Consider the following 144179-nt stretch of genomic DNA (forward strand, 5'->3'; position numbering starts at 1 on the left):
ATTGTTAGGTGGCAAGTACATTACATTTACACAGTGTTTGTCACGTTCTTTTCGAGCAGCTGGGCCACATGAGGGATAACAGCCTACTACTGGTTTCAGCTAATGGAGTTAGTTCTTTAACCAGGGCTTTGGAGCAGAGCTTGGAGCTGGAGCGCGGAGCAGCTCCATAACAGTGGAGCTGCAGGTTTTTGCCTGGAGCTGGAGCGGAGCCGGAGCACAGCTCCAAAGCCCTGTCTTTAACTCCAGTGGGAGACGTCTGTGCTCGGTTGCTAGGCCATGGATTCAGACCCTGCTGACAATCCACATTGTGGGGCTTCACACAAGCAGATAGCCCAGCTGCCTCAGTGGAAATTTGGAAGCATAATGCTAAATCTAGACTACTTTTATGCCAACACAAGAGGGTTTTCTCCAGTGCCCCAGCCTACTTTTAAACATTAGAGATCTCAAGGCAATTGAACAATTAAGGCCAACTCAAAAGCAACCAAAGGCATTCAACCACCTGACGCAAACAAAACCCACCCCAAGATATGCCCTAGCTCAGAGTAACATGCAACTAACTGCCTGCCATCTTGCTCTGCCCCACTGAGGTTTCTTACCACACTTAGTATTCCCTTCTCCTGCCCGTAACTCAAACAGCTGTCAGGCCCCATTAGGCATAACAGGATGCAGACAGATTCAAGATTAAGCAACTTTTTAAAAATCCAATTGAGACTTTCTTACCTTGAGGGTGCAGCAGATATTACATTAGCCAGATTGCCCACACTTTCCACCTAAGAGCAATCACATATATTGAAAATAAGTGGGGGCTTCCTGGATTCTTCCCCCCCCCCCCAATCTCATAAGAACCAAAATCAATCCCCCTCCTCCCTTCCAATTCCCCTTTGTGGGGAAAAAAGGTGTTCCCATCTGCTCCGAGCAAGATTTTATCTTGTTTGTCCGGAAGGGACCAGCCAGAGGGACAGTAATTCAATCACGTGGAGAGAGGGGGTTAAAAAGCTCCTTGGTGGATCGCCCGCAGCTTCTGCTCCAGGAGGCATTTCCAGTCCCAAAGGAAAGGAGGACTAGTGTGGTAGACCCCAGAGAGAGTGATCCCTCCTTCATTACTACCCCTACCCCCCCGGCTGCCAGGACATGGGACAGAGCCCTTTTCAGGGCCATCTGGTGAGTTTGCCCGCATATTTGCTTCAGGGCGCTGCAAGGTAGGGTTGGGAGTGCAGTTTTTTTATGGCTAGATTAGAAACAGGGTTTGTTTTTAATCCTGAGGTGCAGATGCTCCTAATTGAGGGGGGGAAAGGGTTGTGCACATGCTCTGAGTGTTTTTGGAGAATGTGTGTTTAGAGGAGGCGATTGTTTCTACGGCAGCATGTGTGGATAGGTTTTGGGGGGGGGGGAGCAGAGTGGTGGTTCCCAGGAATGTGTGTGTGGTATGTGCACCCGGGATGGAGCATTCACAGGGTGCAGGCTATGGAGAGGTGTGTGGGGCTAGGCTGTACTGGCACGGAGTGAGTGTGCCCCGTCTCTATAGCTAGTGTGTGTGCGTAGAGGGCAGTGTGAGCGTATGTAGGCTCTATAAGGCTAGTTGTGTAGTGTGTGTGTGCAGATGATGGAGTCTTTCCAGAGGGCGCCTGTGCAGTAAGGTACTGCATGGGGCAGTGTGTATATCGGAAGCATGAGCAATATGTCTTGGGGGTTGTGCCAGGAGGGAGGAAGGAGTTGTGTGTGTGATTTATTCAGCCAGGCTGAAGGCAGGAAATACGAATATCTGGGTGCCATGTGTCCTCAGTGTGCTCTGACTCTGGAGAGTTTCGGCAAGTGTTGAGATGCTATGCCTAGATCGGGGGTAGGAGCCAAGGCACAGCTGAGGATCACGAAGGCTGCCAGTTGCATGGTCTGGGATGAGGGATTTCTATTCCCAAACATTACCCCTCTCCTAACTGGGCTCCTTTCTCACCCTCTCAACTCAAGGAGGCACCTGAAACTCCTCGTCAGGTCACGCTGGCATTGCCACAGTGCGGATGGCACTGGTGTATTATAAATCAGTTCTCAATGCAGGAGGAGGCCCCCCCTCACCAAGGCTAGAATGGTACTGGGGGAGGCATGTATGAGGCCTGTGACCTGACCTGAAGTTAGGCAGGGGCAGGGGCTGCTTAGTGGGATCACTGGGGAAAAGGCAAAAAAATTGGACCCTACCAGTGTTTGGCCGCTACTTCCAAATTCCACTGCCTAAAGAGAGAACAAGTCTAGTCGCTGCTATGGGGGTGGGGAAGGGATCATACACACCCCCAGATCCTGATGCAACAGATCAGCTCTGGAGAACCCGGTATCCCCCTGGATTCAGACAATTTTGGGCCCCAGTCCCCCTAATTCTGTCCCCTAATTCTACCGGTCTTATAGGGCTTACTGTTGCAGCAGGGCTGCAAATGCCCTGATCCAGGGGCGCTGGGACACTTTGGTTCAATGGCTTTCAGCCCTCCCTCTAGACAAACTGACCCGTGTGTCATGGAAACCACTTCAAGCCCGGGGGTGCTGTAGCACCCCTAGCTCCAGCACCTGTGCCCCGATCTGGCACCTGGATAACCCCACCAGATCCAGACAGTCCCTGGGCCCGCACATTCTGCTGGCGAGACAGGGAACAAGTCAAACTACCCCTGCTTCGGGGAGTGGGGGTCCAGCTGCCAATGCACCGCGGTGCCACAGCGCTACCACCCTCCAGCTCTGCCCCCGCATTGCCCTGCTCAACTACTCAGCGCTGCCAGACCAGGGGAAACTGCCTCGGTGGCGAGCTCCGGCAGCCGAAAGTTGGCCGGGTAGCGGCCCCAGCTGGGCGCGCTGGCAGCGGGCGAGGCGTGGGGGCGGCCGGGGCTGTGCCGGCCGGCGGGGAGGAGACGCAGCGCTGCCTGCCCCTGTGCGGGGCCAGGCTCTGCCCCGGCGGTAGGACCAGGCGCCGGGGAGCCGGGAGCAGGGGGGGGGGGGGTTGTGGCGCGGGCGTACGGAGGTTTGACATTTTCAGGTGCAAGGGGAGTGGCTGGGGCTGTTCCCTATTTAGCCAGCGGGACGTGGGGAGCGGGGCAGGGAGCCGGCAGCGGCCAGCGGTTCCCCAGCCCCTGTAGCGCCCCTGCCAGGGACCCCCGGGCACTGGGCACTTGTCCCGCGCCTCACCTAGGCAGGGGGCGCGGCCGCAGCGGGGCTCGGGCAGCCGGTGCTCCTGGGGCGGGGGGAAGCCGGCTCGGAGTTTGTGACTCCGTCCCGTGCACCCCTGGCGCGGGCAGCCTTATTACGGCTTCTCCAGCCCCGCCGGGCCGGTGCGCACAGAGTCGCCTCCAGTAGGAAGTGCACTTCCGTTATCTCCTTCTCCCCCACCCCCTCCGCCGCTCCCCCTCCTGAGCTCTCTTTCTGGGTGTTCAAGGCGAGGATGAACAAACAGATCCAGCCCGAGCGCAGAGTGTCGGCGGTGGCTCCCGTGCAGGACTGCTCCGGCCAGCAGCCGCCGAAGAAGGATGTGGAGCTGCTTCTGGTGAAGGAGCAGAATGGGGTCCAATACACCAGCAGCAGCCTCCTGCCGGCCGCCTCCAGCCTCCACTACACCGCCGAGGGGCAGCCGGAGAGGGAGACCTGGGGCAAGAAGATCGATTTCCTTCTCTCGGTCATTGGATTCGCTGTGGACCTGGCCAATGTCTGGAGATTTCCCTACCTCTGCTACAAAAATGGAGGGGGTAAGAGCACAATTTTACTGGGTCTTTCCCATCCCCAGGGCTAGAGCTTTTGCAGACCGTAGTGCTGTATTCACTTCCCAGAGTTTCCAGCTTTTTTTTTTTTTATTGCAGACTGGCTGAAATCATAGCTGCGCGGGGTCTCTCTAGCCTCTCCGTAATGATCTGTAGTCAGTGTCACTGGTTAATAGCTATAGGGCACTAGGGCAGGGAGCACTCCCTGATCCACCCTAGAAACTCTCTTCCCTTCCTAGTAATCTGCAGAACACGGTTCAGAGCTCCCTTGCAGTTTATTCCACTTAAATCGATCCGATAAGAATTACACACACACACACACCTCTGAGTAAAAGTTTTGAACTGATGCTACTACTTTTGGCAGCCACTTTAGTCTTTTAGAGTTGGTTTTATGTCAGACTGCTTGTTTTGCAAAAGATCTGAGTGGAGTGTATGGGGAAAATACCTTTGAACAGTAAAAGAGCATCTGGGAAAGTTGTAGCTTGGCCAGTGAAAAGTTTCTGAGGGAGACACAGCTTTTGTTTTGGATGTGATTTCCACTATCTAGTATGCAGTTTGGGGGGGGGGGGGAGGTTGGTTTTGTTTTGTCTTCAACGGGCAGAAGACTTGTCAAAAAATGAAACCCCTTCTGCACATCAAAAACAAGCCAAAAAACCCCACCTTAATTATAGTCAGTTCAAATAATCTAGCACATCTATAGCAAGACCTTAAACACAATGAGGCCTCTTTCATCCCTGTGAAATTTACGGTGCTGCTGGTGGTGATGGCCCCCCCCCCACCACACACACACACACACACACACACACACACACTGTGCAATGGAGTAACACCATCTGTGGGTGCCTACAAATCACACATAGAACAGACCCCATCTACCAGATGGAAGACTGTTTGCCTGAACGTTCAATGCTCTGGGTAGAAGGCTGGCTGGATAGAAAGCATGTACTGTGAGACACAGCTATTTATGTCTCGGTGATGTGGTTGCTTGGTGATAAAGACTAACGGTTTCGCATTCGTAGCATAAAGTCTTTCTTTCCTATGAGAAAATACATGGTGCGGGAAAATCCCACTCAATGTAGATAGCTGAAACTGAGTTGTACGGTAGGTCATTGCACCTTCACTGTCTCTTCCTTAAAACTTAAACTGATAGAAGTAAGGGCTGGTACTTAAAAATGTAGCCTGCTTTAATACCACCAAATATTTGGAGGAGTGGGGAGATCAGGTAAACCATACTCCTGCTACCCATACAGATGTGTGCCAGTTGTTCAGCAACTGGAAAAAAAATAACCCCCAAATATACTTTGATTCAATCCAAGATAGCTCAGACACTCCAAGATACTCCAAGTGGTGCCATGCACTGCCCCTTTGTAAGGGTCAGGTAGGTGACCCTTGAGATCTATTGCAGGTGTATCAACATCACTATCCATGCCATTCTACCTGTATGCACCATTTGGAGAGCTTCTGTTTACTTGACATTCAGTGAACAGATTGTATTTTATTTTCAGGGAGAGAGAGGCATAGTCCCCCTATTTCACTGTAGAGTAACAGAAAGAGGTAAAGTCTACAATGGTCAAACTCATTGCATTTCCCCCATGATTCTGAGTCCCTTCCAGTCAGATTCTTCCCCTTTTCCTTAGTAGTCTGCTACTAATTCAGGCACGGGAGACAGGATTCTGCATCTTCCTGTGTGTTCTGTGAGCTCTCTGTTAGCTGTTTGTTGTAACTTCAGCCAGGGCAATGTAGACACAGCTAGCATGATTTTCTGGAAAAAAGTGGGAGATGGCAGCTGGTATTTGCCTGGCTTTTTAGAGGATTCTTTCTACTGGACCGAAAACTCCCACATGACCCTCTGATTTAGCTTTTGGGTTATATAATTTTAAGAAGTCAACCTTGCTGTTGAACTCTCTGGAAATATACACGGATGACAGACAGAGCTAGTGTACTCTCCCATAGAGCACCCTGCGAGCTGCCACTCGGAAGCTTTCGCTCTTCCCACCAGCAGGAAAGTGAAATCAGGGTTATTGCTGAGAGGCCCCTGAATGTTAGGGGCACCCCCAGTGCAAATAGATTCTTCAGAAACTCAGAACGGCTCTGCTCATTGGTTTGGAGACTGTAAACGCTATTTTGTTGCCTCTGCTCCTCCACCTTCCTCCCCCACAGTCAGCCTTCCCTTTTCCCTTAACACATTCTTAGCAGGACAGCTCCTTCATGGCACCGTTTCCTAGTACAGATCAGGCCTGAGGAGTGGGAAACAGAACCACAGAATGGGCTTGGTAACTACCTTCTATCTAGTCGCACATGACTAAAATTATCTCTCTGGTATCTGAATGCTTTTCCATCATCCACCACCATGTTTGATATAGGCATTGGGCTTGCTTGGTGAGGAAGTAGAAGTCTCTGTCTCGGCGAGTTGGGCAGAGGAGACTAAGGGTGAGTGAACCTGCTTTAGGTAGTTTCAAGCCAGCTCAATAGTTTGGCTGCACATTTGGACATAGGAGGGTTCTGGTTCGACAGGTGTTTTTCCTGCAGCAGCAGAGGTGCTGAGGAGTGCAACTCAATGCAGAGAAGAGGAATGCCTTCTGGGTTTCACTCCCTTCTCTCCATCCCTGAGAACCACAGGTGTTCTCAAAGGCTTGATTTGCAAATACAGCAGCGCCTATGAAAGTTGCTATTGTAGGCGCAAAACAATGGCTACACTGCTTTTCTCTCACTGCTGCAGAAGAGAACCCCACGAGCATTCAAGTGAGTTTTGCTGACTCAAAGTTAGTCAAGAGTTTGATCAGGGAGTATATAACTGCTGGCTTACACATCCATTCAGGAGATGTCACAGGCAGACAGACACACACAAAATGTGATTCGAAAAGCAACAAAAAAATAAGTGATACAGTTATCAAAGTAGCTTTTGGTTTGGCTGCTCAGTTAGCCAGAGGTGCAGTATCCGCTTGGATTCCTGGTGTTGGCAACGGCACCAATTGAATAAAATGTTCAGAGACTTTTTTAAAATAAATTAAAAAGAAAAAATCATTCAGGGTTTCTGTTCTCCTTTTTGATGTTTGTAAGGGTCTTCTTAAAGGACCTGACTGTACAGGGGAAAGAGTGAAACTTTCTATACATAAAGTGTGTTGAGATCTACAAAGTAAACAAACAAAGAGCTAGGGCCGGTTATAGCACTTGTAGACAAATGTGATTAAGGCTGATGTTCCTATAGTCGAGGGAGTGGCCTGCAACAAGTTCTCTCAAATGCCAAGACAGAACTAACCACTCTGTTTTTCTTCTTATGGCTACATGTGATTTTTAGATTCAGAGTACTGTGATATATTGGTGAACAGAATTATATTCCCATTCCAAAATCTATAATCAATAAGGCAATATTAGGGGCTCACTGCACACAGGAACATCCAAGCACACGAAAGATCCTTCCTGAAAGTGTTATGTGAAAGAAAATCCCCCTATTACAATAGGAAGGGGGGATGCTGTATGAGTGCTGTCTGGGTTCCTGTGTTACTCTGAATAGGTTAGACATTGTCAATGAAAACACTGCACACTAGAGCCTTTCCAGGCTTGTAAAGATTAAGTTGTTCATGATGTCAAAGTGAGAGCACTTGTAGGAAGCAACATGCTTTTTACAGGAGGGAAGTCTGAATACTCACCAGACTCACCTCATTCAAAGCTGAATGTTACAAGGATGTGTATGTATATACATACCCATCTCTTATAAGCCAAATCCTTGAGTTCCTTTGTTAGGCAAATGCCAGGGGCTTTCCTGTGTAAGAATTGGAGATATGGCTCTTTGGGGCTAGAATCTAAAGTTTCAGACAAAGACAATTTCCATTAGCTTGAATGGGAACAGTGCACATGCAAGGAGTGCGGGGTCATACCATTGGTTGCTAGTTTGTCACAATGTGCAAGTTCATAAACTGCATCACTGGTGTTAGAAACTGATTTTTTATTTTTATTTATTTTTACCAGCTCCCAATAAAATAACAACAAAGAGTAAGAAGGACCCAGCTATTCATTTAAGATTCTAATATTCATTTAGAATCTTAAATGAATAGCTAGAAACATCTGTGTTTTTGGCCTATCTTGCTGAGTTACTCCAATGGGATTTCTGCACATAGAGATAGAATGTAACCCTGCCTGAGCAACTGTCGCTCTCAAAAATATCCTTCAACAATTCATTAAAAAGCAAAGCAAAATGAAAAAAAAAAAAAAAAAAAAACCTTTGAGATTTAAAAAGTTTGAGTGTTCATTTTTATTTTGCTTACCTGCGGTCACGGATTTTGCTTATCTTGCAGGAGAAGACAGCATTCAATGTCTGCCATAGTGACAGTTTGAAACAGGTCAAAGATTCATTTAAGAGGAAACTTTCAGTTCAAATATACTGGTCCTGATCCAGTGCTCATTGATTTCATTGAGTGCATGAGTAAGGCCACTGTATATTATTCTAAGCTAATTTATTCTGTGACAGCGAAAATTACATACAGATACTGCAGCTTCTGGGAGACAGACAAAATTATACTCTAGAGCCGGGAGGTCCTTCAATGTTTCCAAACTGGTTTGGACTATCAGCAGTTATTGTGAATTATTTGTACTAGACTAGCCTTCACAACACAAAAGAAAACTACAGCTTTCAGTAGGTAAAGTGTGAAATGCCTTGCTATCAAGTATGCCAGTTTTCACTGATTTCCCTATGCTCATAAATTCTTGAGCCTTATTAGAATCAATTTCTCTTATAAACCTCTGGCAAGAAGTTTTTTTTAACGCAGTTCCTGGCTTTACTTCTGTATCTAGGGTCTGATCACTCTTCCTTAATCAGGCAATATCACTGTGCTTAAGTCAAGTCTGATGCCTGACCTCTTATACATTTCTCATGAGCCTGCATTCAGGGGGATGTTTTCCGAGTGAGGCTTGCCAGATAGAGCCCCAAAGAGTTTTCCAGCACATCTAGTAGCTTTAGAATTAGATTCTCAAACTTGGAATAGGATTTATATTGGTAGTTTAGAATGTATCTAATATCCCAAACTGATGCCAAATGAAGTTGAGCAACTACATGCTGAGTAATGCCTGGTATGATTAATTGGTGTACTCCTTGTGGGTGTGTGTAAGGCAATACTTTGCATTAATTAACAGAGCAATTACAACATTCTTTTAATATTCATTTTTAAACGTTTTCCTGTAGTTTGTAAACAAAATGAAATGTGACCTACCATCTAGAATATTTTGAATTCAGTTTCTAAAAGAAAAGACTTGTTACACTATCATGCACTTTCTTTGTGATCCAAACTATTTGGTGAGATTGATCATGTTCAAACTTTTCATTAGGAAGCATGAAATTGTCAGATTAGTCACCAGATCCTTATTATACCATAAGACTCAAATTAAGCTTTTCATACATTCACAAAAAAGTCACAGATACCCAAGGAACTGTTAAAATATGTATCATAATAGATATATTTTAATCTCCTCAGAGACACTTTTCCTCCTCAGTGTTTTAGACAGATTGATTTCCAGGACTGTACCTAGTTATATTTGGTTCAAAACACAATTCACCAACAATCAATACATTTTAGCAGAGAAATGCAGCACACCATTAAAAACCTGATTATCCTACTTTTTGTGTCACATGACAGTAACCTATGGAGTATTGTCTTCTGTATTATATAATCAACATCTGAAGTAATTTCAGTCAAATTTCACTGAAAGCTCTACCCTGGAGTGGGCCTCATTGAGCAATAAAAAGTTTGGATTCAAATGTAGTGGTTAAGTTTGGTTTCCTAATACAGAGTATCCAAGTTTTATTAGCAAAGCTGTGTCAAGCCAGTGAACTCCCATAGATCCTTTAAAATGTTATGCCAGGCCCTCTCAGCTGCTATGCTTATGAACACATTGCAAACAGAATACTGGTCATATGCGAGGATACTCACAATCTCCCTGCTGCTTCTCCTCCACTTGACCATCAGTCTTGCTACCTGACCAGAATGGTGCCCCAGAATTACAGTGGCCTAGGCCCAGGCCTCGTGGGGTTATAGGTGAATGTAGCCCTGCTTACTTGGCTTACATCAGATACTTAATAGATGTTGCCGGTATCTGAGAAGGAATAACTAATTCTTACAGTCTCAAGAGATCAAATCCCTACCTATTCTAAATTGAGTTTCTGACTTTTGAGTTCAGGGCACTATGAAATCTCACATAAATGACAAGATGCTAATACAGTATTACTGACCCCAAATGTTCAAAAATCATGAGATTATGTAAAAGTAATAGATTTGGTGTTCTTTTTATTTGCCTTCTGCTTTTTGAGTCTTTAGGGTGCACGGGGGTCACATTTTGAAGCTTTCTCCAGTCATGAGGACTAGAAGTTTACTTTTCCCTTTAAGAATGAAAGCTGAAATCATCACGCATCCACTTGACTCCTGAAGCTGGAGCTTTAAGGAAAACAATAATTATCATGAGACTCGTGACAAATTCATGAGAGTTGGCAACACTAGTAATACAAACGTCCAGCTAAATCGTCTCTGAATTGAAAACTTGCATCTCCCTGAACAGCTTCCAACGGGCTGTAGTTTGATGTCCAACAGCAGGTTAATGGTAGTGAAAGATTTTAGGACTGTATCCTATTCAGAATTATCCTGTGAGAGTGAGTAAGCCAAACCAGATTTGCCACTAATTAATCCTTTTTGTGATCTGTTCGGAGAGATGCCCCAATCCACACTCCCACAGAAAGAAAATAGTGGTTTTCTAGGAACTACAGTAGGTGCTTAACACCTTTCCTTAATGCAGTGCTTGCCACATAATAAATAAGGTTAGTGTTACTGTTGGCAGATTAATCAGTTGTGTTGACAGAATGCAGATGTCCCTTTCTAACAGTGCTGAAGGGGACTGAAGGAACAGATCATGCACAATTAAGGATTAGAAATCTATTGATACAATTTCCGTAGCATCTACCGCAAAGATGGGCAAAACAGCACCACATCACAATTAAAGGTGGGTGTCGTTTGAAAGATTTGGTTCATGTTTTCATTTTCATCCCCTTGTGCTTCTGCTGGTTTGGTGTGGAAACGGAAGTGCTGAAGTATCACCAGAAAGCCTGTTCTCATCATATTTCTAACTTATCTGAAGAGGGAAGTTCTAAAAGTCACATTAGAAAGCGTTCTCTTGTAAATATAGCAGTCTAGTGAAGCAGACCCAGGAGTTCAGTGTAGTTTGGTTAAGAATCCTAATTTTTGGATACTTATCCAAGCTGAAATGCCAGACCCATTCTCTCACCGATCTCTGTTTAAACTCTTATTGAATTCAGTGGGAACTATAGAGGCAATGGAAAGCAGAAAAGACCCTTAATGAGAATAACCAACAGCCCCTTTTCACTGCACCTTCTGAAACATTTGTAAGAGACAGCTGAGGGAGAGAATTCATGCTGCTCTGCCCATAGTACTAGCCTGGTCTACACATAGTTTTTGACTAGTTTAATTATTTCAGTAAAAAATAATTAAAAACACCCCTAAGAGAAATAGTTATATCAATACAATGTGTAGTGTGGATGAAGCTATATTAGTATAAAGATGGTTATAGCATTATAGAATATTCTGCTTTCCATACAGTATATCTATCTTGATATAAAGCACCTTTGTACTGATATAATTGTTGGAACTCCACACAGATGCAAAATTTGTGTCCGCATCCGATCTGCAAAAATGATCCGCAGATTTGCAGGGTTTTAGGTATAAAATTTGGATGTGCATCCATCTGCGATCTGTAGAAATGGTCCACGGATGTGGATAGCTGCGGATATAAAGTGGATATCTGGATCTGCGGGGCTCTAATAAATTGTGTACACACAAAAGGGAGGGGGAGGTGAGGCTTGAGAGGGCTGTACTATTTTAACTTGTGTTTAAATAAGCCCCGATAGAAACTATGATTAAAATCAGTCTGTCGTATACTGGTCCACTTGCTGCAAATTTTAATGCAGGCAAAAGTTTCAGAGCATTGCAAGTAGCTTTAAGAAGCGTCACCTTTAAATGAACAGATTTAAAATAGAACATATCTTCATCCACTGCTTGGTTGAGAGTGCATTAATGGCTTTCACTACTAGTGCCTTTGCCCCAATTCACTCTCTGATTAAAATGAGTGAAGAACCTTTAGGAACCTAGGGCAAAAGTATGGAATTCCTTTATTGGTTTCTCTCATAAACACCATAGCATTAATATAGATATGGTGATTATGGACCTATTTTCTTTCAAAAGCGTGGGGGGAAATGGTTTGTAACATTCACATTTATGCATGTTCCTATATTTTGAGAGGCATCAGAGTCATTGTAAAATATTGCACTGCAGGAGACAGGGTCTGACAAAAGACATTTTTTTAATAACCGTTTTGCACGAGTACCTTCTTGGACATAGCACAAGTCCAGATCTGTTGACTAGTTCATCCTCATTCCTAGTATTTCCCATCTCCTACACAGCATTCGTATCATTCACACGGCATATACAAAAACATGACATGAGATTTTCCAGGGAATCTTGCATTGAAAACAAAAAGTCAAACCTTGTTTCTGTTACTTTGCAACTAATACCAACCCTGTCACTGGAGCACTGAGTGACAGTGAGCAATGTTAGTAGAAAGTTACCCAGGAGAAGATGGGGCAGATCTTGATCACCCTAGATGCCCTACTCAAAATCAATGAAGCTGCTTGGGTGAGCAGGAACAGCAGAATTTGTCCCGATTTAAAGAATCAGTCCGTCCTTATTCTGGCAAAAGTCTCTATTTATTCACATGGAAGAGCTGCAAATACAGTGATTTTTAATCCAAGATTTTATGATTTTCTAAAAGAAAGAGCCTAATCCAGTTAAAAAGCTGAGACTCTTCCCTTCCCAGTGCTACAAGTCTCAAATTTCTAGCCAAGGTAGGTCACTGGAGCTTTAATCCATCATGAGTCTCGTATTTAATCTTGCTGGTCCTGCATCTCAGAACTACATTTCTTTTGGGGTAGGTTTTGAGTGGGGACTTCCACATCTGGAAATGAAAGGGGAAACTTTTCTCTGACAGGGTATTTAGTCCCTGGTCAGGGGAGAAATAATCTGACTGAAATGCCTTTGACCTGAGCACTGATTGAGGAAAGACTCCAGCAGTGGACCCTAAGGGTTGTAGTGGTGACTGCATCCTCCAGCTTCCCTTCCACATGGGGTCTGTGGTCAAAGGATCCACACAGGCCACATATCTGTTATCTGTGCCCCCACATCTTGCCTACCCACACCACCACCTTCACCCAACCCCCGTGATGTGCAAGAAGCTCTCAAGTCCTCCCTTTTCTCTCTCTCCTCCCTGCATCAGAAATGTGGTGGTTCCACTGAATCTTGGGTCTTCCATGACAGCTCAGGAAGGATTTCATCCCCAATGCCTAGTGCTTCTGCATTGTTCCCTAAGTTAGAATAGATGTTCCACATTAAAGGCATCATGCCAACATTTTCCAAGCTTGACTGCTTAAAAATAATAATAATAATAATTAATAATCAGGCACCTGAATCCTTAGTTTAGGGACAAAATCTTATTTCTAGAGGTGCTGAACATTCACAGCTCCCACTGAAATCATTGGATAGATGATTGAGCTGCAATTGCTCAGCACCTTAAGGCCGCTTATGTGCCTGGATATAGGATTTGTCTGTCTAGCTTTAGCCTTTTGAAAGCAATGACCTTATTCCTTAAGCAGTAGCACCAGAACCACAAGAGAGAGCATTGCCTGCATTTTGGTATGTTATTCTTTTGTTATTTATTTATAGCTTCTGTTGGGAAGGTCATAGATGAGAACTTATCAACTAATGTACCTTATCAGCACTATTCACTATTTTCTTTTCTTTTGTCCTTATCTTTCCCCGCCTATTTTGTAATTAAATATGCCTTGAAGTGTCTCTACTGAAGTATGACAGAGGTGACAGCACAATACTCTGAGATTTAGGGACTACAGTTCTGAAGCTGAACCTGTCTGCCAGAGGACTGTCTGTCTTACTCATTTTCATCCAAAAAGATATTTCAAAGTTTCCAGTGGATGAAATTCCATGAAACAAAGTGACATAAAATTCAGAAGTCAGGTAGAAATGGACAGTTAATTATCTTTAGCCACCCCTTAAGCAGTTCTTTAGGATCAGAGCTCTCTGATTGTTGGGGAAGCGGTGAAGAACGCTGCCTTCATTGTTGACTTGCCTTTCACTAGAAGATGCTAATTTCCAGTGCTCCCAATCTTTGTCTAAATAGTCATGAACACAATCATTTGCTTGCAAAAATATAGACAATTGCTGATGCTGTTCTCTTGACGTGTATTAACTGGTTTGCTATTGTTTAGTTATCACTATTGTTCGAGTTCATACTCTACCTTTCAAGCATGTGTAAAATAGGAATCCATCACTATCAGACTATTATTAGACATATATATGCGCCTCACAGCTGCTCTGTTATAAACTCCTTCCTTAGAACATGCTTGTCACATCAGCATAACAAAGAAACCTTGGAGCACAAGAGCCGCCTATTGGTTTGATTCTGCCCCACTTAAGTCAATGGGAGTTTAGATTTCAGTGCTAGAAGGATCAAAGTCTCACTCCCTTATACATTTTTTAATCAGTGCTTTGGGGGGGTAGGGGTGGGGAAGCAGGTGGCAAGAATAGCCCTTGATTTCCAAACATTGAAATTAGGAGCAGGGTGATTAAAGAACCACATCTTACTACAGCAGCATCCTTAGGTTGAGTAACAGTTTTGTGTGTCATTGATGTGCTGGGAGTAGAGGAGGTAGAAAACTACATAGGATTCATCTTCATGTGAGCCTGCAGAATTGTTTGAGCCCAACAGCGGGTCTTCTGGCCCATCATTGGCATGGAAAAATGTACTCTAAGTTATCAATGAGCCAATGAAATAAGCTTTTATCCTGAGCTGATCAAACCTAAAGAAAAAAATGATCAAAGATTTGCTTAGGACATTTTTAGAATGGGTCCAATGTGGTACCACTGAAGGGGAAAATGTCATTTTAAATGCAGGGGAAAAGGAAGGACTGGCATTTTTCTCTGATAGTCACACTGCTCTATAGAATATGAAACAGACCAAAACTTTTTTCAGACCACAAGGTGGAGCAATACAACCTTATAAACGGATAATTAATGTAAAGTCAATGTACTGTATTTAAATGGCCAGATCATTAGGAGCTCGTCAGACAACTGTAGAATAATGAAAATGGTCTTTCACAACTGGCTCTTTTTCTTGGATCTTCTGATGCACTTCATATATTAGGACATTCTAGGACTGGCACCTTTCAATGAAGCCTAATTGCACCAATGAGTTGGCTTTTGCAGTAATGGTGATGAGAACACTGTGCAAAAATGAACAGCATGTTGCTCAAATTAACCTGCCATTGGTCCATTTGAAACAAGGCTAACATAAAAGTGGAGGCATATCCCTTTATTGGAAGGAAGGAAAAGGGCAGAGATTATTTCTCAGAAGGGTTTAAATCTTAGAGGGCTACCTGTGCAACCTTACAGAACTGTTTTAAAAATGGACTGTGAACAATCCACATTTCCATATTACATTCACTACTGCAATCCTAGAACACAGAACCATATCCTGTATTTTTTACAATATTAAAACTTGCATCCCCCTCTCACCAGGTCTCAAAGTCTGATCCTACTTGTGCATGACAATCTTTCAAACAGCTGGGGATACAAGTGAAATGTTTGCTTTGATGAGAGATAACAGTTAAATAAGTTGGAGTAATTACAATTAGAAATGTTCACACAAGTCTTCTAGAAACGCAAGGATCATAAGTCACTAGCTGACTCAGAACTACATTTGTTACATGACTTTTCATCAGGACACGGGACTGCAACTATCCATGGATGTTCAAAGAGATTGATCCTTAGGAGGCTGAAAAGCTTTTATGCCCCACTGTTAAGAGATTAGTAATGAAATTACTTCAAATGCACATTTTAAGATTAATGACAAAATCAAGGAATTTCATGTGCTAAGGGATGCATTTGTGTCTCATCTAAAGAGAAAGATGTAAAAGGTACCAGTACATGAAATCACTAGGGAGGTTGTTGAGGAGAACGGGGCCTTCACCCAATACTATGCCCTGTAAATAATGAACAGAGTGTTAGATTTGTATAAATTGTGGTTCTCATTAAAGGCTCTATTTTTAAATCGACTCCATAAAGGTCATATTATGGCCTATGCACTCCTTTCCTGCACTGCACAGGGCTTTCTTATTACAGATCACAGCACCCCGGGAGAGCAGCCTCCATGGGGTTACTATTCACCTACATAGGCAGATGGGTGGGGAGTACAGGGCCGGCGCTTCCACTAGGCGACCCTCGGCAGGATTTGGGGGGCAGCATTTTGCCATCCTCGGCCTATTCTCATCATATTTCTAGCTTATCTGAAGAGGGAAGTTCTAAAAGTCACATTAGAAAGCGTTCTCTTGTAAATATAGCAGCCTAGTGAAGCAGACCCAGGAGTTCAGTGTAGTTTGGTTAAGAATCCTAATTTCTGGATACTTATCCAAGCTGAAATGCCAGACCCATTCTCTCACTGATCTCTGTTTAAACTCTTATTGAATTCAGGGGGAACTATAGAGGCAATGGAAAGCAGAAAAGACCCTTGGTATCGTATAGTGGTCTGAGCTGATAGTGCCTGAAATCTTTTAAAATAAATGGGAGAACATTTGTCTTCTCCAAGGCAGTTTGGGCAACAGCAGCTGTTACTGTAATGGTAAATTTGGTGCCAGCATAATCCCTTATTTAAGTCATTGCAGCCAGAGAGAGTTTACAAACAAATTAATTAAAAAATTGTACAAAGTCCTAGTTAGTCTCACTTTAGTAAGGTATTGATTATAATTAGCTAGGATACTTTTCTTTATTTAAATCCAATTGTACTAGGTATGGAACCTTACCTTTTATGGGTTCTTAGCTCTATAACACAAAAAATAATTAAACTGCAGATGTTTTTCAATATTGTTGGCAAAAAAAATATGCACAATATTTGGTCTAGAGTGTGTTTTGTCAGTTGCCCATACTGGTATCAGCAAAAACACTGGTCCTGATGACTCTACTTATAATAACAGAGCAAAACATCACCTTGATTTACTGGGATTCTTTCAGGTAGGAAATTATAACTATCATTCTCTACCGAGACAGAATATATTCCTTGGCTGATAGCAGAAATTTGCAGGATTCTGCTGTGCCAAGAGTGCAAGATAATATTTGCTGTACTAAGATATTACAAATAGACCTCTAGTAAAACCTGGAAGCACAGGGGGTGTTTTGGTTTGGTCATTCAGTCCAAAAATTGGACTTAAGATAGGATTAATCACTGAACAGTAGGACAAGTTTTAAGTGTACCTCATGATGTTTATACTTGCTCTAAAACTCTGCTAGAGAAGAATCATTTACCTCCCATTGGTTTGTACATTAATCCTCTTGAAAGCTGCCTGGCACTTGTCTAGAGCTGATTTAAGATGTCTTGAGCACTTTGCTTCACTTTGGTACAGTTATGAATCACATGCTGCCTAAAAATGGGTACTGCATGCTCCCCAGAGGATGTTTGCATTTGGGGTAGTTTTTTGGTTTTGTCAAATAACTAAAGACAACCTGGGGGAAAAAAAACAGTCTTTAAATGTGGCTGCCTCCATGCGTAGGTGCTCTGGGAAAAAGAAACTACATCACTCCTTTAAGCTTGCAGAATGGTACAGTATTAAAAATACAGTCTCTCAGCTGCATAGCTTTGCAGTGTATGCTAATGATTATGAATCCGCTGGAGCAGATGCCCTACGACAGAATCTGAGTGCCCTGCACAGGAGCATCAAGCTCACGTGCAAACAGGGCCCAACATTTTTATCAATCATGTAGAAGTACATCAAAACTTACTGCTGATATATTTTTGTGGCTGACACACAGATTGGCAGAGTAGTAAATAATGATTCAGAGAGAGCAGGAGTACAGAGCAACCTGGATCACTTGGGAAGCCAGGCCCATTCCAACAAAATGCCTTTTAAAATCCAAAGTTTCACACCTAGGAACAAGGAGCGCAGACCATTTGGAACACAGGGACTCTGAAAACGATTTAGGGATTGTAGTGGACAAGCAACAACATGAGCTCCTGGTGCAATGCTGTGGGGAAAAGGGCTAATGTCCTTTGTTGTCTAAACAGAGGAGTTGTGAATAGGAGCAGGGAGGTGATTTTACCTCTGCATATAGTTTTGTGTTCAGTTCTTATCACATTTTTGAAAGGATGTTGAAAAATTTAAGCGTGTGCAGGAAAATAACCACAAAAATGATTTTTTTAAAAAAGGCCTTATAGTGACAGACTTAAATAGCTCAATTTGTTTAGCTTAGCAAAAGGAGGCAGAGGTGACTTGATTACAGTGTATCATGGGGAGAAAATACCAGGTACTGAAGGGCTCTTGATCTAGCAGAGAAAGGCATAAGAACCAATGGCTAGAAGCTGAAGCCAGACAAATTCAAATAAGATACATTTTTAACAGTAAGGGTGGTTACCTATGGAATAAACTATCAAGGGAAGAGGCAGATTCTCCATCTCTTGATGTCTTCAAATCAAGACTGGACGCCTTACTGAACGAGAAGCTTTAGCCGAACACAAGTTAAGGGGGCTCAATACGGGGGTAACTAAAATGTAATGGTCTGTGATACATAGGCTGTCACATGCTCCATCCTAGTGCCCTCCTGGATGCTAACTGTGTTCTGAAGGGCTGAGAAGGGGTGGAAACCCCCTAAAGCAGCTCCCAGAACTGGCTGGATGCAAGCTGAACTACACAGGAGCCCCCTCAGGACCAGCTCTTGCTAACTCGGGCAGACTACATGATCTAATGGTCCCTTCAAGCCTATGAATCTATGAATGGTGAAAACATTCAGTCTCAATTACTCTGGATTGAGACAAACAAATAGAAATGAACAAATGCAGCCCGCCCCCCGAGAGCAAATGAGAGAACTGTGACTAATATTCTGCACCTGAATGGAAACAAAATGGCAGCAATCAGGGAACCCTCTGCATCTTGTGTTATGTACATAGCTTCCTATGGAACACCACAGAAAACAACTGCTCAGGCCATCATCTTTCCAGGGAAGCCTAGTATAGTAGGGTCTGGTAACAGGCTTTTTAAAAACATATTTTGACTTCTAATGTTTGCCCCTGGTTACATGGATCCATGGACTGGAAAACCAGCTCTTTTCTGTTCTAATCACCCACAAATGTTTCTTATTCACATGGAAAAAAAAAAGGCTTGAATTTGTTGTCCTTGACGCAGATTTGCTAATGTACAGGTTGACAAGTTGTTTGCCTGCTGACTTTCCAAGATGATCCTGCAGCTTGTGTTTGGATCCTCATTGACTTCATTCATGTACAGATGAACTTCTCTCTTAGAAATTTTGCTGTACCACGGGTGATTGCAAGTATATACGTCATGTTTGCAGTATTGGGGCACCTATGCTAATGCAGTAAGATGATAGAATGGGGAAAACTGTGCTAATAACTCTCTTAAGCCTCTAAGCATGTCCACTGTGAACTAGATGTTTTCAGAAGCCTAGCAGTCTCACTCTGAGCTGAGTTTTTAGTGCTGTGAACGTCCGTCAGCCTCCCTATCTCGAGTGCTAATTGAACATGAGTGATGGAAGAGAGATTTCCCTCAGGGATAGAGCTAGATGTTCTGCAGGCAGCCTTTGCTACACTTGACCTTTTGGATATTTGTGACCTGGCTAAACTGGCCAAAGTCACTTGCAAAGAGTCACAGTCCCAATGGAAAAATGTGGGCACCAATGGTGGCAGCTAGACTTTTAAGTCATTAAAGACTATAGGCTAATTTCATTCTTGAATGTAATTGTTAGAATTGTGTGGTGACGACGCAGGAAAGGAAACAGAACGCCAGGTCTGTGGTAGCTAGAGAGCTTTACAAGCCTCTTGCAAAAAGCCTCCCAGGAAAACTTTTCCTGGGGTTTTTATTTCTCTCCTTACTTTGTTTACAACTCTTCTTAGTGGTTACATTCTTGCGCATAGAAGAGCCAGGCAGTATACATGCACATAAGATAACGAACCCATCTCTTGAGCGCGTGAACACCAGCTGCGAGGGTACAATCAAATCAGCCAAATAAGTTTCCCAAACACAAACGCTGGATTGAAGGTCACTCCTGCCTCGTAGCCATGGGAGCAGTTTGCCGCGCCTGTGGACTGGCGATTCGGGAGCTATGCATCTCTACATCTCCCCCTGTTTTATTTTATAAATGCGGTGTTTAAACAAAACACTCTCGCAGGGTAGCATACACAATGCCACTAGATTGGGTATACATTAAACAAAGCAGCAAAGTAAAACGTCAAACATCAAAACTAGGACCCCATACTATAAAAGGGTCTTCATCCACTCTAAGGGTGGCTATAACTAAATATAATCCTACCAAGGAAGAAAAACGTCTTGGCGGATGACTTAAGCATAGCATTTCAGCATATCAATTTGCTATTGCATACAAAACTATTATCAGCAAGCTTAAAACAGCACATTTCTTTCACTGTCTCACACCCCAGATGTTGCTGGGTGGTTTACAGACAGGAACAAGGCAGGTACTTAACAGACCTTGCATTTCCGGGGCAACGGCCAGGCAGAAATCAGATTGATTTAATACTTCTGCCAGGTGGACCCAGGTGTTAAACTGCAGCCGCTGCTCCATCTGGGGTTCGCCTTGGCAGCTAGGGGCCAACAGGAAACTCCCCAATACACACAAAATAAGGAGTGAATTAGCATTAAGGCAAGCTAACAATGTCACAAGGTAATTTTCTGCGGTAGGTTCTAGCTGCTGCTGCACTCGCAGCTGCTCGGCCTGCAATGAAAGGGCTTTAACCTGTCCCCAGGTTATGCGCTGCGGGGGCCCCCGCGGGGGGCGCTGGCGAGGACGCTCGGGATCCTGCAGATGTAGGTTGAACTGTGGAATGGGGTTCGATAGTCCCTGGTGCCAGGCCATCGCCGTGCCACGGGCGGACGTTACGCGCCGGGACCCACAACGGACCTGTAGGAAGAGAAACGGCAGCATGCCCTCGTCCCCACGTTATAAGGGGCACTGGGCCATGCCACTGAGGGTCTGGGGCCTTGCGATATTTAACAAAGGGGCGGGGCAAGGCCTGGTAGCTGCGAAAATGACATTCTGCTGCAGAGTAGTTGTCAGTCAAATTCAAATGATTCAGGGTAAAAAGCACTGCAGCCAGCCATTCCTGGCGGGGAGGAAGGCCTACGGGAATCCCCCCTTTCTGTTTTTGGCGGACCAGGGCTTGTTTGAGCGCACGATTGGCTCGTTCCACAATGGCCTGGCCTGTGGGGTTATACGGGATACCAAACGTGTGGACAATGTCCCACGTGGTACAGAAGGAGGCAAAGGCCGAGCTACAGTAGGCGGGGCCGTTGTCGGTCTTAAGATGGGATGGGTGACCCATGATTGCCATAGCGCGAATCATGTGATTAATAACATGACGAGAGGCCTCACCCTTCTGGGGGGTGACCCACACATAATGGGAAAAGGTATCTACACACACGTGAAGATACTGCCAGGGGGCAAAGGGAGGGAAATGTGTAACATCCATTTGCCAGAGCTGGTTGGCCGAGGTTCCACGAGGGTTAACCCCTACCTCCGGGCTATTGGAGAGAGAAGCGCAAAGGTCACACTGGCGAACAATGGCCTGCGCCTGATACAATGGGAGAGTGAACTGCTTGGCAAGGGCCTTGGCGGATTGATGAAAAAAGGCGTGGCTTTCGATTGGGGAGGAAAAAATTGAGGCCACCGATTTGACCGCCTGGTCGGCCACCGTGTTGCCTTCTGTTAATAGGCCCGGTAGTGTGGTGTGACTGCGAATGTGTGCCACAAACAGTGGGCTAGAGCGGGAGGAAAGGAGCTGTTGCAGGGTAAAAAAAAGGGCCAACAAATTGTCATCACAGGAGGGCGACACATAGGAACCTGGAAGAGACTTAAGAACATTAGTAACATAAAGACTGTCAGTAATCAAATTAAAAGGGTCATCCTGGAAGCATCGGCAGGCCAGGATGACAGCAGCCAACTCTGCGCGCTGTGGGGAGCGCTGAGGCAGGGTAAAGCGGACTTGCCAAGTGCCTTGCACCTGCCAGCTGACCGCACCTCGTGTTGGGCCGCCGTCCGTAAAAAGGGTAAGTGCATCCTTAATGGGGACGGTTGACAAGGACGGCCGGAGGTGAAGGCAACGTTGTTGTAGGAATGAAAGACGGGGGTCAGGGGGAATGTGATATTTAACTTCCCCAACATAGTCAGCAAGAGACAATTGGAGGGTGGCACTGCAAGAGACAGTGCGTTCCCAGTCTTTAGCCGGGATGGGGACAATAATGGCAACGGGGTCCCAACCCAAGAGGGTACGGGACCGTTCTCGCACTTTAAAAATCAGCTCTGCGGCCTGTTGAGGGAGTGTCTGAATAGTATGCGGAGGGGAGTGGGTCAAATAAATCCATTCAATTAAACGAAGACGCGCTGCCGCCCCCTCCTGGGCGAGGACAGCTGTCGGTTGTGAGAGTGTGGGAAGCAAAATGGCAAAAAGGGGCTGTTCCCTTTCTCGGCGGTCGACCCACACCTGGGCCAGGGTCTGGTTAATGAGGGTGACCGCTTGGCGCTGTTCCTGGGAAACGGGAATGATATCTCCGGGGAGACGGCCCTGCCGAAGGCCAGAAAAAAGAGGGGACAGCATGGAGGTAGTCAGAGGGCAAAAAGGACGAATCCAATTAAGGGACCCCAATAACTGTTGAAGCTGTACAAACGTAAGAGGGTTGGGCAATACCAACTCGGGACAAACTGGACGGGCATATGACTGGAGCATGCGGTGACCAAGATACAAAAAGGGTGGCTGACGCTGGATCTTGTCCGGTGCCACAACCAGGCCACACGCCGCAAGCTGGTGGCGCAGTTCGTCCAGCCAGTCATCAGGGAGGACGGGGTGAGCCACCAGGATGTCATCCATGTAGTGGTAAATTAAGGCATCTGGGTGTGCTGCGCGGAAGGGCCGTAGGGCCTGCGCAACAAAATGCTGACACAAGGTGGGGCTATTCAACATGCCTTGAGGGAGCACATTCCACTGATAGCGTGGAGTGGGCTGGGAGTGATTCAAAACCGGAACAGTGAAGGCAAAGTGCACCCGGTCCTCAGGGTGCAAGGGGATGGTAAAAAAACAATCCTTTAAATCTATTACAAATAACCGGTAATCACAGGGAATAAGGTTGGGATTAGGGGTACCACACTGCAGGGGACCCATAGGCTGTATAATTTTGTTAATGGCGCGAAGGTCCTGCAGGAGGCGCCACTTGCCAGATTTCTTTTTAATCACAAACACGGGGGTATTAAAGGGGCTAGTGGACTCCTCCAAACGTCCTGCCTTCAGCTGGTCATTAACCAAGTGCTGGAGGGCCTCCAGCTTTTCTAAAGGAAGCGGCCACTGCGCAACCCATACGGGTTCGTCAGTGAGCCAACGGAGGGGGAGGGCCGTATGCCTAATCATTGATATGGATGGTGGCAGTGAACTGTGTCAATAAATCACGGCCCCACAGGTTGAGGTGGACGGGGAGAATGATAGGCCGGATACGGGCGCGGCGGATGCCTTGGGGCGCCCTAACCTCCAACCATCGGGCACTTCGTTGTGAGTCCTGTGCCCCGCCCACACCCCAAACTGCCGGAGCCTGCTCTGTGGGCCAATGGGCGGGCCACTGCGCAGCGGCAATGACGGTAATGTCTGCCCCAGAGTCGATAACACCCTCGAACGGCTGATCGTTGAGGCAGTAAATGCGTTTGGGTTGGGGTGCTCCAATGTCTTTAACAACTGCTGCCACTTGTGGGTGAATAGTACGCTGGTCGGTGGACCCGAAGCCTCCGGTTCGGGGAACGTTTCTTCCCCCTGCCGGAAGGGAGTAGGGCACAAGTATGAGTTGCGCCCAGGCATCTCCCTGAAACAGCCGTTTCGGGAGATGACTCCACAGTTGAACATGGATAATTCCACCATAGTCCGAATCCACCACCCCAGGCACCACAAACAGGCCCTGCTTGCTGGCGGACGAGCGGGGTAGGACAAGGCCCACCATGCCCTCCGGCAGCGGGCCCTGAATCTGGGACGGCATGAGGAGGACCTCCCCGGGGAGAGTGATATCCATATTTTCCTGATTAACAAGGTCAATCCCCGCACTGCCCCTTGTGGCGGCGGGGGCGTCGTGCACGGAGAGGGGCGCGGCCTTGGGTCTCGGGCTGGTCGCAGGCCCGCCTACTAGTTTCCCGGGGGGTTGTCTCGGTTAGCAGCCAAGACCCGGCTGTCACCCCCGGCCAAGCGACACTGCGCAGCCCAATGGTAGCCCTTTTTGCATTTCGGACACAGCGTGCGGGGCCTCTGGTCTGTCCGGGGCTTGGGTTTGTTTTTACACATGCCCCCCGCAGGGGCCCGACACTCCCGCCAAAAATGTCCGGGCTTCTGGCAGTTAAAGCAGTTCCCCTGAGGCTTCTGCCCCTTGTGCAGGGCAGCTGCCAGCAGGGCCATCTGATGGGTCTGAGTGCCTACGTCAGCACACGCCTGCAGCAATTCTGCCAGGGTATACCCGGGGCGCCCGACCACTGCCTGCATGGCACGGCGGCAGTCTGCATTGGCATTTTCGTAAGCCAATTTTATCATTAGTTCAGTCTGGGCTTGCGGGTTATCAATCTGCCTCTGGACTGCCTCTTGGAGGCGGTCAATAAACTGGTGGAATGGTTCGGTGGCACCCTGCCGAGTAACCGCAAAGGACTTAGAGGACTCGCCTGCAGCGGGGACCCTGCGGAACGCGCGACGGACACACTGGCCAATGATGGGAAAAGCTACCCGGGGCGTGCCCGCCGCCTGCTCGGGGATGCTCGAAAACTGCCCTGTGCCATATAACTGCTCAGCAAGATAAGCCCCCCCACCTTGCGCTGCTGCTGCAAGCGCCTCTCGCTGGTACTCGCTATCCCACACAACGTATTGCGCGGGAGACAGCACCATGCGACACATGTCTTTCCAATCTTGGGGGAGCAAGAAGTAACCGTTTGACACACCTTCCAAGATCCCCAGGGTGAAAGTGGACCGCACCCCGGTCTCACGAACTGCCTTGCGGAGCTCGCGCAGAACTGAGTAGGGGAGAGCCTCCCAGTCCACTATCTGCCCCCCATTTCCATTATCCCGCCAAGAGACGGGAAACGCCTCGAACCCACACTTGGATTCCTCATCGGTCAAGAGACCGGCCTCACGCGCTTGCCGCACCGCCGCGGCGACAGCGCCCCCCTGCCCGACCGGTAGGCAGGGGGGCGCCGCCACGGGCGGCGGCGCAGGGAGGGTCAGCTGTGGGCAGGAGGGGGGTGGCCCATCACCTGGGGGCAAAAGGGGGACCGGCTTGGGGCTGTTGGGGCCGATCCCCTCCAGTGCCTCCTTACAACGCTGCCAGAGCAGCAGGCACTGAACTGGGGCACGGGGTTTACTATACAAGGTGATCCCAATCTGTATCCAATCAAAAAGCTGCAATGACCCGCAGTCTGGATACCAGGGGCACTGGCGATCTATTTCCCTTAGGAGGTCCTCAATATGAGCGACCGGGACAGCGACACATGATCGCTGTCGTATAATCTCTTGTAACTCTCTTGCGTGCTCCTTCTGGGCACTGGAAAGTTTCCCCCCCATACTCACGAATAAGGGGCGGCAAACAGCCGCGGGCGCGCTCGGCGTATCCAGCCGGTGAGTAGAGGGGTATCACGTCGGGGTCACCAGCTGTGGTGACGACGCAGGAAAGGAAACAGAACGCCAGGTCTGTGGTAGCTAGAGAGCTTTACAAGCCTCTTGCAAAAAGCCTCTCAGGAAAACTTTTCCTGGGGTTTTTATTTCTCTCCTTACTTTGTTTACAACTCTTCTTAGTGGTTACATTCTTGCGCATAGAAGAGCCAGGCAGTATACATGCACATAAGATAACGAACCCATCTCTTGAGCGCGTGAACACCAGCTGCGAGGGTACAATCAAATCAGCCAAATAAGTTTCCCAAACACAAACGCTGGATTGAAGGTCACTCCTGCCTCGTAGCCATGGGAGCAGTTTGCCGCGCCTGTGGACTGGCGATTCGGGAGCTATGCATCTCTACAGAATTGACATCAACCCACAATCTATGTGCCTATAATTAAGGGGGTTATATTATTGTGATAGTAATGCAGCTAGAAGATGGTATAATGTAGAAGATAACATGATCTCTGCAGCCCTGACAAACAATATTTTGGCCTTTAACAATCAAGTATAGAACAGAGGGTGGGAAAGGCTTTAATTAAACACCTGGCCAGGCCCCGAAACAAGCGGCAGGGGCAGACTGTAGAAAAGGAATCCGTCTATACAGAAGTGCTGCAACTCAGGTTTTATTCTAGTATGTTTCATACTGGAACAGAGCAATGCTCCGTTTAGGCAAGTGCCATGGAGCTGGCAGTGGCCTACATCTGATGTTTCAGAGGAAGGTGGGTAGGGCACTAGCAGGATGTGACAGAAGTATAATCGTATGACAAAATGCACTGCTGGAAGGCACTAATATACTATGTGGTGATAAGTACAGTGTAAGAATCTACACAGACTAGAATAGCAGACAAGCCATTGGTCTGTTCAAGTATGGGAATTGCTGTACTTTGTGAGGAAGGAGGCTATACCAGGCACTATTTTTCATGTTGGCACTAGGGTGACCAGATGTCCTGATTTTATAGGGACAGTCCTGACTTTTGGGTCTTTTTCTTATATAGGCGCCTATTACCTCCCCATCCCCGTCCCGATTTTTCACATTTGCTGTCTGGTCACCCTAGTTGGCATGCTATGGAAACCAGAATTTGTACAAAGCTATTAGTCAGTCAACAGCTATGCTCAGTCATTTAAAGAGAGAATTGTTTTCGGAGTTACTTTCACTTTTTAACATTATGAAGTCTAAGCTGTCCTCCAAGATCTTCCCTAAATATAAGTTAGATACCAGTAAAGCTGCTCCTCTTTTTCCCTCCTAGACTCATCTATACATGTTATCTGGAGCTAGTTCCTCATTTTAAGCCTCTTCCATCTTTCCACAAACCATCTCTGTGGTGATCTAATTACTACATTGAGCCCTCCTCTACCTGAGAGAATGTCCCATTTCTGGACAGCTCTTCATTTTCCTCCAGAGGAGGTAACTGGATTGGACCAAGATGTTGCGGCCTTTCTTCTGACACTGATGTTATCTGTGCTTTTATGACGCCCCTCCTTCCCCAACTGAGATCACTGGAGTGCAACATACATGCAGTTATGCTTGACGATCCCTCCGAAGCTTCAGCTACCAGCACTCCTACCATTACCACACTGTCATCTCCACTGGCTCTTGACCCTCTTCCTGGATTGCCTATGTTTTCTCAAACTCATGCTTTCTGCTTTGATTACTCTAAAATGCTTGCTGAACCAGATGGGCCTTTGCTGCCCTTTTGGCTGTTCCTGTGATTATCTCTAAATTACACACCACTGTAAAAGGTGATCTTTTCATTAATTTATGTAAATAAGACCTTACTCAATGACTTAGCTATTACTTATGAATGAATCATGCTGCTCTGAGTGGTTGGATATATTTAACTCTCTTTAATATGTTCAAAATAGCTTCTAATGGGTCTCTTTAGCTCATTACTCTTGCCACAGAAAGCAGAGGAGATAACTGAGTTTGTCTGGCGGAGGTGTGGTAACCCTTTCTGTTACTACCCAGTGATCAGAGTTTAAAAATACACAGCCATAAGTAACATGGTAGTGGAAGATTAGCAACAGTGTATTTAGACTTTGAAGGAGGTCAGCCAGTGAATTGCACTAAAACACTTATGGAGACTTCAGCCTGTTTATTCCCCCCCCCCTTTCATTTGGGTGAAAGGAGCCCAACCATATCAGAAGTGTTGACCTAAAACTGAAAATGAGGGCATAAATTGACTCACATCTAAAAACAAGCTCCATTAGAGTGCATCATAGTAAGAGTGCGTCATAAGAGATGTTATACATTTCTCATTACCATATAATTCCATTCTTCATAGAGTGAAAGAATAAGCTTTTGAGAAAAACCCATTCGCATTCTTGGAAGATGTTGTGGTATGAAATATTACAAAGGAGTTGCTGACATTTGCAAGGTATAACACTGTGATCCGTTTTTGTTGTAGACAAACTTTTTACAATACAGTATTAGTCTTGACTACTGTAACCTACATCTACCTGTGCTTGACATCACCATTCAAAAAGCTGTTGTTAAGTCATCTTCTTGGCTTGTCACTTAGATTAAGTCTCCTCCTCTTTATATTTCTATCCCTGTAATAGGGTCACTACCCCCAAACATCCCTTCAGGGCATGGGGTGTCCTTGCAACATCCCTGCCTCAGTCTCCCTCTCTACTGGGCCCCTCATTGACTTCACAAAGGCTTTCTCATAGCCCAGAATGCCCTTACTTCCTCTGGCTTATTATCAGACAGTTCCAAAATCAGGTCCTGAGAGTACAAATCAGAAGTTCATATTCTTTAAGGTTTACATATCATCCCTCCCCACTCTTCCTAAAGGCACTCCTGGGCCTTCCTGCCTGGGCCTTCCTTGGCTTAGCAGGTCACTCCCAGGCCTATTTAGCTACAGTCTTTTCTCCCCCTGGTGCCTCAGGATCTCCCCCCAGGGCCTACTAACTTCCTACAGCTCTCTCTCCCCTAGTATCTCACAGGCTCCTGCAAAGGCCAATAAATCCTTGTACCTCTTTCTTCCCTAGTATCTCATAAGCTCCTGTAGGCCCCTTTCTAAGTCTTTACAGAAAATTTTCCCTACTGGCTTTCCAGGCCTCTCCCTTATCTATTCCAGACTCCTGCCTGGGTCACATGACTTTCCACATGACCCTCTTCATTTTCTGCACCTGGAGAGGAGAGTTGGCTGTTACAGGTGGGGCTGAGACCCACCTCCCTTTCAAGGACTATCCAGATTGGACCACTCCCCTTCCCCTGTATCAGGCACAAGCACCTTCACAATTTAGCTCCACACATCAAATGCTGCCTTTGCTCTATCAATTTTCTCAATCTTCCCCACCCACTAGTCAGCTGCTCCCTCCAACACCTTTGTGCTTTCTCCCATGTTGCCCTGTGTTCAGGAAAACTCTGACAAAATCCAGCTAGGCACAAGTTTATCCACCTTCAGATTCTTCCTCTATGGCTATGCATGCCAGCTGATAGTGAGCCAGAACTAATGTTTGCTGTGCTAGGACATTCTTATATTACTGTTACCCTGTTTTCTCTGTCTATGGTTGTCTTTTCTAACCTAGATATGAAGATCATTAGGATTGCCTTTGAAAAATGTGTTTGTACAGTGCCTGGCACAATAGGGCCCCAGGAGCTAAGTCAGGATCTTGGACAACAGCTTAAGAAAGATAACACAAGAAAAAGCAATTTGCTAATTGCATCTGACCCTCTTCAATTCACAACTGTTTGAACAGATTACACTTCCACACATTTTCTAAATTGTCCAAGCAAATATATTTCATTCTCTTATTGCTTATGAACTGTTGATACTACTTTCAGTATTCTTTAACAGTTTGAAAAAAGTCAAGCAATTTTGACTGGGCACAGAGATTAGTTTGTTTTTCAGTTTTCTGCCTGAAACACTGTCATTTTTAGAATCAAGTTTCTAGCATGAATACTTGAAACACTCTTTGCTGCAAATGCCCTACAATGTTTGTTTAAAATTTGCTGCCAGTAATCTTGTTCACTAGAATATTCATGGAAACCAAATTCAAAAGAGTCATGAATGCACCAATACAAATTGTTTTTAGATAAGTTTGCCCAGCCTGTCTGTTATATCTGTATTAATAAATTCATTCAAAATAGGTGGCAGCTGTTTTAATCACCTTGTTTTGATCCTCATCAACTTAGAATTTTCCTTCTCTGATCTCTAAAATGGAGATAAATCTTTCTTTTAGGACTGATTGTTGAAAGACATTTGTTGCAATTTTCTTCTCTACCCTCCAAAAGAGGCCATTTCAAAAATATTTTGAATATTGAAGCAGAATGGAAACTGTTAAACTCTTTTAGTAGATTTCACTACTATAAATGTTATTGTAATAAGATGTTTGTTTTTGTCACTGGGCTCAAGGATGCTAACTGTGATTGTAAACTCTGGGCCATATTTTGGCCAGCCTACAGGAAACCATATATGTGAGCAGTCTTGCATCTGAAGAAGTGAGGTTCTTACCCACGAAAGCTTATGCTCCCAATACTTCTGTTAGTCTTAAAGGTGCCACAGGACCCTCTGTTGTTTTTTACAGATTCAGACTAACACAGCTACCCCTCTGATACTTTACATATATGTGAGGTTTCAGCCTGTAGTTTCCTACAGCTGGTTCTGGTGGGGGTGGAAAGAGGTGCAAGGTTTGATCTCATGTAGAGTGAGCAGTGGAGGCATGGTTTTCTTTCATCCACAGATATTCTGAGATCTAAAAGGAAATGTCATATGGAGATCATGGCATCAGTTGTATTGAGAGATGAGGCATTTATGCAGTGGTCCGGGTCTTCTGCACCAGTCTGTGTCCCCATAAACCATGCACTTACAGGGTTTCTGCTGTTAGCCATTCAACTCCCTTCCAATATGGTGATAAAATCTGAAGAAGGGGAATCTTAGCTCTCCTCTCCCTTCCCAGCCACAGCTCCTACCCATGTAACACTGCCCTGGGGTGGAGCTTCTCCTGGGCTGTGTCATGGAGCCACAACATTCATACATACACACCTTCTCCCATCAGTACTTCATAGTCAAGAGGGTAGAGGGCAAAGGCAATGCAGTTGAGATTGGCTTTTAGCTTAGCTGATGCAACATGGATACAATCATATTCTCCTTCGAAGAGTCCATCAGACGAATATAGGGTCCAATTTAAAACTAGGCAGCAGTCCTGTTGAACATATTAGGGATGACATACTAAACCTTCTCCATAAACTCAAACTGTGCCTGAAGCAAGCTTTTTGGAGATCAAACAGAGCTTGGTTAATTTCTTTTCCCCTGTTATTTTTCATTATTTGCACACCCGTGTGCTTCTGGGCTTTGGCTGGGAGTGGAAGAGGAAATGTCAGAACAGTGCCAGAAAGGCCAAACTTTTGCTGTTTTCTGAAGCTGGCTGCACCAGAAGTCTCGTGAGATTTCCAGATCATTTTTGGAAACAGATATCTTTCAAATAAGGATCAGCATTTGGTTGTTGATCCAGACTTTGAAAATTTCACCCATCACCATTTATAAATATATTTACATGAAAGGGAACTCTCTGGTGTGAGATAATGCTATATCACGTAACAGCCTTTTGTTGAAAATGACACCTAAAAAATAGTGAACCTCTCCAGAAGAACCTCATTAAACCTGGGTTCACTTGCAGCCTAATGGACTTGTTTGTTTAAGTATCATTTAAGTACAAAACACTTCAGAGTTCAATCAACATATTAGTCACACTTGGAAAACACACATTTTAAACTATGATTTAATATTTATGTGCATTACACAGCCTTTTTATTAATTGCTTCGAACAAAAACATCCCTGCTCAATATGTAGTGTTCTGTTTTCTACTGTCTCTTGACATTAAAGTTAATCAAATAGCTCTTTGTGAAAACTCCTACAAGAAGTGCCTCTCCACAACATGCTAGGTTTGTGAGTCAGTTTTACTCATTGTGTTTTTGAGATCACTCACAAGATCTCTGAAAGTATAACACCTAATGTAATTAGTTAGATATTGGCCATTATGAGAACAATATATCCTATACTAGACTGTGTTTCAACACTTATTGCAATTCAAAGTTATTAGAGATCAGTGGGAGTTGGGCACCTAAATATCTTTGAAAATGGCTCCCCAAATTCTTATTAAAATGTAACCGCTCACAATAGCATTACTACTAGAAAAGTACATATGATCGTCTCTGAATTATTATATTTTTATTACGGTAACATGTAGGACCCCGTCATTGAACAGGACCCCTTTGTGCTAGGCACTGAACAAACACAGAGCAAAAACATGAAAGATATAATGTATTTCTGCTCTTATCTATTCATGATTTGTCTGCAAGCTATGTTTAAATTTATTTATTCTCTGAATATTTCTTGGTCTCTAATTGTTTCAATTTTCAAACACTGTACTCTTGATTGCATAGCAGATTTCCTTTCCTTGATTGGATGAGCTGCATAATCCTTTGAATTCAATTTCTGCTGTGACTAAAAAACGTCTTTGCTTTTCCATTCATGTTCTTCAATATTCACTTGAAATTCATTCTCTGAACACTCCTGCTAGTTATTTTATTAGTATATTTGTGGAAAACAAACACCAAAAGTAGGGTTAAAACACAGCCATGCAAGTTTTTTAACTATGATGGAGTATTTGCAGAAGTATGGTGTTTTTGTTGTTGCTGTTGTTTTTTAAGTATTCAATCAGCTCTACTTATTTTCATGTTTCAGACAGTTGCTCCAACACTTTAAGCTACATTATAGGGATAGATTAAACACACTTTATTCTAGGTTTTTATTTTTAGAAACTTAACATTTTGCCTTGCAAGGGTAAAGAGTTTTCAAATGAACAAACCAGTACAGCAGAGCATGATGCACAGAACCAGTTTTACACCTTCCTTTTATTCCCAACTTCTTGTTGTTGTAGTGGATAAAACCGCCACAAATGTAATTTAGACAGTTTCTTTACTCTTTGATTAGATGGGTCATTTAAACAGGTGGGATAGCTCAGTGGTTTGAGCATTGGCCTGCTAAACCCAGGGTTGTGAGTTCAATCCTTGAGGGGGCCACTTAGGGATCTGGGGCAAAATCAGTACTTGGTCCTGCTAGTGAAGGCAGGGGGCTGGACTCAATGACCTTTCAGGGTCCCTTCCAGCTCTAGGAGATTGGAAATTAATGGAGATATCCTATTTCCAAAAGGTATCTCCTAATTACACTTAGGTGTATAAATTAGCCACATACTGATTGGAGAATATATTTGTTTTCCTAGGGAGAGAAGTCATTCTGGATATGTATTTACTCTGTCTGCAACCTAGTTAATACAACAATCCAGCTGTATTTTATTTTCACAAATTATAAACAAATTAAAGTTTTCTGGACCTAGTTATGCAATAAAAATGAGAACCACATTTTGATAACCTCACAAGTCCATGGTCTGTGGAACACCATGACAGAACGTATTATTAAACATGACATATGCTATAATTGCTTTATGGCTTCACATGAGGATATCCATTCCTCTGGGAGGCTTTAGTTTCTGTGGTTTAGATATCATGGTGTGATATAGCTAAGAAATGTTCAGATCAATTCTACATTAAATTATTTTTTTTTCTTGGCAAAAAACATCTTTTAACATACAAATGGCTTAAGACCATTTTTATGAGAGAAGCACTGACACAGCAGGATTTGCCATTTGTTAAGGATCTGTGTGTGCTGAGAAGTTGTGGACCAATGTCCAAAATCAAGTCAGGTTGGGCACCCCATGAAGATGCACCATGGGGCATGCCCTATGGGTTGTCATGTTGTGATGTAATGGAGTGATAGTCTGCTTACAAATTAAAGCAAGACAGTTGTGACCTACAGACATTCTGCATAGTGTCAAAGCATCAACAAGCAGTGAGGAGACCCTGCCTGCCACAGTAGAGGAGCCAGTTCTTAAAGGAGGATGTACGTTATGCCAATGGCCACAATAACTCACACACTCCTTATACTGTTACTTTTATCAAGCAAGACAGCTTCTATAGTCCCCTACCTGTATGATCGCCCAAGGCCATTCTTATAGGATCCTTTATCCAGTACCTAGTACCCTACTGCTGACCTATAACACATTTACTAAGAGGTGCAAAACCCTACATTATAAAGGGAACCAAACTCTACCCTTTGCCAACATGTTCAGGTAAAGAGAGCCTTCCCTTCTCTTTTAGTGGTGAAAGTTGGCTTTGCACTATGCCTGAGTTTGTTGTCCCATTAAGGATAAATTTTGCAGGACCTGCTCTCTGGCTTTTTAACCTCTGAAATCAGACTACTGGCGTTTTGTAATACTAGCAGAAAATATGTTCCATGCTAAATGTTTTTCTCAGGGGTCCGTCTTTGGGCCCCAAACAAACAAATGAAGTGAGCACGCCAACTTGTTAGAAAGCATGATCTCATCCTTCCTGATTCCCAGAGACAGTTTGCTCTGTCACTACAAAGGTAAAAGAACTAGAAACAAAAATGCAAAGAAAGCAAAATGCAAGGACCACTGGACAGTCAATCGAAACTGTCGAATGATCTCTGCCTCTCTCCGCCCTGTGCTGATGGGCTGTTTATGCCAACCCCCTTCCCTCCCTCCTCATAATAAATCACCTCACTTCAACTTTACTCCTCACCTGATTATCTTCTCTTCACCTCCCATTCCCTTCTCTTCCCTTTTCGTTCCATTTAGCGGATCCCCTCCTAACTAAACCCACCCCCAAAGACAGACAAACAAATAAATTGTGGAACTAAGGGTATATCTACTCAGCAAAAAACCCCACAGCAGTGAGTCTCAGAGAGTCAGCTGACTCGGGCACATGATACAGAGCAGCGTAGACCTTCCCACTTAGGCTGGAGCCCAGGTTCTTGGCTCTCCCTCTTGCCAAGTCTCAGAGTCTGAGCTTCAGTCTGAGCCTGAATGGCTACATTGCTATTTTCAGCTCTGTAGTGTGAGCCTCACAAGCCCAAGTCAGTTGACCTGGGCTCTGAGAGACGCTGGTGGGTTGTGGGGTGGTTGTGTGTGTGTGGGGGGGGGTTGTGCTGTATAGACATTCTGGAACATGACATTTGCTGCCATCACATTTTTCACTCTGACTGTGTGGCCTACCCCTTCTCCCACCCTGTGTTTGTCTTGCCTATATAGACTCTTTTATATGTAGATTATAAGCTCTTTGGGGCAGAGACAGTTTTTCTGTTCTGTTTGTACAGCCCCTAGCACAAGGGGTCCTGGTCGATGACAAGGGCTCCTAGGCTCTATGGAAATACCCATAATAAAAGTAATAAACAAACCATAACAAAAGCCTAGATTTCAGTGGCTGCTTGTAATTCTGTTTTTCCAGGTGCCTTTCTTATCCCCTACATCCTCTTCCTAATCATTGCTGGAATGCCCTTGTTCTACATGGAGTTAGCACTGGGACAGTACAACCGGGAAGGGGCTGCTACGGTGTGGAAAATCTGTCCAGTTTTCAAAGGTAAGTGCCAGTTCTCCACTTGATTTGAGGAGAATGTGAGAGTTTTAAACAAGTCGGATAACAGAAATAGAAAGGGTCTATTTTCTTCTTTCTTAGATAGCATGAAAGTTGATGGCCTATTTGATAAGCCCGCAATCTAAGGTCCTCTTGTGATCACAGAACAAGCACAACATGGGAAGAAGCAGGGAGATTTTCAAGGGGGAGGAGAGTCTAGTTCAGACTCCTCGTTCATTTCAGTTTTTGCTCTCTTTGTCGAAACTCCATCCACGGTGCCAATTAAAGTCACTTGTTGCGGCTATTGTTTCTTGTGATGTTAAACTCTTTAGAATCACAGGTTCAAATCCCAGCAAGGTCTAGTGAGCCCATTACATTTCTAACATAGATAGATTAGGTTTATCATTCAGTTTATTCTCTAGGGTTTTCTTTTTGAGGCCTTGAAAGCCAAAATGTTACTGGTTTTGCTGGGGGATTAAAACTCCAAGGGCACTGACTACTGACTATGGCCCAGATCCTCAAAGGTATCTAGGTCCCTAACTCTCATTGGAGTTAGGTGCCTAAATAGCTTTGAGGGTCTGGGCCTAATGGTCTTTTCTGCCCCTACTGTTACATTGCACACTGCGTACTAGGTGCTTACATTTTCTCCATCAAACAGGTGGCTGCATTCCAGTGGCATCTTGTGTGGGCGTGTAGATATTTGTGTGGGTGTAGAGATATATAGTTCCATGCTTGTGGCATCCTTCAGAATGTAAGATGTGATATGCTTTCAGTGTAAAATATTAATACTTTATAAGGACCCATCAAAAAAGTGCCAACTGGCAATGATTTTGGATTGCTACCATCCTGTACCTGATTGGATCCATCTAGCCTCGTAGGTGAAAGATTCTGCAATTCAGAGTTGTGTGAAATGACTGAAAACGAACCCAAACCCACAACATATGTGCTCACCAGGCTTCTTGGTTTTCTTAGAAGCATAAAGTCCAGACAAAGTTTGTAAAACGATTGGTGAAGGATAATGAGCTTCACAGTGGCCATCTCCTCTTGCCTGAACTGAGGCTTGACTATGGGTTATCTTGAGCTAATTTTAGGCTTTTCTTGTTGTGTTGAACTCTTGTAGAGTTTTCCTTTTTGTGGGGGTTGGGATTCAAAACCCGGAGAAAAGTGCAGTTTTACTGCATTCTGCTTTGAGATCATGCTTTCAATCGCAGCAAAACTCATAGTGAAGTTCGAGATGAACAGACAAGCATAGACAGACACCTAATTAAAAGTATGCATGAAATCTTTCAAAATATAACTGCTTAGTGTTTCCCATTTCTGTTGTTATCCTGTTACTAAACCCATGAGTGACACTCCTCCCACCCCCAGCATCATGACATCCTTAGTCAAAAAAATTCTCACTGATGTTAACTAAATTTTTCTTTTAATGGCAATGGGAATTTTACTTGTCAGGAGTGTAAAATCTGGCTTGGAGGATCTCACAAAGTCTGATCCAAAAACCGTTCAAGTCAATGAGAGTCTTTTCACTGACTTCAGGCATGACAAGAAGATGAGAAAGGAAACTCAATGTTTATTTCATGTTTAGGATTTCATGTAGAGGCTTGTTAACAATCCAGCTGTTTTTTAAGCTGAGATTTTCAAGTCTGCCTAAGTGTGTATTAGAATCCATTGCTAAATGTTTGTATTACTGAGTAGTACAATACAAGGGACATCAAATATTGGATTCTAAAATAATAAGAAATGTTATATTTTAAATCCCAGCAATGGGATACTGTTAGTAAAGTTTCAATCACAGCTTCTGATAAGATGCATAAATATATTTCAGTACTTTGTTAAATACACCAGAGTTCTTTCGATATATCTCTGGGTTAGCTCAAAGCCGTCACTGACATGAAATGTGCATGATCTACGCTCAAATTTATAATAGTTTCTCCAAATGAAAAAGTACTATAGTGCTAATTTTAGCTCTGAATAATATTGCTATGAAACCTAAGACTCTAACCTTAATGAAGCACTCCCATAAGGCAAGGGATCAAAAATGTAACTTGTAACCTTTCCAGCACAGCCCATTTGCATCACAAGACTTTACAGGGTTTATATTAGCAGCCTGAGTGAGACAAAGTTAAAATAAATAAAAGGATGGATCCAGAAACAATGGAGCAAATTCATGCCTGGATTTATCCTATTGTTGTCAGTGGAGTGACCCCGGGGATAGGTTTGATCTAGTTCCTTTGAATTTTCACATTAAATTGCAACCATCTTCTCTCCAGAATTGTGGAAACAGCATGTGTGTCTGGGGTGGTTTAAAAAAAAAAAAATCCCCCATTTCAGTGCAGTATACAGTCTCTGTGGTGGGTATGTACATTCTAACATACATCATCTAGGGAGGTTTCCACTGCTTCCTTTACTATCATTTAGCAATATAGTTTCACTGCCAACATGCAGAAGCCATCCAAGCCCCATGATTTTTAAGACCGTTTCAAGTTTGTTTTCACCACTTTTTGCTAGAAGTCAGAGATAGACATACTGATCCCTATGTAAAACATTAGTTAAATTTTGCCTGACAAACACAAAGCATGCTTGACACAATTTACTCTTAAGAGTGTTGCCTCCTAAGGAGTTGGCAGCTACTCCTTACATGAATTTAATACCTCTTTCTATTACATAATGGAACAATATTCTTGTAGCAGTTTCACAGACCAACTCCCCAAGTCCCTGGTACTCGATTTACAGCAAGCTGTGTCTTTCTTGGTTTGTCAAGATGCATAAAAACCTGGTGGCATGTGATTATTAGTGAGAATCTCATGCCATTATTAGCATCACCTTTCTGCACTGACTAAAAGTAGAAATGAAGGCTTACACTTAGGTATTGAGATACCACAGTAATGCTGCCTGTATAAGACTGGATAGTCTTCACCTATTAGAGATAATCCAAATGGCTTAAATGTAGAATTCGTTAAACACTGCTGCCCATAGAAGAAAGAAACTGATGGCATTGGCTGAAGCAGAGCAAGCTTCTTTGCCCAGTTCTGAGAATGAACCTCCATTCTGACCTGCTGTTAGTACCAGAGTTCCCGCTTAGAATATGTGACAGTGATGAATTGCTTACAAGGGTCTGTTTTCATGGTGAGAACAAATGCTCACTGAAGAAAGTCTGCACCGAAACTCCAAACACACCTCACGACATTCCAAAGAAACCCAGATCTACATGGGCCAATAGGGAATGTGCAGGGTGGAGTTCACCCCAGGCTGGAGGGCCCATACAAGGCCCTGCATACTATTTAAGAATTTAGGGTTAAGTTCTGCCCTTAGTTACACTCTGCCAACCCATTGAGGCGATACAGTAGCATGGGGTGAAAGTCAGGGTAAAATTTAGCCCTACGGTTGAAATTCACCATGGTTTGAAGGGTCAGCCGAATGTCTGCGACCCACTTAAATACCTCACTGGGGGTTCCACAGTCTCCACACACCTTGCATAATCTGTAATGAGTTTTCATGTTAGATTCATGTAAACCAGTGCAGAGAATGGCAATGGGGATACGCCAGGAGAGGAAATCAGTGTGTAGTCACAATACTGGTTGCAGGCTGGGATGGGCAGCACCCACTGTTGAAGCCCACAGATGGCTACAGCAGCTGTAGGGCTACGTCACTGCAGCCCCACGCTCTGGCCTTAACTTTATAGGGAGGGAGGTGGATTACACTGAACCTGAACTTTACTCAGGTGAAATGAATGGCCCTATTAACATAGGGCTTACAGCCCTCTGCACTGGGTGAGTTTTCCCCTATGAATATAGAGCTGGATCAGAGCAGAGCTTTGTACTTTAATAGCAACATTTCTAGTTTCCAGCAAACGCAACAAGCTTTATTAAACACCAGTCAGTTTCATGGAATGATTATTTTTAACGGTCAGTTTTTGTGTCCAGCCACTATGTTTATAACCCTTTGCTAAGTCCTTACAAAATACTAGGCAAAAACAAGTGTGTGTTTAGGAACTGCCCTTATCTTTAAAAAAAAAAAAAAAGGCATGGTTTAGCTTTCAGACAATACGGTTGGAGTATATTGTTGTATGTGAAATGCAATGTATAATCTAGTTTTCCTTTGTCTTTAGGTGTAGGCTATGCTGTGATACTCATAGCTCTTTACGTGGGTTTCTACTACAACGTTATCATAGCTTGGTCTCTGTATTATCTGTTTTCATCATTCACATTTGAGCTTCCCTGGACAAACTGCGGCAACAGCTGGAACAGCCTAAACTGTACAGATCCCAAACTCTTCAACGCCTCGGTGCTTGGCAATGGCACCAAGTACTCCAAGTACAAACTCACTCCTGCTGCTGAATTTTATGAGTAAGTGTTGAGTCGCCTTTGCTGTTGCTTCAAATTTCCAGTTTAGTTGAGGTGTTTGTTCATATGTCTCTAAAAGTCTCTCTCTGATGAGCGAGCATGGCCTAGGGGACAGAACCCTAGACTACGAGTCAGGAGACCTGAGTTATACACCTGGCTGTACCGCTGACCTGCTGTGTGACTTTAGGCAAGTCACACTTTCCTTCTGTGCCTCAGTTTCCCCAGTTCAACTAAGTGATGCCACTAAGTGATGTGGAGTCAGAGACAAAGCACAAAATCTCTGCCCTACCCCCCACCCATGTGCAGCTTTTTTTTATTCTACACCAACGTGACACTTGTGTTAGGCAAAGGATTAATACATGCAGAATAAAGCTGTCTGAATAGTTTGAAACTAATCATTTACCCAACAAATTTTGCTTCTCTGCTTACCAAATATCTCTGAGCAGATCTCTTTTTCCTTTGCTGCTTCAGCAACTCGGTGAAATGGGATGAAGCACAGTGCAGGGAGGAGATGGTAGCAGTTGCAAAACACAAGGGTTGATCCTGTTCCCATTTAAGCAAAACGGAGTTCTGCTGTTGATGGTAACAGGAACAGACTCAATCACAGAGGCAATCGTTAGGCTTTGAGACACTTCAAACTAAAAGTCCTCTTCGGGTGTGTAGTGGTAACAGGACCCATTGCAAACGGGAATACGAATGAATGATGAAAATACAAAACAAGAATGTCTGACATAGTAGAGCATAAGTCTCACTATGAATGATTGGGTTCTGGACCCCTCTCCTCTTCCAGGGAAAGATGTGATGGGATTAGTGAAAGGGAAGCACTGGCTGGACACCAGACTAATCTCATCAACTGCTAAATTGGTTCAGATTATTAATTAGTATTTGTGTTTTGTAATTGTAACCATGGCAATGTATATTTATCTAGTGAGCACTGACCATGTTCTCAACATTGAGAACAGTCGTCATTCCTCCCACCAGCAGTCTAACCTGTTCAGTGTGGCATACCTGGCTGGGCTACAGTTGGGATCTTGTGGGTCCATGGTTACTGCACTGACACATTAATGACTCGTTTTTCCTCTTTAATGTTAGCAAATTTGAAAAGTTGGGAGTGACATACAGTACAACCAATGGGAGAAGATACAGATTTGCTAAATTCTATGCTTTCAAGAGTCTAAGTAATTGTGATGGTATAGGAACTTGATACAATGCTGAGTAATGTCAGCCAGGAAATTGGCCTCTTCCCTACAGAAAAAACACACTTCTCTTAGTATTGTGGTTAATTACAGCAAAAAGATGCAGTAAATATTATACACTGTAGAATATGCTATTGGGGTGAAAGAAGAAGAGATCTGAACAATCTGGGAACACTTCCAAGTGGTAATTACACAACTTCTAATGTTAATGTCATTTAAGAAAAGTTTCCTTTTAAAACTTGTGTATATTCTTGGAGTCTGATTTTTAAAGGTATTTAGGTGCCTGATTTCCGTGGGAGCTAGGCATCTAATTTGGTTTAAAAATCTGGCTCTCAGATTTGTTACAACAATCATCATAGTCATCTTACTTGCTCTGTCTACTTCTATATTGCTCACTAATTGACTAGTAACCTTTGAGTTCTATCCATTTTGCCATCACATCTTATTTAGAGTTAGGAATTGTTGTGGTTCTCTCTGAATAAAACACTCACCATTCTTCTAGGTGGTGTGATATCTGACACCTTTCAGCCTGAGTGAACTTTTACTGCTCTATGAAACACAACTCAACTTGTGACTCTGTGAAAACACAAGACTAAAAGTCAAGAGATGTGTTCTCAGCTCTGCCAAGTAATATACACCTCTGGTGGGATTTTAAAAAATGCCTAAGTGAATTAGGAACATACATTGCATTTGCCTTTCCCTGGGATTCATAGTCCTAAAACTTGGGCGTTTTTGAAATCCCACTGCCTGTATTTACTAAGAAGTAGAATATAAAGCGGTGAGGGGTTGCAAGTGATTTTAGTGTTTTAAGGTTTGTTGTGTTAGCCACTGTGTGATCTGGATAATGGTAAGAGCAGTTATTTAGGGCAATAGTTTTGCTGTGGGAGGTTTCAATCTCTCTTTTGTGTTTGTCATATGAAGAAATATTGAGCTCTCACTGGGGAAAATAGAAAAGAAGCAAAGATCCATTCTGTGATCAGAGCATCAGCGAACAAAGCTATAACTCCTATCCAGCCTCCATATTTTTAAAGCAGGCTCTGACAAGGCTGCTGTGGTGGCACATAAAGGGGACAAACCTGGGTGTAAGCTCTACACTCTTTTGTGCCACTGCTGCTTAGAATCATAAAAGCATAGGACTGGAAGGGACTATGGTAGGTCATCCAGCCCGGTCCCCTACACTCATGCTAGAACTAAGTAGTAACTAAACCATGCCTGACAGGTGTTTGTCTAACTTGTTCTTAAAACCTCCAGATGGAGATTCCACAAACTCCCTAAGCAATTTATTCCAGTGCATATCTATTCTGACAGTTAGGAATTTTTTCCTAATGTCCAACCTAAACCTCCCTTGCTGCAATTTAAGCCTATTGCTTCTTGTCCTATCCTCAGAAGTTAAGAAGAACAATTTTTCTCCCTCCTCCTTGTAACAACCTTTTATGTACTTGAAAACTCTTATCATGTCCCCTGTCTTCTCTTCTCCAGATTAAACAAACCCAATTCTTTCAATCTTTCCTCATAGGTCCTATTTTACAGATGTTTAATAATGTTTGTTGTTATTCTCCTCTGGACTTTCTCCAATTTGTCCACATCCTTCCTGAAATGTGGCACCCAGAACTGGACACAATATTCCAGTTGCAGCCTTATCAGCGCAGAGTAGAGTGGAAGAATTACTTCTTATGTCTTGCTTACAACACTCCTGCTAATACATCCCAGAATGATGTTTGCTTTTTTTTTTGCAACAGTGTTAGACTGTTGACTCATATTTAGCATGTGATCCACTATGACCCCAGATCCCTTTCTGCAGTACTCCTTCCTAGGCTGTCATTTCCCATTTTGTATGCGTGCAGTAGATTGTTCCTTCCTAACTAAAATACTTTGTATTTGTCCTTATTGAATTTAATTCTATTTACTTCAGTCCAGATCATTTTGAATTTTAATCCTACCCTCCAAAGCACTTGCAACCCCTCTCAGCTTTATAAGTGTATTCTCTCTATGCCATTATCTAAATCTGCAGCTCTCAAACTTTTTTACTGGTGACCCCTTTCACACAGCAAGTCTCTGAGTGCGACCCCCGCCCCTTATACATTAAAAACGCTTTTTAAAATATTTAACACCATTATAAATGCTAGAGGCAAAGCGGGGTTTGGGGTGGAGGTTGACCACTTACCACCCCCCATGTAATAACTTCGCGACCCCCAGTTGAGAACCCCTGATCTAAATCATTGATGAAGATATTGAACAGAACTGGACCCAGAACTGATCCCTTCAGGACCCCACTCAATATACCCTTCCAGCTTGACTGTGAACCACTGATAACTACTCTCTGGGAACAGTTTTCCAAGCAGTTATGCACCCATTTTATGATACCTCCATCTAGATTATATTTCCCTAGTTTGTTGATGAGGAGGCCATGCAAGATGGTATCAAAAGCCTTACTAAAGTCAAGATATACCACATCTATCATTTCCCCCCATCCACAAGGTTTGTTACCTTGACAAAGAAAGCTATTAGGTTGGTTTGACATGATTTGTTCTTGACAAATCCATGTTGACTGCTACTTATCTTATTATTTTCTAGGTGTTTGCAAATTGATTGCTTGATTATTAGCTCCATTATCTTTCTGGGTACTGAAGTTAAGCTAACTGGTGTGTAATTCCCTGGGTTGTCCTTATCTCCCTTTTATAGATTGGCACTATATTTGCTAGGGTGACCACACAGCAAATATGAAAAATTGAGATGGGGGTAGGGGGTAATAGATGCCTGTATAAGAAAAAGACCCAAAAATTGGGACCATCCCTATAAAAATCGGGACATCTGGTCACCCTAATATTTGTCCTCTTCCTGTCTTCCAGGAGTGTTGGAAGATAATTGCTAATGGCTCAAATATCTCCCCAGTCAGCTTGTTGAGTATTCTAGGATGCATTTTATCAGGCCCTGGTGACTTGAAGACATCTAACTTGTCTAAGTAATTTTTAATTTGTTCTTTCCCTATTTTAGCCTCAGAGCCTACCTCCTTTTCACTGGCATTCACTGTGTCAGACACCGATTGCTACTAAATTTTTTGGTGTAAACAAACAAAAAAAGGGCAATTAGCATTTCCACTATTTCAACATTTTCTGTTATTGTCTTTCCCCCCTCGTTGAGTAATGGGCCAACCCTGGCCTTGGTCTTCCTCTTGCTTCTAATGTATTTTTAGAATGTTTTCTTGTTTCTTTGTCTCTAATTAGTTTAATCTTTCCTTGGCCTTTCTAATTTTGCCCCTACATGCTTGCGTTGCATGTATGTTTAGCAACAAAGCTGGCGATCTGGAGTAGGGGAACCCCTGCAGTCATACGACTGGCAGAGCTATCTGGATACCTTCTGCTCCTGACTCCTCCCAGCATAGGGGCATTCCAAGGGCTGAGATCAGAGAGCTGTACTCCAACACTCCCGAGATGGTAGAATGTCTCTGGGGGAAGAAGGGAGGTCCTATTTTAACTGGGGCAAGTTCCAGAGCTGTGAGGCACCACTGACTTAACTGGAGCTGATACGCATCTCCTGAGAATCTAGTTTAGTGGGGGGAAGCTCACACAGTTAATTGGTTTGCACAGAAACACAAGCTGTCATTTCCCAGCAATACAAGTTAGTAGATAATTTTGGTTGAACTCTCCATTTATGTCTGCTTAATACCATGTTTCATTAGACAAATTCTGGTTCCAATCCTCCAGTCTCCAAACGGGCAAAATTCCCATTGACGTCAATGGGAACTTTGCCTGAACATGGACTTTGGGAATGGGCCTTCTGTAGTACCTCATTAGAGATGGTCAAAATAAATCATAAACGTATTTGTACATTTAAAATCAGGCAAGATAAGTGTTATGTAATCTGCTTCTTTTATTCTTCCTATGACATGCCAATAGTGGTACGGCTCACAGCTTATGCTCTGCTGCTGGGAATAATAAGTCATAAGAGAAATCCAGCTAGGAATAAAACGTCAGCCCCACATTACTTTGGAGACATGTATCACTTTAATTATTTCCTTATCCTGTGGTTTGGAATTCACCCTGGAGAACGCAAACTGCCTTTCATCCGCTTTAACTTTGTTAAAATAAGTCATTAAAAAGTTACCACTTAAGAAAGTGCCTCAGTGGAAAAAAAAATATTCCTAAACCTATCTTACTTATTCAAACATTTTATCTGAATATAGACATACTGTATCTTTGTTCTCTCCCTTCTTGCTCCTTGGAAGGTTTTGTTACCAAACTGTCAGCAATGCATTGAGCTACAGCTATTTTCTCAGGCCTTTAATCCTTTTCTCCTGTGTAATAAAAAAAAAAACATGTTATACGAGCAAATTTTCATGCCCCATTCAGTGGAGCAAATTCAGTGAATTTGTGCAACTAAATGGATGCAAGGCTGCCCAGATACGAATAATGAATTGTAAAATGGCTATGTAAGCAACCACATGGAAGTTCAAACAAGCTTGAATCAACACAGTCCACATCTATTATACTTATGACCGTAAATTTATGATGCATGAAGTAACAGTTTTCTGCAGCACATTAACTCCACATCTGAGAATGTAATCACAAAAATCAAAATTGAAGTGACTTAACTTTAGTTGGCCAACTGCATGGTTAGTGGGTTGGACTGTAACTCCTAATAGGAAATGCCATAACAAATCAGACTAGTGGGCCACATAGTCCAGTATCCTGCCTCTCACCAGAGACCAGTACTAGATGCTTTGGAGGAAGGTGCAGCAAACCCCAGTATGGATAGTTATGGAATAAACTCTATAGGAGAGAATTTTTTCCTAATCACCATAAATCAGTAATTTATGTAATCCCCTTAAGTATGAGGGTTTATCCCTTAAATTTTTGTATCCTCTTAAGTAACTGCAGATGTATGTGTGTGATATATATATATCACACACATACATCTGCAGTTACTTTATATATATATAAAAAAAAAATCACACACACACACTTATAATGTCTAACCCTTTTTTTAATCCTGCTGAATTCTTGCCCTCAATTTCTTGCCAGTGAGTTCCACTTCTTGAGCATACATTGTTTAAAATTGTGTTGCCTTGCTTTGTTGCATGTTGACTAACACAATCCTGTTAGCCTTCCATTCAGTAGAACAGAATTCAGTATCTCACTTAAAATTGCTTCAAGACCAAGTGTCAGCAATTCTGGTCATAAATAAAATGACATCAGAGGCCAAAATCCAGTGCTTAATTTGTGCCATGGCTGATTCCCAGCACCTCTAGGCTTGGCTGTTCATCGCCCCGGCGCCTCTAGGCTTGGCGGTTCATAGCCCCGGCGCCTCTAGGCTTGGCGCATCAGTTATGAAATAAAAAAATTGCTTGAGTCCAGACACCTCTTTAAGCAGTGCCGCAATGAATGAAAAGGGACAGTCTGATATTCTGTTGATTATTCCATAAGAAGAAAAATCCTAGCTCATGCTAGGCTGAAAAGGGTCAGGAGTTGTCAGCAACTTTCAGTTATATTCCAGTTTAGCAGGTAACAAGATCTAATTCATAAGTGTGTACAGCATTGCTCATGTTTGAGCCTCTCAAGAGTTTTTCCCTGAGCTCCTGCTGCAGCCAGATCCAAAATACAAATCTGAGGGTTTGGTTAGGAAATAAAGAAGTCCATAATAAGTTTTCTGGATCCCTAACTTAATCACCTCTTTGGAACGGTCATTGAAAAGGAGGGATTTCCAGATGTTTCTGGGAAAGGTTAGGGATGGGTAACACTGGGGAGTTTCTCTTCAGAGGGACTCGTGCAAACACTGAGTTTGGTTCTAGCTTTGTGTGCCTGTCCAATGGACCTGTTCCAAATCCACTGAAGGCAATGAAAAGACTCCAATTGACTTCAGTGGGTTTTGGATCAGGCCCCATATTGAATAATGTATCCAGTGAATCTTGCTGTCTTTTGCCGTCGGAAGAGCCTTAAGCAAGTTACCTCCGGTTTATTAGCTATTCAGAAGCATTCAAGAAATATTTTAGCAAATTGTTTATAAGCCCATGAACTGACAGTGAACAGTTCTCTGTGAGTATTGTATATTTGCTATTTTAACGTTAGACATTTTAAGACAATCAAAGTCACATGCTGTTGATTCTTTTCTCTGATTGGATGAGTGTGCAAGCCTTTCTGGTACAAATATTTGCGTGCAAATTTAAAATCGCTTTCCCACAAATACTTTCATGCACAGCCGGGATATTTGTTTTCCACAAGAATTCATATCAGTAAAATTTGTTTGATGCCTACTCATAGAAAGGGGAACACAGTTCTGTGTGCCACATTTCAGGAAAGCTGTGGACAAATTGGAGAAAGTCCAGAGTAGAGCAACAAAAATGATTAAAGGCCTAGAAAATATGACCTATGAGGGAAGATTGAAAAACGGAGTTTATTTAGTCTGGAAAAGAGAAGACTGAGAGGGGACATGATAACAGTTTGCAAGTACATAAAAGATTGTTACAAGGAGGAGGGAGGTAAATTGTTCTTCTTAACTTCTGAGGATAGCACAAGAAGCAATGGGCTTAAATTGCAGCAAGGGAGATCTAAGTTGGACATTAGGAAAAACTTCCTAACTGTCAGGGTGGTTAAGCGCTGGAATAAATTGCTTAGGGAGGTTGTGGAATCTCTATCATTGGAGCTTTTTTAAGAGCAGGCTAGACAAACACCGGTCAGGGGTGGTCTGGATAATACTTAGTCCTGCCATGAGTGCAGGGGACTGGACTAGATGACCTCTCGAGGTCCCTTCCAGTCCTACGATTCTATGGTTCTATTCTAAATGAAATGTGAGTACAAAGCAAATGAAGTCATTTACATGTGCTTGCATATTCATAGGAAACTGTCATACTTGGCTAGCTCTATTTGAAGGGTTCATAAACCTTAGCAAACCTGATCTGAATTTAGATTTTATAGCAAAACCTGGAACTAGGGGACTTAGTAACATCTATGCCAGTTTAAGTTTCTAGAGGGGCTCCAAGCAATGGTATATTGCAAAGAGTCAATATCAACAGATTACACCTGTCCTGCATGCAATACACTCATTTTCCATTAACTTCTGGGAGCAATTCAAAGTGTTACTTCTCATGAATAAAGCCCTGTGTGGTTTGGTGAGAGTATCTGGCTCTCTGAGTGACTGCCCTATAGAGGATCACAACAACTGAAGTCAGCTCTAGATCTCCTGTTGAGTTGCCCTAGATTTGAAATCTTGACAACCTGAGCCAGAGCCTCTATATGTGGACTTTCCCCCGCTTAGTATTATAGCAAACGTCAGCCATAAAATGAGAACGTGTGTGTTCGTGTCCTTCTCATGCAGCAGTCAAGGGCACTGGGCCCTGCTCCTGCAAGGAGCTCCATACTGGCAAACCCTTGTACTTGCGTGCAGCCTCGTTGAAATCAGAGTGTCTCCATGCAAGCGTCGGTTTACCTGTAGTGAGCTCATTGTAGAATTGGGACTTTGGTTAACTGACCTGTCTGGTCAAAGTTTACAAGACTCTTATTCAAGGAATACTCCATTAGCAACCACAAACTATACGTACTTGGGAGCAGGGAATTTTCCTGACGTGCCCTTGCTGCTTTGCTTCTTACTTCTAAAGAACTTGGACCTAGGCTAACTTGCCTCACTTTGTGTGCCTGCTATTCATCAGAGCAGCCAAGGGGTTAAACCAAAGGGTTCTATTTTTATTTGCAAACCACAAGAGAGTTGGTGCAAAAATCAGATTTAACAAGCAGCTGCTTCAAAGTGCAGTGTAAACTTTAATGTGCCTAAGCATTGTACACATAACAAGGGAGGCCAGTATTAATAATTAAATGGCAACATTAAGTAGAGCAAAGACTTCAGTGGTTTGGGATTAATATTCTCTCTCTGTGAAAAGTTAAATCCCAAAGCAGCCATTTATCAGCTCAGGATTAACATTCATGAAAATTTAATATCATTTCATTTAGATCAACCAGCAGTTCATAATATACCAGCCCGGGCCATTGATCAAAGTACCTACACAGAGACAGGTAATTTTAGTAGACATTGTACATTACACATTTAAGGAAACCAGCACCAATAATTATTTAAAATTATGACCACAGCCTGAGGGACACACCTAGATGATTCTTCCAATTGCAGGAATGAGCACAATGAACACATTTCAAATTGCATTATAAATGTAATTAGCAGGGAGCAGTAATTTTAGGGTTTGTAGTTTACATATGGCAGTCGTTCTCAACCTGCAGCCATGGGCTGCTTGTGGCCCAATCAGCACACATGTGCAGCCCATGAGACATCCTGAGGGCCATACAAGTAGTGTGTGTATATATATATATATATGTGTGGATGCAGCCCACATAACATACAGAGAGCTGCATATGCGGCCCACAATGGTAAATAGGTTGATGACCACTGACATACACTATATACCGTAAGTCCCTGTAGCATCTTCTAACCAGGATGGTTGTCTAAACTTAAAAATTAAAGTGATAAAGAAATTAATCTAGATCAGAGTAGGGGCTAGGACTCAGAACTCTTGGTTTATTCTCATCTCTGTCTCTCTATTAGGTGTTTCTATTGGCCTTATTGCTCTGTGACCCTGGGAAAGTAAATTAAACCCAAATTTTCAAAAGCAACCTCTAATTTTAAGTGCCACAAATTTTGAGAGGCTAACTTGATAAATCTTTAATGTCTGAATTTTGGAGGAACTGGGCACTTGCAACTCCAAGAGACATATCTATAGGTGCCTATACCATAACCCACATGCCCTAAAACTACTTGTCCTCATCAGATTTAGATGTCAAAAGTTTTCAAAACAACCACCTGGCATTGAGGCTATTGACAACAAATGCATTTGTCAAAAACATCACTACATCAGTTAATATCCAGAAGTTTATATTTTCTAACATAAGGGCTAGAAACATACTTCTGTTTTTAATACAAGCTTGTCAAAATGAATGACTTTGTGAGATTGTATGATGTATTTGCCAAAATATCAATTCCTCAACAAATCGCTCTGAGGACAGATATACTTTGCTATTGAAACCTGCCTTTCTGTATATTGTGCACATGCATGTGTGTGTAAAATTCCTTCCACTGGTCTAACACAAATGCAAACCAATACCTCTTTCAACTAAAAAAAATGAGGATGGCTGTAGCTGGTTTCACTCAGAGACTGGCAGGCCATGGCTTGACAGTCCTTCCACCCCTGAAGTCCAGAGATGAATTTGCCTGGTGGTCAGCCAGTCTAGCAGTCGAGCTGTAGTGTGTCATTCCCCAGTGCTCCAGGGTTCTCCCAGTTGGATGGAAGAGAGGGGTGCGAAGTTAGGGAGACCTGGGCCTGCCTCTCCATCCCACTACAGACCAGGGCCCAAAGGGGAAAGATGTGGAATGTCTCAGTCACCTCTTCCTGGTGCACCTTACTTAGGGTGACCAGATGTCCCGATTTTATAGGGACAGTCCCAATTTTTGGGTCTTTTTCTTATAGAGGCTCCTATTACCCCCCATCCCCTGTCCCGATTTTTCACATTTGCTGACTGGTCACCCTAACCTTACTGACATCCCCTGGGCTGTTTCCTACTTCCCCCATGCTCTCTGCAGTTTGGTGTGTGGCTGCTGCCCCCTCCCCCTCCAGCAGGGAGCTCCCAATCAGTGTCCCCAACTCTCTTCTCCATGTTCATTTATTCTCTCTTAGCAGGCATCGGGGGAGGGAAAAGGTTCAGACCTTTACCATCCCAATTGGGGTCTTACCCACAGTCCAGACCCTTCTCCTGTGGATTGTTCTGTCCCCAGGGCTGCAAACTGGCTTCCTCCCTTCAGCCATCCTCTCCTCCACTCTCTCCCCCTGCTTGACTATTAGAGCCCCCCTCTGAGTAGCTCATCCATTTGGAATATATTCCACAGCTGCTGAAGGGCGGGGCCCTTTTGACCCAGTACTGCTCCTTCACTCCCTTAGTCTCTGTGTGGTCTATAAACTGCATCACAATGGCAAAACAAGCCTTTTAATTAAACTTGGAATTATCATTGGACATGGATTGGAAGCATAGCCTCCATTTAAAGTCAATCTGCTTGCACACTAATCTCTGATACTTGCAAAGTACAGCACTGTGACTCTCTCAGTAAGAGTTAGTCACACAAATAAGCTACTGAGGAATCTCTCCATAGGCTTTGGTTATACAAAGGGCAATATCACGCTATCGTTTTTGTTTTTTTCTCAGGCTATGGCTTAAAAATATTTGAATGGATAATCTAGTCATTTTCACATATGGATATGAAGTGTTCTTTCTATTGAGTTTAGTTTCCTTGTTATGCTTTAATCCTTCCACGGTTCCATAAAGGACAAGGTCTCAAAATAGCTCACAAAGGAGCTCTGATGGACCCAGGTCAGAGGTGACCTAATAAAAATACCTAACTATTATATTGCACTTTTCATCCATAGATCGCAAACCACTTCACAAAGGGGCTAATATCACCATCCTTTTACAGATGGGGAAAGTGACACGTAGGGAGCAGTGACTTGCTCAGGGTGACCCCGTAGCACAGTTAGGAATGGAACACACATCTCTTGAGTCCCAGTCCAGTGTTCTATCGCTAAGGCTACCCTGCCTCTTCAGTTTAACAAAAGCTGTGAGTGTAAATGCAGGACCTTGTCTTGGCAACTTGGGATCCAGGATCTGCGATCAGAGAGGACCTAGCTATATTATGGAGGCAGAACAGAAGGCAAGGGTGTAATAAATAGCGCACTGCTGCTGGCCAGTTGTCTTCTGGTTTCAGTTGAGATGAGTGGCCTCACTTGGGTGGAAATTCAAGAATTCAGGTGAGGGAGGGGAAACAATAGTCCATCCAGGAGGAAGTAGGGGAGTGAAATCTGCCCAGGAAGAGCGAGCGGAAGGGAGCAGGGCAGGTAGGAGGAGTCTGTCCGTGGGGAGAACTGCTTTCCAGACACAAAGAGCCGAACACGCTGCTTCCAAAATAACAATAGAAGGGCAAACATAAAATCTCCCTGAGAGAGACAGTGAAGTCCCTGACAGTAATATCCTCCAGCCTGAAATCCCACAGAGCCCTGCCCCTCCCACCTCAGCAGATAGGCAGGAAGACTCTTCGGGCCTGATTATATAGTAGTTTATAACCCTGACAGTGCAAAGGGTCTCAAAGGTGGTGCAGATGTAATTTATAGCCACTTTAAGTCCCTTTTACATTGTAAGAGCGATGTAAAGTAGCCTTGGTGTAAATTACAAGAATTAGGCCCTTTGCATTTACACCCACCCTTGACAAGAAACTGGACTATGGCAATTCTTGTTTTCCTGTCTGCAGGTTCCTCAGTAGGGTTTTCATGCTGTTCCAGCTGAATACCACTGGCCCTGTGTTCTGGGGTCAGGCTGCAATATTACAAAGCCTAAAAGTCATCCTGATTTATCAACTCTTCTTGTGTCTTGCTCAGCCTAATGTAATGAGTCCCTTATCTACTCTCTAACTGCTTTTCTCTTCCTCCCCCCCCCCATCTCCCAGTAATGATCTGGTAATGTTTTTCCTCACTTTCATTTTTATCTTCCATCACTTTTTCTTAATATTTTGTCTACCAATTTTCATTACTATCACTGGTTATTTTACTACATCTTCTGACTTTTGCCTTCCTTTGTTGTCTTTCTCTTTGGCTGTCACTAATCTGACAAAAACAACAAGGAGTCCGGTGGCACCTTAAAGACAGATTTATTTGGGCATAAGCTTTCATGGGTAAAAAACCCACTTCTTCAGATGCATGGAGTGAAAGTTACAGATGCAGGCATTATATAATGACACACGAAGAGAAGAGAATACCTCACAAGTGGAGAACCAGTGTTGACAGGACCAATTCAATCAGGGTGGATATAGTCCACTCCCAATAATAGATGAGGAGGTGTTAATTCCAGGAGAGGCAAAGCTGCTTCTGTAATGAGCCAGCCACTCCCAGTCCCTATTCAAGCCCAAATTAATGGTGTTAAATTTGGGCTTGAATAGGGACTGGGAATAGGCATCTTTGCCTCTCCTGGAATTGACACCTTCTCATCTATTATTGGGAGTGGACTACATCCAGCCTGATTGAATTGGCCCTGTCAACACTGGTTCTCCACTTGTGAGGTAACTCCCTTCTCTTCATGTGTCATTATATAATGCCTGCATCTGTAACTTTCACTCCATGCATCTGAAGAAGTGAGGTTTTATAGCCACAAAAGCTTATGCCCAAATAAATCTGTTAGTCTTAAGGTGCAACTGGACTTCTTGTTGTTTTTGTGGATACAGACAAACACGGCTACCCCCTGATACTAATCTGACAATTTCCTTGTTTTGCTAATGGAGTTAGAGAAATATATTATAAAACAGGAGTAGTACCGCTCTCAGCACGTTTCACACTCCATCCTCCATTGGGTAGTTTTAGATGTAGACCTGCTTACAGAGATTGGTGGCAAAAAAACCCAAATAAATAGGTTGATTCCATTAATATTGTGTTTTGGCAGGTTTCTGGATTAGTTGTGAATCAACTAAGGATTTGAGAAGAGAGACAGGTGACGACAGGTCTGACTTGAAAATAAATATTCCAGTTTATGTCCACTGAAGCTGATGATATTTTAAATAGGTCTGTAGGGCTTATGTTACCCCAGAACACATCAAATGACAGGCTCAAAAGCACATCTGCACAATGTTGGAGGAGATATGGGATTGTTCTTCAGTTGGTGGAGAAAGTGGCCCCTGTCCAGGAATGGACTCTGGTCATTTTGCATTACTCTCCCAATGCCAAGTGGCCCTCCACCCAGCTGCTTCAACCCTGGAGAATCTCATGTGTCAGGGAATCCTCACATGGCCTACAGCTGTTGTGAAGTCACCTTCCTCATTGCTACAGGGAGAATGGTTAGGAGGACCCCCTTAGTCCAGCTGGTCCCCAGCTGCCTTAACATTAAATTGCTGAGGCTTAAGAAACAAACAAACAAAAACTTCCCCCATGTTATGATTCTTTTTCCTGATGAAAGGAACAGACCTCTTGGAATCAAGCTTCCAATGCAACTACTCATAAACCCAAATTTGAAATTGCTCTTTTGGCAAATGTTCCTAACAGTAAGATCATTTGTGAGATTTTTCATGGAAAACAATCACCACTGAAGCATAGTCGTTTAAAAATTCAAAAGAATATTTTGGGGGAAATGAATGTTCAATGAGAACAAGGCATGCAGGATCAGGTTTAACTTTTCCGAATATCAAAGACTTGAGGTGGGTTCCATTCATGTAAACCTTTGCTCAAAATGTGAGACTTTGTAGGTTTATTCTAAAGAAGCCCAGCCTATTTATGTCCCTAAATTTGGTTGAAGAATTTTTTTTTTGTTAAGCATCATAAGGAATCTATCTGTATATTTTGTTAATGTTTCTGCAGGTCTTAGCACTCATTTTTCTTAAAATATAAACTAACGCTCACCTTTTAATTTCTAAAAAAGAGAAGATTCTTGAATGGGCATCACATACATACTGATCCATGTGCTTCCATTCCTTATTTGTTATTGGCCCTACAATGAAATAAAAACAGAGCAGCTACCTACTGTGGCATGATACTTTTAAAAGCATTTTTCATCCAATTAAGACTGAAATTGAAGAACCAGCCAAAAGATTATGGCAAATCTTCTTTATTGGATATGATGAGCTAGCAAAGCAAAACAGTTATATTATTTAACTTCCCATTTCCTCATGCTGTGGTGACCCAGATTTCTAGTTGACATTGGCCTAAGTGAAATCTAGAACTGGTCAAAAATGAGGGGAGAATATTGGTGAATATACTGTATACACATATATATGAAAATTGACATTTTTCATCAATTTCAAAATCTGAAATATTTCAACCAGCTGTCTGGCTGGAGAATAAGGGGGTGTGGGTGTCCGCACATTCATTTTATTTTCTGTGGTTTAATCAAAATAGGAAAAAAATATTAACTTTTTTGTCAATTGAAATATGCAAAATGTTGACCAGCTCTAGTAAAAACTAAATCAAGCAGAGAAGCCACTGATATTGTCATTCAGCTTTCATGTCTACTTGCAGCCCACAGGATGAGAAGTACTAAGCAATGACCTGATGGCGGTTTTTTTTTTTTTTTTTTTTTTGTCTCTCTTCCCCTCTTATGTCTAGACGAGGTGTACTGCATCTGCATGAAAGCAGTGGAATCCATGACCTTGGCTCACCCCGATGGCAGCTTTCGCTGTGCCTCTTGGTGGTAGTAATAATTCTTTTCTTTAGTCTGTGGAAAGGAGTGAAGACTTCAGGAAAGGTAGAGCTAATATTGCTCTTGTATCTTAATATTGTTCTTTGTCCTTTTTAGAAAGTGACTTTTTGGGGGGCAGAGGGGAATAGGGGTTGTAAATCATTGTACCCAAGGGTGCCACTAGGACCAAAGCTTTAGATCTTTGTATATCTGTTCTACAAAGTGGAGTGGACATTTCAAATACAGCTCCTGTTTTATCTGACTCAACAGTTATGTCATCTTTGCTCCAGTGATGTCCAGCATTGCAAAATTCTGTTAGCTTTTTAACTTTAAGTTCAGTATTAGTGGCTTGATATAAAGCCCATTAAAGTCAATGGGTGAGTCTTTCCTTTGACTTCTGTTGGCGTTGGATAAAGGTAAAGATTGTCTCTGGTTCTCTGCAAAACTTGCTTAAAGCTTTCATTGTATTGTTTAAGGGCCTTTGCTTTTATTAAATAAACGTCCATTCTAACAAACACTTTATCACTTCCAAAGGTTTCGGCAACTATTCTTTGAAGTACGTCAAGAGTTGAAATAAAACCACCTGGATATTTACTTCCACACCATTTGGATATTTTGAAATTAAGACATTAGACCTTGACACAACTCTATTCACTTACTGAAAAGGAGTTTCTAGCTTCCAAAGCTCAGAATATTTTTGATTTTGATAAATTAGCTACCACCTCAACAGTTTTCATCAGTTAATGTTCATGTACTGTGGTTGAATTTCAATCATGTGGTCCAATGCACAGCCTTTCTTTGTTCATTCAATGCACAGCCCTTCTTTATTTGGCTTTTCAATTACAACAATAGGGTTAACCCACCATTTATGCCATATATTTTCAGTAAATGCCAGCATTTCCTCATTTTCATGTTGATATTTTACTTAATTGCTTAGAATAAATGGAATGTTTCTTGGCAACGTGTGGTGAATGAATCAATCTCAATGTATTGTTTGCTTCCAGAAGTCCTACCTGTGGAAGAGATCTGAGCATTCTTGCTGTCTGTGGTTGCTTTTTATATTTCTATGGTATTTACAGCAAATATCTGCTCATGTCTACTTACATTTCTGGAAATAATTCACACTGAGCTTGCTCAGAAGTTTAATATGACCATTAATAATATAGTCGTTCCACTGCTGACATATAATCTCACTTGCCTAACCCATCTCATACTTTAACATACTACCTATCTTTACTTGTGGGAATTTTCCTAGTCTGTGTGACCGGTAGCTAACAGTTCTTTTTTGCTAGGACAGTGCCCCTTATGATAAACAATCAAGACATCCTCCAGACAACAGAAGAGACAAATGCAACAAAGGGACAGCCGGATTCGCCAACATGTTTATAAAACTTCCTGTTTGTGTAACAGTAGATTAATTAACATTTGGTGTCTGTTTGTTCCCTGCAGGTTGTGTGGATAACAGCCACTTTGCCTTATGTTGTATTATTTGTATTGTTAATCCATGGAATCACATTGCCTGGTGCATACAATGGAATAAATGCTTACCTTCACATAGATTTCAAAAGGTTAAAAGAAGCTACGGTAAGTTCTCTCCTCCATCTTTGCTTCCTATAATGAAATAATAGCCCTCACAGAACCTCCTAACTATTGTCAGAGTTAATAGAAATGGAAGCTGTTATTAAATTGTTAGTGTTCATTTCTAAAATGATGTATTTATGTTTGTTGGCACATGAACATTACTCTAGTTTCTCTACTGTGCTGAATTTCTGGTTCTCTGATGGTGAGGAGAGCATCAGGGAGCCATATCAGGATGGATCTGTATAATTCTGGGCATTGGTACTGGTAGAATAGTCTGGGGGCTGCTTCAGTTTATTCCTGCTTCCAGTGGTCCCTAAGAAACCGTACATGTTTTGACCACACACCCTACCTATGATGATGTGCTTCCTGTCTGGCCATGGGGTGGTGCAAAGGCTCTGTCCCAGCGGAGAGCTCCTGCATGCTGGGGAAATAGTTGGTAAGATCTGGTTATTTTCTGGCCCTTTATGTTGAACAGTTGCTAGTAGAAGATAATGAGCGGAGCAGATTGAAATTTTTCCATTGAAAAATAATGTCTACAGAAAATAGCTTTTAATTGAAAATGAAGATTTTCATGGGGGAAAAATAATTTTGGATTATGTTTCCCAGTTTGAATAGGCACTTGAAATTTTGGGCGAGTATCTGAACTGAGGTTTGTTAATGAATACCTTACTTGTCAGGGCCATTCCAGTGCAAGCCATTTTATTGTAATGACTGAGACTTTAGTAAGGAATTAGCAACTTGAACTACATATGTCTGTAGCTTTTCCTGACACTGTAAGTCACCCTAAGCAAATGTGCCCACATAAATTCAATTTGTAGCCAATATAGTCCTATAGGCCTTAGTGCCCTGAGAACATTCAACCTACTGTATATTAGAATAACTTCTGCCCTCAGCCCACAGTATTAAAAAGATCTGCAAGTCAACTCACTCAAATTTGTTATGAAATTACCAGCCTTTCCAAAGCCCCAGAGGGCAGTAATTTAGTGATCACAAACAGATTTTATCCCAGGGCTTTTTTGTTTTGTTTTTGTTTCTTACTTAGTGGAGAAAAAAGAACCAGTCCTTAAACAATGGCATCTCCTTGGTACAGACCAACCTGAAAATGTTAAGTGCTTTTCAAATAGATACAAAATAGAAAACTAGAAAAACATGAGAAGAAGAAACAAACTGGCATGAAAACACCTAAAGAGAGTCCCATCAGAGTTAGAAAAACTAGACAAAGTTAATACGAAGTCTGAATACCAAAATCCAGGACTACTTCATGTCTTGTAATCAAAACAGCCCCTCCACAACTCCTTTTTTTTTTTTTTTTTTTTTGGTAGTAATGTTCATTTTATCCGCTGTGTGCAGCAGCCAGTATTTAGGTCTCCTCATTGACATTGCAGTATAGCACAGCACATCTTCAAATCTGAACCCACTCCACTTCGGGGTGCTTCGAATCCAGATCCAAATACTATAGCTTGAGCCACGTCTGTCACCAAAGCAATGTCACGCTCATCATATGAGAAATGGGCTATACAGACACACACCCATTACTGTATATTACACAATACGGGGAAGGGGCGGGAGTGATTTCATTTTCCTTAATGACAGGTTTCACAGTAGCAGCCGTGTTAGTCTGTGTCCGCAAAAAGAACAGGAGTACTTGTGACACCTTTAAAAAGCAACAGAGGGTCCTGTGGCACCTTTAAGACTAACAGAAGTATTGGGAGCATAAGCTTCCGTGGGTAAGAACCTCACTTCATCAGATGTCTTGCAAGTGAGGTTCTTACCCACGAAAGCTTATGCTCCCAATACTTCTGCTAGTCTTAAAGGTGCCACAGGACCCTCTGTTGCTTTTTACAGATTCAGACTAACACGGCTACCCCTCTGATATGTGACACCTTTGTTAGTCTCTAAGGTGCCACAAGTACTCCTGTTCTTTTTTCATTTTCCTTAGTATTTTAAGTGATGTTTGGAAAACAATAAATATTCAGGGCCAGATCCTCAGCTGGAAATAAATGGAGCTATGCTGACTTCACACCAACTCAGGATCCGGTCCTCAAATTGTGTTCTGCATTTGTAGACCATATTTGTGTATTGCTCTTTTGGGCTTTAAGTTTATACAGCTGCTATTTGGCTAGCCACAAAGATATTTGTTTGAGACCAGATTTTCCAGATTACTTATATAAAAGAGAGAGACAGACAGACAGAGACAGAGAGAATGCTTGCAGGATGATGAAAGATGGAAGACAACTTACAAGGAAGAGGAAGGTCAAGTTGCCTGTTGAGTTGTTCTTTCTGCAACCCCCTGTTGAGGAGGCTGGGGCCCCTGCTGGCTCTATTGACGTGTTTGTGTGCTTAATCCTTGTTATTGGGCCTCTGGGAGATTTGACAGCTGCCTGAGTACCAGTTCAGTGTGTTTCTGAAAGAGTCTTTGACTTATGAATATTTTTTCCCCTGTGAAGAACAGCAGCAAGTAAAAGTCACAGATAAATTGCACTGTTCTACAATCTGCTCTGCCACTGGATCAGAAGTCCTCATGTAAAAGGCATAAGGTCCCCTCATGCCAAGAGTTTATAGGGCTCAGTATGGCAAGGTGGTCAGCAACTCGTGAGAGGCTTCCATTGCCAGTAACACCAGCACTGTGCCGGATCAGACCCATCAAGAATGCGGATAGAAATGTTGTTTTGAAGGAAACAGGGCCTACGTGCATTCCTTGTTGAAAGTCCAGCAGCACAAAGCTTGATACTGTTGGCTCTATGGCACCAAAAGCAAGTGATTAACTTAAAAATTGGTGTAAATGGCAGCTGTACTTCTGGTCCACAAAAGGAACAACAGTGGGTGCTTAATAAAACCGGAGCCATCAGGAATTCTAGGCCAGGAAGGAGGTATTTGCTCCGTTGGACGTCATAAAAAGTTTCCTGAAAATTACATCATGTCTGGGGATTCACTTAGTATTTCCCCTTCCTCTCTGTATGGTGCAGCAAGATTGCAAGTCCATACATGGAAGAGAAAGTGTAGGAACAAAAGTTAGAGTAATATAAACAGGAAGGAAGCTTGGAGTGAAAGACTGGCTACAACCTCCTAGAATTTTTTGTAATAGTACATACAAATTCAAATACTATAGGATACAGTTAAACTGAATCATGGCATGAGTCAGAAGTAACTATTGAAATTAGTAGAATAACATCGGTGTAAATTGTAGACAAACCCAGCCCTATTGTCTCTCTGTTGCATCCTGTTTGTTATTACAAGGAATATTTTGCATGGAACCTTGACTTTTTAGTGACTTGTGTCTTCTGCTGCTTACTCCTTATCTTGATCCGCACAGCAGCTAATTGGGTTAACACAGAGGATTGTTTCAATCCAAGGTTCAGATTTAGCAAGGCCCAAAAGTACATGCTTAACTCTAAGACCATGCTTAAATCCATCGCTATACAGCCTGTGCTAAAGTCATCTTAAAGCCAGTGAGACTTACGTGCTTTTCAATCGGGTCAAAAATACAGAACTAGTGTAAGCAGCTACAAATCCAGCGGCAGGACACAAAGTGGCAAAGAGCCAGTGACCTATCAAAAAGCAATAGAAGGACCTTGTGCTGCCAATATGGCATTTCCAAGTATAGTTTATTTTTTAAAATTCCTGGGGTCTCAAACTCAAATGACCACGAAGGCCATATGAGGGCCACGTTACTGACACCTCCCCCCGCCCCCCTTGGCCCCGCCCCACCCCACCCCTTCCATGAGGCCCTGCCCCCATTCCAACCCCTTCCCTGAAATCCCCACCCCAACTCTGCCCCCTAGGAGGGCAGGAGGGGTGTGGGGCTCAGGGCAGGGAGTTGGGGTGTGGGGTGCAAGAGGGCTGTTGCTTCAGGCACCACCCCCAGCAGCTCCCATTGGCCGGGAACGGGGAACTACAGCCAATGGGAGCTGCTGGGGGCACTGCCTGAAGCAAGAGCAACACAAAGAGCCCTGTGCCCCCCCCCCTTCCCCCGGTGCGCGTCGGGCTGGAGCCGCTCTCGGTAAACGGTGGGGGGGGGGGCCGCGAGGAGCTCGCAGGCCACAGAAAACAACCCCGTGGGCCGCATGCAGCCCCTGGGCCACGTGTTTGAGACCCCTGGTTTAGACTTTGTACAACTTTTCCAACAAGTGGGATGCGGAGTGTTAGCAGCACCAGCAGCTGATAGCAATACATCCTAGAGTTTTTTTGCTCAACCCACACCCACGGGTGTTTTAGCCTAAGGCTGTATTTGGCAGATTCAGCTAAACCCAAACATTCTGAGTCGGTGAGGTGCTGAGTACTCTCAGCTCCCCTAACTTCAAAACCTCTTGGGATCAAGCCGTGAGCTTTTGATTTCTCAATGTGACAATTGAGGGCAGAGACGTTTGAAAACAGTTCATCTGAACTCCTCTGCCTGTATTTTCAGAATCCTAGTTTAAAATCCAGGCACTGTCTCTGGACATGGGCTATATACAGTCTGAGTAGATGAAGTGATGGGACTTAATGACTATCATAAAAATAATTCTTGGTCCTTTAAATGAGTGAGAATTGAAAAGGAATCTCTCTTAGAAGTCCTATTCACAGCATGTCAATCAGACTTCGACCTCTGATGGAAGAAAGCATCATATAAACTGTAATTACAGCTCCATGCAATAAACTCTCCTTTGGGAAAGGAAAACATTCCATAACTCCTAGCCTTTTAACTATTTTTATTTCTGACTGTGCAATCCAAATTAACCCAGTGCTAGTGGGAAGTGTATTGCCACAGCACAGCAAAAAAATCAATTAATCGTTTCTGTACTCTGTGGAAGTTCAGTAAGCAACCAGCACTCCTATAATGCCACTCTGCACATACTTAGGTTTTTCTATTGCTTTAGAGTTTGCCTCTTTGTTGAAATAGTCCAGTCCTTGACTGTATCCCATGCCTTGGTTCTTGATGGGCTGGGAAATATTTATGGTTCTGTAATCATGGAGAGTGATCAGATATTATTTCAATAGATATCCAAAGCTAGTTCTAACTGTACAGTTCTGTCATGCCACTCAACTTTTCTCTTTTAAACTGAGTTAACACATCTAATAATTTTCATCTCTTTCTTCAGGTCTGGATTGATGCAGCCACTCAGATATTCTACTCTTTAGGAGCTGGATTTGGAGTTTTAATTGCATTTGCTAGTTATAATAAGTTTGACAACAACTGTTATAGGTAAGAGAGTCTATGTCTCATTACTATTTGATCATGACAATTGGTTTTAAAAAGCTTTGATTTCAGACTCACTTTACTTACACTCTGACACCAAGGTTCCAATAAAATATCTGAGAAATCTGAAATGTAATCTCATTTTGTATGTATTTATTTCTTGATACATATTTCACAATTCAAGAACTCTATTTTCATGTTAGCTTTGGATTTTTTTTTACTTCTGATTTTTATATATATATATAAATGCTATCCTATATAATATACCTATAATATAATAAAATATATCTGTTTTATATAATAGTATGTTATACAGGTAACAGGTATATTCTATTATTTATTATTATTTATTTAGCCAGTGGAACTGATAATTACAACCTAATATGCACCAGGGGTATAAGGGAGTCCTTATTCTCTGCCTGGGCCAGTCACAGGTCTCACCAAAAGGGCTTGCACAGACCCACTGTGACATTTTAATGGTAAGCCTGGTTTAGAAATATCTAATGTTTGCAGGAATATAGTAGTATATATTACCATAAAGAGGGAAATGGGCACCTACCAGGCTTTTAACAAACACAGCTATAGCAGTCTAGAACAGACTATATAGATTTTATGACAGGTTTCAAAGGAGCAGCCGTATTAGTCTGTATCAGCAAAAAGAAAAAGAACTGTGGCACCTTAGAGACTAACAAATTTATTTCAGCATAAGCTTTCATGGGCGTACTTCCACCTTTTCATGTTCTCTGTATGTATAATATCTTCTGTCTGTGTGTTCCATTCTATGCATCCGAAGAAGTGAGCTGTAGCCCCAAAAACTTATGTTGAAATAAATTTGTTAGTCTCTAAGGGGCCACAAGTACTCCTGTTCTTTTTATATAGATTTTAGTTTGCTGAACACAGGGCTTGATCCAAAGCCTTTTGAAGTCCACGGAGAGACTCCAATTGATTTCAAGGAGCTTTGGACCAAGCCCGCTGTAACTTTAGATTCACAAGTGGGTTTCATGTTAGGTGACATTAATGTGGGTAATGCTGTAGTAAAAATGACACCTGTAATAATAGCTATTCTCCAAAGTGGCAATCATTGCATTCTACAATTAGGTTAACATTAATCTTACAGATTTCTAGGAAGCCTGGCTTTAAGACGTTTCCTACATAATTGTTTTATTCTGTATCCTGAGTAAATTTGCCAGGAAACAGAAAAAGAAATACACTCTGGAACTTAAAAAAAAATGCCTTGAGGCAATACCCAAAATTACATTAAACTGTGCTGAGCTTATTACACTTGTCTTATGTTGTTTACCGGCATCACTCTTGCTGTATTGTAGAGTGATCTGCAGTGTTTCAAAAATATTATGTTTTATCTTTAATCCTATAAACAAGTTTCCATTCAAAGACAATTGACACTTAAATGAATCCATTCTTTGGAAAAATACTGTGGAGTATGTCAGTGAAATCTTTATTACATGGGCAATGCTTTACGGAAGTGGAACGAAACAAATTGAAACTAGCATTGTATTTCCAAATAAAAGGCATGATTCGCCACTACATTACCCCGATTGTTTTGTGTCAGTGGAACTCCATTGAAATCAATAGTTACGCAGGGGTAAACCTGGGGCAACGCAGTGGCAAATGAGAGCCAGAATCGCAGCATTTTGCCAACTTCTATAGTTTGCATGTAAATCTGTCACTTGAAAGGGGTAACGTGTGCGGTTGATCATGCATAAGGAAAAAGCTACTTGCATGTGAGTGTTCTGTAATTGAGGGAAATGGTAATGAGGACCTTGGCCATAATATTTCACAGATACTTAGCAACTTTTGTCCTAAAGGAGTCCAAAGAATTTTACAAGTATATAGTGTGTGTTAGTCCTTCCTCTTATGTACACACTACTCTACAGCAACCCAGTCAAGTCTGGGGTGCAGTGGGGTAATTAAATGTGACTGTATGGAACTCATTATATCTACTTCCAAAACAGATCTATTTCGACAACCCTGTTGTGGTTTGTTTGATTTTAACCAGGGGCCCATGAAGCCTGGGTATTTCATACTTAAGGCTGAAAGCATTGAACAATCTTCTGTGGAATGGAGTTCATGACATGACTACAGCCAATGAATCATATTACTTAAATTTTTCATAAGGCTTGTCTTTATACCACTTGTCAGGATCATGACCAGGACGTGGGCAGTTGGGCCTAACAGTTGGAGTCATAGGGGTTGCGTGGTCTGGGGCTTAGCACAGAGCCAAACTGGAGTCAAGGATCAATGCCAAAGGACAGCCATGGACGTAGATGGGAGCAGAGCCAAGGGTCAGACACAGGGATCAGAAGACTAATGCCAGAGCCAATGGGCTAGCTGGAGACACGGTCGGGGAGCTGAGATGGGGGTCAGGGCTGGAACTGAAGTGGGCACAAGAGGAGGCTGGGCATGGGCAGGCACAGGCTGGGTGGGAGCAAAGAGAGAAAAGGCACAGGATGCAGCGTCAAGCACTCTGGCCACTACTTGGTCAAGGCGTAGCTTAGCTCTGCCATCCCCACCAGTCAGGAAGTACAGTCAATAAGGCAGGGCAGCTCCTGCTAGGATCGGCTATGCCCAGTGTGTTGCTAGACTGATCCTGCTGCAGCTGGTTCCCCGATGCCACTAAACATCAAACATTCACAGTTCTGGGGAATTATCATGCTGAGGTGGAACTTTCTCTGGTGCTCTAGGGGAGTGTATTACCATAATGTTACATTGAAGAGCTGGCTAAACTTTAAAAAAAAAAAAATCTATGACGGAGAGATTTGCTAGAGAAAATTTGAACAGAATAGTTTACAGCGAACAGCCTGTGAGGTATATTTGCAGGTGTCACTATGAAGATGACAGCTTTGCAAAAGACAATGAGGTTTATAAAATCTTGCTGTTACTGATATTTAACAATGGGAAGGAAAGGGGGAAACATTGCCAGCCTCTGACTCATGAAATATCTAACAAATTATTATCACTTTCTTCGCACCACAAATAAATGCTAGAGCTAGTGCAAAATGGGACAGTGGGGAGGAGCAATCTCCTCTTTTTGTAAACATTTGGAATGTCAACAAAAAATGTTCAGTGACATTTTGAACTTCAAAATCACATGACCAGTTGTAATACGTACATTAGGATGGGGCTGACATTCCAAATTAATGTTGACAACGGTGGCCAGATTTAATTTTGACATAAATCTACATAACTCCATTGAATTCAAAGGAGGGTTGTCTGCTTACCCCAAGGCTGAATCTGGATTTTCCTTTGCGGGGCCTGTCATTGATCTAAAACAATAGCAGATTAATAATAAAGTTATCAGCATGTTTGTCAGATTCATGACTGAACTGATGGTTACCTCTTTATATTATACAATATATTATACATGACTAAACTGATGGTTGGGTCAGATTCCAATCTCACTGATGTCCATGGGAGTTTTGCCATTGATTTCAGTGGGAGCCAGATGAGGTCTTTCCATGCATCTTATCTGAAATGCCTGCTTAACTGGAAGGATTGATGAACAGATTCTATGCAAAACCTTGAAAATGGCATCAAAGTTCACTAAAATGCATACTTAGGGTGACCAGACAGCAAGTGTGAAAAATCAAGACAGAGGGTGTGGGGGTAATAAGAGCCTATATAAGAAAAAGACCCCAAAATCAGGACTGTCCCTATAAAATCGGGACATCTGGTCACCCTGTGCATACCTGATGTTGTCTGAAAACATTCACAAGAGTTTATAGGTATGGATTGGTATTTGCTAGTATTCATTTCCCCACGTAGCCTTTTGTTCACTTCTGGTTACTTCCCTGTTCTGTTATTGCTGCCAGCTAAGACCATCTTACAATTTAATATAGTTTTTTAAAATTTTTGAACACAGATTAATTTCAAAACAATTTAGGAAATAACAGTGGGTCTCTCCCATCACAATATGCTCGTGTAAGCCTTTGATCATCAGGATGATTACTTAATTGGCATGTTTCTCTTTTCCACCAGAATTTTATCATCATCATAACACAATTTCTACCTATTTCCTAAACTGTTTTGCACTCAATTGTTCTTCTCTCTGTCTCATACTAGGGATGCTTTGCTGACTAGTACAATCAACTGTGTCACAAGCTTCATATCAGGATTTGCAATTTTCTCTATACTGGGCTACATGGCTCATGAGCACAAAGTAAAAATTGAAGATGTAGCCACTGAAGGTAGGAAGTTCATTTTACTCCAGATTTACTGAAAAATTAACCACCTTCTCCAGTGCTGCCCTGCACATTTGTTTATGTTCATTTCAAACTAAACAAGACAAAGAAGCCCACCGACAATGGACCCAGATGTGGCCCTGATTCAGAAAGCTACTTAGGGTACGTCCACACTGAAATTGGGAGCATGCTTCTCAATGGGAATAGACAGACACACTGGCTTTGCTTGAGCTAAGACTCTCAAGATAGCAGAGTAGCTGGATGGAGCACAGGTGGTGGTTTGGGCGAGCTGCCCAAGAACGTACTCAGGCTGGTAACCTGAGCTGCTGCTTGTGCTACCCCTAGCAACACTGCTATTTTGAATGAACTAGCTCAGGCAGAGCTGTCATGTGTCTGTCTGCTCACAATGGGAAGCACTGCAGACGTACCTTAGGCACATGCTGACTTTGCGTATGTGAGTTGTGACCTGAAGGGCACCACTCAAGTGCTTCAAGGCAGGCACAGGCTTAAGCACATTGTTGAATTGAAGCCCATGCAAGGTGTTGAGTGCTCCAAGCTCTAGTGAGTTGAGGGGGCTTGGCCCCTGGCTGGAAGCACGTAACACTTTAAAGGGTCAGGTCTGTACTGAACACATACATAATCTACTGAGACAAGTCTACTGGCTAGTTCCATAAGTTACTGCCCTACTGGGTCAGACCACGTGCCAGGTGCCCCAGAGGGAATGAACAGAACAGGTAATCATCAAGTGATCCATCCCCTGTTGCTCATTCCCAGCTTCTGGCAAACAGAGGCTAGGGATACCCAACTCCACACAAAATGGCTGTGAAGTGAGTGGGAGGAGGTGGCCTCCCTTATAACATTTGCCAGGGGTTAAGGTATTCACCTGGGATATGGGAGACCCTGATTCAATTCCTTCCTCTTCTTGGTAAGGGCAAGGGATTTGAAGGAGTTTGAGGGGTCCTTGACCTCTCAGGTGAGTGCTGTAGCCACTGCGCTCAGGGATATTCGGATGTGTCTCTCTTTCAGTCTCTCTTGTTGAATGGATTCCATTTTGCATTTTAAAAAATTAAATAATTAAATATTAATTGGGCCAGAGAGAGTGTGAGACTGATTCTGTAGTTGCAACGCCTAAGTACTTTTGTGCATCTGGGCCTGAGACTGGCTTCAAAAATCTAACTGGCTTCAAGACTGAGCTTGACAAATTTATGGAGGGGATGGTAGGATGAGTATCTACAGTCACATGTAGCCGATGTGCAACTGCTAGCAGCAAATATCTCCTACAGCTAGTGATAGAACAATAGATGGGGAGGGCTCTGAGTTATTACAGAGAATTCTTTCACAGGTGTCTGGCTGGTAGGTCTTGAACACATGCTCAAGATCTAACTGATCACCATATTTGAGATCAGGAAGAAATTTTCCCCTGGGACAGATTGGCAGAGATTGTGGGGGGGAGGTTCACCTTTCTCTGCAGCATGGGGCATGGGTCACTTGCAAGTTTAAACTAGTGTAAATGGTGGATTCTCTGTAACTTGAAATCTCTAAATCACGATTTGAGGACGTTAGTAACTCAGCCACAGATTATGGGTCTATTATAGGAGTGGGAGGGGTGGGTGAGGTTCTGTGGCCTGCAACATGAAGGAGGTCAGACTAGATGATCACAATGATCCCTTCTGGCCTTAAAGTCTATGAGTCTAAGTTGTTCAAATACTATGGTGAGGGACACCTATATAAGAATCTAGGGAGGTCAAATCTTATTTTCATGAACCTTTTTATAGCTTTAAAAATTTAACAAAAGCCTCCATGCAGAAATGAGTTTTTCTTTCCTCTTGCTTTTCAGGAGCTGGATTAGTTTTCATCCTTTATCCAGAAGCCATTTCAACCCTTTCGGGATCAACATTTTGGGCAGTGGTGTTCTTCATAATGCTTCTCACACTGGGCATTGACAGTTCCGTGCGTATCTTCCATGCCTGTCATTTTTCCTTTAGTAACATTCTCTGGTAATAAGTACGGAGGCACCCGTCTGATTCCACTAGGTTTCAGAAGCCACATGCTGTGCTCTCAGTATATCTGTTTTCAGAGTTAAGGCCAGTATGCCATATAGCATTGCACACAGCAATTTGTTTAGTCACAGATTCACAGTGCGCAAAAGGCTTGAGAGGGCCAACTAGTTTATGATTCTGGGTTGGGCTCAAGCAGCAAAAGTTATTACACTTTAAGGCTATGATACTGCATCACTGAAGCTAATGAGAATTTTACCATTCATTTCTACAGCAGCACACTCAGAGCCTAAAAATGAACTTGGAAAAAAACATAGGAACAAGATGCTGAATTGCCTGCCTATGGTTCAGTACTATTTTGTATCAGAGATTTCTACTTCCCACAACTTCCTAAATGATACTCATGACACAAAGGCTGAGGATAGCATCTAATTATAGCTTTGATTTCCTATCAAATGGAACTGTATTAAGATACTTTCCTTACAACAATAGTCTCATTGTGATACTTTTTAAAAAATCAATTTCATTTACACTATTAATTTGTGTTTGTTCGGTGTCTTGGCAAAAGGCAACAATGTAATCTGTATGTTGAAAGATAATAGATATTTAGGAATGGTAAAAAATGAGCACTAAGATAGGTTGCCTCATTTTACAGTTAAATTCAGTTTTAGATTTAGTGTCTGAACTTCATTCAACATGAAGGGGGAGTATTTGTGCTGTCTACAAAGTGAAAGTATATTGTCTTGGGATAAAAAAGATAACAGAAACTTCAACCCTAGATGAAATATTCTAAGTACCCTAACAGCACTTGTACCACCTTGTTCTTCCCAAAGAGGCATCAAGATTTCCTTTTCTACTTAACATAAAAGCTAATTTTCTTCTGGGAAAAGTAAATAGGATCTTTAAAGAACAGAACTCTGATCAGTCTAGTCATGTTCATAAGGATATTTTTACTATTCTAAAATAAAAATTGCCGAGAAGAAAGTTAACTCATTTTCAAAAATAGAAATGGAAGGAAAAACAGAGACAAGAGAGGGAACAAAGCTAGGAGGAAAAAGAAGAGATCACACAAAGGAGCTTTGATAGTCATCTGCAAGTATTTGAAGGACATATTCTAGAAGGGGTCTGAGCTGTGAAGTTCAGCTCCAGCTCTGAACTCTTCCCAACTCTTTGAATTCTGGATTTCACTTCAGGCCTGTTAACGATTAGATCAAGTTGTAAAATTGAGACTCTGGAATCTTATTCTAAAAACTTGAGACAAAGTCAGATCTGGGGTTCCAGTCTGGACCTATTTGTACTGTAAACAAACATGAAGGAAGGAGAAGAGTAGATTAGGGTGGCAAGAATGATCAGTAATAATGAGTCAAAATTAAGAAAAGTAAAATCTAGGTTGTATATTATAGGTTGAGCTCTACTAGGCCCAATCTTGCAAACATTTAGGGACTTGTTTAACTTTACCATGGTAAAGCACATGTGTAAATAAATACTTGAAGCGTCAGCACCTTAAATTGTAGAATAATAATTTTTCGGTGGAAGGGGTCAAATTATTCAAAGTGGATAAACTGTGGTGAATCTAGCATTTTCTTGTTCTTGATTAGGCTTGGATGTTTGCCTATTTATTTGCTGTTCAGAATTATTTTCTCGCAGGAGAAGGGAAGGGGAGTTGTCAACACTACTGCACTGAACACTTATATCTTAGTGACATCCAACCACCCAGTCACAGGCCTTTGAAGACATTGACATGCCACTGAGGGAAGACCAATCCAGTGTGTGACTCCTTCGGTTATAGAACCTCCTGTTTCAATTGACTAGCCAGACATATAAAAGTATTTACCCCATTCAATGTCTTTGCCATCTACATGCACCATCAGCAAGTCATTCATTTTATAGAGACACGCAGAGCTTTGGTTTCATCATCCTGCTACATGGAGCACAAACATGGCCATTAAAACAGCTGAGGAGAGGAAACTAAACAGTTTTCAGTGTCAGAAGTTACAGTGGACTCTTAACATCCATTGGTTTGATTTTTGTCAAAAACAAGGAGATATTTAGATAATCCTGGCCAGTTGCAATCTTGCACAAGTTGAGAACAAGATGACACTGCAATGGTGGGGTCATGTGCAGAAGAATGTATGGTTTTACAGAAGTTTTTAGAGTTGAAGCTGAAGGAAGCAGAACACAAGGCCGACCATGAATGAAGGAAGTTGGAAGATGCAATTTTGAGGGATTTAAGAATCCTAAATCCTCCCTGTCATGAGGTGCTCTGCTCACTGCTGTGTAGTGTCCTTGTGGCCCATCTGGGGATGAGCTCACATCCAGTCTGATGCCCCCTCCTTCAGTTTCTTGCCCCATGATCTCACACTCTTTTTCTGGAGTCACTCCCTCTTCATGGCTTGGCCCTCCAGCCAAGTTACTATCATTTTGTCCTTCCAGGGTATCAAAGTCCCATTAAATGATTGTCCGAGGCAGTCTTCTGCTCCATTGTCCAGTCTGTGCCACTTCCCCAGCCAGGGTCTGCAATATCCTAAACCTTTCTGCTGTTTCCCTGGACTGCTTCCTGCTTCGTCTCTATCAGGCTCCTTCTTCACCCATCTCTAGGTAAACCCTTCCCTCAGGCCCAGGGTCTCAGGGCTTCTATTCTCCCCCTGGTTTGCTCCTTTCCTTCTGTAAGCCCAAAGAGTGACTGCAAGCCTTCTGTACTGCAGCCCCCTTCTTGCTCTCTACTTCCTGGTTTTATAGCAGCTTAGCCTTCTCCTTGCCCAGCTGGGCTTCATCATCAGCTAAAAGCTTATCAGCCCTGACTCTCCTCCAGGTGCAGCCTGTCACAAGGTTAATTGGCCCTTTTCTCTCTAGTCAGGCTTGTGTGGGATAGGCACCCCACCCCACACCCATGCTGACTCTCGCTGAAAGAAGAAGTCTTCCAGGGGAGGGTTCAAGATGAATTCCATTCTATGGACCACCACAGCTACATCAAAGCCACATCAAGCTGCTGCCGCTCATAATTATTTACTGGTTTTAGGCAAGCAACTGTGGGGTTGTTTGCAGACTGTTTCCCTTGCTTACCCACTCTACATGCTGTGAGCTCGGTCACCTAGGACATGTGGTATTGTTGCTTATCCCTGATTAGAAACTGAAATTAAAAAAATAGAGAAATAATGCATCAACACCCTTGTTCATGTACAAAACCCCTTATTGACATATGGAGAGAGTTTTCTGGAATGCCCCCAAATGTTTATGGAAAGAGAAACTTCCTCATGAACGTGTTAGTGACAGCAAATTAAAAGGATTAGGAATTAGAATGAATGTCTGTAATGTTCTTTTCAGCATGCAACCATCTCTACATAGGACATTAACAACGGGGATGAACAAAGCACTAGATTAGGAAGCAGTCCTGAATGAATAGGATAGAGTAGAGAATCTGAAGGCTACTTTTCCACTTCTAACTTCTCTGAGTCTCTCAAAGTAGCCATGTAGTAAGTCTTTGTGACCAGGAAAAATATTAACCCATATTTAAGCAGTGCACTGAGATTTAACTGTACAATTTCTGTTGATGCTTACAGAAGTCACATGGATAAAACCCCACACTATGCTTTGACATTTTACTCTTGCGTGTCAGATTTGCTAAAAGAATGTTTGCCCTTCCCTCTGCAGCCCTCTGGTTTCTGAAGTGTATCATTCGGGTACTACCGAGATTATTCTCAGCAATTGATTTGAAACAGAGATGCTGTCTCCAACCTGCTGCCCTCCCCCTCTCACCCAACCCCCAAGTATTTGCCACATTTCTCTTCCATGTGCAGGAAATAGCCTATATCGAGTCTCTCACGATTCTTAAAGAAATTAAGATGGCTTGTTCATCCCTAGCAGGAGCAGGGTTGGCCTTAGGGGTTGGTGATCTGGTGGTTGCCCTGGGCATGAGCTGCCAGGATCACCAAAGCAACAGCAGGACCGGCATGGGAGGGAGGGGGGAACCACTGCTTAGCTATTTATTTATTTGTTGCTCAGCTGTGTGGGGAGTGCCAAAAATACTTTCCCACCTGGGCAGCAAAACACTGAGGGCTGGCTCTGAGAAGGAGACTTGGATTCATTCTGTTCTAACCCTATGGAAAAAAACCCAAAATATTTGCATTACAGCACAGGACATAAAGTTCATGATCAGGAACCTGTACCCTATAGCAGGATCAATGAAAGCTTGGAAAATATTTCAGCTACCACAGTCAATTTCTCCCAACAGCAAAAAATGGCTAACATATAGTGGTTATGTCCAGAGGGCAAACTAAAATTCTTCTATGGTATTATCAAGAATTTTTGTTACTATAAAATTCTCAGCACTAAGGGTTGTCTCTCTAGCCCCAGTATACAGAGGTAACAATGTTGTTTGATTTGCCACATTGCTTAGCTCTGCTCTCCATTTTATTGTTCCTTATCAATAAAAACAGCAGCCACCAGGTGCGGGAAGTTGAGACCTATTTATTCTGATTTCTAACACTTCAACTATGTGCAAGTATGAGCAACAACAAGGAAGAATAATCCAGAGTGAAATCATATGCACATTTTACAGAAGGTATAACACTTTTAAAAAAAGAGAAGAAAATCAATGTTAGAAATCACAAAAGGAAATAGAGATGAATCTCAAACTTATTTATACCCTTCTGTTTGTTTGTGGGTAAAATGTCTCTGTCATTACTGTCTAAACTAGATTCCTGTATTCCTTTTCCTTAGATGGGTGGAATGGAAGCTGTCATCACTGGGTTAGCAGATGATTTCCAAATACTGAAGCGGCACAGAAAGCTTTTCACATTTGGTGTCTCCTTTGGCACTTTCCTGGTGGCTCTTTTTTGTATCACCAATGTAAGTACTGCAAGCATTTCCATTAGCAAGTTAACTTAACAATGCAATTATTCCTGTAAAAGAGACAGAATTACTGGAGGCTGGGGTTGATCTCTTTGTGTGCCTGGAAAGTTTAATTATAACCAACATTATTGTCTGAATATTATATTAATTCTTCTATAAATGATGCCTCTCCCCTCCTGTTTTTTACAAGGCTATCATCTATCAATTGATCTCACAAACCTTTATTCCCATGCATTATACTTACCTCTACTGTAGCTTCATCATCTGAAATGGGACTATGGGGAAAGCGTTTTGGGGACCACACCCGGAAGCATTTGAAAACTCTCTTTTCACAACAGCACAAGATAATTAATCAATAAGAAACATTCACTTCTTGTAAAATTACACTTCAGTACAATAATCTTATCACCCTTTCCACGAGCATAATAATAGCTTGGCAGCGTAGCAGATCATAGTTACTAATGCATTGGGTTGGATGCATTTCAGTGAAGGAACCTTCCTATTTTTGAAAATCGGGGGTATAATGCAACCTGGTCCCCACATTACAAATATAAAGCAGAAAAATAATGGCTGCAAACATGTGCTGGATGTGGGGAAAGGTTGCAGGGAACCCTTTGCACAGGTGGCAGTCATACTGTGGCTGTTTTTGCTGTCTACGGGCAAAGGAGCAAGGCACTGCAAGTACTGGCAGCACATCACAGAGAGGACATGTCTGTTCTGGGCTGGCCTTGCTCTTCTCTGAGTGCCAACTAGAACCAGGAAGGTGAGTGCCACTGCTAGGCATGCACCCCATAATGCTACCGTATGCATTATACCTTACGTAGCCATAATGAATGCACCAGTGCTGGGATCCTATGACCACATCCCTGGCTATCAGCATTCCACTGACTCACAGATCAACAAGTTAGCAGCAAGTTATTAAAATGGTACTAATTAATTAATTGAAAAGTTTTAAAGAAATTTTAAAGTTAACAAAATGCATTTTCCTGGTAGTTTTTTCACTACAGCTTTTCATTAGCTAGAAAGGGTTTTCAAAGATTGAAAGTAAGCCTAATATTAATAATACAGATAATTTATACTAATAATAAATATTGACCCTTTTTACATTTTTCAGCTTTCTCTGTCATCTAATGCAGCTGGACATACTACTTCCTTGTTCAAGGTCTCATCTGGGTTAACAATAGGCTTGGACCAATGGGTTTGAAGAAACACAATGGGTCAGATCTTTAGCTGGTCTAAATTGGTGTAACTCCATTGACTTCAACTGCGCTATGCCAATTCAGACCATATGAGAATCTAGTTCAGTGTCTTTCAAATTACGTACCTCTGTGGGATTAAATCCTCAAACAAGCTAGACTGCACTGAATTGCCTTGACAGGTACCAATACATTAGTGCATGTCAAAGAAAAAGTTGATGTCACATGTGTACAAAGTAGAAATCAAATCCCCTGTGAGACCATAGAGATAAAATAATCAGTTGAATTTCTCCTTGAAAATCTTTGGGATCTCCTTTCAAAGCAGTCTGTTTTCATACACACATATTTCATCAGTCACCTTGCTGGATTTCTAAAAGAAAGGCATTCAAATAATGAACAGGTGTAGAGCAGAATTTCTCACCTAAAACACTATTCAATAAACAGTCTTTTGCTTGTTGCTAAAATATTTGCCATACAGTTCGTTAGGTGCCCTATGTTAATCCAAACTTTGGCCAGATCTCCACATCTCCAGAGTTTATAACTCAGAAAAGCCTAGATAGCCGTCTCCATTGGTTACTGTAAATAGTGACATCTCTGGTACAAAGTCTCTGTATGCTATAAGAAGAGAAAAGCTAAACTATGCCTTTGTTGATTAAACAGTAAAATCATCATCAGATCTACAAAACAAATGGTATTTATCCTCTTTTTAAAATTGTTAAAGATACTAAAGACAAAATCCTCATGAGAAGCAGACATATTCATAGTGGGTTTGTTTATAAATAAGATTGATAGAATCTACCCTGGCTGGAAGTTCTCTCAGCTGTTTGCAGGGGATGAAATGGTAACAATGTCTTAAAATATTTTGCTTTGCTTCATTTCAAAACGATAGGGAGCTCCATATGCCAACAATCCCCCCCATTCTCTTCAAGCCACACTAAATAAAATGAGACATTTAATAGTTTACTCAAAGACCAATCAAATAAAACAAAGTCAAATCCAGCTCAGAGTGTCTGAAAAACAATTTTGCAAGAATCTCGGAAATGCAACTTACAGTTCTAAATCAATACATTTCAGGGGATGAATATTTCGGAGGAGAGGGGATATTTATGTCGGGTGAAATCCTGTCACCACACTTCAGCCACAGAAAAAGACACACACCACAGCATAGCCAGGGCTCTCCTACTGTACTGGAGAGCAGGCAATGGAGACTTCACAGCCATTTGTATGCACTGGGCCACTCTACAGGAGCATGGGAATGGGACATTGGATCCAAGACTGCAGATCCATTGGACCACAAACCTGGCTATGGGAAGAAGTGGAGTGATAGCAGCCAGGACTGTGACACACCAATGCTTTGCAGCTACTTTGAGAAGTAACTCTATGCTAGCTGTCAAGTATCAGGGGGTTTTTCTACGCTAGCTGTAGTTTCGGCTCAATCCTCCAAGTTGGTGAGAAGTTCTGCAAGGCACCAAGAGACCTCAATTCCCACTGAAGTTACTGGAAACTGATGGTGCTCGCTAACTGTGTGTTCCAGCGAATTCCATCCATTTTTCAGCTCCCATTTTGTGGGTGAGGGCTAAGCCCATTTGCAAAGGTTGTTCATTCAAACCCACCATTTTCCATGCAGCCCAAGAGATGCCCAAACTTTCCCCTCCTTGGTTAAACACACTCAGCGGCAGTTCCAGGCACCAGCGCACCAAGCGCGTGCCTGGGGTGGCAAGCTGTGGGGGGCGGTCTGCCGGTCACCGTGAGGGCGGCAGTCAGGCTGCCTTTGGCGGCATGCCTGTGGGAGGTCCGCCGGTCCCGCAGTTTCGACGGCAATTCAGCCAAAGGCGCAGGACCGGTGGACCTCCTGCAGGCATGCCGCCGGATCCGCGTGACCAGTGGACCTCCCACAGGCATGCCGCCGAAAGCCGCCGTGCTTGGGGCGGCAAAATACATAGAGCCGCCCCTGAACATACTGAGATTATTATATTTCTACCCATCAGACCTCTGGTACCTGGAGGATAAACTTTGAAAGTAGAAGAATTTTAACTGTTTCTTTAACAGCTCTGAGGAGCCCTGCTATTTGAAGTCTCTGAGTAGTTAATCACTCCCTGGTGGTGGGGACGAAGCTGAGCTGAGCTAAGCAGGGAGCTCTGGTATAAAAAATCACTTGCTCGGCAAATTCAAAGGCCATGAACGGAGGCAGCTAACAGGAGAGTTTTGGACGGAGTTGAGAGAAGGCGTGTGAGAGCCTTTCCTTCCAGGTTCAGCTCTACGTCTGATTTTAAGATGACCAGTGATGGAACAGTGGTGGTGACCCACAGGAGATTTGCCACGTTTTCTTTCCTGCCAAAACAAGAAGGGACTTCCTGGTGCATGAAGTGCCAGTTGGTGGCTGTGCTGGAGGAAAACATTCTTGGACTGGAAGTGCAAATAGAGATGCTACTGAGAAGCAGAGGAGTTCCTAGACAGGTCTAGGAAGCATCCGCACCCCCAGGTTCAAGGAAGAAAGTTGCTGATCACCAAAAAGTCAGGGAAACAGGAAATCAGAGGAGGAGGCCTGGCAGTTCATAACCACCAGAGGCAAGAAATCACATCAGCATTCCTCACAGCTGGAGACAGATGAGATGAATAGACTGAGGCCACCAGAGAGATGATGACCAGGAGAAATTCCACACAGCTAGAAGTTTCCAATCAATTCCAGGTCCTCCATATGGAAACTATAGAAGTTAAACTTAAGATCCATCTGGTCCTAGGGAATGGAAAGATGTACAGGACAACCGGTACGAAAATCAAGCATATCCACAAAGAGTTCTCCAACTGTCCAAGAAAGACTGATGATCGTTGTTGGACATTTTGTACTCAGAAGAATTGAAAGATCATTCTGCAAGGGACAGATGGATAACAGGACGGTGTGCTGTCTTCCTGGAGCCAAGACACAAGACCTCACTCTAAGATTGGATAGGCTTCTGAAGTCAATGGTCAAGGAGCCATTCATGATGATTCACTTCGACACTAATGACACGGCATCATGGGACATCTCACAGATAATAGATGACTTCAGGGAACTTGGAAGTGTCCTGAAGAAGAATAAACTTGAAACAATCTTCTCTGAGATCCTTCCTGTCCCACAAGCAAAGGAAGACAGAAGGCAGAAGATTCTGGCAATGAACCACTAGCTAGATAAGTGGTGGAGGGTGGGAGATTTTGGTTTTATGGTACATTGGTCGACCTTCTACAGGGAGAGGGAGCAGTATAGTTTGAACCGCCTCCACCAGTAGAAGGGGAACCAATCTCCTCAGGGGTAGTCTGGCTAGAGTAGTCAGGAGAGCATTAAACTAACAACAACAGGGGAGAGTAAAAACAAGGGAAATATGAGCACTCATTTAGCAGAGAATCAAGATGTTGAAAACAAAATTAATGAAGGAACCCGAGGATATGAAGAGAAACAATTCTTTAATTGCCTATACACCCAGTGCTAGGAACCAGGATAACAAACAAGATTGAATTGGAATTGCTTATTTATGAGTATAAATTCAATCTAGTTGGTATTACTGAAACCTGATGGGATGGTGTGTAAGACTGGAATATTAAAATCAGTGGTTATAACCTATTTAGGAAGGATTGAGTGGGCAAAAGGGAAGTGGCACTCTATGTCAAAAATGGCATTATTGGTTTCTGAGGGCTTGTCTATACTTACCGCGCTGGTTCGGCGGCAGGCAATCGAACTTCTGGGTTCGATTTATCGCGTCTTGTCTGGACGGCGACTCCGGTAATCCTGCTCGCCGCGAGGAGTACGTGAAGTCGACGGGGGAGCCTGCCTGCCGGGTCTGGACGGCGGTAAGTTCGAACTAAGGTACGTCGACTTCAGCTACGTTATTCACGTAGCTGAAGTTGCGTACCTTAGTTTGATTTGGGGGTTTAGTGTAGACCAAGCCTGAGTCACTCATAACTCCAAAGAAAATGATCTTGAATGCCTATGAATCAATGTCCTAATGCATAAAGCACAAGATGGAGTATTAGTTGGCATTTGCTACACACCACCAAATCACACTAGGGAACAGGATGACCAGCTCCTTATGCCTCTAACCATAATGTGTAGGGGGGAAAAGCTGCGTGATCATGGGAGATTTCAATTTGAGTGACATATGCTGGAGATCTCATGCTGCCAGTATTAAAATATCCTTGGAATTTCTAAATATTATAGATGACAGTTTGCTAAATGAAAAGCTGTTGCATCCAACATGGGGGAATTCTAGATTAGATCAAATCTTAACAGATAAAGAGAAACTGATCACAGAACTAAAAATTAATCGTAGCTTAGGTACAAGCAATCATAACTTGATCATATTTACAATATGGAAGCAGAATAAAGTCCAGACCAGTAATATATATGCTTGGTGCTTTAACAGGGCCAGTTTCATAAAGTTGAAAACAATTATGAGCCAGATCAACTGAGAGGAAGAATTTAATCAGAAAAATCTAAATCATATTTGGGAATTGTTTAAGAACACTTAACTAGAGGCCCAAAAAGTCACAATCTCATAATCAAGGAAGGCCATATTGATTAAAAAATTGACCTGGTTTAGAGGGGAAGTGAAGGTAAATATAAAAAATAAAAATATATAATAATGGAAGAAAGGGAACGTTGATAGTAATGAATATAAATCAGAAGCTAGGAACTATAGAAACTGATAAAGGAAGAAAAGGAACACAAAGAGAAACATATGACCATCAGAGTTAACGACAAGGAGGAGTTTTAAGGATACTGGGAAGAACAATCCTGACAATTGTATTGGCCCATTACTGTATGGAAACAGTAGAATTATCAGTAATAATGCAGAAAGGCAGAAGTTTTCAATATTGATATCTATTCCGTATTTTTGGGGAAAATAGATGATGTAGTCTCACATGATGACGATAACACTCTTTCCATTCCAATAGTATCTCAGGAGGATGTTAAACAGCAACTACTACAGTTAAACATTTGTAAATCAGCAAGTCCAGATGACATGCATCCAAGAGTTTTAAAAGATCCGGCTAAGGAACCCACTGGATGGTTAATGCTGATTTTCAATGTCTTAGAACACGGGGAAAGTTCCAGAAGAAAGAAAATGTGGCAATATTTTAAAAGGCTAAATGGGATGACCCAGATAATGATAGGCCTTACAAATGAGGATTCATCATCAAGTGTGTGTGTTTCAAGTGGGGTCTCACAGGAATGTGTTCCTGGCCCTACACTATTTAACATTTTTTCAGTTACCTAGAAGAAAACACAAAATCATCCCTGATAAATTTGCAGATGACACAAAAATTGGAGGAGTGGTAAATAATGAAAAGGACAGGTCACTGATACAGTTTTAATACAGCTACATGTAAATGTGTAGAGCTGGAAACAAAGAATGTTGGCCATACTTACAGGATGGAGAAACTCTATCTTGGGAAGCAGTGACTCTGAAAAAGAATTGAGGGTCATGGTGGATATTTGGAGGAACATGAGCTCCCAGTGCAATGCTGTGGCCAAAAAGGCTAATGTAACCCTACAATGCATAAACAGGGGAATTCATGACGGATGTTGATAAATTGAGAGGGTTCAGAGAACAGCCACAAGAATGATTAAAGGATTAGAAAACCTGCCTTCTAGTGATAGACTCAATGACGTTAATCTATTTAGTTTAACAAAGAGAAGCTTAAGGGGTGACTTGATTACAGTCTATAAATCTCTACATGGGGAACAAATATTTAATAATGGGTTCTTCAATCTAGCAGAGAAAGGTATAGCATAATCCAATGGCTGGAAATTCAAGCTAAACAAATTCAGACTGGAAATAAGGCATACATTTTTAATATTGAGAATAATTAACCATTAGAACACTGCACCAAGGGTCGTGGTGCATTCACCCTCACTGACCATTTTAAAATCAGGATTGGATGTTTTTATAAAAGATCTGCTCTAGGAATAATTTGGGGGACATTCTCTGGCCCATGTTATGTAGGAGCTCAGGTTACATGAGCATAGAGATCCCGTCTGGCCTTGGAATCTATGAATCTATGATACTTGTTGGATTTTTTATGCCTCAGGGTGGAATTTACGTCCTCACACTACTGGACACATTTGCAGCTGGGACTTCAATCCTGTTTGCTGTTTTAATGGAGGCAATTGGAGTTTCCTGGTTTTATGGTAAGTGCTTTTCTCTTGTTTTTTGTGACGACAAAAAGTCTTGTAAAATGTTGGCTGTCACACTGAATTTTGTTTTGTTATATGCTTCAACGTATGATGCCTAGTGTATGAGCATATCCATCAATGAACTGGTGAACACTAGAAATAGGACATATATATTAACATGAGGTATTGTGAAGCAGTTTAGTCTCTAATGGCAGTTAGGCACCTAACTGTCCTTTGCGCCTTTAAGCATCAACCCAAATGATGGTGTCACCATAATTACGCATATTAACAAGGATATGATGAGCCAGGCTTGGGAGCTCTCCATAGACACTAAGGTCTGTGTGAGACTGTTCCGTAAATCCAAACAGCAATCTTTCCCAATTGATACACTTTGGTAATTCTGGGAGATTTTCAAAGGTGCAAAAGGAAGTTAGGTGCCCAACTCCTACTAAAAGTCAATGACACCTGGGAACCTAACACCTGATTGCTTGTCCCCCAAAAGGGATGCATACTGGGGGTTTGGAGGGGTGTAAGGAGCCTTCCATAAGGGCAAGGCACAGTGGGAGTTTAGGGACCACTCTGTTCATATCCTGGAGGTGCACAGCACACTCCCTTGCAGGCCAGGCTTCAGGAGATATTCTGACAGCCACCTGGAACTCCCTTCATGCCAGAGTGGCTTTGCACCAACCCCAATGCAATGATATGCCGGTGTACCCTAAAGGAGAATAATGCTCATACAAAGTATGGGTCCAATTCTGCTCTCAGATGCATGCACACAGCTTCCATTTACCCCCTGGGCAGTTGCACAAACAATATTGGAAAGCAGAATTTGGCCATTTGTATTTTCTGCTCCCTCAAGTATTATAAATGCAGGATGGGGCATTAAAAATACAGGGCAGTTATATAAGGAAGAAGAAACAGCAAAATTGATTTTTGCTTTCCAAGTGCAAAAATAATCAAACATTGGCAGCCAGCCACTGCTCATTCTCCTCCAAACCAATGTGAATGCATTTAGGTAACCTTAGTCAGAAGAACAGCAACTGTATTTAGTTTACTAATATAATGGGACACTAAATCTGGATGGACCCAGTACTTAAATGACAGGAATTTTAAAATTGGTGTAATCTTGTGGAAAATGTCCTGTGTCGTGTATGTCTGCCAAGAAACAGGTGTGTCAGTGATGAAACTGTTGGAAAGCCACTTGAAATCTAAAATAACCCTGAATGCTAATTGGATTGTAGCATCTACTATTTCTAAATGTACAACTCTTCCATCTCGTTCACTGCTTTGCTGTATACATGTGATCAGTTGTATCAAATCGTCCTTATGTAGAGAATTTACATTACGTAAACTGATTTTTTTTCTTATATATTTTGCTTTAGAAAATGAATTCTTTCCTTTAGTGGACTGGGTTTCAGATGGATAAAAGCTTCTTCCAGCTTAAACTTCTCAGGTGGTGCTTGCCACTTTTTGGTTTCAGGTGCAGAGTGTCAGTATTTTTGCCTTAGACCTTTAGACTGTGTTTCATTCTGATTTGAGAAGACACAAGGCATTATTTGTCTTAGAAAGGGCCTGAACTCCTTTTTATATTGTTGGCATGCTTTTCTATTGCTAAAATTAGAGTTTTGATTGCCTCTTGTTTGTGAGGCAGCTAGGGTGCTCCACTGTGTATCAACAATAAAATGTCACTTATTACTGTATACTAATATGATTGTGTTTATATTTGCAACATAATGATCCTGTACAATTCAGTGATGACAGAGTAGACTATTTTTGTTCCTGAAGAATGGAAATGAAAACTTAAACTGTATGTTACTTGGACTAAGAGGATCCTATGTACACCGGGCTCAGTTTTGCCAATTATTTGATAGCAATGGGACTACTTGATAGTAAACGTGAGTGAAGGTGGCAGAATCAGGCATATATTTCTTCTGTTCAGCATGTGATGCTCAATGGGTTTTTTAATTCTCACTAGCCATGGTCCCTGAAGCTTCTCATGTCTTTTCAACCCAAAGGACTAAATTTTGGGGGCTGTTAAAGATCTGGAGCCTTAAAATTCCACCTGTTCTGTAGGAGGTTGTTTCTTTTTTTAAAAAACCCTGAAACTCAATGTTTGTCCAATGCAAGGAAGAACACCAGCTGAGAAATGGAGGGAACTTTAAAGCTTCATTGGTCACTGAATCATGCTGAACACTTTGGGCAGAATTTGGTCTGTATTAGACATATCGTGCTCTACATATGTAATGGAAATGATACTCCATTTCTCTTGGGAGGGACTATAACATGTCCTGTACTTGTCCCTGTCAAAGCTGATGAAATTATAACAACTTCCTTCTCTGAATAGCCAAATGTTCAAAGAAATTCTGGATTCTCCCTGGGGATTCCATAATGTAACTTGAAATGAGTGTGGGAAACTATATTATATTATAAACCTCTGGCATGTTTTTGTCCTTAAATGATCTGCTAATGTATATTTTCAAACTATACATAATAATAATAATGGAGATATCCTATCTCCTAGAACTGGAAGGGACCTTGAAAGGTCATTGAGTCCAGCCCCCTGCCTTCACTAGCAGGACCAAGTGCTGATTTTGCCCCAGATCCCCAAGTGGCCCCCTCAAGGATTGAACTCACAACCCTGGGTTTAGCAGGCCAATGCTCAAACCACTGAGCTATCCCTCCCCCCTTACACTTACATTAGGCAGTGTAAATCATAATACAGTGTAATGGCCTGTTTTTATTCCCAACCACCTGTTCCCAAATCACCTGGTGTATCGTTGTTGTTGCGAGTTTTTCAAGATTCTCCTGCAAATAACTAATGCTCCAACTGTGGATCAAAGCTCTGAATACAACTACAATTTGCCGTGTTTTTTGTAACCTCATCTGTCATGTTTCTGGCCGACTTTTCAGACAGCATAAATGTTGAAAACATGCTTCCAAATTACTTCCCCAACGATTAGTCTGTAAACAAATGCAGCTCAGTATTGAGCTCAGATACAAGGTGCACGTAATAATTCCACTTTTCCTCTTTCAAAATACAATGCACCATCCAGGCTCCCCCTTTAATGACTTTGAGGTTACTTTGCTTATATTTAATTTCTGTTCTGCTTTCAAGCCAGTTGTGTCCCAGTTATTGAGGACACCATCTCGGAAAACTTTTTTTTTCAGTTCTGTCAAAGGCATTCTAAATATTTTGGCAATTCAGTAGACCCCTCAAACAATAATCATCTGAACAATGTGATATTAATAGTAAACCTATCTCTTTGCTCCGCCACACACTTTAGGAATATATTGACTGTCCTAAGGGTCCCATGATAATAAGTTGTACTTGGGTAAATAGTTCTTACTCATGGCAAATAGTTCTGTTTTGACAGCATCATTCAAACCATCTATCATACCTTAAGATAGTTGCCATTAAAAAGTCAATAACATTAATCAACCTCTCACGCTTTCTTCTCTATTCAGCCACCTCTTCTCTCCTCACCATAATCAGAGTTCAAGGACACAGTCAGCCAACATTCAAGCATATATTTTCCCCTAGAGACTTTATGTGACTCATCTAAGTATATACTGAGCTAGCTGTCCTGATTACTGGTGAAATGATTCTTCTTTTCCTGACAGTCATCTTATTTTCTTTTTAGAAATAGTGCTTTATAGCTGTCATTGTGTGCTTTATAAAGTTCTCAGGTATCCTTGCTCTACTGCCATTTACCTCCCTTGGCCATCATCTCATCACTTTATTTTTTTAGTTAAACTCCCAAATGGAAACTTTTGGCAAGCAAGTGATCTGAAGGGGCGATGTCCACAATTGCTGCATCTAAGGAAAGCAAAGAATGTCAAACACACAATCTTCACAATGGTAATTCTGTCCATCAGAGGTAACATAAATCTCACAAGTTATAATGCTGCTTTCTTATAAAACAATTACAGGCCCTAGATTTTAGAGGAAACTGCTTTTTAAGAGAGGTAAATGTGTCAAAGAGAGGGATGCTCATACTCCGGTTTGGCAGCTGAGGCATAAAAATAGCATTGTTTCTTTAGTGATGAAGAGTTATCTTCTATTATTAAAATGAGATTTACTGTGCTTCACAATAGCTAGGCTTGGATGAAGTCCACAAAGTAAATCATCCGAGCTCAGTCAGAATTCACTTACTTGTTAGAACTTCTCCCTTTGCTCATCACCTCTTTCCCTCCCCCCCCCCCCACCCCCATAATTGGGAAAATAGCTATTAATTTGTCTCAAGCAGCTGATAAATGTTTTTACTGACACAATAAAACCTGCTGCTCTATAAAGAACAATTTATTGCAGCCCCAGGTGCTATTTAAATCGTTGACTGATTAAATCTGGCATGGTCTTGACCACCTCTTGTTTTCTGATAGACCCCCGTTGCCTTAGTGACCCAGCAGGAACATTAGCTTAGCCCAAAGGCAAACTTGACATTTTGGCACAGACCAAAAATGTGGAAATATTTAGTTCAAGTAATACCTATGTCCATTAACTGTGAAGCTTTTGTTCCAAAGATTTTTTCCAGGGGAGGGGGAATTGGTTTGTTTTAGCAAGTAAAGATACTTTCGTTGACATTAAGTTTTCCTTCTGTTAACATAAAGGTATGCTTTGCTCGATACACGTTCTGGGAAAAGCCCCTCCCACCCCAAATTAAAATCTGTTAATTAGCATCACTGCCAGGAAAAGCTCCATGTAGGGTTTACAAGTCACAATCCCTTTCATAGAATATCAGGGTTGGAAGGGACCTCAGGAGGTCATCTAGTCCAACCCCTTGCTCAAAGCAGGACCTATCCCCAGACAGATTTTTGCCCCAGATCCCTAAATAGCCCCCTCAAGGATTGAACTTACAACGCAGGATTTAGCAGGCCAATGCTCAAACCACTGAGCTATCCCTCCTGTCATGGCATGTTTCTGTGAAGGAATAAGCTTAATATTTGTGAAAAATGAATTCCTGCTTCCATTCCTGCCTCGCATTTTCAGTTGCTTAGAATCTTCTAAAAAAAAAAAAAATCCTTTTGGGCTGAAGCTTTCCATACTTGGGCTCAACCCACAGGTGAGTTTGTTTGGAATGTTTGAGTTAAATGGATTGAGCCATTTGGATGATGGGGAGACAAATATTAGCTAGGAACTGACTTTCAACATTATACTTTTGTTCAGTCACACATCCGTTCACACATAGATACAGGAGTGCCACCGAACAGTCTGAAAAAGAGGGAGGGGAAGCAATCAAAATGGGCTAAATGTGAGTGGCATTGCAATCCCCTGTGCCAGGTCACACTGCCACTCACTCAAATTTGGCCCATCCACCATTCCATCATGCCAGCAGTGAAGGGAATCTGCCATTACACCACCCAGCTCCAGTCAGAGAGTTAGGAGGGTGTTGACCTCAGCTGGGCCCCTGGTGAGTTCAAATTCTCAAATGTGGTTGGGGGGCATGTCCCCCTTGTTTAAAAAGTGGTGGGGGACAGTGACTCTCCTTCTCCACCACTGGCACCCATGCACAGATACCAGTACAACCGTGAATGAAATACCTCTACAAACATTCATGTGAACAAAAACAGTCACAGAAATATTCATAGAAAAGCAAACACAAATGGTGCAGATGTGTTTGGAATGAATAGAAATTTGGAATTCATGAATAAATTGGGGAAAATGTTCCCCACTCTTCTCCCAACTCTAACAGAAGTGTCAATTTTGGTGGCCTCCAAACCTCTCTGAATGGCACTGGCCATGCATGCTCCCTACTGCTCCTTGCGCACCTCATGAGGGTGCCTCCTAACCACAGCAGTCCTTCCGTCTTGCGCTATTGGGTGACCACGTGGCTGCAGCACCCAGCACTGTGCAGAGTTGGTTCCATAGGGCAATTTTAAAGAGAGCTACTGTAGCATCCCCCTCCATCCTCTTCCCTCATTGCTGCTCATCTCAAGTGGTGACTCAACTGTCTGATTGAAAAATTGCTACATCTCTTATTTTTCTGTTCTCTTCCTGCTTCCTAACACCTTGCTCCCAAAGGCCTGTACATGTGACAAAGTCAATCAAGTGCTTCCAACATGACCCAGATTTTTCACATGCAAATACAAATGTCCTCCCAATGCTGTCCATATCTACACAAATAAAACCTCACCTAATATTTTTCCAAACAAAACCTATGAATACACATTCATGGGAAAATGCACAAAGAGGGTAAACAGGATTGAATTAAATCAAGATCCAATTTTAAAGATTAAGTTTGCCTGCCATCATTTGATCAAATAAGCCATTTAAAATGTGATTGACGTATATCCTCTTTGCAATTCAAAAATAACTTGAATTTGTATAAAACATAAGGTTAAAAGAGTATGGAACATGACATATTCAACATAGCAAAATGAAATAGAAGATAAGTGATTGAGATATAGTTATATATATAACTTTAGGATTCCAGATACTGAGAACTGATCATGTTACTTTTTGGATGCCTACCTCTTTCAGATAAGAGAAAACAGTTTCTCTCCAGGGCCAATGGTCTACACAGGGGTTTATGTAGGATTTGAGAGGTCTCTGGGCCTCATGCTGGCCCTCGGCACCGGGATGATTTACGCCCTAAACCTATAATGAAGCCATAAGCAAATCACACAGCAGAGGATTGTGCAGGAGCATCTGCAGTGTATGAAATTTCATCCTGACTAAATACAGTGGTCTTTATGCAGTTGAGATGAAAGCATATTGCTATGTTAAAGGATAATTTTCAGTTACAGCTGGGATCTATTTGTCATATTTTTTACTAAGCTGTTCTTTTATGCCTATTAATTTGATTGACATGTCCAGAACAATTATTTATGCAAGAACCATGCCAACAGTCATCAGTGGAGTAACAAAACATTAGTGTGGACACACTGATAAAACAGCTTTGCTGTTTACGTATTTCAGAGATTACACTGAAATTCTCTTTAGCACTAATGTATTTATTTAGGGTCTTTGGTCATAAAACTTAAGTGCATCATAGCTGCTTTCCCAGTGAGAAACAGAGATGAAGTTCACGCTGGCAGTCATGTATTAAAAGTGATACAGATTCTCTCAACTGGTGATTAAACCAAATGTTGGGTTCAGGGCCGGTGCAAGGAAGTTTCGCGCCCTAGGTGAAACTTCCACCTTGCGCCCCCCCCCAGCCCTGCAGCAGCTCCCCGCCCCCCATCCGCCCTGAGGCGCCCCCCCTGCTGCAGCTTCCCACCCCCCGGGGAGCCGTGCGGCAGCTCCCCACCCCAGCTCACCTCTGCTCCGCCTCCTCCCTGAGCACACCGCCCCCGCTCTAATTCTCCTCCCCTCCCAGGCTTGCAGCGCCAAACAGCTGATTGGCGCTACAAGCCTGGGAGGCAGGAGAAGTGGAGCGGCGACCGCCGCTTGGGGAGGGGGCGTAGGAACGCTGTAAAAAAAATTGGGGGCACCGCTTTTTGGCGCCCCTAAATCTTGGCGCCCTAGGCAATCGCCTAGTTTGCCTTAATGGTAGCACCGGTCCTGGTTGGGTTTATAATACCAAATCCTGCTCATGATTGCAACAGCCACCACTATGTAGGGTTCTCCCCCTCCCCCATGTGCCACGTTATAGAAGCACAAATGAAATTGGGTAAGTGGCTTTCAAGAAACATGAAGAAAGCGAGCAATATATATTGATAAATCTAGATAGATATGCATGCCTGCTATGGAGGTCCCTTTTCAGAGCTGTTATTTGAAAACAAAAAAAAAGAAACATGTTGTTTGAAGGCTACTTTTAGAGGACTTAAATGATTTAATTTGTCTTTTCAGTAGAAATGGAATTCTGCGTTGTCCTTTGCTTTGCAAAGGGAAGTTCTCTAAGCTTGGAGGTATTTTTAATATTATTTCTGAGGGGTTTTTAACCAAAGTATCTTTGTCACGTACTTCATGCTTGAACTGGGGGGCTAGTGGAAGAAAGAGTCCACACATATTCTTTTCAATTCAATTTGATTGTATTTGTGATGCTTTCTGTGAACTTTAAAGCACCAGAATTTTGATTAGTGTGTTTACTCTAAGGGTGAAATTCATCCCGTTGCAGAGAGCCTGTCATGATAGTGTGCTTTGTTTTGGGTGATTTTCACCCTGTCTCTGTATTATGATTAGGGAAATGTGAACCTCAAAGAGGTTCAGGGGGTCTGTTCAGATAAGCAGCCGAAAGTTCAAATACTTCTGACCATCTTGGGTCTGCAAGACTGGGTGAAAATCTCACAAGTACAGGCACTCCCATTAGATTCCCTGAACTTTCTGCTTGCTGGACCAAAAGTACCATGTCAGTAGCACCTTTCTCCATTTCATGTGGCTTTCTGCAGCACTCCAGTCTTGTCCCTGGAAACGAGGAGGTCATGTACAAAACTGAAATGTAATTTTTAAAATTGAGAACCAAAATTTTCTGTGACCAATAAATACAGTGGGTGTTTGGTTCAAGTTTTGAGCAAGAACAGGAATGTGGAGAGAAGCTGGCAAACAGAAACAGACAAGAGAAATAAAGGAGAAAGAAGGGTGTTTAGTGGGAGGATGCCCCTTTCAACCCATGGTTTTATAAGGCCGAGTCCTTGTAAAGACTTCCTTGGCTTCAGGAGGATTTAGATGGGGTCCATAATGCTTCTGCTGTATTTATATTCACATGCCACTGCAAACATAGCTATACCTATCCCATATCATAACTGCCCTGGCTTGTGCTCCTTGTTCTTCAATTCCACCTCCATTTTCACTGTCCTTACTGGTGCCAAATTACATAGCATCCAGAAGGATGCCCAGTTGTGACAGTCTAGGATATGTTTTCTCCCTACACGATTGTAGTGCTGCTTTTTCATTTGTCCTGCTATTATTGTCACTAGCTGTTGCGCTGCCTGTGCCAAGTGTGAACAGAACATATCACTGAGTACCTACGGCATCTGCATGTCCTGGCATGTCACCGTACTGCTTCGGAAGGCACTTTCACTCTTGTATGAATATTGTGCCTACAGGGTGTGGTGTATTCTCCACCTTTGGTGGCCTGCCACAGGCTAACAATTTGATACAGTTAAATATCTAAATTAATTTGATTAATCTAAATGGATATTAAATTTCCTTCCAAAAAAATAAAATCCAATTAAATGAATAAATAGTTCTCAGAACTCAGTTTTACACAAAATCCAAACCATACCCTGGTTCTCCCAGCACAATTGGGTAATAACTTTTTTCTGGTAAATGACTTGTGTAGGCCATGGTTTACACTGGCTATCCCAATCTCCAGATGGGCCAAAAGCTAGTTAGTGGGAGTTTTGTCACTGACGCCAGAGAGAGCAGAGTTTGATCCTAAAAGACAAGGCAATTAACTGTAGCATGTATCATCACCACTTACATTTAAAGTATATGACTCTTTACTTCCAAAGATTTCAGAAGCACTTCATAAACTTTACTAATTTATGTTTATAGAACCTACACACTTTGTTGTCAGGGTTGCAAAAGGTTGTTGAGGGTGTATACATCACCCACAGTAACATACAGTGGCATGCAGCCATTGATCAACAGTACAAATCAAGATTCAAAGAATTTAGGATAGGAAGTTAAGAAGAATACTTTACCTAACTGAACTGGGCAGAATTAGGAATGTCAAATGTTAAAGTCACATGATTAAAATGGGGGAGAAGATTTTATATATGACCATTTAAAATGTTAAAAATAAAAGCAAACTTTACAGAGAGGATAGTCAGCACAGGTTTGCAGAGTTAGTTTGAGACTGTCAGCGTATGAATAGAAATAAAAGAATAAAGAAGTATGTATTGTAACTGCACTAAAGTGGCTAGAGTGTTTTGCTGAAAAGGAATGGATTACTCCTGAGCTTAAAGTTAAGCACATGCTCAAGTATTTTGCTGAACTGGGGCCTTTAAATTGCACATTTCTAAAGCACTAAGCAGCAGTATTGTCTAATGGACTATGAGCCTGATTCTCAATTGCTTTTCTGACAATGTAAAGAGACACTGCTGTAAATGAGAATCAGCTTCTACAAAATTTTAAAGCCAGCATATCAGAGTTAAACAAGTTTAATAAAATATGAGAAACGGTGCAAACAGGTGGGCTGAATCCTGTAGCTACACAGAAACATACCATAGAAAAAAAAGTCCTTCTATATGTTAAAGATTGTAGGTTAAGAATATCAAGGATTTGGTATGTTCTTCATATCGACAGTGATGAAGCAGAGCTGGACTGCTATATTGAAACTGCAGTGGGGGATGTGGGGAACAAAGTCCCTTTATTTTCAGAGTTGCATAGTCATATATAATATGATCAAAAAGACTTTAGTCACAAAATGCTATGCTAATCTAACCATTCGGGGGGAAAGAATGCGTTAAATGTGGGTACTGAAGCAAAATTATGCAAGTCAACTGGTTCCATTTGAATTGGTCCCTAAGAATAGGCATTAGTACTGTGGTAACACCTTTCAACTCTCGTAAACAAGTTCCTATGAGAAAAAGCCTTCAAAGTTATGGCTCTTTGCCCATTAGCTTTGGGATGAAAAAACATACTTCTCCAGTATATTAATACTTGGAGGTTCAGTACGTCTACGTGAGCGTGACACTGGTCAAAGAGAAATATTGAGCACTGAGCCAAGAGCCCTTTTTTCTCTTGGAGATTTCTCTAATTACTTTATTTGTGTTGTCTCTAGGCTTACAAGCAAGGAATCTTTTTTTATGTATGTGTTTGTTTATTTTACGGTGGTTCTGACCAGGAAATTTTTTCCAAGCTATCACAGCAGCAGTGGTCATGTAATTATAAACTGATGTGGGAAAATAGTCTTGGCACAGATTAAACTTTTGCAAAGTGATCTCTCCTATTGGGAAATGCTACCAGGAGAAATTCAATTCAAAGATTTCAACAACAGATACAAAGCCGGGGCTTGGGGGGAGAAATTAGCAATCTAATCATATGGAAGGTAGACATTTTACAATTATTTTGCATAACAAATTAAAACTGCCAGTTAATACATACATTTATGTTCTAATAAAATATTATGGGTGGAAAGTAAGTATTTCCAGTCAGGAATTAAGTTCAAGAAAGGTCCAATGAATATGAGTTAGCATGATTTCTATCATTTTTTCTTCCGCATACCGAGCTTCCTACAATTAGACATATATTTATCAGTTTGAGACTAGCTGCAATACATTTGACCCCTGTAGACTCTCAGAACCTTCAGCTAGTGCAGACTATGGTAGCCTACTGCAGACTCCCACAGGAAGGACCTCATGCCTACACACTGGTTCCCAACTTGTTCAGCGGTGAAATTCATGGTGTTGGTTTAGAAGCCCTATAGAGCTCTTTAGGGTTTAAGTCCTGCCTACTTGAAAAAACCCCCACATCCCTTTCCTCACTCATTGCCACAGAACATGATATGTGCGGAGGTACTCACACTAACAGACCTCTAGTTTAAATGAGCAGTGGCTGGAGGCAGGATGTTTCCCATGAGAGGTTCTCATCTCTGGAACAAATGTCCATCCTTGGTCCCACAGAGCCTGACACCCTTCACTTAAAGAACATGCTACAAAAATGTTTATTTTCCCAGGCTTCGGAGAAAGGGACAAGTTGAGGACGGTGTAAGTGAGGTAAACGATGGGTGCTTGCCCAGATAGGTTAGGTGGCTCCAGAAATTTTGATTTTTATGACTTCCACGGCTGCTTATGTCTATATATCAAATATATATACACGAGAATTTAGGTGCATTATCTAAAAGGAAATACATGAAAATAATCACATTTCATCCTTGGCTTTATGTTCCTGGTGAGATATGGCCTTTAAGGGCCTGATTCTCCTCTCACACCAGTTTCACACTGGCACTAATTGGCAACCATGATGCTATTTCAGCAGAGATTCCAAAGACTGAGTCGCAATGGAAGCTGAACTATACTCTGATCCTAGTCCTAGCCCAAATAACACTTTTTGATAGGTGCCTTAGAAAGACACCTATCCTAGTCCTAGCCCAAATAACACTTTTTGATAGGTGCCTTAGGTGGAAAGACATGGGGGCTTCCGCCAGTTCACTGATAGGACAGTGGGAGGAAACTTGTACTGCCACTGTGTATACTGTGTCTGGTCACACACAGAGGATTCTAGCTTTTAGTGCTGTAATATGTACTATGCGAGCACACACACACACGAATAATAATAATAAGAAGAAACGAATAAGGTATTGAGAACCTTAGCTATCTGATGGTTTAGAGGAACACCTAACTGCTTCAATGATAGTTTGGTTAATTTGAGAGAGTCTGTCTGCTATGCTTCTCTCCTCTCTAGTCAATGTCAGTTGCATATAAGTCTGTTCTGCTTCTCATTTTCATGCATCCCTCTTTCCACAGAGCACAGTAACAACCATTGGATGTAGCTAACTTTCAGCTACAGTTTTTAAGTGGTGTTTGGTTAAATAAGGTTCGGCTCACAATGAAAGTAATAGGCTCATGTATTTACAACTGCTAATGCAAATTTATAAATGCTAATCAAGTGACCAAGGTGAGTCTACCATGTTTATAAAAACATGTTCTATGTCATTCATTTAGCATGGCAAGTTTGATTATAATTATTTAGAGTCTGATCTTGCAGTCTCATCAAGCAAACCCTCTGCCCCCAGCTGCCCAATGATTTCAACAATCAAAACTCCCAACAGTTTCCTATAATTGCTGCTTTTTACTTTACACATGTGGACATGTCATTTATCTTCTAATGTATCTTCTGTGTCAGCAGTATTAATTTAGGATATATTGACAATGTGTACAGAGATAATAGTTTTTAGAAAAAATATTTGGTATTATTGAGTAGTTTCCTGCAATGCTTTGGGAAATCTAGACCAGGGCATTGTAGCCTTCCTGTTATGCTCATTAATGACCTGGGAAAGGGGGTGAACAGTGAAGTTTGCAGATGCTACAAAATTATTCAAGCTATTTAATTCCAAACCAGATAGCGAAGAATTACACAGGGATCTCACAAAACTGGGTGACTGGGCAACAAAAGGGAAGATGAAATTCAACATTGATATGCGCAAAGTAATGCACAGTGGAAAAAACAACCCTAACTATACACATACAACGATGGGGTCTAAATACACTGTTATCACCCAGGAAAGAGATCTTGGCATCACTGTGGCTAGTTCTCTGAAAACATCAGCTCAGTGCACAGCAGCAGTCAAAAAGGCCAACAGTATATTAGGAGGTCGTAGGAAATGGATAGAAAATAAGACAGAAAATAGCATAATGCCACTCTATAACTATGATGTGTCCCCCCTTGGTGGACAATTCTGGTTGCCCCATCTCAAAAAATGTGTAGTGGAACTGGAAAAGGTTCAGAGAAGGGCAACAAAGAGTATCAAGGGTATGGAAAGGCTTCCATAGGAAGAGATACTAAAACGCTTCGGGCTGGGCAGCTTAGAAAAGAGATGACCAAGGGGGGATATGATCAAAGTCTATACACTCATGAATGGTATGGAAAAAGTGAATAGAGAAGTGTTTTTACCCCCTTCTCATGATACAACCGCCAGGGGTCACCTGATGAAATTAATAGGCAGCAGGTTTAATACAAACAAGAGAAAGAACTTTTTCACATAATGCACAACTCAGCTGTGGAAGTCGTTGCCATGGAATGTTGTGATGGCCAAAAGTATAACTGGTTTCAAAAAAGAACTGGGTAAATTCATAGGTGATAGGCCCAGCAATGGCTATGAGCCAAGCTGGTGAAGGAAACACCACCATGCTCGGGGAAACCCTAAACTAAAGCCCTGCACGGGACTATTCTTTAATCCTACTCCCACTTGCACCTGCTATATGGCAGTGGGTCCTGTGGAACTCACAGGATCCCAGACTCACTGCAGGGTTCTACACTAGTCCTGTGTAGGTCTCTACCCTAAACCTCTGACTATCAGAAGCTGGGAGTGGAAGACAGGAGTGGATCACTCCATAATTGCCCTGGTCTGTACAATCCCCCTGAACCTCTAGCATGGAGACAGGATATTGGGCAAGATGGACCATGGTGTGATCCAGTGTAGTGGCTTATATTCTTATGTTATGGCACACATCTAAACTGAAAGATAAGCACCTAGACAGATTCTAGAGAAGGTTACTGAAAGATGAAACGGCATGCATTACAAAGACAATGTGTATTTCTTCACACTGCGCTGAAAAAAGTGGAACTGGTAGCTCCTCTGAAGAGTTACAAATATGTGGATTTACTTTACAATCAGCGCCTTATTTATTTGTGGGTTTTTGTATACGAGTATGAGTGAGTTGTGTAATTTGACTACAAGTAGAATAGCCCACAGCCATAATAAAAAAAGCATCTGTATTCATTTTGCCATTTCAATGTTTGAAATGTGTTGTGGCTTAAGTGAAAATGAAGCTCAACATGTCTTTCTCAGGTTTCAGAGTGGTAGCCGTGTTAGTCTGTATCAGCAAAAAGAACAAGGAGTACTTGTGGCACCTTAGAGACTAACAAATTTATCTGGGCATAGAAACCCACTTCATCAGATGCATGCAGTGGAAAATACAGTAGAAAGATATATATATATATATATATATATACACACACACACACAGAGAGAACATAGAAAAAATGGGGGTTGCCATACTAACTCTAACAATTATAACATTCAAAAACCAGTCGGAGAACACTTCAACCTCCCTGGTCACTATTACAGACCTAAAAGTCACAATTCTTCAACAAAAAAATTTCAAAAACAGACTCCAACGAGAAACTGCAGAACTGGAATTAATTTGCAAACTGGACACCATTAAATTAGGCTTGAATAAAGTCATTACATAAACTAAAAACTGTTTCTCCATGCTAATTTTTCCCCTACTGCTACTCACACCTTCTTATCAACTGTTTGAAATGGGCCATCCTGATTATCACTACAAAAGTTTTTTTTTCTCCTGCTAATAATATCCCACCTTAATTGATTATTCTTGTTAGAGTTGGTATGGCAACCCCCATTTTTTCATGTTCTCTGTATATCTATCTATCTATCTATCTTCCTACTGTATTTTCCACTGCATGCATCTGATGAAGTGGGTTTTAGCCCACGAAAGCTTATGCCCAAATAAATTTATGTCTTTCTCAGTAGTCGTGGGATTTACAATTAAAGTATCATGTGAATAGACAATTAGAGAGAAACCCCAGCCCCTTTGAACTCAATTTCAAAATTCCTGTTAGCTAAAATGGGGTCAGGATTTCATCCTTACATTATTTCTGGTTTGGAAGTAACTCACTTATATTTTTCTGAGACTACAAATAACAAATATGTTTGGTTTTTTGCCACTGTCTACTCATTTTTGCCAACTTGAAGTCTGTGTCTCTTCTGTTTGTGTTTAACTTGCAGGTGTGGACAGATTCAGTGAAGACATCCAGCAAATGATGGGCTTCAAACCGGGCCTCTACTGGCGACTGTGTTGGAAATTTGTTAGCCCTGCTTTTTTATTGGTAAGAGATGATTTATTTATTTATTTTGTCATGGAAAGAACAGTATGAGGAGGCTCCCTACCAGCTTATTCATACTAAAAGCAAGATATTAAGCAAATTCATAACATTACTCATCAGGGCCTACGCTACATGTTTTGTTGCCCAGGGCAGTATAGATTTTCAGTGCTACCCAAACAGCTGAGCAGTACAAAACAAATACTCTGCCCACCCAATTTTGATGCAGACACACACCCTGGATGTTAAATTTGGCATCCCCAGAACCAGGTGTCCAGAGCAACTTTCCTGATTACTGGACCCTAAGGCTGGCCCTGTTACTCGCGGTTATCCCCAATGTTGTCAGCCAGGATAGCAGAAGCCATTTTGACTCATTTTCACATTTGGAGAGGCTGCATTTTGGGTGAAATTTGTCAGACAGGGAAAAAAAATGGTTAGTGGTCAAGACCACCAAATCAGTTGTAGGCATCACTTGTAGCCCCTTCTCTCCAAACTGGTTTAGGAGATAGTGACTCTGCTTGGTAACCCAGATGGTGGGAATGCTCTCCCTATCCAAGACACTGTGAATGTGTGTGTGTTGAAGGAAGGAGAGGTACAGTCCTCAAATTCTTTTTTTGTGAACACCAGTTAGGAGCTAGAGGTTAACTGTATGGTATTGAAAGGCCATTTGGCCTGGAAGGGTCCTCAACTGGTTCAACTAAACATTTTAATCCTTTGAGGTTTCTCCATCATCAGATCTGTATGTAGATCTATTGGCTATATTGAAGTTGGCTTGGAGAGCTAGTGTGTGTATGATGGTATGTGTTTATATTAACGCTGAGGTTTACATATTTCTCATTTTACACCTCTACCCCGATATAACGCTGTCCTCAGGAGCCAAAAAATCTTACCGCGTTATAGGTGAAACCGCGTTATATCGAACTTGCTTTGATCCACCGGAGTGCGCAGCCCCGCCCCCTCCCAGAGCGCTGCTTTACCGCGTTATATCAGAATTCGTGTTATATCGGGTCGCGTTATATCAGGATAGAGGTGTATTCTCCTCTGATCACTGTACAGACTATAAGGCTGATGAATGCTTGGTGTCTTATTGGGTTATAGGTCAAGTTAATGTCCTGTCTTACCAAAAACAGCCATTATGCCCCCAGCTTCAAATTCACTTCCTGCGTTTCAGCTGCCATGAATTCCATTTTATAATCACACCCCTCTTAGGCTGACTTCCTTCTTGGGAACGCGAATGGTAGCGGGAGGGAAGGAAAGGAAATCTAAAGTGTCAGGACCCGTGCTCCTGAAGAGAACTCCACTGGAAATGAAGTAGAGGCCTAGACTACCCAGCTACCTGCATTATCTGACACATGACTCTATTGCAGGCAATCATCCTCTTGTACAGTACAACTAAAGTTCCTGGTTGTTCAAGTCCTCAGTCCTGTAGAGTCAGAAATTCCACTGCAGCAGGATATGCGCTTCTACCTGTTCCCATTTACTTACAGCTTAATGCAAACAAGCATATATACACACATGAGTTTCAGTCGGTGATTCAAAAAGTGACAGAGCTGTAGTAATCTGTCAAACCAAAGTGTCTTTCAAGGCTACCCCACACCAAACATGGGGATCTCAATACTTATATTTAAGAATCCTTGTCCCTCGGAATCCAGACAGCATAAAAGAGATTCAGGCTATGTGTAAACTATAGATTACTGAGGTATAATTTAGGTCACTCAGGGGTGTGAATAATCCACACCCCTGAGCAGCATAAGTTTATACCAACCTAAGCACTGGCACAGACAGCACTATGTCAGCAGGAGAGCTACCACCTCTCGCAGAGGCAGGAGTTATTAGGCCAATGGGAAAGCTCTTCACTGCTTGGTTTAGAGCATCTTCACCAGAAGTGGTGCAGCTGCATCGGTGTAGACATAACCTCAGTTTCCCCTTGTCAGGGGTTTTTATCCCCTCCACTACAGAGTCCAAAGCTGATGGGATGAGTTCATGAGTAGGTCTGTCCTTCCTGGAGGGAGTGAGGAATGCAGTCAACACAGCCTCCGTCCTTTGATGCTACACAATGCCTCATTTGCCTTCAATGGGTCATCTGATTGTATTCAGGATGAGCATTTTCCCTTAATTAATGCTTCTTTTCCTGTGCAGTGAGTTACACAATTACAGAGGTTTACAATGCAAACACTCAATATAACTTTATACCACAAGCTATAGGGGTTATAAGTGAGATCAATAATGCAGGGTCCTACAAGCATTATATAAAGTCTAACACTAAATACATTTTTATCAACTTAACATCTAATATCTATTCTGATAATGCTAACACACAAGTAAGCAAGGCTGGTTTCCAGCTATGCATTTGTAAGTGTTCAATAAAGTCTGGGGCCTTGGCATGAGCTGCACCTGGTCCGCCTTCATCATACGATGGTACATTTCCACCTCCTTTTGACCAGTTGTGCCTCTGGAAGCATGTTTGATATGAGGGTGAGAGAATCTGTGGGGGCTTTTTCCCCTCCCTGTCTCCTCTCCATAAGCCCAAGATGGTAGTTGTCCTAGTACTTTTGTACAAAATTTTGAATGTATAAAATGACAGCTTCAAATTTGTTAGTATTATCTGCAAACTGATCTGTATAATGTTTTGGGCATTTGCAGTTTCAGGGAAGTTCAATTCTGAGGACTTAAAAACTACACAAAATGACTAGTCAAAGCCAGAGAGAGAAACTTCCTGGAAGAAATGTCACCAGTTTTGCCCAATTTTGATCAAAACCATTAGCTGCAATAATACTTTGTATATATGGCTAGGTCTACACTACCCGCCTGAATCGGCGGGTAGAAATCGACCTCTCAGGGATCGATTTATCGCGTCCCATCGGGACGTGACAATCGATCCCCGAATCGGCGCTCTAACTCCACCAGCGGAGGTGGTAGTAAGCGCCGCCGACAAAAAGCCGCAGAAGTAGATTTTGCCGCCGTCCTCACAACGGGGTAAGTCAGCTGTGATACGTCGAATTCAGCTACGCTATTCACGTAGCTGAATTTGCGTATCTTAAATCGACTCCCCCCTGTAGTGTAGATGTACCCTATTATGCATCACTTTCCATCCAAGGATCTCAATGTTCTTTACACAAAACTAATTAAGGCTCCCACAACACCCTTGGCACAAGTACATATTATCTTTGTTATCCAGATAGAGAGATGGAGGCAGCGAGTGTTTATATCACATTCCCTGGATCTCAGAGAATGTCTGTGATAAAGCTGGGGAGAGAACCAAAATCTCCTGACTCTCATTCCCTGATTTTTAACCACAATATCTTTCATTTAAAGGTGAAATTGCTACTCTCAATCAGTGACTAATGTTACGAATGAAGTCAGAGATGTTACCAAAAAAAACAAAAACGACAAAAAGGCTAAAGCTAACTCTACCCAGTTACTGGAGATTAAAGAAAATGCTGCATGTACTGTCTGGAAGGAATTATATGATTACAGATGGAAACTGAATCTGAGTTACCTTTGTTTATTCTGGATCCTCTGCCCATCACTGGTTGTGATTCTGTGCTTCCATTTCAAGGATAAATACACCTCTACCCCGATATAACGCTGTCCTCGGGAGCCAAAAAAATCTTACTGCGTTACAGGTGAAACCGCGTTATATCGAACTTGCTTTGATCTGCCGGAGTGCGCAGCCCCACCCCCGCGGAGCAGTGCTTTACCGCGTTATATCCGAATTCATGTTTTATCAGGTCGTGTTATATCGGGGTAGAGGTGTATGTCTCATTATGACTTCAGTGATGCCCAGCAGATGTCAATCAAATTGGTTTAAAAAATAACCAAAAGAACAACCCTTTCCTCCCCACAACGAAATCTATAGAGTAATCAGGTACATGATTCCAGCTGTTGCCAGAGTATACAGAACTGCAGTTGCCCTCCATAAGGAACGAAACATAGGAATTGCCATACTGGGTCAAACCAAATCTAGCATCTAGTCCAATATTCTCTCTCTAACAACAGTCAATATCAGATGCTTCAGTGGAAGATGTAAAACTCCTGAAATACAATTTTGCAATAGCTTGTCCAAGGGGAGAAATGTTTCCTCGTAGCTATTGGGGCTTTGGTGTTTATCTTTTGATGAGTAACGCCATTGACTATAATTGAGTTCAACTTTTGATAGGCAAATGCTTAGTGCAAAAAGGTGAAACATAACTGGTAAAAGCAGTATCCAATATGTTTCCTATTGATATTTCATTGATGGAGTTCAAAAGTGTAATACACACAGTACAAAGTGAAACTATTTAATGATTATACCACTGAAACGATCATATTTGTAACATTCAGAGCAAAATGTACAAATGCAGTTTTCCAATCAACTTAATCTCAACACAAATAACATGCTGCCAATTAAGGTCCCACCCCAAAATGTAAGATAAATAACTCAATATGGAGTGGTGATGTTTATACCTAATGTTTTAGGCAAATAAATATTTTGGGGGGGAGGGTTTATTCAGTGCTAAATTTCGCTCAGCCATCATTAAACTAATATGTGTCAACTAAGCACATAACTTCTTGAGGTGCTACCATTTATGTATGTGCTTATTTTTGAATAGTAAAACCACAACAATATGCACAAGAATGTGACTACATATAAAATTTTACAACTATTTGTTATATATGTACTAAAGAACATAATTCAGTTATTAATGTATTTTGTTTTTTGGAGGGTATGAAGATCACAAATGTGGACTAACGCATTAGAATATGTAGGGTGCAATTACTCCAAATGGTTAGCTGTGTGACATAGAGAGGAGACACATTAAATATAGCTTGTAAGCCTTCTGACGTGTATTAGGGAAAATAAACAGACGTTTCATTACATTTGAGGATTTTTTCTCCCTGAAATATGAAGGTAGCATTTGGTAGTTTTATGTAAAGGTTAGAGTTGGAACTAAACTGCAGTTTTATATTGGGTATTTATACATTCACTCCAGGTTATTTGTAGATCAAAAGGTCATGGTGAATATATGGAGATTTTGACATCATTGTGACCTAGGATATTTTCTGTTGCATTAAAGTTTATGCTTTCAATTTAAAATTGAAAGCAGTAGCGATCTGCCAAATAGCTACATCAAATCTGGATCAGATATCGTCTCAAAGTTGAAAACTAGGTATCAAACAGTTAATGACACAAGGCATTCTTATCGAGACATATTTATGATGGGATACACCAATACATTTTTAAAAGGGAAAACATTTTAATAGCATACTTAGCATCCGATAACATCCAATCAGTAACGAGTCAATGAAGCATACACTGAAGTCAGTCAGTCGTACTTTATATTAATGTTCCATTTGTAGGTGTTTTATAGAAGGTTAATGAATGATCAAAAGATGTTATAAATATGTTACAGACATGAGGACTGTATGTTGAAGATGATTATAACCACATCAGTAGAAGCTATATAGAGATGGTTATAAATCATTGTTACATAACCTACCTATTGACCTGTTAAATGCTCTTACAATTGATTAACCATTTAGTAGCCCTTTAAACACTAGTTATAAATATAAACTTAGTATAAATTGTGACCCTCAAGGATAGATCCTGCAACCAAATCCACACAAATTTTTGGATCCCAGATCCCAATCAACAATAGTTTGAATGAAAATGCTGGATCTAGCTTTCTTGTGTACCACACTCCCTGCAACCCAACTTCTGAGAATGGGAAGCCAAGTTCTGGATTCAATTTTACAGAACAAACCTAGCTGTAGGGAAGTAAATGAAAGATGTTCTAATCGTGTTTTCCTGGCTACCAGGAATTTTGGGTATTTGGGATGTAACCTCAGCTCTATTTTTAATCACACAATTGCTCACAGATGTCTGTGTGTAGGATGTGGGATGCAGCATAATGGTCACTGTCTTTCCAAATAAGCTTATTCTGGTATAAATATGTTACCAATCGTTCTCTAAATTACTTGGTGATGAACTACATGGTCAGGGTTAGATAACTACCCACCTTCAGTGTAGGTAGGTGATAATTGGAAAGCGAATTAAAAAAGAATTGCTAATCTCTCTTAAAGTATATGCTTTAATATCTACTGTAAACATGAAAATATGTACCTTTCTGGATCAGTGGATGCTGCATCCTCTAGCCATGCATACAGTCCTAGAAGACCTCCAGAATTAAAGTCCAATATTGTCAATCATTGACTGAGTGTAACTACTATATACAGATACTTTCTAATATCTGTGGGGAGAGTACACACATTTTAGAGAACATTGAGTAGCTTGATTCTAATAGTCTGTTTTTTTTCAGGTGTCTTAAAAGGTTATATGGACACTGTAAGCATGATTTATTAGGGGAAAAACATAGTCCATACAATTTTTTAACCTATATTTTGTCTCCATTATAAATTGTGAAAAAGCAATGGAAATGCTTTTTGTTGTTATTTGTTTTAAACCAGAGGGAAAATCTGAATTGAAAAGATGTAGCAGAATTAGAGGGGGCTCAGAGACAGTGAGAAAAGAGTGGAATTGTTTAATTTACCGGATATTAATAAGAGGAGCTATAAATTATACAGTATAATGAATGGCACAGAGAAGGTAGATCAGGAACTTCTGTTAGCCGTCTCTTATAATAAAAGAACAAGACAACAAATACAAAGCTGATTAAGGAAATAGTTTTTTTAACACAACGTACCCTGTGGAACTCATTGCCACATGAGATCAATGAGGCTAAGAACTTTGCAGGATTCAAATATTATTGAATAATAATAATTAATAAATTATAAAATAAATATAACTATTATTAGAATAGTTAAATATTTAATTTTAAAAGAATTTTGGAAGGGATGTAAACCTGCATGCTTCACAACATAAACCAGCCTCTAACAAGTGGTTTTTAAGAGAAAATTTTACCTGGGGAAAGGTTACCCCATAATTGCCTAGTGCAGGGGTCCTTCACTTTCCTCAGAAGCATTTGGTACTGACCACTGTCCAGGATAATGGATTAGAAGGCTCCCTGTTCTAATTTAGTATAGCAATTCCTATGTTCCTAAATATAAACAGGTCTTTCCATAGGATACTAGATCAAACATTTATCTTAGGAGTTTTAGATATCCACATATCTATGTTAGCATTAGAAAGTCTCTTGTTGAAACATTATCCCCACATTTCTCACAGCTATTGAATGCCAGCCAAAAACATCACTAGATGAACCAACATTTGTGAGTATATAGCATTTCTGGCATTCTTGCTGATTTGAAAAAGCTATCTCAGTAGCCTTTGACATTCTAGGCCTGGTCTACACTAGAAAATTACTTTGGCTTAACTACACACCCCTGAACGGCGTAGTTAAACCGACCTAAGTCCCTGTGTAAACAGCATTAAGTTGACGGAAGAATTCTTCTGTTGACCTAGCTACGAACTCTTGGGGAGGTGGATTACCTATGATGGTGGGAGAACCCCTCGCATCAGCGTAGGTAGTGTCTACACTGAAGTGCTTCTGTAGCCCTTCAAGTGTAGAGAACCCCTCAGTCGCTGAACATTTTAATCTGAAGTAGTTGCATGGCCCAAGGTGGAATAGCCAGGGGGACAAAAAGAAATTACCAATGTACTTTGCATATTGAGATTATGTACACATACTGATAGTCATCCAATTTATCTTCTGACAAATACAACATTTAAAGACATTTCTGGTGACTGATTCTATTGGTATTGTACTACAATATCTCTAACAAAACTCAAACATATTATATTGAATCAATAAGTGATTCAGAATATTTCTAGCCGGCATTGTATTATAAATCTAATGTTCTTTCAATAGGACACACAATCCAAGGAAGATACATTTTGATGGGCATAAGAGTGGCTGAGTTTTTCAATTTTTCAGTAGCTCATGTCCAACATGGAGCAGCAGCTAGAAAAAAAAATACCCTCAAGCATCTTATTTGTTTAAGTGGGATAGAAAGTGCTGCTGTACATTGAGAGAGTGGAACATCTGGCCAAGCTGTCCCAAAAATCTTTAGCCAGAAGAGCTTTTTTCCCCACCAAGGCTTTTTTCCTAGAGTAATGGTTTTCCTGACCCACAAACATTTTCAAAATTTCAAAAACTGTCCCACTCCATATCCACATCAGGATGAAACTAGAAACCTTTCCATTTTTGTCATAAAATAAAACCAACACACACCGAATCCAATCTGAGACTAGTCAATAATAGCAAATAGCCTGGTGGTGAGAGCACTCATATGTGGTGTGGGAGGCCCAAGCTCAAGTCCCTGCTCTGCCTGGATTGGAGCAGAGACTTGAATCTGGGTTTCCCACATCCATGCTGTAACCACTGGGCTAATGGCAATTCTGGGGACACACACTTGAGAAACCTTTCGAATGATATAAACTGAGTATGGCACACTTTAAATGGATTAAAAACTGACTAACTGATAGGTCTCACAATGTAATTGTAAATGGGAAACTATTGAGTGGCTGTGTTTCCAGTGGTTTCCCATAGGGATTAGCTCTTGACCCAGTGTTTAACATTTTTATCAATGTCCAGTAAGAAAACATAAAATCATCACAGTTAAAGTTTGCAGATGACACAAAAAAATGGGGGAAGTGGTAAAATAATGAAGAGGACAGGTCGCTGTGTCAGAGGGATTTGGATTACTTGGTAAACTGGGTGCAAGCAAACAATATGCATTTTAGTATGAGTAAATGTATACATCTAGAAACAAAGAATGTAGGTCATACTCATAGGATAGGGGATTCTATCCAAAAAAGATTTGTGGCTCATGGTGTATGAGAGCTCCCAATGCGACACTGTGGCCAAAAGTGCTAATGCAATCCTTGGATGAACAAACAGAGGAATCTCAAGTAGAAGTAGAAAGGTTATTTTACCTCTATATTTGACAGTGGTGCAACTACTGTTGGAATAGCGTGCCCAGTTCTGATGCCCACAATTTTAAGAAAGATGTTGATAAATTAGAGAGGGTTCAGAGAAGAGCCACATGAATGATTAGAAAACTTGCTTTATAGTGATAGACTAAAAGGGCTTAATCTGTTTATTTTAACAAAGAGAAGCTTAAGGGTTGACTTGATTACAGTCTGTAAGTATCTACACGGGCAACAAATATTTAATAACAGTCTAGCAGGGACAGTCCCATCCTTATGAAGAATTCAGGGCTGGCTTTAGGCCGATTCCCTGGAATCAGGCCCCGTGCCTAAGAGGGCCCCACGCCTTAGGCACCTTTTAATTTAAAATTTTATTTTTACTCACCCGGCGGTGGTCCACTCCGGGTCTTCGGCGGCATTTTGGCGGTGGGGGATCCTTCAGTGCCATGGAAGACCCAGAGCCGAGTGAAGGACTCCCCACTGCCGAAGACCTGGAATGCTGCCGGGTATTCGAATCAGGCCCCGCAGGTCCTAAAGCCGGCCCTGGAAGCATTACTAGAACCCCTGGGGAAAAGGACAAAGAGGGATCTTAAGGAGTCCTCAGGGACCCTTTGAAAATCTCTGCCTATAGTCCTGTCCGGGACCCATGACTTCAGCCTTAAGAACGTCCCCATCTCTAACTCTAGTTTAAACTACAGAATAACAAGTCAGCCTCCCCTGTCTGCTTCAGAAGTAGGGGAGGAAATCCCCCTTCCACAGCAGCGTGTAGTCTGCTGGTGAGGTTCACTAGTACACAGCGCAGATACAAATAGCCTGGCTGGAATTTTATGATTTTTCTGACCATTAACATCATTCGTGAGTGCCCTAAGTGGTTCCACACTGTCCTCTAAAAGGGACACATTGTAAACAGGCTGAAGGTAGGGCCTATTGCACAGGGCTAAGTATCCCCTTTGCATTGGACAGCCTGCCTGATCTAATAGATGAGGCTTGTTTTCCACTTGGAGTTTTCCCAAAGGACTAAAATTGTGGTTCTTTCTATTTTTCCTTCCTTAGTTTGTGGTGATAGTCAGTATTATAAACTTCAAACCTCTGACCTATGATGACTACACCTTCCCTCTCTGGGCAAATCGCATTGGCTGGGGAATAGCATTATCTTCAATGATCCTGGTGCCTGCCTACATTATCTATAAATTTCTGAACGTGCGTGGGACCTTTAAAGAAGTAAGTGGAGTGCTAATAAAATGTCATGAAATGTTATTATGAAATGAATGTACTGGATTTGCACTAACAGTTTGCTTCTCTAGCTCCCCAGACACATTCCTCGTTATGTGACCTTTCAGATTCAGCTTTCTAACGGGTTGGAATTACAAGCTAGATTTAATACACCCTATTCCAGTTTCTAGACAGAAATTAGTCTGCCAGAATGTCCCACTGTAGTTCATAAAAGCATTTTTAATGCACATTTTAAAGTTGAATTAGTAGATTTTTCTCAACTGTAGAAATATATATAAATGGATGCCTTCAAATACAACATCCAGAATAAAGAGTGGACCCAGTCCAGATGCTTCTCTAGACAGCAATTTGGCCCATGATTCTCAACAGGAGTCCTGTGCATCTCTGAAAATCTGGGCACTTCATTGAGTTGATTAAAATAGATTAGGCCACTCATCTGAAAATATGGTTCCAAATGTTTATTGTATAGTTGATATTTTAAAAAAAGTTGGAGGGTGGGTAATTATAGAGCTAGTGACATCATCTATTTTGAAGATTGCTTGACAGTTCCCATTCATAGACCCTGTTTTCGGTTGCTTATAATTTTTTCATGCTGGGGGTCTACCTCAGGCTGAATATTCTTGGAAAACTTCAGCCAAAATAGAGGAGTCATTACCGAAAATGAAGATGTGAAAAATAAGTCCTATTTCCCATATTAAAAAATTCTGGGGAAAATTTGAATCGCTCTAGAGCCCCCATGCTTTGGAACAGGGACTTGGAATTTGGCAGGGGGTACACTTTGTGTCAGGAATGTGCCTTTTGCTATCCCTATGGAAATCTGCCGAAACGTGGGCAAGTAATAAGCTTTGAAAAATAGCCGTTCACATCCGCTCAGTAAAGACTCCTTAAGGCTTGTCTACAGCTATTCAGGAATAGTGATTAAGCTTTAAATTAACACCATATCTTTATCCAAATTAACTTTAAAGTAGACAAGTTGTTAGATTTTTGCAGCTAGATTCCCCAAAGATTCAGTCCACACTGGGATGCTCCAGCCTGGGATTGAGCATATTGTTCCCTGCAATTGCAGCTCTGGGCTCCTGCAGGCTCTGCCAGGCACCTGAACTGAGAGTAGGGAGACTGTCTCTCCTGTACTCTCAATGACACTCATGCTGGACCCAGGCAGCTGCCTGAATTGAATGCAGAGGGGCAAGAGTAGGATCTGTGAAAGAGGAAAGGGGAGTAGATTGGGAAAAGGACAAAGGGGTGGGCCAAAACTGAGGCTGGGGGGGGGGAGAAATAGGGAAGGGAAACTGGGAATGGGAGTTAGGTTGGGATGGAGACTGGGAGTGGCTAGGCAGGGAAATGGGGAGATACCAGAGCCAGTAGGTGAGTAAAGAGTGGACGATGAGTGGGGCTGGGAGACACTAAGATTGGATGAGGACCCTTGGGAGGCAGATTGGGACTGAGATTCTGTGGGGATGGGAAACATGGGCAAGTGTGTGTTTGGGGGAGGACTGGGAATTGCTGGGCAAGGGGATTGGTCTGGGGAGTCCAGAGGGGTGAGACTAGGACTTGCTGGACATGGAGACTGGCACTTGGGTGAGACTCCTGAGGAGTGAAGACTGAGATGAGGAACCAGGGGTGCAGAATACCCGGGGCTGAGACAGGCAGGTTGGAGGGGATGGGACAAAAGAAATTCAAGCTTTGGTGGAAGAAGCTGATGTGCAGAAGAGTCTGTGCCCACTAGACAAACTCCCCCCCGCAGCCTTGAACGGAACCCAAGATTCCTGTGTCTCAACATTCCTTTGCTGTCAGCAAATGTCTGCAAAACCCACTGGCAAATGGTCTCATCCCCCTCCAGTGTTGTTCAACAAAGAGGATGACAACCTACTACTGCTATCAGTTACTCCATTAATTCAAGTAGCAGAGGTCTGTGGGGTGGGTCTAAATGTTCCAACCCTGTTGATGTACCTTGTAAGTGTAAATATATCACATCATATGATGGATGTTGGGTTTTGTTTTACAGGTGTTTTTAGGATCTATATTGTTTTATATGTTATAGGAAATTACAGGCAAATACATTAAAAGAATATCAGGGTTGCAAAGTCAAGCATTCAGAATTTAGTAAATGCCAGAATTAGGATTGCCTGTGAAATCTTAATTTGGCCCTCTTTCAGAGCTGGATTAACTCTCCTGTGGGCCCGGGGCTATTAGATTTCATGGGGCCCCTGGGGGTTTGGAGTGGGGGAGTGGGATCAAGGCTGGGGCAGGGGACTGGGGTGTGGGAGGGGGGTGCAGATCTAGTTGAGGGGTGGGCTCTGGGGTGGGTCCAGGGATGGGACAGGGGGTTAGGGTGCAGGAGGGGGTGCAGGCTCCAGCTGAGAGGTGCTTACCTCGGGCGGCTCCTGGTCAGCGGCGCAGCAGGGCTAAGGCAGGATCCCTGCCTGCCCTGGCTCCGCACTGCTCTGCTCCCCTAGGTGGCCAGCATATCCGGATCCTAGGCACAGGGGCCATGCCGCTCTGCGCAGTGAATGCTGCCCATGCCTGCAGGCGCTGCCCCCGCAGCTCCCATTGGCCGCAGTACCCGGCCAATGGGGGCTGCGGAACTGGCGCTGGGGGCAGCGTGCAGAGATTCACTGAACCCCTTCGCCTAGGGACTGGAGGGGCACATTGGCAAACTAGCGCTCATGGCTCCAGCCCCAGGGGGGCACCGAGGCTCAGGGACTGGTGTCCGGCCCACAGCGCAGAGACTTGGCATGGGCAGGATGAAAAGAAGCAGTGGACCGCAGCCGGACCACAGGGCCCCCCTTAGCCAGAGGCCTTGAGCTGCAACCCCTAAGCCCCTGCATTAATCCGACTCTGCCCAATATTGCACATGCATTGCAGTCTTAAATCACATGATCACATATTTTTTCCACATGACCCCTGCCTCATTAACTTCACAGGCTGGACCTGCTCTGGAGATATCTGTAGGGCCCTTGTTACATTTGTTCTAGAAGTTGAAAGGCGTGTAGGGGATAGAGCTCAATTGAAATTTTTTGATGAAAGCTGGGATGTGGGACATGCATGTTGTTGGTCTGTCTAATTTGGAGTAGGGTCTTGTCTCGGTCTTCCACATCAGAGGTGAGTGTCCTAGACCCCTAAAATCTTGGCTATTTGGGGTTAGGGAGGAGCTCTCTCTCTCTCTCTCTCTCTCTCACACACACACACATACACACACACGTTTTTGTGAAAGCTCCCTGTGTTGTTTGGATGTAGAATAAAAACAAATATTGAAATTGTGAAAATTTTTATGAAATGGAATTCCGGTTTCCCATTTAGCCCTAGTAGTAAAATGAGGCAGGGGACCACAGGAAGAGAAAAGAGGGTCTCATGGTTAAGGCAGTTGAATGTTGTCCTGGGGAATTGGATTCTATCCCTGCCTCTGCCACAGAGTTCTTGTGTGATACTGGCCAAGTCACTTAAAACAAACCTTTTCAGGTGGTCACTAATTGAGTGTTCCTTATTTTCCTGGTGCCTGGGGTCTGATCTGCAGAAGTGCTGAGCACTCACAGCAGCAACTGGAGCAAGGGGAGCATTGCTTTGAAGATATACCGCAAAGTGCTACATAATGCTAAGTGCTCTGAAAAATTCAATCCCGGGCATCTCAAACTGGGCACTCAATATTAGTGGATACTTTTGACTCAATGTGCCTCAGTTCCCCATCTGTCAAATGAGGATAACGCCTCCTCATTTAACAGGGATGCTGAAAAATAAATTAATGTTTGTCTACCACTCAGATACTGTAATGATGAGCACCATAGAAAAGCCCACGTGGAAATTAATAGTTCTATCTTCAGAGCAGGGTTTGAATAACATGCAGGAAATAAGGCATGAGGCAACACACTGAACAATGAAGAGAAAATAGAATATTGAATAGCAGCTCATGAATTGAGCACCATCCGTCCTGTACACTGACTGAGGCAGGCATCTTGTGGCAAAACTAGTATGTGGTCATGTAAGGAAAGACTATCAAATGCATACACAGAAAGGGGCTGAAGAACAGTGGCATAAGCAACCCTAATTCTGACCTAATTTCCTAACTTCTGAGTGCTTGACTTTGCTACCTTAAAAATGTTCTTTTAACGTAGTGTTATTGTGTGTAATGTTAATCTAGTGTGTTATTGTTCTGCTTAAGAGGAACCTGGTTTCTATGGTGAAAAAAATACATCTAATTATTTTTCATTACAATCTCACTGATCTGTACTTGCCTCAAATTACCATTTCAAAATGACACAAGTTTAAGATTCACTGATCATATTAATTTTCTCATCACTGTCACTGGAAATTCTTATCCATGCTCCAAAGGAATCCACAAATAGGACTTAGAAAGTAAAGCCACCTTTAGATCTGTTTTCACCCCTTTAAAAATACCAAACTTACTCCTAAGACATTGAAATGTTGATTGTTTTATGTTCCTTATAGTCCAGTATTTTAAACTCAGGCAAGCACAGTTTGAATATCATCTGGTTTATTGCAAACAGCTGGATTTCAATCATAGTATCTATCCATAATCTGAAAAGATGCCCCTAGGTTTGTCAAAATTCAGACTGCCACAAAGAAGCATTTTATGGTTTATATACCCAACAATTGCAACAATTTTTCCTTTCTTCTCCCCAGCAAATGACAGGAACCCTTCATATTGTTCAAGTGTTCTGCACGCAGATGTTCTATTGACCTCAGCAGAAGATCTGTGTGTGGAACAAGTGCAGAAAATGCACAGTGGGTCTGATGCAAAACCTGCTGAGGCCAATGAAAAGGTGCCAATTGACTTCAAAAGGTTTTGGATCAGGCCCTTTAGTTCAGGTAGAATTTAATTATCTTTTCAACCTATTATGCAAATAGAGTTGTGAGGTAGCCAGGCATGTTGTTATAGTTCAATCTTTTATTTCTGAGCCTCAAATTCAAATAGTCTCCTAATATGTTAGGACAAGAGAAAGGTAAGAGAGACAATTCCATAGGCTCAACTGTGAGCCCTCTTACTCCCCTGTGCATGCAAGAGGGAGTCTAATCCTTCTTATACCACTGTGCAAGCTAACGACAGTACAAGCCTGGAGAAGACAGCGACCACTGCTGGTCAGCTATTCCTTCTCCTGCTCAGATGGATGAGAGTGGGCAGGGAGCAGATGAAGACTTGACTCCACCCCCCAACACACCAGGTTAATTAGCAAAACCAGTGCAGACAGGGAGCCAGGAACCTGACTGAGGTCCTCTGAGTTACAATCTGATTCCTTTACTCCTGCTAGTTTGTAGGGTTACAATCCAGCCCCGTGCAATCAATGTTCTGCAAAACCTTTGGCTTTCTTTTCACTGGGGTTTGTGCAAACCCTTTATTTTGTTCAGTTCTCTTGCGTTTGCAGATCCCTTTCAAGCGACACCAAAACCTCACAGCAGAATTTACTTTAACACTGAGTTTCACCTGCTTGCAAAAGCTGATGACACAAAGTTATAGGGCAAGCTCAGGTTTGCTCACAAAGCTTGAACCTTAGCAATACCCAAAAATGAAAGGGCTGCAGATAAAGGGGAAGCCATGCCCAAAATTCTTAGTATAAGTATAAGATATCAAGGGCTAAATTGTGGCTATTCAGCTTGCAGTAGAGGGAGAGAGGAGGGAACCTCTCCAGCAGGAGCTCCTAGAGGCATGCACAGTGCCCATGGAAGTGAATGCCAGAGCAATGTTTGTGTGTGCTCCCAAATGACACTACAACCTAGGCTTTGTGGACAATATGGAGGGGTACCCTCCCATGCACCTTTCTTCACCTGTTTGCATTGTTACTAGCCTCCAGCAATCCTTGCATTCAGGAAGTTCGAGGGCTATGGTGCCAAGTAGCTCCTGGGGCCCTTTTCCCATGATGGGGGGAACCAGCTAAAATTTATCATAAACATTCTGTTGTTGCTGTGAGATTAGGACTACCATCAAGAAGCTCATAAATTATAATACACTTTGATCTCTCAATGATTAGGTCTCCTCTGGGCTCAAGGATATTAAAAATTAAGTCACTGATTTAGAGAAAACTCACACTATTTCCCTGTAAACCCAGAGATAACATCCCCTATCTGCAGATCTAACCCATTTAACATGGCTAATTTTCTTTCCTGTGTGCCTCCACTCTTGTTTAGAGACTAGCTTACTGCATCACACCTGAGAACGAACACCATCTTGTGGCACAAGGGAACGTGAGGCAGTTTAAGGTGTGTATTCCTTCTCCCTACCTCCCTGCCCATTCCCTTATCCTTTGCACCCTTAGCAAGTTTGACTGGCAAATGAAAGTGGGTTTGTTTCCTTTCTGCCTTTTTGCCAGTATGTTGCTTTGTGGGTGGGAAAATGCCATGTGCATCGGCCTTGTAGGACTTTTGGTACCTATCTTTTACCATTTTAACAATATGACCCTATAGAGTCCATGAGGTTATCCCACAGCAGATCTAGTTCCAAGCATTTTTGTTCATATGCAATCATGGTGAGATCTCATCAAAGGACATCTTGGCAATGATTGATTCCAGACCATCATGCAGTTTTTAAAAAAAATTAAGTATTATGAGATGCTTCTCCCCTCACATAAGTTATTTCATAGGGATCTGGATTGACGGTTTCTACCTCAAACTCCAAATATGTGCCACCAGTCATGACAAAGAGGCAAGCAAATATCCTGTGACAAGAACTCACTTACAAAATGTTATGCTTTTTGATCCGATACGGAAATGTAATAGGTTTTCCCCATATGCTTACAGGTTGAACGTGTTCCTTGTTTTGCATGGATGGTCTTTAAGCAACCATGACAAATATGCTATAAGTTTCCAATGAGGCCTTCAACTTAGCAAATAAAATGAGCCCGTTGAAAAACTCTTTGCTAAAAGTGAAAAAGGATACAAATATCCCATTCTGCACTATTATCAACATTCATACTGTATCGTTTTTTGCCTTCGTGGTTAAAACTAATTAATAATTATGTACAATAGCTCAAAACCTGACCCCAGTTGCATTGCTGATTCAGATTCAGGTGCTGGTCCTGAAAAATAAGGTGAAAATTTGGCTCTTTATATTTAGTTTGAAACAAACGCAAGAAACTGAATAGACAAAATACTCGCTATATATGAAGGAGAATTCTTTCTATATATTTTAGAGTGATATTATAGTAGAGATATATTCCCTTATATTTTAATACCTCAAATGTAAGTGATTATGGCTCAAGATTTCAAATGTGTGTGTTTCCATATTTTCTCTGTAATTACTGCACATGAACATGCAGACATGGGCTATATGCACATATTTCTGCACAATTCTGAACATTTGAACCCAAAGACATAGTGGTATAACATATCTTTTCAGCAGTTTTGGGTTTAAATTATGGAGGTTGGGAAAATAGACAAAAAGTAGAAAGGCATAATTTGAAAAAAGCAGGAGTGGGGCTCTGACAATGGAGTTCCTGGATGATGTGTCAATCACTGAGGCCTGTGTATTGACTTAAGTTACTGTTTCCAAATAGCCAGCATCAATAGCAGAAAAACATCATGATTGTTGGACGTTAATCTTGTTTAAGCATCTTAACAAAACATTAAGCCGTGTGCCTATCTTATGATGCAACTAGTATCTTAGTTATGTTTCCCTAATGTCCAACTGTTGTGCATTTTAAAACTGTCCAATTATTAAATGATCGCTGTATAAGACAAGCTGGATGTTAATAGAAACTGGGATTCATTCTGAAAATAATACTGGTAGTACATTTTTCCTGCTTTTCTGTAATTCAAGATTTGTCATCTCCCTTATTTCATACTTACTCTCATCACTATAATTGAAATCAATAATATATGATCAAATAAATAATGGCTTCTGTTTCCTTTCAGCTTCAACACTGGCTATCAATATGACAACTGACAGGTTGAGGAAAAAGCCAATACATTAAACTAAACTGGGAATAAACGAAAAGTCAAGTTCAAAGCTCTCTTGATTGTGTTTGGACCAGGCTGGCTCAGAGCTCATCTACTGATTCCTTTGAGGGAAGACAGCTTCTGCTCTCGGTTTTCTCTATTACTTGGTTTCAAATGAACTTACAGACTGGTTTTCCATTTCCTTATATCTTTCAGTGCCATGAGATCCATACTTGACCAAATTTGTGAGCTTTGATAGAGATAGAAGTGGAGGAGGGAGCTGAAAATCAGCATTAATTAAAGAAACTCTTGTCTTGGAGAAATAAATAAAAAACATAATTCCTTTTAAAATCCCTGCCACAACGTTGTTTAGAGACCAACTATATACTCAGAGATGGATGCATCTCAATTATGAGACAAGAGTGACTTTAAGTGCACATTCATGTCATTTGCTTTCTTTCAGGACTATCCTTTGGGATATAATTTTGCATCCTTCTGAAGTGGAGACTCAGTGCTTCACTTTCAGTGGTTTGTTATTAGTCTCTTCTTTTGGTGAAGAAGGTTGTCTTTGCTGTATATGTCTGTGCCATTTTCTGTGCAGTTGAACTATACACACCGAAAGTAACAGGGATGGAATTAAATTCCTATTGTTGTGGCTATTGAGTACAGAAAGTAGTTTTAACAATATGCTGTACTTAACAATGCAAACATATTCCTTTATGTCAGCTATTAAAATGGCTTTATTTATCACATGATCCATATTCTTCAGACTTTGAGTTAAGCACCAAAAATATTTACAAGTAGTCAGATTTTCCTTCTACATTCTGTTATATTGTGTGACAAAGAATGTACAGTATATATAAATATATAGGAACACAGGCAATGATTTTTAGAATAAGCCACTCTATCCAGTGGCACCAAAATATCAAATGTTGGCTTTGTGCGAGTGCACTATTATTATAAATGTCCTCTAGGTTCAACTGCCAGAACATTTTAAGAGTTGTGTAGAACATCTTGGATGGAGGGGTCTTCTAGGCATAACTCAATTATCTAGGCCTGCTCCCTCTCTTGTGTATTTCAAGCAGCTTTATGACAGCTAGAAAATACAGAGCAATCATAGTGAGATTGGATGCTGTTCTGTATAGTCTGTTTTAAAGTCATATCTTCCCAGTGATCACTAGGGGTTGCAGTAACTGGGAATTACTTATTGCAAGAACTATTCTAAATTTTAGAGACAGCAGGTTCTCAGTTGAATCTAGTCTGGAGTTAGAGCCTTAATGCTGAATTTCTTTGCCTTTATATGTTCAATTCAGTTTCTTAATGGTTTTTTAAATATATGTAGTGTTTCCTTTTTTAATGGTTATTTATATTATTTTTAATTCTTCATTTTTTATAATACCATCCTGGAAGTCGGAAAATAAAAATTTTCCCTATTGATTTTGTCCTTTTCCATTTAACAACCATTGGCTTCCTTCCAACCCACAATGTTTCTAATAGAATTGAAATATATCTGCTTCTCTTTTTTACTTTATCCTTTGTGCCCCAGCATGATTGAAAAGCCAGAAATATTTAACAGTTCTTAAAAATAGCTTCTTTTCTATTTTCAGTGTCTAAGTGACAAACTATTGTCATTGTCTTCTTTTCTTCTTCTTCAAAACACAGAGTTTTAAACCCAAAGGGCATTGTCAGCTTTTTACCCAAGCTAATGGACAGTAACCTGGTAGGACAGCTATGGTAATTTATATACAAAAATCAAGAAGTTTAAAATGTTAAAATTAAAGTACTGTAATTACCTAAGAGTCCAAACAACATCTTCTATAAAGAGGAAAATAAGTTTAGGATTCTTTTTTAAATGGTCATTATATCGTTACTCTAATCAACATTGCTTCTTAAAATTATGCTGGGGTCCTTATTTTGTAGATATAAATCTTACTTTGAGAATGGCATAGCTTGCACAGTCACTGTTCTGAGGTGACCGAAAAGCTTCTCAGACCGGTTATGGTGATGAAATTGAAATATACCAGAGGACTGCTAAATGTGCAAATCATCATGTCTCATCAAGTCATATTCCTTTAGATCTGCACATAAATGGTAAACTTACAGGCTAACAACCTACGGCAACATTTAGTTGTGAAAATCTGCCAATATGCAGTGAAATGGCTGCAGATGTAATGCTTTCACGTCCTAAAGCCTGTGTGGGTTTTCCTTCTTCTATCTAAGGGCTTGTCTGCACTGGTACTTTACAGCGCTGCAACTTTCTCGCTCAGGGGTGTGAAAAAAAACACCCCCCTGAGCGCAGCAAGTTTCAGCGTTGTAAAGCACTAGTGTAAACAATGCACCAGCGCTGGGAGCTGCGCTACCTGCACTGGGAGCTACGCCTCTTGTGGAGGTGGTTTTTTTAGAGCGCTGGGAGAGCTCTCTCCCAGTGCTCTGCTGTGACTACACAAGCCACATTAAAGCACTGCCACAGCAGCGCTTTGCCTTGCCAGTGTAGACTAGTCCTAAGGGACGTTGGAACTTGCTCCAGCCAGCATGTTAGGGGCCTGATCCTGCAAATATTCACTGGGTTCTTACTACTGTAGTAATAGTAATTCTTACTACTGTGAATAGTTTCCACGGGTGGCTATGCCCAAGGCTAGGGTGATTACTCATTAAATTATTATTGATTTGTATTGGGGTAGCACTTTAGGACCCCACTTACGGAGCAGGACCCGATTGTGCTAGGCACTGTACAAACACAGAACAAGAAAATGGTCCCTGTCCAAAGAGCTTACAATCTAAGGGCTCGTCTACACTTGAAATGTTACAGTGGCACAACTGCATCACTTCAGTGTAGACATTCCCTATGCTGACATGAGGGTTCTCCCCTCGGCGTAGGTACTCTACCTCCTGGAGGCAGTAGCTAGGTCCTAGCACTGTCTACACCAGGGGTTAGGTCAGCTTAACTATGTTGCACAGGGGTGTGGATTTTTCACACCTCTGAGTAACATAACTGGGTCAACCTAACTTTTTAGTATAGACCAGGCCTAAGTATAAGACAAGAGATAATAGGTGGAGCTGAGAGACAAAGGAATTCTGTTGTCAATGGGACTACTCAGGATAGTAAGTGCTTGCATGATTGGTCCTTATTTCAGAGTGTCAAACAGAAGGAGTCTCTCACAATTATTACGAGGCATTTCTTCTGCCCCAGAGCTGGAAAATGTTGTCCCTGATTCTCCATTAAATGAGGGAGCAAGGTGAGTCACTTTATCACATCTGGATGACAGAAAAGTATGTTGCCATTAGATGTGACCTCAGGGCCTGCTGAGTAATGAAATACTTTCAAGGAAGCCATGCCTGATTGTGCGAACAAGGTGCTAAAGACTCACTCTGTACTTTGTAAGGCAATATGGACAATATGTCCATCAAAGAAGCCATCAAAGTCCATCAAAAATGTCCATCAGTCACGAATTAGAGAGATTTGGTGCCACACCCTGCTCCTTTCAGGTACCATCTCCCCAGTGTCTTTCTGTGTCTCACTGAGGAAACTAGAAAATGCCTTGCACAGAGTCAGCTTCTTTAGGCTTCAACCATAGCAGTTATGGAAGATTGCTCAGGCAAAGCAGGCTCACCACCTTATGAGGTGGCTCAGCTAAATGGCTCCCACCATAACAGAACCAGTGTGTCTGACACGTTCAGCCAAGCAGCAACTCACTATTCACACACATACACACCTGCCTGAGAGAGCAGACCCTCCCCATGCCTTGGAGCAGTCCTGTGAGACCCATTTCTGAAGGCACTGGACACTGGAGAGAAAGAGTCCATCCAACTCCACTTCGTGCTTACTTAGGGAGAGGCAGAGTCTCATAAATCTCAGGATTAACAAAGCCTAAAGTCTCTTAAACGAACGCCCCTCTGACACCATCCCTTGTCACAGCTCAGTAATTCCTGGGACCTCTTTGCAGCCTCTACAGAGGAATAAAAATTCCTCCCCTTCCTACCGCCTAGAAACAGATTCCCTCAGAAGAGGAATATGACTCCATGCTCAAACCTCTGTCACTTCACTTCGCTGCCTCCCACCCCATATCTTCCCCCACAGATCCCAAACTCTGAAGATCTCCCCCCCACACACACACACACACACAATCCCTAGTAAAGTAAGAGATGGCATAGTAACCCATTTTCTGCTAGAGGAAAGGCCCTGTTCATTTGCACCCCCAGATGCAGCATTATCTTTCCCTTAAAAATGAGCTTGTAATGTGCTTGCTAGTTCTGTAGATTGGCGAGCCAGCGCGGACACTCACCTTGGTCTGAGGGAAAGGGTGAAGTGACTATTGTAGGGAGCACAGTGTAGGGCTAAGCAGGTTTATTTGACAGCTTTGGAAGTCATTGTACGGCTACTCCGCAAAACCAGTGAGTTCTTAGCTCAGCTTAGCTTTACTGCATCAGTTAAGGTTAAAATAGCCGTGAAGGCACTGCAGCTCAACTTTTAAGTCAGCCCAAATTCAACCCCATCCTCCCATATAATCTTCAATTCAAGCAGCTAACATGAGTTACAAGCCAATTGTCTTTGTTGCTATTTTAACCCAAGGTAGCGAACGTGTGTTAGCTAATCCAAGTTAAAAATCACACTTTTTTTTTTTAGTTTTTTAAACTTGTGCTGTATGACTCGGTTCAGGGCCAGCAAGGAGAGGGGCTCAGTGCAATGTCCCCTGCTCCTGGGCAGTCCTTCACTGCCTGCCTGGCACTGAAATTAGAGCCAGGCAAAAATTTTCATGCAAAACTTTTTCTGAGAAAACCAGAAATTCGACGACACCAAAACATGTTGCAAATTCATCTCTGTTTCCCTGAAATATTTTGATTGGAGAAAAAAATTCTGAAATTCAGTCTATCTTTTATGAAACAAAATACACCTCTACCCCGATATAACGCAACCTGGTATAACACGAATTTGGATATAACACAGTAAAGCAGTGCTCCGGGGGTGTGGGGCTGCGTGCTCTGGTGGATCAAAGCAAGTTCGATATAACACGGTAAGATTTTTTGGCTCCCGGGAACAGCGTTATATCGAGGTAGAGGCGTACTTCAATTTTTTGGTTCAAAACTGCTTTTCATTTCAAAATTTCCCTTAATTTTATTTAAAAACAATACAAAATATTTGAAAATAATCAAAATCAACATGAAACATTTATCTTTGTTGAAAATAAACATTTCATTTGACTCTAAACTCTTTTCCCCCAATTTTTTGGAATTGCCAGCAACCATAAAAATCCATTATTTGTCCAGCTCTAACTGAAATTTAGGACCTAGCCATGATCCACACTGTCTCACCAAGCCACAGAAAACCAACTAGCTGGTAAGAAGAGAACTTGCTTTTCCTTCATATTTTTCTTCTGCAGCTCAGCAGTAATGCTGTGAGTTTTCCAAATATCTGCAGCTTTCCACCACTCCATGGTTACAGCCCTTGAAGCCTAGATTTCTGATGGAAATATAGTGAGCCGTTTAAGTCAGTAATCCAAAAAGTACCAGTATGATTTAATGCTTGGCCTCTGTTTGAACCACTGCAGGGCTCTATCTTGCCTTCTGTCATGTCCTGAGGCATACACGTTGGCAACACTTGAAAGGTATTTTACCATAGTGAGCGATTTTGCAGGAAATCTAGGATAAATATAAAGTAAAGGGGGAGAAACACTTGGCCGTTCTATTGTATGTGTACTGCAATTGCCCGTGTGATGCATGTTGTATGTAATTTTCCCAGAGGAAGCTCCCTGTAGTTGACCTTTTTCCACAGTAAGATGAAACACTAATAAAACAGCCAAATTCAAACATCTAGTACAACATTTCCCTTCTTACATTATTGTTTAGAGGTGAGTTTAATTTATGTTTTCCCCAACCTAATAAGAGAAATGTCATGTAGAAAACAATCTCATTTTTCAAGCAGTTTTCATAATCCAAAAAAGTTGTTCATTTAACATAAATTCGGATTCGGATGGAATGCATAAGACAGGCACAAAAACAACATTTGTTTTTGCTGAGTGTTTTGAATGTTGTCTTATTGTATATCTTGAAGCTGTGTCAAACATTTCCTTAAACACAGGGAACAGATTTAGTGAATCAACTCAAAAACATAGACCAAGAATTTCTGACATGACTAGTGATTTTTTGCTGTCTCATTTGAGTTGAGACATTTAAAAAGTGTCCTAAGTTAGGACCTGATAAAGTGTCTCAAACTGGGCCCCCCAAATCATTGATTGTCTTTTAGACTCTTGGCCACAACACAGGAAGAGGCAGATTTTATAATAAAAATCCTTGGAGATTTTCACCCAAAGGGAAAAGTCTTTGCATTCTGTATTGATTAGCATGACTCATACTATAACCTATGACCGCTATTCAGTTAGAAGTCAAGCTACTGTGGACTGTAGAATGAAGTTATTGCTGTTGGAACATACTCCGTTCAAAAGAAGGGGGGTAAAAATGACCTACAGCTCCTGGAGCTGCCTCTGCAGGGCTGGCCCCTCTGCATTAAGGGCTGCATCAACAGCATGAGGGCTGTTCTAAATAACAGTGGCTAACAGCCCCAAGGAGCCGAATCTGAAGCAGAGGATCAGTGCAGTGCTTGGACATCCAGGCCCTTGCCCCCTTTTCTCTGCCACACTGGCAATAAAAAGGGTGCCTAGGAATGGTATAAAAGCTCCTACCTACCTATGCTCTGTGTCAAAGGATCACCCTTATACTGAGATCATAGAATCATGGAAGATTAGGGTTGAAAGAGACCTCAGGAGGTCATCTAGTCTAACCCCCTACTCAAAGCATTGATGAGTATCCAAGCATTGGCTGCACCAGATTATGTCAGCAGAGCAGTGCAAAGTGGTTGCAGAACTGGTTCTTTGGCATTTAATTTATGGCAAATAAAAAAAATCCTAGAGTTAAACTCAAGGCAGGTGTACACTACAGTATGTATGCTCTGAGGTGTATGCTCTGAGATCGATCAACTGGCGGTCAATTTAGCGGGTCTAATAAAGACCCGCCAAATCGACTGCAGATCACTCTCCAATAGACCCTTATACTCTACCCCTGACGAGAAAAGTAAGGTAAGTCGACAGGAGATTTTCTTCCGGCGACCCCCCGCGGTAACTCAACCTAAGGTACGTCGACTCCAGCTACATTATTCACATAGCTGGAGTTGTGTAGCATAGGTCAACTTACCGTGGTGGTGAAGACATAGCCTCAGTTAATCTTTTGACCCTCCCCCAATTTTATTCCTCTTTGCTTGGCAAAGGAGCATATTCTAATGAAAAGCTTCTACCTGGAAGGAATCTAAAAAAGGCCCTGGAGGTGGGGGTGATTTCTGTGTTATAGAATTGAGTCCTCAATATATTTTTGCAGTCACATTTTTTAATTCCAATCTAGGTGTCGGAACTCAGTGCTTTGCACTGCACTACAATGAGTTGTTGTTTTGGTTTGTTTTTTTCCTAACCAATATTCTTGGGAGGCAAGGTTTTGCTGAGGTAGGGATGATGTTAGTCAATAAGACCAACCAAATGTACACATGTTCATTAGTTTTGATGAAAAATGCAATTAGCATGTTTCTGCAATGCCCTGAAAGGCCTATTCTGAGAGGGACCTTACCCCACATATAACTGTTTATTTTAATTATTATTATTATTTAGACAAAAAATGTTTCTGAACCTGATTCTCCCACTCACAGTGCACGAAGGTCACATGACGGGGGTAGAACACCTAGGACTTTTGATCTTTGTATCACAATTGGTTCAGTATGTTGATCTGAAAGGGAACGGGGAAAAAGACAAAATATTGGGATACAAGTAGAAGCAAGAACCGGTATTTCCTTCATCTAAACCTCCGAACTTTTGTGAACAGAAGTTGTCGACTTGCTTTTTAACATTGGCACTAAAACCAAGTTGATGTAATTCAGGAAACATGTGGCTGTCAACATTAATAAGGGTAGATTATTACTGAGCAACTTTTCAATGTATTCGTCATAAAGAATATTATCTTTAATTTCAGTGTCAATATTTTCTAGCAAAACTTGTTTTCTTGAACAGAAAAAATTACTATGGCAAATACAAGGGAAAAAATTGAACAAGAACTGTAAGAAATTACTCATTTTCACTTCCAAGGACATCACTGGTAAGGAGGAATATTCTAATATCTATTGTCTGACAAAATATTCCAGAAGAGAGACATGTTCTGTATCACACTAGCAAAAAGAGGGCACTTTATCAACTCTGCTGATGTGCAAAGTTTGTCTAAACTATGTGAAAGAAGTGGTGTAGTTCTATTTTAAAACTAGGCAGTGCCATTTGGCAGCAGTATTGGAGACATCGGTAGCATTTTGTGTAAGACAAAGAAGCTAACAAGATACTTCTATTTGCAAGTATCCTGTCCACTCTGGTGCTGTATGTGGTCACTTGTTTTTCAGTGCCACTAAGCTGGGGCCTCTCTTCTACACCAGTAACCCAACTTTTGGATATTGACATGGATTTTTCTCATCTTAGCTTCTGATGGACTAGAATGTGCCCTTTAGTCCCCTCGTCACACAGTATCATGTAGTGACACCAACAGGAGGTGGAGTAGCAGTAACTAACTAGGTTGATGAACAGCAACACAGAGAATCTGTAGCAGTTTTTTAGTAAGTTCTTATGTTACCATAATTTGAAATGAACCAGTTCTTGCATGCTACATTCTCGAGAGTGCTACTTACTGCTTGTTGCATATCATGCACATGTCAAGATGATGTGGTTCCTTTCGCAGGACTAAAAATGTGAATGCCCTCTGCTTATCTTTAAGCCTCTGCCCCAAATTTCATTCACTCCAGAAAACATTTCAAACGTGGATAACTATTCAGCCCAGTGTACATCTTTTGATGCCTAGAAGTTTCTGCAGGAAAAGGCATCATCGGTACAAACATGGGGAGTATGATCATTAGGGACAGAAGCTGTAGGTTTTATGCACTCAGGCCATTTTCAAATTATTCACCAAAGCACACTATAACTTTTAAGAATGGCAAGTTCATGTAAACATAGGGCCATATCCTCAGTTGGCTGTAACTGCATAGCTGCATTGTTCATCCCCTAAGAATCTGGGCATACTATCACAATCAGGAGACCATCTCTGGATGCTCTCCATTGAAATTCTTTATCTATGTCCATCAGACATTTATCATTGGGCTACCGGAGAGAATTAGACTACAGTTCAGCCTGCATAAGAATTTTCCTTGTGTTTTAATTAAGTGACAACTTACAAAAGATGGTCTTTTTGTTTGTTTGTTCCCCACCTCCCCAGTACCAAAAGCAAACTTATTTAGTCATTTAGCAATCATTATTTGAATAAATTGATGTAGAGGGGAGACGCAGACAGAGAAATTCAGGAGAACTAAATGACCAAATGTAGTGTAGAACAATGAATGTTTTCAATTATACTGACCTCCTTTGTAAAGTGCTTTGAGATCTACTGAAGAAAAATGCTAAGCCTGAGCTAGGTCATTTTAATAGAACTGATTCAAAGCCCAGTGAATTCAGTGGAAGCATTCCTGTGTACTTCAGTAGGTTTTGGATCGGCCCCTATGTGAAACATTTTTTAAGTCTTTCAGTCCTACCCTACAGTCTTCACATAGGTAAAATTTCTATTGGCATCAGCTTTGACATAGAGATCAGCTGACCTCTTGCTTAAGTACTGATTGCAAGACTGTGCCACTTGTATCTTTGTTTTCTTTTGTAAAAAGGTGCTTACTTTTCCTCTTTTACTGCAACTTTAAATCGTTCTTGGATTGTTAGATTTCTTTAACAGGGTAACATGCAAAAATGCAGTGAACTCAGAAAATCACTAAGCATTAAGTTGTCTCTGTTTAAAGGTGTCATGTTGCTTCTTGATCACTGCCAAGACAGTGTTAAATTTGCAGGTGACCTGCCTTCATCATTTATTATGTTGCACCCTCTCTATGAGCCTATCTGTGAGAGCTTAACATATGTGCACTTAGGGAAAATATTATTTACTAAGGGAGTTTTTCCAAATACTGCATTTTAAAAGTAACTTATCAAAGTTTGCCTTACAAATGAAAGCTTTATAGTGAGCATTTACTTGGTTTACACAAATGTTTTACTTAATTTGTAAAGCCTTTTTATAGCAGTGATTAGAATTTATCTGAAATAAGGGTACCTCTGTATATGAATATTTTAATATTTTTACCTGTTCTTTTTATTTTTAACAAAATGTAAATGTATATTGTAAGGCGAAAAATTGAGCTTTTGTGTTATCATATAGGACCTGTCTCTCCATTATAAGTCTATGTAATCAGCCAGTCTAGTTCTACAGTATGTTGGCCTTTTGATTATAAATATAAATGTGAGAAAGGAGAATAAAGAATTGTTCTCTACAGCTAAAATGCACCGTAGAACAATATTCTCCAAAACTGCCTTAATTTCATAAAAGGAAGTCATGCATTTGTAGTCTATATTCTGAAGAACCAATTAGAGCATATTTTTGCCTGTAATTTTGTTTTGTTATGGAGAACTGTACTTTAAATAAAATAAACTAGTGTTTAATACACATCCATATCCAAGTCAAGAAATACTATTTCATTAAAAAAAAAAAAGCATAGAAGTTGACATTTACCAGTGATTGAACATTCTCCAAAGTATCCGAGTGGCCACAAATGTTTGAATAATGCCACTAAACTTTCACATCTACTTCCATGAGTTTGTACGATCTGCAGATCCCTTTATCAACTATTTCATTTCTGTAAATCAGACATTAACACCTTTCGTTGTCTGGGAAGAAACAACATTTCAATTTCATTTTTTTTAAATAGAGGGACATAGCTACATACGTATGTAACCAGAAACAACTACATTTCTTATAAATATGGGTGTACGTGTGATAGATGCGCTGGTTAACTATGTTTAAAATGTTGATAAAGTTGGTGAATGTAAAGTATTTGTCCTCATTCTTCTGTCCTTCTGTGATCCCTGTAAATAAGAACTGTTTTAAGCTGTGCACCATAAATGTAATAGATTATTTCAATATTGTGTACAAAGTATTATTTAAATGAATAAACATCTGACAAATATGCACATACAAAACCAGACTATAAACAATAAAGAGTATCTTCTGTATCAACAATTTAGTCATAGTAATATTGCATGCAGTGTGTTGAAGATGTTAAAATGAAAACGAAGTTAAGATGTCCAAATTGTTCTGAATGGATAATCCCGAAATGATCTTCACACAGGTGGAAACTATGCCTTGACGTGAGTGGGGTACAGAAACACCAGTCCTACTAAAAATATGCAAACTATCCACTTTTATCAAACATTGTCTCCGGCTGATCCTCCAGGCTGGTAGCCAGTTAAAAATAGCAGGCAAAATGTAGAAACTGCACACAATTCTTATCTTTGCTCAGTTATATCCCACATCCTTTTACCAACCTAATCAAATGGATTAGCAAGAGTAAAGGGATTATTTAATTCCTAGAGTGAGTGTAATCCAAGTAACTCTGTAAAGCTGTCATACTAAACACACAGTAAGTGAAAATCAATTTAAAAATTTCTCAAAATGCAAGATGCAAGAACTGCAATTTCCCAAAGTACACATGGTTAACCTTTTTAACTACTTGCTGTCATTTATATTCTGCTTATAAAATATGCCATAACTATAGTAACAACTACACCTCTACCCCGATATAACATGACCAGATATAACACGAATTTGGATATAACGCAGTAAAGCAGTGCTCCGGGGGGGGGGGGGGGGGGGCAGGGCTGCGCACTCTGGCGGATCAAAGCAAGTTCGATATAACGCGGTTTCACCTATAACGCGGTAAGATTTTTTGGCTCCCGAGGACAGCATTATATCGGAGTAGAGGTGTATAACAAAAAACAACCTTAATCTATGGATTAACTAGGAAGAAAAGATCTACTTCTGCTATTCCCCTTAATTGATGTCACTTAGTTTAAAAAAAAAATGGGATAATTTGATTATTTTGCCTACAGCTGAAACCATCAAATATACCATTGAAAAGTTTATTTTTTAATATATAAAATAATTTAAAGCCTACTCACAATGGGTCCAATTTGAACGCTTTGAAATGTTTCACAACTCTTTTTGACCAACTCTGCTATTGAAGGAATATAGCAGACGACATCCCCTCTCAAGTGCAGCTTAGACTATAGTGCAGTGGTCTCCAAAGTGGGGTGCGCAAGAGGATCCGTGGGGGTGCGTGGCAGGAGGAGCGCTTTTTATTTATTTATTTATTTGCTTTGTCAGTTCAGGCGGGAGTCCAAGCGGCTTTTTTTTGCGCTTCGGCGGTTCGGGCGGGAGTCCGAGCGCCTTTTTTACTTATTTTGCTTCGGGAAAAATGGCAGCGACAGCACGGCAGGGGGTGCGTGCTCAAATTTTTTACTGATAGGGTGCGTGATCAAAAAAGTTTGAAGACCACTGCTATAGATAGACCAACAAGGCAATCAAGCCTGTTAGAAGGGTAATGGCTCAATAGGGGGATACAAAATATCTACCTACTTTATCTATCTAGTTTAAAATGATATGGTAGAATTATTTCTACAATATAAATATTGTCCGTAAAAACTGTTCTTCTCTTAAATCAGAACATCAGATGTGTTCATCGAGGATATCAAGCTCGTGCAACTGCTGCCTCAGGTTGGAAACTGATATAAATAACCCAAGGGAAGTCAGGGCCATTTCACACTGAAAATGGGACCTGGGGGCCTGGCTACTGCTCACTCCATGGCAGCTGGAGGTTGGTTGTGGGAGGCACAGACTACACTTAAAAGAAAGAAATATTGTTGCTGCTTTTAAGCATGCTCCCCCCAGGCTCTCAAGCCCCTGGAACATTCTAGCTGCTTTGTTTTCTGGAGGCAGAATGATGTTGCAACTGCACCTATTTGCTTCGCGCCCCCTCCGACCCCCGCCACCCCACAGCATGGACCACCTTGTTCTCAAAGCTGAAGCAGAGACCTTAGTTTGCAATTAAACACTTCCAGTACCATCCTGAGCTACATGCTATGGGGATTAGACACACAAAAATACAGTCTTCAGGATCAGGCCCTTCTAAATTTTCAAATACATAATGTTCATCGAGAATGTCTCTGCCATAACTACAGATTGTGGTGTGCCTTGGGAAGGAGGATACAAGGAGCTTTCCCTCCTAACCTCTGTAAGGGCCATACAGAGCTGAAGCCCCCTGTGAACTGAGGAAGGCACCCAGTTCATGTTTACGTCCCCAGAGTGTGTAGAACTAAAGCAGGCCAAAGGAAGACCATTCAGTTTTGTGGCAACTTTTGAGGATTGTGTTCTGCACTGGAATGAAAATAAAACCTTTTGAACATTTTCACAAAAAGAATGAAATTGTGTTGAAATGTCTCTTTTCAAATCAAAAGCTGGTAGTTTGTGGGGCCGGGGCATCAGCCTAGGAGAACAAGGTTCAAGGCATTGCTCTACCTTAATAGGAGCACAGTTTTTCATCCCAGATCACTCTGAATCAGGCCAATCACCTGACCACTAGGCTATTAGAGCACAAGAGGTTGGTTTTTTTTCTTGCTCTCTCGCTCTCTCTCTCTGGTCGGAAGTGACCAAAGAGCCCTGGACCCAAAGCACTTTTCCAATGAAAACTTAGTCAAAACATGTACATCTTGACAAAAGAGCATATTTAAATGAAATGTAATTTAGTTGAAAATGTCCCAACCAGCTTCATATGGAACCCTCAAAAGGTCAGACAGGAGGCGGAGACATAAGTTTGCAGTCTGGTTTTGCACAGGGAGAACAAATTGCACCCCATAAATGGCTCGCCCTACTCATCCAGGAGTCTAAAGGACCAGTCTGCTGTGTGAAGCAGGTTGCCTCCCTGTGCTACCTCAGGGGCAGCGGGACAGGACAGCAGCACTTACTCTGGAATAGCTAAAGATCCTATCACTCCATTCACAGATTTGCTGTGAGGCATGTAAAGCAAGAAGCTTAAACTGAGTCCCAGTGTATGTTAATAAGATATAATTAATTAGAAGTATATACGATTCCAATATTAGTGCTCAAAAAAGGATACAAACATGGAGTAACCACATTGTACACAAAAAAAGTTAATTATACTTTTCAGAAGAGAAAAACCTGTTCGTCATTGTATTGCTTTAACTTTGACACTACAGTATTTCCAATTTTCTCCCCTTTGTTTCTATCCATGGCTTTGACTACCATAACTGGCTGTGTGGATTAGTGACCATGATAAATATTTTCAGCAACATGTTGTGGATTCTATTTAATGAGTAAGTATAGTCAAAGGGCTCAGTCCAGAAGTTGTGAGATGTTTAGTGAAATATCCATGTTGAATGCCAAGCGATTTGCAAAAGCATCATAAAACTCCCACAGCTCTTAAAGTTTTAAACTTTCCTCTATTCATTGTTCCATCCAAAGTAAAGGACATTTGGACTAGAGGAATGGTCCATGCATTAATACAACTACATCCAGAGATGACATTAGAATTAGAGCTGGGTTCTCACATCTCCAACCCTTGGATTATAGGAACAACAACATAATACACTCAATAAAAGTGTACTGCTGTACACAAATAGATTTCAGGAGAGTGCAGTGGTACAGTTTTTATATATATAGCATGTGACATTACACAACACTGTCCGTCCACGTACACCTTTCATGTTGTTATGGTGAATGCTCAGGAATAGAGTGACAAATAAATAGAGCTAGATAGACACAGCATAGACATACTACAAAAGTTCAAGATCGGGTGAAATCATTAGGGAAAAGCTGCAAAAATTCCCTATGGATTTTGCAAAGTTAAAGTTAGTTTAATCACTTCTTGGTGTACTGGGTCAAAAAGTTGCCCACTTCCAGATTACTATTTATTGAGAATGGATTTATTGTGCTTGGTGTTGTACAAAGGAGAAAGCAGTTCCTTCTCTGAGAATCTTACAATCTAAATTAGCAACAGATAGTCCAGTCCTGTCCAGCCCAATTCATGAAATGTTGGTTGAAGGTTGGATCTTCAAGTGGGCTGAATATTCATTTTGTTTTCAAAATGTGTGTGTATTTTAGTAGAGCTGGTCAAGAAACAGAATTTGTCATATGAACGGTGATCACATGAACTGTGAAAAGAAGTGCAGTGGCTTTGGACTATTTTTAATGTTGCATCTCTTATATTCTTGTTTTTATAAACAGATGTGAAAGTGAAGGGTGCCTAGAGCTCTGGATGGACGTCCTTTTGTTTGGAGTTTGTATAAGACCAAAATCTCAAATAATAAAATAAATACAATATCTAGGGTCAGTTTGTAGAATCTTAGTTTTGAAAGCACTTAAATGCAGAAATGTAGAGTTTGGGGGAGGTCTTTTAACTGATTTTAGCAAGTTATTCACTCTGGATGCATTATACCGTTGCTTTAGATATTTGAGATGTCACAGTGTACTAAAGTGTTAGAGAAGTTATACGTAACAGTGCACATCTGCAATGTAGGGATGTTTGAAGGCCAAAATATAGCATGATGCACAAGCAACTGGAAGGCTAAAATATCCTCAGGAAAAACTTATTTGGTCTCCAGTGCTGTATGACTGGGAAAGTACAGCAAGCCAGAAACTTTAAAGGTTTGACGCCTATATTTTAACAGCACTTTTTTTCAAATAAGATGTACTTTGTTATGATAAATGAATCACCACAAATCCTGTAAGCTACAGGCTTATTTTAACATAAGCTTGTTTTGTGAATTAAAACTCTCAGCAGTGTATCACCCCATCCTGCGTTCACTCACTGTGTTGTCAGAGGACCGGTGTGTTATGAAATTCTTCATAATTCACCATCACCCATGTTCAAGATTGATTATGAGGCCTCAGAAAAGGCAAGCTTGCGGAGTCAAATGAAAACTAACTATGAGGAAGGCAGCAGGTAGGAGAGAAATTGCATTTTCCCGAGATTAGGGAATAACACAACTCAGTCAAAATTGTGCTGTGTTTATTGTTGGCATTTCTCCTGTAAAATGTACATTGACCTTGACAATCAATGCACTGATGTGGGGTAGGAATAGCTATCTGATTCTCCTGGCTGTGTGCATTTATGCTGCAAGATGAGGATCACAGCCCAAAATGTAACTGCCAGGGATGAGAGAATGCACTGGGTTTTTGAGATGTTTAATGTGCCCTGTCAAGAAGGTGAGAAATAATGTGGCAATAATTAGAGAGAACATAAGCAGCTGGGTAGACACTCTGAACACTGGAGTAAGTTATTCTATACGCTGGCTATGATCTTGTGTAAACTTGGATGAAGTATGAAGGTGCTAAAGGAAAAGTTAAAAATAATGAACTGAGTTTGTTTTACATAAGTTAATATAAACACAGGCAAATCACATTCCATTAATTTGTATTCCTCACTAAATGGAATGATTGCCCATTACATATCTTGCTGATCCAGGCCCTGCTTCAACAAAGCACTTAAATGCTAGCTTAGCTTTACAATAAGCATTTGTTTAAATCCCATGGAACTTAATCACATGCATAAGTGCTTTGTTCCATTTCCCAAACCTCACCCTACTCCCAAACCCTCAACCCCTCCTCTTCTGCTTCCACTACATGCTGAAGCAGTACAGCAGGGAAATGAACCCACTGCTATACCTGGTGCAGTTAGTTTGCATTGCTGAGATCATCAATATTCTGGTAGAAAAAGTGAACTCTCTCTTTCAGTCTGCAGATGAGGGAATTATTTTAACCACTAGCAAAGAGAACATGTCAAGTGTTGGATGCCTTAACAACTGATCATTTTGTTTCTTTCTGCAGTAGAAACATTCCAGATGTTTTAAGGGAACATTCACTAGGGAGTTGACTTGTTCAGCAACAAAACAAAGACCAAAAAAAAAAAATCTCTTATTTTTACCCTTTCCTGAATGTCTGTCTACTTCTAGAAGCATAACTGGTCTAAACTGTCTGATGATGGTGTTGCTTTCGTTTACAGGTTCAAATTCGGCTATCGATCCACCCACTGACCTTCTCCCAGTCAGTGAGGTGGCAGCAAGGTAAGTGAGCCCAGAATTTATGCTTACTATGGAAACTTACAACAAGCAGGGAAGAATATTTTGTCCCCTGTGGTGTGTTAAATCTGGCAATTCAAAAGCTGACCCCATTCAGAGAAGTTGCTTTCTGTCTTTCGAATTTGATTAAAATGCTCCGAGCCATAGAGATTATACCCCTTAAATCAAATACAGTGGCATCAAGTACTGTTCTGCCTAGCCAGGAAAAATACTCCCTTCTTCAGTATTTTTTCAGGTAAACAGGTAGCAGAGTTGCAGGTATCAGCTATTGATATTCCTTATTTCACATGGTCAGTCTGTTTTCAAGCCACACTTCTCATTATTATCTTAAATGTTGTCTATTTGCCATGTAATTTTTGCATCAAACTTCTGTAAATTGTTTTCAAGCCTCTAAAAATCAGCATTATTAACAACTACTACTACTAAAGTGGTCCCGTGTAAGTTTTTGATTGGAGAAAGTCTGTGTGTCCTCCTAAAAGTATAATAGAAGTAACTATTTCTTCTCTGCTTTTGGCCAATTATGTTGTGCCTCTTCTGTTAGAGAAGCTAAATCTACTATTAATTAATTAATTAAAATGCATGTCCTTTCCAAGTTGAGGACTCAATAATGGTAACAATATATAGTGTTAATTGCATTTTCAAGTAGCAGTTTTATTACTCTTTACCTCTTTTGGAATCTTACGAATAAATGTGAACCTTAGATTTAACCCCTACCATTTACCTGAAGCGTGAGTTATGTTCCATATTCAATTCAAGAAATTTTTTTTAAAAACGGCTTGGAATGGAGGGTAGAGAAAACGAGGAAGTGTCTGAGTCTCTTCTCAGAACAATGCAAATCAGGGATAACGCTGAGGAAGCTAGTGGAGTTATACTGGTATAAAACAGGTGGTGAAATTGAAAGGAAAATCAGGGGTGACGTGTTTAAGGATAGACCCTGTGATTTAAAATGGAACAATTTAATTTTATCAAAAAAAATTATATACATATTTTTTCAATTCTAGTGCAATACTAGGGGGTAGGCAAGATATGCTCTGTTGCATCATTTGCATAGTCTGGCAGCCCAATCAGTAATTTCATCAGTAAAACAAAATTGTTATCTCACAGGGAGGTGGAAAAGACCTCTCTAAAAATGGAGACAACACTGTACCTACCATTGCAAAACACTGCATGATCTTGAGCGGAAAAGAACTAGAATACACATGTGCCAAATATCAGTACTATCCAGTCTTCTATTTCCATTAAAAATGTACTAAAGCACAATAGGTACAAAATGTACTCTGAAAATGTTTGTTGTTTTTTTTGGTTTTCACAAAATTATCGTAAGCTTCTTGGTATACTGTGGTAGTAGAAACAGAACAGGTTATCTATCCTGCCGAGAGCTAAAATCTGGAGAACGTTGGCCTACATTAAAGTGAATTAGAGAGTACACAGGCACATAAAAACATTAAAGGAGATTTGAAAGGCGATTTCGGTGTCATTGCCTTGGGGCAGTAGAAAAGCATGACTAGGCAATTTGTTTCTAGTGGCTGTATTGCACTAATAAAAACTCTCACACTTGTAAACAAACAAGAAAGATTTGGATGCAAGAACTTAACCTTATATAACACAAACTTTTACAGCAGTCTCTCTCAGAATTCTCGCTGCGTGCTGTGGATAGACTGTAGGATATGATTTGGGAGGTGATCTCCTTTATCATCTCCTCTTATTATTCAAGGCCCAATGCCATTCGGCCATAATTGTCATACTCTCCCTCCCTGATTTTCACATAATCTCACATACAAGTATGTGAACTTTACTTATCATGAAAGTCCAGGGCCTGTTCTCAGTTTGTATAAAGTTTACAGCCAACAAGAATGGTGGAAAGCTGCATGTAATTGGATTTAGTGATCGAGTTACAACTCTTATTTATGCAATCCTCAGTTTCTCCTATTAACAAATCCTGATAGATACCTGATTTTTTGCCAGTGCCATTCTCTTTCTACCTTTGACAGCAACAGATGGTTTATACAGTTTTGTGACAAGCACATTAGAATGCTATAGATGAACAATAGATCAACATCCACAACCAGAATCATGTAAAATCAAGCCGTTCCTGATCAATGATTTTAAGTTTGGGGTTCTTTTTATTTGCCTTCTGCTGACTGAGCCTTTCAGGTTCATGTTTTCAAATTTTTCTCCATAACCAAGAGGGACAGAAACTTTCATTTAATATTGATGACAGAGATGCTCAGGTAATCATTTGATTGGGGATTAAGAAAAATGCCAAATATTACTAGACCTGTAACAAAATCTCAAGAGTAGGCAACACTGCGATCAGCTTGATAATATTAACATAGTATTTAAAAAGCCCTAGCATACTATTCTTCCCTTGCACGGAAGACACAGAAACGTTTCTAAAACTGGCTGAAACCTGCATTGGAAAGGTAAAAATTTGAGTCCTTTCCATCCATGTGAAAAATAACCATCACCCAAAGTTTTGCCACTGACGTCAGAGGTATTGTTCAGGTACTATCTTTGAGATCCATGAAAATACATACTTAAACAGTAATAAAAAAAATCACTAAAAGTGACATTCTAGGAAGCTCTGATTATTGAAAAACCTAGTATAACTTTTGAATTTCATGTTATTCTATATTAGGCTTGTGTGCTGTGCTATATGGCTCCATTCTTTTTCAGAAAAACTATGATTTGCTAATCCTCGCTTTGTTGAATTATACATGTTATAATCTGTATAGAAAATTAGCAGCCTTTCCTGACTTCTCAGCAAATAATTAAGAGCAGGTGCTATATGTATATTACTTAGATTTATACATATATTACTTAGATTATATTTTTATATAAAATATACTAAATGTGTATTTACATACAGTATTTTGAGATATCCTATCTCCTAGAACTGGAAAGGACCTTGAAAGGTCATCGAGTCCAGCCCCCTGCCTTCACTAGCAGGACCAAGTACTGATTTTGCCCCAGATCTCTAAGTGGCCCCCTCAAGGATTGAACTCACAACCCTAGGTTTAGCAGGCCAATGCTCAAACCACTGAGCTATCCGTATTATAGAATATAAATAATTAAAATGATGACTGGCAAAATAAATGAACAAAGTACACTTTTTGTGATCAATTAATTCTATATAAGAGCTCGGTATTATTAGGTTTGTATTCATTCATTTACTTGCAAGTTCAGAAAATTCAGCCATTCACAATGAGTTTCCCAGCCAGTCATGTGAATTAGCAAAGTTCTTGCATGCATATATATATATATATATATATATCTTTAAGCTGCACGCAGAGCAGATGATAGTCCCTACTATAGGACTGCTGCTATTCTTGAAATTGAGCGATCTATGGGGAGTTCTTGCAACTAGCAGATCCCTTGAATTTAGTTTGGGCTACATTATTGAAGATGGTCTTCACTATTACAACATCTTCAATAGTGTGGCCCAAACTAAATACAGATTTTTAATATTAAATGTACAATGACCTGTTGAATTTATGTTAGCAATTATATTGCCATCTCCAGGTCAATAATCATAATAAACAAATATCTGGGTTAAACAACCAATATTATGCCAGAAAGCTTTAGCTCATCAACACTCATTTTTCCTTAGAAACGAGTCCAATTTCAAAATCTCTATCTGTAGTCCCTATTGATATTTGTAACAACTGCCTCTTGTCTTTAAATCCTCCATGAAATGGACTCCTACGACCACACCGCTATTGATTAGAACTGGGTAGTCTGGTGGCAAGCTGGGGCTTCTCTTCTGCAAAACTCTGTTTCTTTTATTGTTACCTCAGCTTCCCAACCCATGCTCGCCCCTTCATCCATTTTGTCCACCCATTGCATCTGGTTGAACAATTAGACCCCAATCCTGCAAACACTTACACACATGCTCAATTTTAGGTTCATCAGTAGCTCTATCAAAGAAAAATTTATAGGAAGGGGGTCCTAAAATGTGAGGTCTGCAGGGCAGGGGCTGTATTTTTTGTTACATGTCTATACAACACCTTGCAAAACGGGGCCCTGACTTTTTATGATGATGCCCAGGCAATACTGTTATATACATACACAACCAATATATATTTTTAATCATATTGGGAAATACCCTAGCGGTGTAGCAGGAAGCAAATATATTTAAAATAATAATTAATTAATGTTGGCTGTATTAAATAATTAATGAGGGCAGAAAATGTGAATTGCAATTTTACTTTAAAAAATAAAAAAGGAAAAGTCATGCCAAATAACACTTTAATATTTATTACGCTTCTTCTACGTGATGGAAATGTTTTAAATTGCAGTCCTCAACAGTTTAAAAGCAGGTGACGATAGCACACCACCAAAAATAAAGCAAAATGTGTAGGCAATCATGGACAAATCTCACTAGGTGGAGGACAGGTCAAGGTGAGAAAAGGCAAACATTTTTTGTGACAAAAGAACCTACGCTACGACTTTTGTTGAGGAAATCACGGCTGTGACAAACATACAGCTTTACTCATACTGCAATGCTATATTTAGCATGTGGTATCAATGTTTGGAAATCTCCTTTCATGTTAGATCTTTGTATATTTCATCTCCGTAGCCAGATGAAGTTATTTTGGCGGGTGTTTTGTTGTTGTTTTTAAAGGCACCCCAAAAGCTCTTGGAAGCCCTTCATGCAGAGAAATGACCCATCTCAGCTCTCACAGCATGCTTGTTGGCTACCATAAACTTTACTTCTGATCAGATGGAAGCATTGTTGTCTAACGGCTTGGGTGCACTACGTAGAGGTTTAGCTTATTTCTTTTTCTTTTTTACCAGCTTTCTGGTAGCATAGACTACTTGCTGCTTTCATCTAGTGGGAACCTAGACTAGCCTAAGTGAGTAGATAGATTTCTCTCCCACACACATGCACACACACACGCATGAGTGTGCGCACACAAACATTTTCTTTCTCTAATCTATAGAAGTGGTATTATCTTTATTTTACCGGTGAGGCACAGAGAGACAGAGAGACGTGCCCAATGACGGTTGTGACGGAGCAGAGAATGCATCCATGTCTTCAAAGTCCCAGGGTAGGATCCTAACAACTGAGCCACTATAACCACATCACACCATATAATAAGGACCAAGATAATACTGGCCAGACAGTCACAGCTCTTCTTTTACGGCACTTGGCACACTGCTATCAACTTCTATTCTGCTCTTGACAAAACAAGTGAAAATTCTTTTCTTTTCTGTATTTTCTTCCGTTTGATAGAGATTGACAACTTTTGTATTTCCTGGTATGGGAAGAGCAGTGGGAGGTTTTTTAAAAAGATTATTTTTAAAAAACTAAAAAAAAAAAAATGATGATTTTGGTTATTTTTTATTTTCCTGCACCTTTCCATGCACTAGAACCAGAAGTGCTGAGATATTATAAGCAAGCCTCCAACCTGACGTCAATTACTAGGTAATAAGTAACTGCTCATCATCCCACAAGGTAAAAGGAGACACAGAGAAGTTTATCTCCTGTTGTTAATAAGATGCACAACAACAACAAAACTAGTAACAGGCCACAAATAATGGAAAGGAATCCAAGGTGAGGAATGAAGACATTATTGATGAAAATCTGCATACCAGATGGGAATGCAAAAGCTAGTAGCATTGTAAGAGTTAGAAAGGCACAAGTCTGTCTAAGGGCCTGATTCAAAGCCCATTAAAGTCACCAAGAACAACCGGACACACCAGCAGTTGAACAATGCATTATTGCAGTCACCGTTTGATAGAGGCAGCACGATGCCAATATAGAACCCAATGTAGCAAGGTGTCTCCCATGGCTGTGTGGAATTAATTTGTACCATATTCAATCACAGAAGGAGGGTTGTTAAGAACCTTTTAGTGAAGCTGCCACCTTTCTCTGAGGAGATGTAGTAATGTTCTTCCTCTTTCTATAAATGACAGCTAGCAAAGAGCAAACACTCAGCCAAGCACATCTCTCCACAGGAAAACAAGTATTCCATAACTATAGGGAGACACAGCTTTTATTGAATCTATTCTTAGTTGTCTAAATGTCATGCAAACACTTGTGTAGTTATCCTAATCCCAATAAAATCCTACAAAAGAGATGTACATATGGATTATAGAAATTAAACACAATGCTATAGAGAAAATGAATGTGCAATAAGTCATTACCCCTACAAAACCACACATCTGCATTCAAGAAATGTTAATGTTGATTGTTAATGTTGATGCTGACCCCGCAAGAGGGAGATCTGTAACATACACTCATCAATGGGCACTGGCACTTTCTGTTATGATCCTAGTGGCAAATGAAAAGATGTGGAAAACGGAATGGAACTTCCACATACACCTACATACCCACCATCCTTACCGTAACATTTTGGAACCTTAAAACAATAGATTCAGTTGAATTTGAATCTGCTTGCCAATTTCCTAGCTTCTCTCAGATATAATAACCATATTGCTTACATGTTTTTCCAAAACCTCATCTTTGTGCTCCCAAATTGCTAGGACATTAATTCTTTGGTTTGGCAACAGCAGAAAGCGTCCATTTATTTTGTTCTTATGCTACTTGAAAAGCTAATGGAACACCGTATCTGAACATTATAAACTCACTTTCAGTTAAAGCTAATATGTGCATCCACATGCTGAGTACTTCTGGCTGTAGGCGTCTCTGGAATACATCAGATTATATTGTGCATTAGAATCCTGATGGACAGTACACTAAAGGATGGTGGCCAGGTTACAGTGACAGAAGGCAGGGAACTGACCTTTCAGTCTCACAAAAAAAAGCATTATGCTAAAGCCCCAATCTCAGCCAGCACTTGAAATCTGGATTAAACATGGGTCCCACAACAGGAACAATATCATAGCAATAAATAAGCATGAAAAAGAATTGTTAAAGGGGACAATCATCATATCTTCCATTTGCAGATTCAGAACAAATTGACACATTCTAGAGCTGCATAAAGTTGATATATACCGCCACCAAAACACTAGGGATGAATCTGCTCGTGTGCTTTTAACTAAAGTTGGAAGACACCAGCTGTGGGCAGATGTACAAACAGAATGTGATGAGATGTGGCAGAAATGTACATGGCTGATTCCATGACTAAATAAAAAGTATTACATTAAATATATATTTATTTTCAGAATCACAAAGAATGTGGTTGTTTTCCCTGGGTGAGTATAATCTCTTCTTTTTCTTAGCACATTTCATTTCTTTCTCTCTTAAAAACACTAGAACTTTTACATGCTTTTCTTCTAACAATAAATATGAATTGATAATATTAATACATTGCCAAGCAACCTGTCTAAAGATGTGAAGCATATAATATTTAATAAAACTTATTTTTAGGCTAAGACATGTTCCATCTTTAGAGACTAATGTACACATTGCTGACTTCAAAATTTCTCTCATTGAAAAACAAAAAGACCACATTTCACACCACCTATTTCTCAGAAGAGATTAAGAAACATTTGCAAAATCTGAACATATACAAATCAGTCCAGAGCTGGCTGAAATTTTTCATTTGAAATGTTTTTTTTAAATTGAAGAATGGCCTGATACAAAAATCAAAATTCTCTCAATTTTTTTTGTTTTCCTATATCTCAATGAATAAAAATAAAAAATGTTTCTTTTTTTTGTCCCCCCACCCTTCATTAAAAAAAATAGAAAAAGAAATACAAAGGAAGGGCAAAAGAAGGAAAGTAAAGGAGAAAATAAAAATACTAAAAACAGAACATTTATATTTTTGGTTCAAAACCTGGAAAGTGCTGTTTTTTCCCTTTATTTCATCCAAAATTTCATATTTTTTTTAAATTGTAAATAAAATTGAGAAAAGAAATTTTTTTGCCTTTCCCCTGATGGTGATTTGTGGAGTACGAAGAGTAATTTGGGCAGGTGAGGGCTGGTAGAGTACATTAATTTTTCTGATGTTGAGAGAGACACCCAGAATGGCATCTGCAAAAAGATTTAGGGTACCTTGCAAGTCGGCCTGTGTGTGTGCGAGAATGACGCAGTCATCTGCATACTGAAGGTCAGTGGTGCCAATTCTTGTCATCTTAGAGTTTGTTTGGAGACATCGGAGATTGGGGAGTTGACCATCCATATGATACTCAATCCCGATTCCATCAGGAAGGTGGTCATGGATGAGAATCAGGATCATGGCAAGGTAAATGGAGAAGAGTGCTGGAGCAATGACACAGCCCTGCTTGTCACCTGTGCGAATGGTGAATGGTTCAGTCTCTGAACCACTGCACAGAATGGTGGCAGTCATCCCATCATGGAGTAGTCTTGATGATGGCAATGAATTTCTGTGGAGAGCCAAACCTACACAGCACCTTCCATAGGACATCACAATTGATAGAGTCAAAGACCTTGATTAGATTGATGAATGCCATGAACAGTTCCTGGTATTGCTCTCTGCACTTCTCCTGTCACAAAGATCATGTCAGTTGTGCCTCAGGATGGCCTGAAGCCACACTGTGATTCGGGGAGGAGATCCTCGGCAAGGGGGAGAAGGTGGTTTAGTAGGATCTGGGCAAGGATCTTCCCTGTAATTGAGAGGAGGGCAATACCTCTATATTTCCCACATAAAGATTTGTCCCCTTTCTTGAATATTGTAACAATGTTGGTGTTCTTAAAGTCAGGTGAAATTTCTTTGCAGGTCCAGATTTTGTCGAGGAGTTGGCAAAGTTTGTGCTAGAGCATTGTTCCACCAACTTTAAAAGCCTCAGCTGGGATGTCGTCTGGGCTTGGTGCCTTGTGATTTTTTGTCTGGGTGATGGCATGCCAGACTTCCTCAGAAGATGGGGGATCAGCAAGGTGTTCCATTGGTGAGCATTGTGGAGTAGACTTGATGGTGTCTTCAGAGACCATGGATTCGCAGTTTAGTAGGCTCTCAAAGAGCTCCTAACAGCATTGTTTAATGGCCGCCTTGTCCTTGAGGAGGGTGGAGCCATCCTGAGAATGTAAGGGGGTTGGACCTTTGGATCTTGGTCCATATATATGCTTTTGTTTCTTGAAAGAGGCTTCTCATGTCATCCTGGTCTACGATATCCTGTATCTCAGAGGCCTTTTCTTGCCATCAATTATTTTTGATGTCATGTAGCCTCCTTTGGATTTTGGCTTTGAGCAGGTGATAAGCCTCATGTTTTTGTTGGTTAGAGGAATCATTTTGCCAGTTACAGAATGCAGTTCTTTTCTATTGAATTAATGCGAGGATTTCCTTGTTATTTTCATCAAATCAGTCTTGATGCCAATGAGTGGAATATCCTAGAGTTTCAGCACATGCACTGTGAATGGTATTTTTAAGTTGATGCTAGAACATCTCGCACTGGCTTGGTCTTGAAGTGCTTTGACGACCTTTCGCTTAGTCTTTGGGTGTTTGCTGTGAGGTGGAGCAAGCTGCAGGTAAAGGATTGCTCTTACTAATCAATGGTCTATCCAACAGTCATCTGTACCTCTCATGGCTCATGTTATACAGACATTGGAGTAGTCTTGGGCTCTGACTATAACATAGTCAAGGAGGTGCCAGTGTTTGGTCTGAGGATGTTTCCAGGTGGTCTTAAATTTGTTACTCTGCCTAAAGATGGTATGTGTGTTGAGCAGGTCATGCTTCAAACATTTGCTGAGGAGGAGAATACCATTGGGTTGACATTTCCCTTTCCTTCTTTGCCTATTGTGCCACTCCAGAGTTGGGGATCCCGTTCGACTCTGGAATTGAAATCTCCCAGGAGGATGAGTTTGTCTGCCTTAGGCGTGGCTGTGAGGACTGCATCAAGAGTTCTATAAAACTGCTCCTTATTGTCCTCATCATCATCGAGTGTTGGGCCATATGCGCTGATGACCGTGGCATATTGGTTGTTGCTGAGCTTGAGCTGAAGAGTCATGAGACGCTCCTTGATCCCCATGGGAAGCTCCAAAAGCTGACTGGCGATCTTATTTTTGATGGCAAAGCCAATCCCGTGACTGCATCTCTCTTCAGTGGCTTTCCCTTCCAAAAGAAGGTGTAGCCACCTCCATCCTCTTTTACTTGGCCCTCATCGGCCCGGCGGGTCTCACTAAGAGCTGCAATGTCAATGTGGAGTCTTGCCAGTTCTCTGGCAATTATGGCAGTCCTTCTTTCTGGGCATTCACTGCTCTGAGAGTCTATAAGGGTGCGGACATTCCAGGTGATGAAATTCATTGTCTTCTATCTCTTGTTTCAGCCGCGGAGTTGAGTGATCCCACTGGATGCGGCCATCCAGTCAGAAGAGTGAGAGACAGCCTATGTTTGGGGCACCTTTTCTAGCCCTGTCCCCATTTGGGGTGAACAGAGGGGATCCTAAAAAGGCCCTGATCAGTCACACCCGCTGCTGCTGAAATGCATTTCTGTCTCATTCAAGCACAAAACGACCATCACATGGCTGCCGCCTTTATGCAGATTTGTGACTAAAGACAACCAGAGATCATTGCTCCTGTCTTCCCCACCACTCGTCCATTGCTGCAGGACTTTGTGTGGGTGTGAACCTTTCGCAGAGGCCTGCGCGTGAAATCTTTTAATGTGGGGAAACGGGTGCGCAGGTGGTGACCACATGAGACTTCACAGGAGGAAAACCCTGACCCAGTGGCAAGGAGATCCAAGACAACCAGGGGTCTCCCTTCTGCTGCAGCCCTCATCCACCTTTACAGCCATGGTGTACTAAAAGGTCTTCTATATGCGCCTGCTCCACCGTTGGGGTCTTGTGACATTTGGACTGCGGTTAGTCAGGATCCTCACCTCAGGCCTGCTAGCCAAGGGGGACCCTACCAGGAGTATAAAAGCTCCGGACGATGTAGCTCTGAGGGTCTTTAGCTCATGCAACCCTCTCCACCATGACAAGGTTGTGGTCTATCAGGTTGATGTTCTGGCTTTTTATTATCTGGGGCCTGAAGACCAGAAAGGGAAATTTCCCGCTTTCATGCTGTGAATTTATGATTTCCAAAGAAAGAGATTTCAGGTCAGATCCTCCTCTTAAGGACTCATCATTTACAGCTCTTTTCAGTGAGAGAGAGAGCCCTGACAGTCGTCAAACTCTGACCTGACAAGCTAAAACAGTGGAGAAATTGAATTTGCATGAAGCAGCAACCTCATCATGGCATCCTCTGGCCATAACATAGAAGCACTGCAGAATGACATATTCACCATTATGCTGCTTTTAACTCATTTTAGAAGAGCAAATCCAAGAGGCCCTGAATTTGTCTGTCATGCTGTGTAAGCATAACTGTGTGTTCCCATCAGAGTGCTGTGTGCTTGGTCTGTTCACTTGATCCATCCCCGAGTAAAGTTCTCCTTTATCCTGAGCCCATTTCACATTTTGAGGTGATTATCTAGACTTAGAGCCAATCTTAAATATTGTTTCCTCCCCCTCCCATGCAGGGGTGGATAAAGAAAGTGGGCTCGATCCTTCACCACATACTTATAAAAGGAGTCAATTGAAGTCAATGGGATTTCTTGTGTGAATAAGTATTACCCATGAAAGTAAGGGGTGTAGGTTTGTGCTCTCTATTATTCCTGGACACACCACACCTTTGCTGCCCCTACCTCCAAACGCAAACAAAAAAATCCTTCTAGCAGTGTATGCTGGATGAATGAGTCACTTATTGCCATTCACTGCCTGCCCACCCTTCCCTGATGTCACACTGTCACATGATGTGAGATGACTGAGGAACTTTTACACCAGAATCAATCAGGTATTTGCCACAGCACCTGCTGACTGACTCACAACTGTATTGCAGCCCCTCCAACTTGCAGCATCCAAATCACAAGGATCTTACCTTTAGTCACCTCTTTATTCACCTATTTTTTTGCTACTGCAATCGCCAATAAAGCCATAATGGCAAGAGTAAACAAAGCACAGCAACAGAAAATTTGCAGCCCACTAACAATTCCTCTCAGGTCCTTCACCTGAAGTTGTCATGGAGATATTTGTGTCATACACAGAAATAATGACTTATAGTGAGAGAGAACCAAGAAGAGTAGATGAACTCCAGGGAGGAAAGATCTTATTTTCATGCAGAGGTGACTAGTAGTAAAGAACCAAGGGTACACAATACAGGAAATATGCTGTTGAGAAGTCAACTAGAATATTTTTCAAAGATTTCTATTTGATCTCAGTGGGTGTTTTACAGATTTTTATGTTCAGTTATTTCCTATAGAAGTAATAATTAAGAAAAGAGAATTTCACATAAGTACTCCTCTCATGAGGACACCAGTGTTTAACAACATGTTGATGTCTAAATCTAACAGCGATATAGCACTGATAAGAGCTGATCTACAACAAGTTTTCAAACTGGAGAGTTTATTTTCACAGCAGGTAATGATATAGTATTGGACACTATAATTTAGTACATCTTAGATGTGCTTATTAACACGACATACACATGTTCCTATTGCATGACTGCATAAGAGATTAAACTGTATTAAAGCGTATCTGTTAAGTAACAACAGGCAGAGCTAAGATATCTTCAACAACACATAGCAAAGTAGCACCTGGTTTTCCAATGTGATTACGTCCAATAAGTGTTGAAATAATTCAGTCTGTAAGTAGCTTGTGATTTTCCCAAATTTATTTTAAGCTATTTCAGTGAATAATTTCTGCAGTTTATTGAGAATATTCAATATTTAAAATTTGCAATTGCTTTGATTGGACACAAAAGTCACATGGTATAGTTCTATTCTCTGATTAGAGGAGCCTAACTTCATAGTGTTCCAGGGGGGATAGTGATGAATTCAAAATTTGCTTTCTGTGAATGTTCTCCGTCATTCACTTAAAAGTTGCAGCTCCTGCAAACTATCCTGCCATTACAATCATTCTCCAGGACATGGGTGGAAAGCAAACACCAAAGGGGCCTCAGTCAAGTCAAAGCAAATTTTTTTTAATATTTTACCTTATGTTGGAAATTTTTGTGATAGTATTTACCCATCACAAACCAGAGATCGGTCCGCTAGAGAACCTTATAATGGGGGAAATGACTAACCAGACTGATCAAATCATCACAAAAAAAATGTATTGTATGGAAGAGGTAGGCAGCTGCTTGTCTACGAATGTCTGGCTTCTATGAAAGATTGACTAGCCCATGAGTAGGCCCACTTGATGTCTTCCAAACAGATGGGCGCAAGTATGGTGCAGGTTTTTTCATTTGAACACACAATTGCCATGCACCAGAGACAAACATGAAAACATGAAAAACTCATAGGGTGAGGGAGGGGGAGAGAGGGCATGTGTGCATTCAGAGGGTTTTTTTTTTTTTTTTTTTAGCAAGAAGAGAAAACTTCTAAACGTTCAGATATCTATCCAAAATCTTTAGACTTAACTGTATGGAAGGCTGTCAACTTTTCATGCCTATGCACTGTATCTTCTTGGGTGTTTATACTTACACCCATCTGTTTGGAAGACATCAAGTGAGCCTAGTCATGGGCTAGTCAATCTTTCATAGAAGCCAGACATTAGTAGACAAACAGCTGTCTACCTCTTCCATACAATGCATCTCCTCTGTGACTACCATATTAGCATCATATTTTGCCAAGTCTTCCTATCACTAGGCATTTTAAACCTGATGACTTATTTGACTTTAAAAATGTGAGAGTCAATTAGATGAACATGAAAACCAGGTTACAATATTATTGGCTCTAGAAATTAAGCTCATGAAAGAACTTTAGCCCTGACAACCAACAGTACCCTTGCCATTCCAGGCCTGGGCTCCTCCTAATCTTACTTCCATTAATCACTCTGCATTGTACCAAGCTGTGTGGCAACTTTATCTCAGGCATGATCTGGAACTGGATGAGACCACCAAACCCAACCCAACCATATTTTTAATTATGACTTACTCCAATTTGACTCAAGTGTCTC

General features: G+C 41.6%; 1 protein-coding gene across 2 annotated transcripts; it reads left to right on the top strand.

Moving 5' to 3' along the window:
* The first annotated feature begins 2848 nt into the window (after positions 1-2848).
* SLC6A2 (solute carrier family 6 member 2) lies at positions 2849-114640 on the top strand. 2 transcript variants are annotated; one of them, XM_054049232.1, is made up of 15 exons: positions 2849-2931; positions 3407-3713; positions 34842-34973; positions 39076-39313; positions 54629-54767; positions 56151-56285; positions 61361-61464; positions 65539-65663; positions 67495-67607; positions 72374-72502; positions 79768-79867; positions 95209-95309; positions 105226-105393; positions 111544-111615; positions 113266-114640. In XM_054049232.1, exons 2-15 carry the CDS (start codon positions 3413-3415, stop codon positions 113287-113289), a joined length of 1881 nt encoding a protein of 626 aa, XP_053905207.1. In that variant the 5' UTR covers positions 2849-2931; positions 3407-3412; the 3' UTR covers positions 113290-114640. The 2 variants fall into 2 exon arrangements, with proteins under 2 accessions (XP_053905207.1, XP_053905209.1); XM_054049234.1 differs by lacking the exon at positions 2849-2931 and having other exon boundaries at positions 3183-3713.
* The last annotated feature ends 29539 nt before the right edge of the window (positions 114641-144179 follow it).

Source organism: Malaclemys terrapin, chromosome 14, assembly GCF_027887155.1.
Source record: "Malaclemys terrapin pileata isolate rMalTer1 chromosome 14, rMalTer1.hap1, whole genome shotgun sequence".
NCBI classification, from domain to species: Eukaryota; Metazoa; Chordata; order Testudines; family Emydidae; genus Malaclemys; species Malaclemys terrapin.

Bases quoted from the DNA above. Each gene is read 5' to 3' on its own strand.
- SLC6A2 (XM_054049232.1), top strand. From the start codon at position 3,413: ATGAACAAACAGATCCAGCCCGAGCGCAGAGTGTCGGCGGTGGCTCCC. The intron at 34,974-39,075 runs GTAAGTGCCAGT...CTTTGTCTTTAG, and splicing joins AATCTGTCCAGTTTTCAAAG to GTGTAGGCTATGCTGTGATA. The intron at 105,394-111,543 runs GTAAGTGGAGTG...ACTCTTGTTTAG, and splicing joins TGCGTGGGACCTTTAAAGAA to AGACTAGCTTACTGCATCAC.